Here is a 128,082-nt window from a genome sequence, read left to right on the forward strand (position 1 = left end):
AGTTTTCAATGTTTTATTAAATCTTTCTATAATAGATGCTTTTTTATCTGAGTGTGTTGAAAAATAATCTACATCGTTATCAGATAAGAGTTTTTTGAAATGTTTGTTATAAAATTCCTTACCTTCATCAAATTGTATCTTTAGCTTCTTTAAATATATTCTTAAAAGCATTTGTTACTTCTATACCAGTTTTATTTTTGATTGGAATCGACCATGCGTATCTACTGAATATGTCTATAACATTTAATATCCAGAAATATCCTTTGTTGTATTCTTCTAAGTTCTTCATGTCAATTAAATCTGCTTGCCATTGTTGATCAATATATGAAACCATAACTTTTCTTGTTAAATAAGTTTTATCCATTTTCTTGTGGATTTGATATGTTGGTTGATTTTGTAACCATAATCTTAGTTCACTATATTTTATATCACCATTTTCATTATCAGATTTAATTTTATTCCATAATTCTGAAACGTTAGAATATGATACTTCACTTTCTGGGTTATAATATAAATCTCTTAAATATTGTTCTTTTTTCATCTTATTTTAATCCATTAATAATAATTTAGATTTAATTTCAATGGTTTTATGATTTGACTTATTTTCTGGTATGATAGGTTTATTGTCATTGGAATCATCTTTATCATCAGTTAATATCAGTTTATATCAGTTAATTTCTTTTTCTTAGCTTTTTTTAATTCTGAAGATCTTTTACCTAATTCTCTTGCCCATTTAATTTGTTTCTCTGATCTAGCCTTTTTCTTAACTCCATCACTCATTTATTTTAGTTAATTTTTGTTCTGATTCATTTTCTGTTTCGGTGTTTGGTTGTAGTAGATCTGTTTCGTTCTTACCTGATTTATATTCCATAGGTTTGATATTCGAAAATGTAATGACACCAGTAGAAATTAATGTCATAACCGATTCTAATTGAAATGAAGCATAACCAACCCATTTTTTGTAATTCAGTCATAACTAAATAGTCATTTTTCAAATCACTATATAATTTATTTTCATCATTAATTGGTATTAACTGGTTACATAACTTAGAATAACATTTGACAATACCATCTGAAATAGAATCATTTATTCGGGCTAATCTTGCCTCTTCATAAATCTTAAAATATTTTATTACTTTATCTGGTTTCATAGAGTCTAATTCTTGAAAAGTAATGATTCTATTTAAAAACTCTTTAGTTTTTCCACCGGCAATCAATAGTTCTAGATGATGCTCACAATATAAATAGTATTCATAATCTATATTACAATTAACTTGAGCACAATTAGTTACAACTGTATCTTTATTATCACTTATACCCAAATCATCTAATGTTTTTTCAATATCAATACTATTCTTATTAGATTTCTTTGACATTTATATTAGAGAAAAAAAGCAAAAAAAATATTATAAGTATTCTTCAAATGATACTAGCTAGTTAAAGCTAAAGAATTCTAGTATTGACTACTGATACTAGCTATTTGAATTTAAAGAATTTCTATTTGAATCTATTCAAAATATAAAGTATTCTCTTTTTGAAAGAAAATATTAAAAATATAATAGAATTCACTAGCAGTTGAAGTTATTGTTTTTTTATTATATTTTATTTAAATTAGGATTTAATATCTCACTACTATTGTCTATCTATTAGGAGCAGTAATTATAACTGTCCAGATAAGTCATTTCGGATCCTCGATAATAAATCCTCAAACTGAAAATAAATTCAAAGAAACGACTGGTGGAATTACTATTTCATAAACACATTTATTTATTATACAAATTTTAGCGATCAATAATAGAACAATGGAGAACAATAGAAAAGCGGTTCAATCGGACCGGTTATTGCGCAATACTTAGTTAACAGTAAACAATACAATATTAAAACAGATATATACAATCGAGATTACATTTTTGATATCTATATTACAAAGACCTTCAGTGTGTTACGAGAGTTTCATCCTCCATTTCTATTGATTCCTGAGTTTCACTATCCAGCAGCATTAGTTCCTTTTCCGATGGTTGGCTTAGAATTTCTGGTTGATCTCTGTATTCCATCTAAAAGATGCCGTGAAAATGAATTACTGTACTTAAATATGTTTAAAGGTTTCCCTACTTCATAATAACTACAAAAAACGGTACTTACATTTAGATTTAGAACTGTAAACTGTGTTTTGAGAGAGAATATCCAATACGTACTATGTATGTGAAAGTTGATTTCTAACTGCCGACGTGGCGCACGTTCGACCAAACTAATTATTTCTGCACAGATGTTCTTTGTGATGAAGTTAATTAATTCTTTAGAATTGAAAACAAGATATATTTGGCAACATATGTTTTAGTAGTAAGCAAAAGCTATGTATTATATACATCCAAAGCTCAAATAGAATTTCCAGCTTTCTAACCACTGATTAAAACCTCAGAATGCGGTTGATTCTGTGAAATACTATTCCATAATTCAACAAATGTCTTTGCTTTATCCAGTTGATCTAAATATAACTGTAAATCTAGTTTATTAGATTTAATTATATTTTCTTTCTTTTCTAAAGGCCTTAAATTTCTCCAGTTCCAGATTAGCTTCTTATTATAATCATCACTCATGTCAAATTTAGAAATCGGCAACACGTGATCAATATGAAAGTATTCACCATAATTATCTATATTCATTTTATCATCGAATTGATTTAAAATCCATGATTTTAAGAATTCATCTGAACAACCCAATAAATTAGATAGTGTTTCTGAATGCGTTTCTTTGTTGAATAATTGTGTTAATCTAGATCTTAAGCACTGTTTCAATCTAAAATTAATATCTGTTTGATATCTTACTCTCATATATTCTGCCATATAATAATTATAATGTTCTATATTATCTTCTCCATATTGTTTGGTATATAGTTTAGTGCAAGTTTTACAGCAATATTGAAAACCATCTTTGCTAATCTTACACTTACTAAATTCTGTTAAAGCTAATTTATCTAATTCACATTTAGAACACTTCTTGTAGTATATGTTTATGACACCAGTGTTATTTGTAATATTGATAGTTTGTGGTTGTTCTGGTTCCATTTATTATACATATTTTTTTACTAAATTGATTTTAGAAGTTCAATGATTTATATCATGTATTATTTCAATCACACTTTACTAACACTTTTAATGTTTAAAAATCTAACTCATACAAATATGAATATTGAAATAATGTTGTAAATATATACTTTTATATTGAATAATCTGTCAATTTAAATGTTATTCATTTATATGATTATTTTAAGAGTAATAGGGGTAATGGGCTTTCAGGTTAAAGGTTGAATGGTCGAGTTCATTAAAAACAAATATTAAAAGTAATTTAAAACTATAATATATTTTCAAAACCGTGTGCATTTCAGTTGAATAATAGAATAATTATTATTATTAAAATATATTTGATTATATGAATTTGTGTATAGTAAATAAATCGATTGGTCGCGGAGTAGAGCGGTAGCGAAGTGGAGCGACCAATTGATTTAATACAATATGCTTTTAAAATTTAAATTATTAATATCTTAGAATAAATATTTAGTTATAATATAAAATGCACACGGTTATGAAAATATATTATAGTTTTAAATTACTTTTAATGTTTTGTTTTTTAATGAGCTCGACCGTTCGACCTTTGGCCTGAAAGCCCATTACCCCTATTACTTAAAGATATTTATAAGAGAGACATAGTGGAATCAGCCCTAATTTGTAAACTTTGAAATCCAATCTATCTACTAATCTAAATACTGGTTTTTCTCCACATAATGTCGGAAAGAAAACACAACATGGCTACTAATTGAACGGAGCCAAATTTCCGATGTTTACGGCTCGACAGTGCCTTTGTAACGTGGATTTATCAAAATTCCCATGCAGTATCTGGAGATTGAAGTGAGCTGAAGGATATCGTACGGATTGTATCGGCGACAGTGGTAAGGTAAGGATGCCTTTACACTTTTAACAAAAACTGTGTGGAAAAGGGAAAAAATAATAAATATAGCTGCAAAGCAACGATAACGTGTTTTCTGAGCAGGCGTGCTATTCATAATTTGAAAAGTGGATAATAGTAATATATCAATGCGGGATACGCATTTTATGTGTCAAGTCACACCAATACGGTTTAACATAACATAATTTATAGTTATAGTCAAACTGGGAGTTACTCGGGTTGTTTAGTTGTCTGTGGAGTCGAGCAGATTGGTTACCCGTCTGTAACATTGGTTACGGAAACGACTCGTCAGCTTGATGAGTTGTATGTATTATGATTGTGCGCCACCTTCATTTTCCGAAATAATGTTCATATAATTATTTGAAGGGACGATTGAAATCAATTATCAACGTGCATCTGAATATGTAATAGTCCTTGGTAACTAATTTCCGTTGCAGAGGGCATAGAAAAGATTTTGAAATTATTTAATTAAAATATAAATTTTATTTATGAAAAATAAACTATTATGGTCAGTACAAATTGAAAATGCATAGTGTATTTTTAAGAACAAGCTTACATAGCTTACAGAATACATCACGTACATTTGAATTTTATAAGTGATGGGTAAATATCAACGTGTGACAGAAAATATGTAGTTAATTATTCAACAATATCGAAATATGTGCTCTCTTTTTAAACTAATGGAGTGATACGCAATTAATCGCATGACCTGTATTAAAAGATAGAACATACAAGTTGGATATTTATAAGTCGAAACATGTGAACAGAAACTAAAACTTTGATGTCAGTGATCAGTATGGAATTACACAACGACAATTGGCTTTAAACGCAACAAACATTATTAAAGAATGTTTCAAACAAAATGCTTTATATAACAACATGAATAAACTTGTTTTACAAAACAAGAAAGTACATTTTGAACGTTTGAATGGTCGAATCCCATTTATTCACAGTAACTTGTGATTTGGCGATTCTCGGAGCCATCCTTACGCTTATCCGCACGCTTATTCGCGGAGCGGGACATAGTGACGCTGCGCCTCGACCCCTTCGCGCTGAGAACTTGTGTTTACGGGCCTTAAATACCAGCATTGAGTGTCGCTTATTCTCAGACCTTATAGAAATATCTTATTCCCAGTCAGCAGAGACAGGTTCTAAAAATCATAGAGTGCATCGCTGGAGGGTTTCCGATCCATATAATTGAATTTGAATTGGTGCGGTGGCGCTCTCAATGCGGAAGTTTTTGTCATTCCGAATTTTTCAGTCGGCGACGGACATTTATCGTTGTAAGTGATGTAATATGTAAAAAAATGCGGTGAAACCTATCTCAATTTGTTTTTAGCGATGCAGCGGAACTAATAAGGAACATTTTGATATAGGCCTATAACATGACCATAGTTGTAGTGGGCTTGATTTCATACAAGCGCCATCTATCGTTGTAATAGGTCAATTGTAATAAAATTTTATTGATGTTGAGTACTTCCGGGTACATGGCGTGCGTGTTCGACGCTTTCGATAATAAAGTTGGTACGATGTCTGGTCATCGTGTGTTGTAGTTGTTCTTTGTCTGTCGCTGTCATCGGAGGACATCGGTCACGCTGAGAAGGGCCTCTACAAAATTGGCGCCCAACGTGGTAATTATCGAAGTGGACATGGTTTTTTGCGTTTTCGAAACGACCAGCCCAGTCGCACGTGGACTGGCCACGCCTTTCGTTAACGATTACTCCTTCAATCATCTGTTCGTTTTAACGGTGATGTTTAACGATTACTCCTTTAATCGTTGGTTCGTTTTAACGGTAACATTTGTCGTGATTTGATGGTTATACCCTTATAATCGTCGGTTCGTTTTAACGGTGATGTTTTAATGATTACCCCTTTAATCGTTGGTTCGTTTTAAACGGTTATGCGCTTTTAATCGTTGTTTCGTTCGGTTGGTGACATCAGCGTCGTTGAAGATGTCACGGAAGGAAGAAGTTGCTTCCGGATTGCGTCGTTACACGAACGACTATCTCACAACCCTTTGTGAGGTGAACCATTTGGATCTCGGTGTCGTGAAAACGAAGGAAGAGAAGATCGATGCGTTGTCAGACTTAAGTGCGATGAGGGAACCGACCCCTCCTATTACACCGTCGTCGTCTCTCCTTGACACCGAGAAGATCTTCAAAGGATTACTTGAACATTTTTCGGCGACTCGTCGCGAGGATAATGAAGCGTTGTTGGAGACTGTACAGAAGCTGGTATCTAATAGTCGAAGCCAGCCACCGGATTCTCCTGCTATAATTATAGAGATGACTAAACTGTCTGAGAACGATGACATACATCACTGGTTCCGTATATTTGAGAATTTGGCGAATAGATACAGAATTGCCTCGAGCGATTTAACGAGCGTGTCCGGCGCAGCAGGCGTATTTTTCGTTAAGCGATGCTGATAGAAAGGTCTACAAAACTGTGAAGGATGCGATATTTGTCAGATATCGACTGACACCATCCGCGTATCGTCTGAAGTTCCGTAGAGAAACGAAAAGTCACTCCGAAACGTTCGTAGATTTCGTTGTGCGATTGGAAGAATATGCCAGATATTGGTTGACGCCGTCAGATTCGCTACTGGAAAATTCGGAATATGTCAGAATTCAGGATAGACTTGTTTTCGACCAGTTTTTGCCCAATCTTCGAGATGAAACTCTTCGAATGAAACTTTCACAGCGAGATGAATTGAGTGCGCGTGAACTCGCTATGTTCGCTGACGCGACTCAAAAGAAATTACTTCGCGAGGAGAAGGAAATTGAAGGGAAAAGGTTCGATTCGAAATTCGAACACAAACCGAGATCGTCAGGGTAGCTGGGAGAAACGACCTAGCGTTTCTCATCGTTACAACGATGCGTGCTACAACTGCGGTGAATTAGGGCACAAACGTCGTGATATCCCGAAACGTAGTGATCGAAATCGTCACGAGCCGAATCGTAGTGATGAAACAGTTCGCAAAGAGGTAAAATTTGTTACCGTTGGAGGGTATCGTCCGTCGTCCTTAAGAGCGAACGCGCGTGAATTTGTTCCGGACAAGTCGTTTTCCGATCCAGGGCCATTAATCGAACTTCAAGTTAATACTTCGGCAATGCATGATTTGGTGGATTCGGGTGCTTCGGTAACGTTAGTAACCGAAGATTTGTGTAAAAAACTGTGCGTAAAGCCAGTGAAACGTAACGAAACCATTCTGCAATGGTTTGAAGGTTCCACCTTCTCGCCGTCGGGTGTCGTCATGCTCGACATTGGTTGCTGTGGCCTGACGCTGAGTGTGGAATGTGTCGTCGTGGAGTCGATGTCAACTCCGGTTTTGATTGGCAGAGACTTTATCTACAGAGCTGGATTGACGGTGGATTTCGCCGCAGGAGATTATTGGATCTCCACATCTCGCCCTGTTATTAAGTGGCCGTTGTTGGGTACTGAGATTCGTCGTTCCCAACAACTCGAGTTCGAGGATCAACAGCCCGACGTGGATTCGCGTGATGCTGAGCCGTTTACCGACGTTGAATGCCACGAGGCCGTTGAAGCGATATTGAGCGAATTTCCTGACGTTATTAGCGATTCTCCGGGTAGAACTCGTGTCTTACAACACGAGATCGTTTTGGACGACAACACCCCGGTCAGGCAGAAACCGTATAATCTGTCTCCTGCGAAACGTCGAGCAGCCGAAGAACAGATTCCGGAAATGTTACGCAGCGGCGTAATTGAAGAATCTAAATCACCATGGCGGAGTCCGATCGTTATGGTTCTGAAACCTAACGGAAAATTTCGTATGTGCGTCGACTACCGAAAGTTAAATGCGAAAACTAAATCGGATGCGTATCCGATGAAAAAGCTCGACGATATTCTTTCGCGTTTGCACGGTGCCCGGGTTTTCTCAAAGCTTGACATGAAGTCTGGATTTTGGCAGGTGCCATTACGGAAAGAAGACAGAGAGTTAACCGCTTTCTCCTTGGGGGAGAACCTGTATCAATTCAAGGTATTACCTTTTGGTGTAAAAAATGGACCTTCCAGCGCCTCATGGAAAAGGTTTTGAGAAAGCACGGGTGCCTCGGAAAGTTTTGCGAGGTCGAATTTGACGACATCATTATTTATTCCCTCACATGGGAGGAGCACTTTGAGCATTTAAGAATAGTGTTACAATGTAGGCAGGTCTTACTGCAAGTCTAGAAAAGAGTAGATTTTTGTGACCGATACAGTGTATGTAGGTCACGGGGTATCTAAAATCGGTATTTCCGCTGGGCCGGAAAAGGTTCAGGCTATCGTGGACTATCCTGCTCCTACGAATCGTCGACAGTTAGATCGTTTCCTTGGAATGGTGGGTTGGTTTTCCAAATTTATTCCAAATTGCTCCACCATAGCTGAACCGCTTTTTCAGTTACGTAGAGAGGAAATTAGTTGGTGTTGGTCAACTGAATGCGAAGGTCCATTTCTCAGGCTTAAGGACCTTATCTGCTCCGCCCCTTGCTTAACTCATCCGGATCCGGATGCTGATTTTGAATTACATACTGATGCGAGTGGGGTGCGTCTGGGTGCGTCTCTGAACCAGGTTCAAGATGGAGTCCTTAAGCCAATCGGTTTTAGTAGTAGAACATTAAATGTTGCCGAGCGCAACTATAGTACGACAGAAAGAGAAATATTAGCGGTCGTTTGGGCCTTAGAAAAGTGGCGACTCCTAGTTGAAGGGCGACTCATTACTGTTGTAACTGACCATCAGGCGTTGACGTGGATTTTCATTACAAAGACTAATTACAAAGACTGATTAATTTATCGCCCCGGCTTTATCGTTGGGTACTGAGTGTTCAGGATTTCGATTTCGAAATAAGGTATAGAAAAGGAAAACTCCACGTCGTGCCTGATGCGTTAAGTAGGGATCCTAGGTTCGATCCGATTTTGTCGGTTGGTGTTATTGATGTAGAATTCGGTGATGATATTTGTCAGGACAATAATTGTATTAAACCTACCGGTGATTTGATAGATTGGATCCAGTGCGATGTTTGTAAATATTGGTATCATGATGTTTGTGTGGGAGTCGATCCAGAGGATGCCGAGAATTTAGATTTTAATTGCAAGAATTGTCTTCTCGAGAAACGAGATGCTGATCCTCTGGATCGGGTCCCACTTCCTATTATTGATCTTCCAATTCCTGGAATGGATCAGTTAGCCCAGCTACAACTGGATGATCCTTTTTTGGGCTCGGTCATAAAGTATTTGCAAGATGGTGAGGGCGACCATGCATCTACTAAGCTGAAGAATTTTTCCAAAAACTGTGTTTTTGAGCAATATCTTTATAGAATAACGAAGTCAGGTAGACAAGTTGTAGTACCTGATATTTTGAGGTATCATGTAGTGAGGGAGATGCATGATTGCCCCACGGCTGGTCATTTCGGTAGAAAAAAGACCATGTTGAGAGTTCTCAAGTTTTTCTATTGGATCGGTGTAGGAAAAGATATACGTAATTATGTCAGAGGCTGCGAGGTTTGTCAAAAAATTAAGGCTCGGTATAGAAAACCTGCTGGGTTTATGGAGTCTGTAGTTTCAAACTCGCCCTGGGAATTGGTGGGTGATCTCGTCGGTCCCTTGCCGGAGTCATATTCAGGTCATAAATATATTTTAGTTGTAAGAGGTCATTTCTCTAAGTGGGTCGAGTTTTTCCCTTTAAAAAGAGCAACTGGGAAAGAAGTAGCCATATGTCTCGTGAGGGATGTGTTTACCAGGTTCGGTCCACCATCACGGTTGTTAACTGACAACGGTTCCCAGTTTGTTTCGAAGTTTTTGAAGGCTGCGTGTAGTCATTGGGGAGTATCGTTAATCCACTGTACACCGTACCACCCTCAGTGTAATTGGGTGGAAAGGGTTAATCGAGATTTGAAATCTATGTTATCCTGTTCAGTTTGGGAGAATGGGAGTGATCATAGGGGTTGGGACGTGCACTTAGCAGAGTTTAGGTTCGCGATCAACTCCGTTGAAAATAACAGTACCGGATAAAGTCCGGCGGTGCTCGCTCTGTCTCGAGAGTTGTTTCATCCTGTTATTAATCGTGTTAATCGTAAGGATCCAGCCTTAGTTCCGGTCGCTGAGGCCTTGAAGCGTTTTTGTAAATATAAAGTTGCCGCAGACCGGAAGCGTGTAAAGTTAGCTATTTCGCGAATGTCAGCCCAAGCTCAGTTAAGAAAACAAGGCTATGATAAGAAACGTCGAAATGTAGATATTAAAGTGGGTGACAAGGTGTTAGTTAAGACTCATTTTTTGTCAGATGCTTCAAAGAATTTTGCATCAAAATTAGCTCCTAAGTGGAAGGGTCCATATGTTGTTGAAGAAAGAGTTGGTAGTGTAGATTTTAGAATTCGAACTGGTCGTGGTCTTGAGACTTGGCATGCTGACAAGTTGAAGTTGTTTTATTAATAATTGTTTTGAATACACAGTTGTAGTTTATTTGGTCATCTCTGTCTTTAATAGAGCCAGATCTTAGGAGAGGGGTATGTAGTGGGCTTGATTACATACAAGCGCCATCTATCGTTGTAATAGGTCAATTGTAATAAAATTGTATTGATGTTGAGTACTTCCGGGTACATGGCGTGCGTGGTCGACGCTTTCGATAATAAAGTTGGTACGATGTCTGGTCATCGTGTGTTGTAGTTGTTCTTTGTGTGTCGCTGTCATCGGAGGACATCGGTCACGCTGAGAAGAACCTCTACATAGTACACTATCCCTGATGGAATAATAAGCTCCACTCGACAAACTCGTTCCCGTGCATTGTTATCTGTTTCAGCACACAGAGCCTCTACCATCAATTCCTAACCCCTGTTCGACCAACTTTGGGCGTTTTCCTTTGAAATAGTCTAATTGTAAAAGTTAAGCATCTAAGTTAATGCTGCATCTTTATTATGAAACCTAAGAAAGATTATTCTATTTATTTAGGCCTATTCAATTTTCTGTCCACTACTACCACGTGGAAAAAAGACCCAGTCAAAATTGTGCATCACGCTTTGACGAAGAAATCGGTTCTAGGCTATAAATTTTACGACTCAAAGAATCTTTTTCTCAAAAAAGCCGCTTTGTGTTTGATGCAAAATATCATTTGCTTTAAAAATGTGTAACTAGGCCAAATCAAAAGGATATTTCAAGAGCAAACTTTGCCGGGCCAAGAGCCATATTGAATTCAATTTTTTCCCAACCATTATGCCTCTTTAATCATAACATTATTTACCCTATTTCAAGATCTTAGGCCTACAAGTAGAGAGAGGGCCTACGTTGGGTTCAAATCGGAATTTTAAGATTTATTTCATTTAATTCCAGGTTTTCACTGTAGATTATTAAAGACATGTGGCATTTTTGGGAGTTCATAGTTGTTTGATAATCCATCATTTGTAAGTGTAAGGCTATTTGAGGGATTCGAAACCGACATTTTGTAAATTTTGTAGCTTTATTACGTTTAATTCCAGATGTTAATCATGACAGGGTTCATTTTGGGGGTTTGTCAGCGAGTTGGTATGCTGTCGGCAGAAGTAGTTTGATAATTCCCCACTCATCACCACAAGTAATTTTTTTTCCTTATAAATGGGAGAGAATAAGACAGAACACATTGATGTTAATGAAAATCAATATTATTGTCCATATTGTAAAAAATACATTGATAAATCTCGAAAATCGCGTCATGAAAAATCTTCAAATCATATAAAAAATGTTATAGATTTTGAAACTTCAGAAAATTCCAATGAAAGAAAAGAACGATTAGAAAATATGAATGTGGATGAAATAAAATGTGAAGTTTGTAATGAATTTATAGTAAAAAGGAATTATAATAGACATCTCGAATCACAAAAACACCATCAAAATTTGAGTAATTATGTTTTAGGAAAAGATTATTTCGATGATAAACCTCAAAAAGTAAAAAACCAACTTCAAAAACTAAATCCATTTCAAATAAACCTTACATGGAAAATGTTAGAAATTATATTGATTCACTAGAAATAAAAGATACAATTGAAATATTAGAAACATTACGTATTAAAATTGGTCCTACAGCTATTATATTTAGATTTTTTAAAGGTACAACAATAGAAGATTATAGTAAATTTAATGAAATAATAGAAAAAATACTAGATTTGATAACAGATGTTGAATATCCAAAAATTAGTATCTCTGGGAAAGTAAGTTTTTTAAAGTCAGAAGAGAAAATGGATTATAATATTCAAACACTCTCTGAAGAAATAATTTCAAAAACGCAAATAAAAGAGAAGTTAGAAAAAATATTTAATGAATTTAAACGTCATATTGAAGAAAGATATTTTGAGGGTTCTGGTTTATCATTAAATGAAATTATATTTTTAGATTTAAGTGTTTATAATACAAAAAGAAATAAAACATCAAAAAGTAATAAAATGTTTAAAAATGATTCAAACTTTACAACAGAAAAGGAGGATATTAAAGGATCATATTATATTAAATTACCATTTACAACAAAAGCAGTGATAAATGTTCAAAATGAAGATAATAAATGTTTTCTGTGGGCAATTATTAGTTGCTTACACGCAACAGAAGATATTACACATAGTTTTAGAATAACAAATTACCGGAAATATGAAACATTATATAAAATTGATCAATATCCAGTAACTATAAAAATGATTTCTAAAATAGAAAAAGTTAATAATTTAAAAATAAATGTATTCGAATTAATGCAATTACCAAAGACAAAAGGTGAAAATATTAAAGATTATACATTGGAAGCTTTATATTTAACAGAATATTATGATGATGAAAATGCTATAGATTTGTTATATTACAAAAAAGATGAAAATGAACATTATATGTGGTTAAAACAAATTGATTTATTCTTTAGAACAGAAAGTGATCATCATCGTAAAATTTATCTATGTAGAAAATGTTTATCTAAATTTATGACTGAGAATACATTATTAAAACATAAAGAATTATGTGATAATAAAGATTTTTGTAAATTAATAATGCCAACAGAAAAAGATTATAAATTGCAATTTACTAATCATAAATTTAAGAATATTGTTCCATTTGTAATTTATGGGGATTTTGAATCGTTGAATAAAGAATTAACTGATCAAGATAGAAAAGAAATATATAATAGAAAGCAATTATTAAAATCAATGGATAAAGGAAATGAATTAAATGAAGACACAACACAAGACCCACCAATTATAAATACAATTAAAAAAGTTCATCAAAGAGCTGCTGCTTATGGAATTTATATAAAATCAAATTATCCTGAATTATATGAAAGTCAATATATTTCTTTTAGAGGTAAAAATGTAGTTAATGTTTTTTGTGACAAAATGATTGAATTAGAAAGTGATTTTGCAAAATTATTAAACAAAAATAAAAGAATAGTTATGACAAAAGAAGATGAAATTGATTTTAATTATGCAACTCATTGTTGTTATTGTGAAAAACGTTTTTATTCATTTGATAAAAAAGTTAGAGATCATGATCATTTCAATTCAAAATATCGTGGAGCTGCTCATGAAGATTGCAATTTACAAGCTAAGAAAGTTAATTTCGTACCAATATTATTTCATAATTTATCAGGCTATGATACCCATCTATTTATAAAACAATTATCAAAGAAATTGGGTACAATTAATCAAGAAATATAAGAATATAATGCTATGAATGGTGTAAATGTAAGAAAATATGATTTTAAACTATTAGCTTAAACATCTGAAAATTATATTTCATTTCCATTTGGTTGCATTAGATTTTTAGATTCCTATAGATTTCTAGCAAGTTCATTAGATAATTTATCAAAATAGTTGATAATGATTTTGTTATAACTCGATATTATTATCCAAATGAACAAGATTTTAAATTATTGAGATATAAAGGTGCAATTCCTTATTCATTTTATAAAACACACAATGATTTTAATGTAACAGAATTATTAAAAGATCAATTTTATGATCAATTAAAAGAGGAGTATGCGAAGTGTTTAATAGAACATTAAATATTTGGAACCATTTTAAGATGAAAAATCATGGTGAATTAGTTGATTTATATTTAAAATCAGATGTTATGATATTGGCTGACATATTTGAAAAATTTAGAGAAGTTAATTTGAATCATTTTAATGTTGATCCTTGTTATTGCTACTCTAGTCCTGGTTTAACCTGGCAATGTGGTTTAAAATATACAAATGTAGAATTAGATTTATTAAAAGAACCAGACATGGTTTTATTATTTGAAAAATCAATTAGAGGTGGAATTAGTGGTGTTATGGGAGGTATTTTAAAGCAAATGATGAATATAAATTATTATATATTGACGCCAATAATTTATATGGTTGGGCAATGATGCAACCTCAACCATATAAAAATTTTATATTAACAGAAGTTGAAAATGATGATAAAACTGATTGGGAAAGCGCAATTGCGAGTTTAAAAGATGAAGCACCAATTGGTTATTTCTTTGTTGTTGATTTAGAATATCCTGAAAATATAAAGTTTAAAACAAGAAACTTACCTTATTGTCCAGAACATTTAACTGTAGATGATAGTTATTTAAGTGAATACCAGAAGAAAATAAAACCGAAAGATCATGTTTTTACAGAAAAATTAATACTTACTCAAAATAATAAATACAATTATATCGTTCATTATAGAATGTTAAAATTTTATCTAAAACAAGGAATGAAATTAAAGAAAGTACATAGATATATTGAATTTAATCAATCGAAGTGATTAGAAAAATATATAGATTTCAATACTCAACAGAGAACCATATCAAAAACAGATTTCGAAAAAGATTTTTTTAAATTAATGAACAATAGTTTTTATGGTAAAACATGCGAAAATATTAGAAATAGAAATGATATTGAATTAGTAAATAATTCTGAAAGATTAAGACACCTACAATCAAGTCCTAGGCATTTAGGAAATAAAAGATTTGAAGATTATTTAACCGCAGTTAAAAAGAACGTCAATGAAATTTAATAAACCTATATTCATTGGTTCAACTGTTTTAGAAGTATCAAAATTATTAATGTATGATTTTTATTATAATGTTTTACAACCACTTTTTGGGGAAAAGCATATTGAAATATTATATTTTGATTCTGTAACAGCTGACACCCCAATATTATTAAAATGTAATGATAAAATATTGATAAGAAGAATTTCAGAAATAATTCCAAAACAAAATGAATGTTATATTTCATATGGTGAAAAAGAATTAATACAAATAAATGGATTAATGGATGTTTGGACAAGAAATGGATGGAAAAAATTAAAGAATATTATTAGGCATAAAACAAAAAAGAAAATCTATAGAGTTAGAACTAAATTAGGGTTTGTAGATGTTACAGAAGATCATAGTTTAATTAAACGAAATGGCTATGAAATAAAACCAACTGATATAAAAATTGGAGATGAATTATTACATAAAAGATTTTTCCAAAGAATGAATCATATGTCATTTGATGAAATAATTGATAATATTTATAATATAGAACCCGAAACATTAGAAGAAAAAGAATATTTTATCAAAGGATTTTTCATGGGCGATGGTTCAGCAGGTGTGTATAATTATGTATGGGGTAATAAATATTGTTGGTATTTATGCAATCAAGACTTAAAATTATTAGAAAGAATTAAGAAATTCTGTGAAGAAGTTTATTCACATAAAACATTTAGAATCATGGATCATATGAAATCATCAGCAGTTTATAGAATACTTGTAAATAATCCTAAAGATTTTGCTATAAAATATAATGATGAATTCTATATTCATACAATAGTGAAAAGTAATACTTCAACAAAAGAAAAGATAGTTCCAGATAATGTATCAAATGCAAAAAATAATTTAAGAAAATGGTTCTTCATTGGATTCTACGCAGCAGATGGTGCTAAAAAATTTACAAAGGATAAAAATAAGGTGGTCAAGGTGATTATTATATTGATATCACTTATAAACGTGAAAACAAAATCAGAATCAACTTTAGAAAAATTAGAACCAGATAGAATTAAAAGAATTAGTAATAGTAATGTAATGATTGATGTTACGCAAAAAGAAAGAGATGATAATATAGACGTATTTAAACAAAAAATTAATGAATTATTAGAAATAATCAAAAAGAAATCAGAAACAGAAACCACTTCTGAACAGAATAAAACTTCCAAAACTAGTAAACTTAAATCAAATAAAGTTCCAATTGAAAAACTTTTACCGAATGGATTAATTGATGCAACAGATCAAGAATTAGAAGATTTAAATAATATATTTTCTGTTGAAGCAATTAGAGAAATTAAAAGTATAAGGCTTGCATCTGATAAAATTGCGCATGATAAAAGTATAAGAGATTTTAAAATTAGAACTTTAGAAAAAGAATTAACTGATAAAAATAAAGAAAAAGAACAATTAAAGTCTGATTTAGATCATCAATTAATTTATGAAATAGAATAAAGGCAAAAAGAATTACGTTTAGAAAAAGAAAAAGATGATTTAGAATATAACATAGAATTACAAAAAGAAGAAATTAAATTATTATTAAAATCATATGATTATAATATTAATAGATTAAAAGTTATTTTTAAAGATTTGTTGATTAAACCAAATTCTGAAATATCATTGAAAGATAGAATAAGTTATTATTTAAATTAGAAGGAATAACAATTCTTTCAATTCTAACAGCTGTAACTATGTTATTTACAACAATTGGTTTAGCAATATCAAATGCTTTAAAATCTACTCCTACTCCAAATAAACCGGATAAACCCCCGAATGATAATAATTCTTTACAAGATAAAGTTAAAGATGGTTTGAAAAAATTAGCAAAATATTTATGGGAACTATCTAAAAAATCTGCTGCAGCTTTACCAGGAATTATTGCATCAATTGTTGGTTTTATATTGAAATCTGCTGGGAATATTCTTAACTTTGCCGCTGAACATATTATTTTATTTTTAATTACAGTTGTAAGTGCTATTATTTTTGGGTTAGTGAATATGATATCAAAAAGATATCAAGAAAAAATAATTAATTTTTTTTTTAAATAAATGATTGGGAGTTATATAAGTCCTTCTACGATTTCTAGAATATCTAACGCTATTAAAGCAGAAAGATCGCATCATATAATTACACATAATCCTTCAAATATTAATCCCGATGAAACTTTATACGTTAGAATTCCTAGATTAACACAAAATACTTTTTATGTTCCAAATAGTATTTATTTATCAGCCGATATAAAAGTAACTGGTCATGATAATAATTATGTTGTCGATAATGTTGGGAGATATTTGATTAAAAAATTAACTATTAAGATTGGTCCAGAAACAGTTTTCTCATTAGATGATTATAATTTATTTATGCATTATAAAGATTTATGGTTAACTAAAGAAAATAGAAAAAATATGATATTTCAGGGTATTCAATCGGAAAACCATAATAAATTAAGATCTGAAGCCAATAATGCAGTAGTAACTAGTGCCGCAGATAATTTGATAAAAAAGATTTATGGAAGCAAATATAAAATTCCATTAGACTTTGAATTGATGAATAATAATGCACCTTTATATAAATATGTAATTCAAGAAGATATTATATTTGAGATAACATTTGCTCCTGTAAATGAAATTGTATTATCTAGCGTTGTTAAAGATATGGGTTATAAATTATTAAATATATGTTTAGAATATGACACAGTAACTAATGAAAATATTGCTAGCACAATTCAAACTCAATACAATCAAGGATTTTCATTATTATATGATATATATTGATAAATTTAAAACTGTAACTATTAATGCAAATGATGAAATAATTAATGAGAATATTAACTTCTCAAGAAGATCTATTAAAGGTATATTAATATTTTTTACCATTGCAACATATTCTAATGGTGCAATAAAGGTAGATATTTATTATAATCCTGAAATAACAAAAGTAGAAATAACTATTGAAGGTATAGCAAATAAAATATTTTGTCAAGGAATGAGAATGATAGATCAATGGCCAGAAATTAGAAAACATTTTATGAATGAAAACGTAAAATCATTTGAAAATTGTAATATTAATCAAATTGATTATTATACCGGCAATAAATACGCATTATGGTTAGATTTTAGAACAACAGAGGATAATTCATTACATGGTTCTGGGAAAAAACTACAGAACACTAAAGATGGAATACAATTATTCATGAAAAAGAAAAAAGGAAGCTTAAATTTTAAAATGCACATTTATATTATATCTGACGCACAATTAAATATTGTAAATTCACAATTAGATAGTATTCAATATTAGAAATATAAAGTTAAAATTAAGGATATATAAATGAGTGGTAAAAAAACTCCTAATACTAAAGAACAATATTTAAGAAATTTATATTACAACCCTGAGAGTTCGGTTGCTTATTCTTCTACCAAAAATATATGGCGTCAAGTAAAACAAGATAAATTAGATAAGATAATCCCACAAAATTTAGTTAAATATAAAGATATAAATGAATTTATGTTAGAACAACCAACATACACAACACATAAAAAAATTGTTAGAAAATATAAAACTCGTAAAACTATGGTAAGTTATGTAGATCAACAGTGGCAAGGAGATTTAATTGATATGAAAAATGTTAAGAAAGATAATGATGATTATTGGTGGATATTGAATATAATTGATATTTTTAGTCGTTATGTATGGAGCTTCCCACTTTATAGAAAAGGTGCTGTACAAACATCAAATGTTTTAAGAAAATTTCTTTCGGATGATAAACTAAGACCAGAAAAAATACAATTTGATGACGGAAAAGAGTTTGATTATTCACTTGTTCATGAACTCTAAGACAATCATAATATTAAATATTTTTCAACAAAATCGGATAAAAAAGCAGCAGTTGTTGAACGATTTAATAGAACATTAAGAACAAGAATGTGGAAATATTTTACAGCACATAATACTTTTAAATGGATTGATGTTTTACCAAAATTGATAGAAGGATATAATAATTATTATCATTCTTCTATTGGAATGAAACCTATTGATGCTAGAAAACCTGAAAATGCTGAAATTGTTTGGAATAATTTATATGGAGCATTTCTTGTAGATGATTTTGGTGAACCTAATGGTCAAAATGTTAGAATTTCTAAGTATAAAAAGATATTTGACAAAGGATACGATCGAAATTTTACTAGGGAAATATATAAAATAAAAAAGGTAATAACAACAAAACCATATGTCTATAAATTAGAAGATTTAGATGGTGAAGAAGTTGATGGGTATTTTTATGAAGAAGAATTGAGTTTAACTACTGAAAATCTAGAACAAGAATATAAAATTGAAAAAGTATTAAAAACAAAAACTATTAAAAGAAAAAAATATTCTTTAGTAAAATGGGTTGGATGGCCAGATAAATTCAATGAATGGATATTATCAAGTAAAATTAAAAATATATAAATGAATAAGGAATTATTTATATTTGAGCCTCATAATATGTTAATTTCTGGCGTAACAAATTGTGGAAAAACTTATTTTATATTAAATTCATTAGAAACTATTTATGAAAACTATTTTGATAATATAGTATTATTTTGTCCAACATATGAATTTAATCAAACTTATGATAGAAATATTACTAGAAATAATAAATTTATCATATTAGATCCTAAAACAGTAAAAGAAAATTTAGATAATTGTATTAAAATAGCAATAGATATTTATAAAGGATCAAATACATTATTCATTATAGATGATTGTGCTAATCTACATGATTCAAAAGTTAGAGAAAGTGAGTTATGCTATTTAGCTTTTTCTGGCAGACATTTTGGGATAACAACTTGGGTTTTAAATCAAAAATATAATTCAATTGTTAAAGACTTTAGAGAAAACATTAGATTTCTAATTTTATTCTACAATAAAGATAGAAAATCGATGAAAAATGCACTTGAGGAAAATGATATTATTCCACATGATTTACATAATGAATATATGGATAAGTTGAAAAATATTAAAAGATCAAAATTACTATTTAGATAACAACACCCATTTGAATATGAATTTATTTAAATTCAACTGGCTTGTTAATCTAGTTGAATTCTAGTTACATTCTAGTTGAATTCTAGTTATTAGTAGTTGGAACAAAAATCAACTAGATTTAACAATATTTTAACTAGCTTGTTAATCTAGTTGAATTCTAGTTACATTCTAGTTGAATTCTAGTTATTAGAAGTTGGAACAAAAATCAACTAGATTTAACAAGAAATAAATAAAAACAACAATATTTCAACTAGCTTGTTAATCTAGTTGAATTCTAGTTACATTCTAGTTGAATTCTAGTTGCAACATCACAACTAATTTTTTTGTTATATAAAAAATAGGTGAAAAGAAAATAAAATCTAAAAATGGTGATGTTCCAATTGAAAAAACTTTAGATGATTTAGGAATAACAGAAAACAAATTAACTCCAGATGATGGTGCTTTAAATAATGTTACAACAAATAATAATTATGAATATTATCTTTATGGTAAACATCAATTAGAAATATTAATAGCATCTGGAAAATGTAAAAATTTTATCGGTAAAAATTTAACTTATAATGAATTAGATACAATGAAATCAGATGAAATTATTAGATTATTTAAGATTTATGAAACCGCGAGAACAGCTAGAATTAATGATGCGATATCAGAAAATGTAGTAAAAGGTTATAGTAAATTATGTAATTATATACTACCAATTGAAGATGAAAATAGATTATATTCCGATTTAAAAAATGATTATTTAGTTATGACTGAATTAAATAAATGGATTGGATATTTATCATTTCAATTAGGTGGATTTATGACATTATTATCAACTGGAGTTATAACATTTTCAAATATTGAAAGTAAAAATATTTCTATAATAAATGAACAAGGTGGAAGAAGTGAAGAAAAAACCGAGATCACAGAAACAAATTGAATGGTCTCGGCAATTAGGAATTAAATCACAAGAATATACAAAAGCTGTAAATGAAAAAATAAGTAATAAAAATGGTGAAAATATTGTTATTTCTACTCATTCTAATAATAGAATATTTGATAAATGTCTATATTTTACAGTTGGATTTGTAATTGTATTCATTTTGATTGGGTGTAATTGGTATAAGAAATCAAATTAAATTCATGATATTAATAATTCTGAAACAACTGCTATCAAAAATGAAAATACTTCTGAAATTCCAAAATTGATAATAAAGAAAATGGATTAATATTTTAGAAAAAAAGCAAAAAAATAATTTTTTTTTATTAATTGAATATCACCATGTGGGTGCCATACGGCACCATCTCACTACTTTTGTCTATCTATGCGGAGCAATTAAATTGTCCAGATAAGTCATTTCGGATTCTAGATATTCATTATTTTTATTAATTTATTTTTTTTCAAATTTAATCAACAATTTCTAAATCATGATGGCCATCTTCATTTTTTCCATGATAGATTATTTTAAATCCTTTTAAATCTTTTAATTCCTCTGTACTCAATGAAACCCATTTATCAGGTAAAAATACTTTAAATTCTCGCGATGTACTAACATTACAGTAGCTTAAAATCGCTGATACTTTCTCTCCATATTTAGTTTTTATCTTTTCTAATTTCAATATTTTATGTTCAGTTTCTTTTATAACATCAACTAACTTTTTTATTTCAAATTGTTTTTTTGCTGGTTTTATTCTGTTATTTATTGTTGCTAAGAATGCTTTTCTACTTCCCATTTATAAGGAAAACAAATTACTTGTGGTGATGAGTGGGAATTACTTCCCCTTATATATAACAAACACGCTATTAACCGTTCTCACCCAAGCCTCACAGCATCTATTTATCCGAGCACAGTTGACACGCAATCAATGTACTACAGTAATAGCACACGCGTTAATAACCGTTCTCAGTAGCGACTCACTGTATCCATCTATCCACGCGCAGTTGTTGTTACGCGCACTCACTGTATATGTGTATCACATAGCAATCGTCCGTTCTCACTAGAGCCTAGCTGTGATGAGTGGTGTCTCGACCTCTCGACCTCTGGTATGAAACCCACATCTTCCAATTACTAGTTTGACTAACACGTCTTTTAGAATAAGAGACCTATTGCATTAATCCTTCAATTCAAGTTGCCATACAACCTTTTATACAGATATTTACCTTGCCATTTACCAATATAAACATGTATTTGCCATTAGCGGAAAAAATTCAATTGTTTGATTCTAGGTGAATAGGTCATGATTCATTTTGGGAGTTAATCCTTCAATTCAAGTTGCTATACAACCTTTTATACGGATATTTACCTTATCAATATAAACATGTATTTGCCATTAGCCATACAATTCAGTAAAACTTTTCCCGTCCAGATTTTGAAACATCATTTGACTCAATTTTTCCTCCTAGAAAATTGCTTTAGCTCATTCCAATGTTGGCAGTAAAAGTGTATTGTAGCCTGTATGATTCCCATCCATCAATTTTGTCCTGTTTTTTAGCGAAATCATCTCGAAAAAGTCTGACGTCGAGGCAGGTGGTGGCCAGGAAAAATAATTTTCTGGGCAAATATTTAAACATGCATGGCAAACACACTTATTGTTCAGTATTGAAGTATTGTAATAAACTATTGATTTATTTTTGTCAATCAACGCAACTAGTTTTGTTGTTTTCTTCCTTAATTTACAGTTGATTTGGATGGTCATCTTGCGTAGGAGTCAGTTTGTCATCGAAGCAATACAGTCTAACTTGTTTACGTCTCAGATGCAGCGGCACCAACGATCATTATATTGTAGACTTATCCAAATTACACTTACACAGCCCAAGATGTTTCAGTGTGTAAACTCCGTCGTACTGGCCATTATAAGACAATGAGGAATTGAGTTTTAGCCACCCGAGCCCTCGGCTTGATTCGAGCAAAAAGACCTTAACTGACTTCACAGAATTGGATAATTGGAGTCACGGATTTTCTAAATTTCTGAATGCTTTCACTGGTTTTAAGATCAATTCAAATTCAATCTTCAATACATAAAAATTTATCAAATAAATTTTTATTTTATTGAAAGAAATTCTACTGAACACAGATTTTTAAATGAAGGATATATCCAGGCAAATGATTACAGCAAAATCAACTGATGATCATCAAGGTGAAGTTTTCATTCATCTTCGGCTAATTTGTCTACCCCAGATGATTGAAGCATTTTGGTTACTCGCGCCAATTAGTCAGCCACAGTCGATTTTCAATCCATCTGACCTCTTTCCATCTGTAATTAAGCAATCAAATGTAAGAATTACTTGGTTAAGAAGCGAAATAAAATATAGATATCTTAGGAGACTAATTTAAATCATGAGTTTGTTGTGAAAATCTATTACTACAGTCTCGTAGAGCATAGACACCAAGCCACGTGGCATTGGTATTTTAAGGGCTATTCAGTTTACTCGAAAACAAGTCTATGATTAACATTAAAAAAAGCTTCATATCAAGGCTATGTCACAAGACCATGAATTATCATCCCATAATAACAATGAATCCTATTCTGCATGTACGTTAGCACGACTGATTACTAATCCAAATATTGCATTACAAAAAAAATACAATTTCGCAAAACGTGAAGTACTTATAGCATCTGAGACAGTTGCGCTTCAGTTAGTGTTAAGTTACGTCTTTGGCTGTCAATGTCGAAACAGCCTAATTTGAAACATGCATTAGCGCACTGTGGTTTAATATTCCTGCAAGAATCCGCTAAGGAATTGAAGACCGTAGTGACCAGTTCATTCCACGAATAATAGCTGGAAAGAAAGTAATCAAAATAAATTGTCGTGCACATTCAGTGTAAACCAGGCCATAACTAGCTGCTATTAAGGCATTCCACTGACTGGCTCTACCCACTTTATTTCGGGCCTAAATCTATTCTAGGCGCATCCCCCATAAAGCTAGGCATTAAGTAAGTAGCCAACAATGATCATTGCTTCACCGAGTACTCATTTGCTACCATACTCATATCATTAAATAAATCATTTAATACATTCCCTGGTTTACGGATTTTCACCTTAAAATACATAAACTCCGCTGTCGTTGTTATCGATCCGAGTCGGCAACTGAACGCGGAAGTAAAATTCCGTGTGAAAATTCCTACAATATCTGTCCATATCACGTTGATTTGAGCCCGAAATCCTCAGGAAATGTAGCCAACGTAAATTGATTTACGAACAGAATTAATCAATTGACTCATTTGAGAAATCATGGTTTCGTGAAATTCATTTTAAGTCATAAAACTCGCGATAAACTTAAACCGAAAATGATTTCAACCATCCACCATGTTGTCTCATTAATAAAACAATTGTTGCGCGCCGACACTGTACTGATATGTGTCCTGCCTGAATGCATGGTTTCGCTAGGATTCGAACCCTCAACCTCTCGGCTGTGAGTCTAACACCTTATCCACCCTACCAAAGGACAGGACGCGTTATTTACCGTTAGTGGGAGTACGCGACACGGCGAGTGGCGATTGCTACTATCATCCGGTGTATCTTACAGTAAGTAATTTAATGTTTAAAATAGGATGGAGAGTGCATAGATAGAATCTACGCGGAGAGAATGAGTGTTATATAACTATCAGAATTCTACATTTCGATTAGAAGCTGTTAGTTGTCGAATCTGATAGAAGATGAACTTTATGTGCGAAAAAAAGTGGAAAATATGTAAATAATAATAATAATCAACAGAATTACAAGAGAGTTTTCGACGAACGTCAGAAAACCCTAAATATAGCTGCAAAGCAGCGATAACGGGTTTCTGCCTTGCTGGATACAATGTCGTACAAGGGTGCGTGCAAACATTTCACCGAAAGGAACGCCACCTAGGGGTCAACTTATGACATGGATATGTTAACCCACAAGGGCTACTACGCGCAAAGTACTTATGTACCAAGTTTAGAGGAAATCGAGAATAGCGAAGATACAGTATTTTTACCATTCCCTAGTGGCAGTTGCATGAACTAATTTTGGCGGTTTGCGTACTATACTATGTATATGTACTCACACCAGGTTTTTGTTTAGGTCTATCATAAAATGACTGAATTACACGTAAGGAAACGGATGTTAGAATGAGTTTTCGAAATGTACGCCCCCTACTGGTTAGAATAGGAACTTATTATGTGAGGGGTTCGTTGTATCTCATATCCAGGAATACGTGTATCAATTTTCATATAAATCCCTTTATCCGCTTAGTAGATATGATTAGCTGGATACAATGTCGTACAAGGGTGCGTGCAAACATTTCACCGAAAGGAGCGCCACCTAGGGGTCAACTTATGACATGGATATGTTGACCCACAAGGGCTACTACGCGCAAAGTACTTATGTACCAAGTTTAGAGGAAATCGAGAAAAGCGAAGATACAGTATTTTTACCATTCCCTAGTAGCAGTTGTATGAACTCATTTTGGCGGTTTGCGTACTATACTTATGTATATGTACTCACACCAGGTTTTTGTTTAGGTCTATCATAAAATGACTGAATTACACGTAAGGAAACGGATGTTAGAATGAGTTTTCGAAATATACGCAGATAATTAATCGCAGATAGGGCGTGTCATTGACTTTTTTATCCTCCAGGCTGTTATGAACAACTTTCGTGCTCGGCCGAAGCTGAAAACTCAAAGACAAAAATTTTTCACACACAGTAACTTTTCGATGTCAGAATTTTCAAAAATTAAAACGCCCCTGGTGGGTGCCCCAATTCATCCAGGCTCTCGCGTATAGATACCGTAGCTGCATTCATTAGCTCTATCCAGGGAAGTTACTGCAAGGATGCTATTGCTTGTATATGCGGCACAAAAATTCCTCAGTTGCGTTCACTCGAGACTGACCCCATTCAGTGCGCCACATATATATAAAGATACTAAAAAACTACAGATCTAGTACACCAGCTCTATCACTGCTTACAGGGACACTGGCACAAACAGACGCACTGACGCGCTGTGGGAATGACACGTAGGCAATACACATACGTAGATGGATACTGTTTGAATCGGGCTTAAATTTCGATGTTTGGAGGCTCACAGTGAGTAAACAGTGCAATTCTGATTAATATCACGTACAGTATTTGTCAATGCAGCGTAGGACTTGTGATACAGAATGGTTTCACCGTCAGTGAAAGTAAGTTGCAGTTGTTTATATCCTTTCAGTAAGATCCAGTGTGAAAAAGAATATAATAATAATAAATATAGCTGCAAAGCAGCGATAACGGGTTTCTGCCTTGCCGGGTTAAATACCGTACTAGGAAGGTTGCAAAAGATTTCACTGAAATCAGTTCATTACATACCACTATCTGTGAAGAAGCGCCACCTAGGGGTCAGCCTGTATCATGGGTCAGCCCATATCAGGGATATGTTGACCGCATTAAATGCGAAAAATGGATGCTGAAATCGATTTTTCAAAATTTACGCCCCCTAGTGGTTAAAATGGGAACTAATCATATGAGGGGTTCGTTTTGTTTAGTAACCAGGTACATGTGTATCAATTTTTATAGAAATCCATTAATACCCTTAGTCGATATAGATGAAAATGCGTATTCCATCGTCTTATAGGTGGCGCAACTGGAGAACCATATGAGTTACATAGTTATACCATACATCAATAAAAGCGTCTTCGCAAGGGCTACTGATCATTTGTCGTAACCACGATTGTATCTCCAACGGTTAAGGAGCTAGGAGCAAAAATCTCATTAAAAAATTTGTGGGCCTATTTTCGAGCCCGGTCAATCGCAGATAGGGCGTGCCATTCACCGTTTTAACCTCCGGGCTGTTATGAACAACTTTTGTGTTCGCCGGAAGCTGAAAAGTCAAAGACAAAACATTTTCTCACACATTAACTTTTCGATGTCAGGATTTTCAAATGTAAAACACCCCCTGGTGGTCGAACGGGGTCCCCAATCAAAGATCCCTTCGACTTACCTCAAGGTACCCGTGTTCCGAACATCTCACGAAAGTTTCAAGTAAATCCGTCAAGGAATATTGTAATGCTAGCAGAATATAGTCATCCAGGCTCTCGCGTATAGATAGCAGCATTAATTAGCTCTATAAAGACAAGTTACTGCAAGGATGCTATTGCTTGTATATGCGGCTACGAAAATTCCTCAGTTGCGTTCACTCGAGACTGACCCCATTCAGTGCGCCACATATATTAGAAGAGATACAAATACTAAAAAATTACATATCTAGTACACCAGCTCTATCAATGCTTATATGGACACTGACACAAACACACGTACTGACGCTCTATGGGAATGACACGTAGGCAATACACATACGTACTAGATGGATACTGTTTGAATCGGGCTTAAATTTCGATGTTTAGAGGCTCAGTGAGTAAACAGTTGAGTTCTAATTAATATTATACACAGTATTTGTCAATGCAGCGTAGTACTTGTGATACAGAATGGTTTCACTGCCAGTGAAAGTAAATAGCAGTTGTTTATATCCTTTCAGTACGATCCAGTGTGAAAAAGAATATAATAATAATAAATATAGCTGCAAAGCAGCGATAACGGGTTTTCTGCTGTCTTAGAATCCTGTTCATCGGTGGATTTCGACAAAGCATTTGATAAGGCACAACATCAGTGTCACGATTGCCACGTGACCGGGAAACCTCAAACCACTTAACGGAAACTCGTCACGTTGGAAATGAATTTGTTTATTTACACTATGTACAGATAGTAGCAGACAGATACTTATATTCGGCGCAATAACGATCTTGGCTGCATCAAATCATGCGGTCCGCAATGGATCGCTGCACTTGCAGGGAGCAAGACGGAAAATCGCTCGGCACTTGTAGCCGGGAAAAGTGATAATATCGATGCGGCACGTATGCGTCAAATCATGCGTTCCGCAATGGATCGCTGCACTTGCAGGAAGCAAGACGAAAAATCGCTCGGCACTTGTAGCCGGGAAAAGAGATAATATCGATGCGGCACGTATAGCCGGACATACAATAATCCACTGGCAGGCGTTAGCTACAAAATATAAGCTAGACACAAAAATACATTTTGAGTATCATGCGAATACTACAAATAATGATTTGAAGTTACCTAAATGAACTACCTATCATTAAATTAATCATTACTTCAACTATGTAAGAACACAACTACAATTATACTTAATATAGAATTTTAAGTAAATGTCAATAAGGACGTAAGAATCCCACTTAAATATTTAAGTCGCAATAACCTTTACTAAATTTCGACGTTTACGCCAAGAAACTACTGAATTGTTACTATAAATCACGGAAAACTAGAAAATATAAAACTCGTATAAAACTTACCCCACGTATCGGGCAAAGCGCGCTCGTGGCAGCTGCGATATACACTCGACGCAGGCTTATGATATACTGCCACGATATATGGCCAGTAAGGGCTTATAAATGCCGTAAAAGTTACGGTCAACAGAGCAAGGTAAACCTAGCTAACATAATAAAACAAAGGATACGCTGAGTGAAGATATATAAATTTGACACGTAGTTATTTATCGACCCCATTCGGTCGTGACAATCAGCCATTACTAACTAAACAGGCTATTAGGAAACAGTATCAATGATAGGTCGCCCAAATGGCTCAGCAGTTATCTCTGAACGAAAAACTTATAGCCAAAATCAACGGAACGCCTCATCTTGGAATAAGTCGGTCTAACTAGTGGAGTCACGCTAGGTAGTATCCTAAGTCGTCTACTGTTTAATGTCCTGACAAATGACATACACAGTAATCCAAAATATACCGCAAATCAATTGTGACAAAGTATTGATGCGAATGACCTATTTAGTTCATCGACCATGTACCGAACACTATTATTGTGCCCCAGCATTTGGGGTCATTCTACTTGAACCCCAACATTCAATATGTCCACCAGATTCTGGTGATGATAAAGTCATTTTAATTTTTCTGCCAACTTCATTTCTTCTTTCATATTCATCTAACATTAAACATTATTAAGTATGCGTCCCCTTATTGAAATTAGGTTAACTATCTCAATATATCGATGTAACTAGGAAGACCTTATTTAAAATGTCGTGATTTTTATGTCGACTTTTTGCGATATTGTCTCAATAAATTGCCATACGTATCACGACATTTTAGCTAAAGGAGTGATAATTATGTCGACGGTACGCGGTTATGTTGAGATACAGACGTCGACATTGGTGAAAGGCGTGATCCGTATAATGATTTATCGTGATATTAACACGATATATCGACTTAATTATGTCGATAAATCGCGATATATCACGTTTGTTCGACATAATTTCGTCGTGATAAAAGGTCGCGACGGTTTTGTACGGGTCCCATATATACGGAAGTACGGAAGCGATAAAGGGCCTCGAGTTGTCGCGTTCCAACTCGACAAAGTCGCCATATTTATGTCGACATATCGCGATATATTGCTTCAAGTCGACATGAATATGTCGAAATATTGTGACGTTTCGACGACATATTTTCTCAACCATTTTCCTCGCAACAATTCGACATATTCATGACGACTTGAAACTCAGTCGCCATATAACTGGCGTCCTCATCTTATATTTCGACGTGTCTTCAAATGACGGCTTGTCCCGTGGAAAATGGGCGAAAAAGCGAAATTTGTCGTGAAAACGTCACGATATGTCGACATATTCATGTCGACTTGACGCGATATGTCGACATAAATATAGCGACTTGTCGAGTTGGAACGCGACAACTCGAGGCCCTTTATCGCTTCTGACATATAAGCTTCTGTACATCTTTAGAAAAAGAAATAATATGTGATCTTTCATTAAGTAGGATCACTTGAATGATCGCTTTAATATCACTTTAAAAAAAAAAGAATCTGCCAAAATGACCTTAATATTCGACACTATATCAGATTAATCGACTTCAAAATAGGCGAAAGCATAAGTCTTTATTACGTTATTAATTGGCCTAATTATTCAAAAGCTAATAAAGTGGTCGACAAAACCAAAAAAATGAAGTGTCGCGGGCGATAAAACCAAAATCTTGAATTGTCACGAGCGACAAAAAACCAAAATATTGAATTTTCGCGGGCGATAAAACCAAAATAATGAATTGTCGCGGGCGATAAAACAAAATATTGAATTGTCGCAGGCGATAAAACCGCGACAAAAAAAAATTGTCGCGGGCGATAAAACCAAAATAATGAATTGTCGCGGGATATAAAACCAAAATAATGAATTGTCGCGGGCGATAAAACCAAAATATTGATTTGTCGCGGGTTACAAAACCAAATTAATGAATTGTCGCGGGCGATAAAACCAAAATAATGAATTGTAGCGGCCGATAAAACCAAAATAATGAATTGTCGCGGGCGATAAAACCAAAATAATGAATTGTCGCGGGCGACAAAACCAAAATTATTGTTTTGTCGCTTTATTTTAGTTTTGTCGTTTTGTCATAATGTCGCCCTCATTTGCATATACGTGTTTTTTTACGCATGGCCCTTATCAGCCACCATACTAAAGCCTTAAGGTCGCGTAAAACTCGATAAACACTTCAAGCGACACAGCGAACGATCTCCTTTCCACCACAGCGAACGCTTAACCTAGTAGAGGCTACTAGCCTATGTAAGCCTATGTATATGCGTAGGCCTATCATCCGGACAGATTGGTCGTAGGCCTTGAATAACAACCCACCTAAATATCGTAAATTTTGTTTTGAAGTTGGATCCAATGAGTCCGTTAATAAACGCAACAATTATACTGTGTTTGTTTGAGACAGTAAAGCTCAGTACCGGTAGGCCTAAAGCCGCGTCAAACTCGATAAACACTTCAAGCGACAAAGCGAACGATCTCCTTTCCCCCACAGCGAACGCTTACTCCAAATTTCAAGCGTGACTCCAGCATACGGAAAGGAGTGTGTTATATACTTGTATTTAGTAAATACCTTGTGCATTTGACAATGATCGGTATGTTCTGTAGGAAATATAGAGTATTGATGGTATTGATATAGAGGTTGAAGCCCGCGGCCGAATAAAGTAATATATTCTTTTATTTTGATACCTCGTCGACATAACAGCGTTTCTCCGCTAGACATAATAGACAATATAGACATCCTTGAAAATACTCCGGATGGGAATGGTACCACCCACAGTACTCAAATGGTATTATTTCAAGCAAATAACCAGCAGTCAATATCCAGTGAAGACAAGAAGATACGAAGAGATCGAAATCTATGTAGAAATAAAATACGACAATTTCATGAACTCGATTATGTTTATAATAGAGGTAGGTAAAAATCAGCAAGGTCACTAAAACTCCTTCAGATCATAATAACTGAAATCAAATTGTGTCGTTCATCAGTGAATTTTGATTGTTTCAAATCTAATTTAGGACGAGGCACGCCAGGCAAATTTGAACTTAACACGGACTGGTTTTTACCAAGTTCTGAAAGAGAAATGACTAGAAATGTTGAATTGTGCTGGCTTTTGTCAAGAATCAATGGTCATAAAGTCGTTCCAGGTTGGTCTGGGTACAATGCATTGTGTGAAATGGCCAAAGTGGAGAATGAAAGATTTTGCACACCAGTAACCAAAGTGGCAGTGCTGCCAATTTTACCATCGCAAGCGGACAATGATGATACAGTTATCACTGTTCTGAATCGATTTTGCCATATTTCCGAATCTCTGAACCAACCCTTCGTCATAGTATCAGGAGACCAGCCTCTTTACGGCCGTATGAAGGAGATCTTATGGCGCAACGCACCAAAGTACAATCACATTGTTACTGTCCTTGGTCATCTTCATATATTAATGAATTTTCAAAAAGCTATAGGACAGCACATGGCTAAATCTGGATTAAAAGACTTATGGATAGAGTCTCAATTGTTTGCCAAGAATAGCATTGACGCGATTCTAGAGGGCAAAGCATACTACAGAGCGATCAGAGGTCATCTTATTACATATGAAGCAATTAAGCGCCTACTGTTAGAAAGCACAATCAATCATCTAGCTATCAAATATCCAGTAGCACATGATCGAATCGTCAATAATATTCAACAGCAAATTAAATTTAAGCTAGAAAAAAACCAAACTATGTATCTGCGTAAGTATTAAGAAAAGTAACTTGTTTTACATAGGCCTAAATAAGTCATTTCATCACGCTGCACATGTTCTTTATTTTAGAAACAATTAACGAGCTATCACAGATCATATCTGAAAGTCAGATTCGAGATGCTCTAATAAGACGAACGAAAACAGGAACTGAGCGCTTTTGGGATACATATTTAGAGATGGTCGAAATAATGCTTGATTTTATCCGTTCCTGCAGAACTGGAAATTGGCAATTGCATTTAGATTCGTTTGAAGCCATGCTCCCATGGATGGCCATTTATGATCACTATAATTATTCAAGGTGGGGCGTAGTCTATCTGACTGAGATGAAGGCTTTATCATCAACAGCTCCTATGGTACACAGAGAATTTCTTCGAGGTAAATTTTGAAAATAAAGAATTTGTGCTTTGAAAAAGATTTTGAAAAGTCTATTTCATAAATAATTTTATTTAAGGAAATTTCGTTGTGAAGTTTTCGGATGGGTATTTCAACAAAATCCCACTAGATCATGGGACTGAGTGGATTAATAAGATATGTAAGCTATCAAATGGTATCATCGGTATCAGCAGAGACGAACAAACTCGAGACAAATTTTGTCTGACATGGGCTGTTAAGTCATCTTTGAGTCAACAGTGTAGACTGCTTCTCGGTCTTGTTCAAGATGGAGATAAAATCGTTACGAGGAAGGATGCATTACCGTCTACGATTCATAATGATGAAATCTCAATTGGTAATGTAATGGAGACATTTAAACGGTTTGAGGTAAATAGAATATCTTGGATGTAAAGAAAAATATTACTTTCGACATTTTATTTCGTGATGATGTTTATTGCAGCACTTCAACAGTAACCCGAATGATATCGTATCATTATGCTCCAAAGAGATTGCCACGAAGGAAATTTCCAACGACCTACTGACAGCAAAATCCAGAGGAGAAAACAAAATTGAAATGTTTATTTCGGAAAGATTACAGAGTGATAAGACACCATTTTACGCACCAATTTTGAAATGCAAGTCAAGGACATTTGCTGATTTGTACAAAAAACAACCTGTAACCTGTAACAAAGTTCAAACGAAAGAACACTCAAAGGTGCTACAGAAAATGTTAGTGGTGGCCAATGAGGGTAGACATATCGATTTAGATTCAGTTCTCACACATGAGTTGTGCGACTTGCCCCTATCACTAGTTTCTAATGACAATTCAATGCGAAAAACTACAAAAAGCAAAATGTTCAAGATCTTGATAGATGAAACGAGAGTGGAACCGCTTGAAGAAATGCCAAATCATGCACTGTATCATAAACGTGCATTCGTCGTTGATGGATTATTTTATTGCTGATGGTGTATCATCTTGGGCATTTGAACATTCACGCGTGGCTTGTAACCCAGGGAAAGGCATCGAAATGTTACAATATCAATTTAATCTCAAATGGCCTGCCAAACAACATAATTGAGAGCATATTAGGATTTCATGCTCTAACGGGATGTGACTCTACTTCATCTTTTGCTGGATATGGTAAAATAAAATGTTGATCTGAATACAAGAAACAGCCAGAACTACTGAGAGGTATTGGTCGAGATCGAGAAACTGAACAAGCTGAAGCTTATGTATGTAAACTATACGGTACAAACTCAGATTCAGTTGATGTTAATAAATGCCGTAGTGACATCTTTCGGAAAGGAAATATAGAATTAGAGAAGTTACCCCCAACTAAAGAAGCATTACAACGTCATATAGCCCAAACTATCAAGCAAAAATATGGCTACATGCAAACCAGCCCCTATATGAACATGGACAAGCAGCTGCAACCGGAGGCTGGGAACTGAAAGGGAATAATAAGCTGGTTCCTATCTTCAAAACTATTCCTGCTATTCCAGCTGCATGTCCCGAATTGGTTTCTTGTAAATGTAAGACTGATTGCAGCCGCGCCAACTGTAAATGCAGAAAGAATATTGTCACTTGTACATCTGCATGTGGCTGTTGCCACGAAAACTGCCTAAATAATGATATAAAAGTAAATTGCGGTTTAGGGAATATTAGTTAAACTAAAGGTTAAGTAGTATCATGCCCTAGAAGTAAAGAAAATTCAAGGAATTGCCTCAAAAATGAGCTTTCATTCGACAAATTCGGTGAAAGGGTTCAAAAGATATGGGAGAAAATCTATTTTTTCAAATAAATGCATAAAATGTATGGTTACCATGGTGACAACGTTTAGTTAAGATTTACTCGTGAACGAATATGGAATGATTTTAAAATTTTAAAGAAAAAAGATTAAATATGGTTTTAAATAAACGCATCCTCAATTAATCCATTGGTTACGTCAAGAATGTGGACAAATTACGCGATTTTACTGCAATTGCAACAATGGTTACCATTGTTGAGGACATTTGGAATGTCACGAAAGACCCAACGCCCAAAATACCAGTACCTGACGGATGAAGAACGCAGATTTGAAGTGTTGTTACCATAGAAACCAATAAACAGTTAATCCCGATATTGACCAAGTACATGCGAGTTATGAGTAAGTTTAAAGAAATATCAAAATAATCAACAAAAAACATTAACAACATCACTATTTGAGCCAATAACCTTTAAAATGAATATTTTATAAGAAATTCGCTATTTTCAAGGGAATATTACACGATTGTTGCTGCTGTAACTAGGTAACAAATGAACGTTTGCATAAAATTAACGTTGCGCTATATGCGCTGCAATTCCCCAACTTAGAAAAGGTTTAGATTGTAAAATTACTCCAAACCTAAGATGAGATATTCGAATTATTTAGCAAAAGTAGTTTAAAGTGTATTTCCTTGCCAAATGAAAATGAAGATGTTTAAATTTCAAAATGTCTGACTTTAACGCCCCCTGTAGGCCAAAAAACGAAAAAATTGTAAAAGGCATCCACCACACATGATAGCCCACATACTCTGCTATCAAATGAGCACGGATGCCAAGCTGTAACAAAAAATGCCGTGATCGTCGAATTTTCCATGATTGGCTGGCTGACTATAAGGCTTTAGTATGGTGGCTGATAAGATTAAAAAAAACACGAATATGCAAATGAGGGCGACATTACCACAAAACTAAAATAACGCGAGAAAACAATGATTTTGATTTTGTCACCCGCGACAATTCATTATTTTGGTTTTGTCACACGCGACAATTCAATACTTTGGTTTTATCGCCCGCGACAATTCATTAGTTTGGTTTTGTCGCCCGCGACAATTCAATATTTTGGTTTTGTCGCCCGCGACAATTCATTATTTTGGTTTTATCGCCCGCGACAATTCAATATTTTGGTTTTATCGCCCCGACAATTCTTTTTTTGGTTTTGTCGCCCGCGACAATTCATTAGTTTGGTTTTGTCGCCCGCGACAATTCAACATTTTGGTTTTATCGCCCACGCCAATTCATTATTTTGGTTTTGACGCCCGCGACAATTCATTATTTTGGTTTTATATTTTGTTTTTGTCGCCTGCGACAATTCAATATTTTGGTTTTATCGCCCGCGACAATTCAATATTTTGGTTTTATCGCCCGCGATAATTCATTATTTTGGTTTTATCGCCTGCGACAATTCAATATTTTGTTTTTATCGCCCGCGACAATTCATTATTTTGGTTTTGTCGCCCGAGACCATTCATTATTTTGTTTTTATCGCCCGCGACAATTCATTATTTTGGTTTTGTCGCCCGCGACAATTCATTATTTTGGTTTTGTCGCCCGAGACCATTCATTATTTTGGTTTTGTCGCCCGCGAGAATTCATTATTTTGGTTTTGTCGCCCGCGAGAATTCATTATTTTGGTTTTGTCGCACCTGACAATTCATTATTTTGTTTTTGTCGCCCGCGACAATTCATTAGTTTGTGTTTTATCGCCCGCGACAATTCAATATTTTTGTTTTATCGCCCGCGACAATTCAATATTTTGGTTTTATTACCCGCGACAATTCATTAGTTTGTTTTCGTCGCCCGCGACAATTCTTTTTCAGTCCACTTGGGACTTTAGTCCCAGCGGGCTATTGCGTTAACTCTTCGTCCGTCCGTCCGTCCATAGACGGAATCCAGTTATTTTGGGAAGTTTTGAAGACGCTTCAAGGTAATGTCTTGATATTTAGTTTATACATGTATCTACCCTAGACACATCGTCAGCCCAAAAACTGGCCCTGTCAGATTCAAGATGGCCGACTGGCAGCCATTGTTGTTCGCCAAAATCAGCACTTTTTAAACATTTTCGAAGTTTTCGTGGGAAATTTTGAAGACGCTTTGATCAATTACCTTGATCTTTCGTTTATATTTAAATCTACCAAAGGCCCATCAGCATAAGAAAATTGGGTCGATCTGACTCAAGATGGCCGTCCTATGACCTTTTTAGTGCCCAAAAATGTCAATTTTGGCCAGAATTCTAGGTCCTGTAGCTTCGTACTGGTTTGCCATTTCTCATTGCAATTGCTGATGGGTATTCTTTAGACAGGGATGTTTTATACCTGGGACAGGTATTTTTCATCAGCCAATTATGACGCAATTGGCGGCCATCTTGGTGTCATCAGTACTCATTCGTAGGTGGGAAAAAGTTTTTCCACATTAAATTGATACCTAAGCATATTGTGTTACTATATTCAATTGGAAAGTTGTAGCCCATAACGTGTTCTATGATTTTGGTGAGATTCAAGGTCATTTGTTTTTGTATGTGGCCATCAGGGGGCGTTGAATAATACAATAACTTAGTATTGCTATATTATATTTGTACCAAGGCATATTTTGTTACCATGATCAATTGCAAAGATGTAGTTCATGACATCCTCTATGATTGTGGTGAGTTTTTAAGGACATTAGTTATTCCATATAGTCACCAGGGGGCGTTGAATAGTAGAAAAGCTTAGTTTTTCCTTATTAGATTGGTACCTAGGCATAGTTTGTTACCATGATCCATTGCAAAGTTGTAGTTCATGACATCGTCTATGATTGTGGTGAGTTTTTAAGGACATTAGTTATTCCATATAGTCACCAGGGGTCGTTGAATAGTAGAATGGCTTAGTATTCCCTTATTAGATTGGTACCTAGGCATATTTTGTTACTATGATCAATTGCAAAGTTGTATTTCATGACATATACTACGATTGTGGTGAGGTTTAAGGTCATTGGGTTTTGCATATGGTCACCAGGGGGCGTTGAATAGTAGAATAGCTTAGTATTTCCATATTAAATTGGTAACGAGGCATATTTTGTTATCACAATCAATTACGAAATCATAGCTTCTCACATGTTCTATGATTGTGGTGGGTTTCAAGGTCATTGGTTTTTGTATATGGTCACTAGAGGGCGTTATGTATTGAAATTGTTAGATTGTTGAGCATTTGAAACCACTTCCCAAGTGAGCATGGTGTCCCTGGACCCCTAGTTTGGTTTTGTCGCCCGCGACAATTTATCATTTTGGTTTTGTCGCACGCAACAATTCAATATTTTGTTTTTATATCCGCAACAATTCATTATTTTGGTTTTATCGCCCGCGACAATTCAATATTTATGTTTTAACGCCCGCGACAATTCATTATTGTGGTTTTATCGCCCGCGACAATTCATTATTTTGGTTTTATCGCCTGCGACAATTCATTATTTTTGTTTTGTCGCCCGTGACAGTTCAATATTTTGGTTTTGTCGCCCGTGGTTTTGTCGGAACATTAAGTTTTTTTTGGTCGAACAGTATGTTAAGGTCGTTTTGGAAATTTACTCGGTCTGGTATATTTTGGATTACTGTGTATGTCATTTGTCAGGACATTAAACAGAAGACGACTTAGGATACTACCTTGCGTGACTCCACTAGTTAGACCGTCTCATTCCAAGATGAGGCGTTCCGTTGATTTCGGTTACAAGTTTCCGTTCAGAGATAACTGCCGAGCCATTTGGGCGACCTATCATTGATACTGTTTCCTAATAGCCTCTTTAGTAATGGCTGATGTTGAGCCTTATCAAATGCTTTGTTGAAATCCACCGTTGAACAGGATTCTAAGACTGTGCAGAAAACCCGTTATCGCTGCTTGGCAGCTATATTTAGGGTTTTCTGTTACATCACAGAAAACCCTATTGAGATTCGCGTGTTTCTTATTAGGGTTTTCTGTTACATCACAGAAAACCCTATTGAGATTCGCGTGTTTCTTATTATTATTATTATTATTATTATTTTTTTCCACACATTTTTTGTCAAAAGTACATAGGCTTTTTTACATTACCGCTGTTGCCGATACAATCCGTCTGATATCATTCAGCTCAGTTCGATCTACAAATACTCCGTGCGAATTTTGAAGAATCAACGTTACAAAAGCACTGTCGGGCCGTAAACATCGAAAATTGAGCCCCATTCAAAGAGCCGACATGTTTTTCTAAGTCGTCTTTCCGAAATCTACCGCACGTTTCATGTCACATCGATTATCAATTCAAGCATAAATTAACAAATTTGTTACCGAAAGATTGCACATTCTGTCGCGGTTTTTAAAAACTAATTTTAACAGTAACCCATTTTCCTCATCAAATTATATTACTGATACACAGGAAATTTACTACTTTAGATTTTAAAAGCACTGTCGAGCCGTAAACATCGAAAAATCGACGTGTGTCACTACATCGTCGTTCCGGGGCTGAGAATCAAATCGAGTACAAATTAATTTATTACTACCAGTGATTTGGCTGCGGGCGTCAAGCAGTTAATTTAGCAATGTCTATTTTTCTTTTTTAAATTAACCGTGTATTTACTAAGATAAATCATAAGTGTACCGGGAAGTCGTAGGCCTAAAGTAAACACGCCGAAGCGATATAGCGGAGAAAAGCTGTTATGTCGACGAGGTATCAAAATAAAAGAATGTATTACTTTATTCGGCCGCGGGCTTCAACCTCTATATCAATACCATCAATAATCTATATTTCCTACAGTACATACTGATCATTGTCAAATGCACAAGGTATTTACTAAATACAAGTATATAACACACTCCTTTCCTTATGCTGGACTCACACTTGAAATTTGGAGTAAGTGTTCGCTGTGGGGGAAAGGAGATCGTTCGCTTTGTCGCTTGAAGTGTTAATCGAGTTTTACGTGGCTTTAGGCCTACCGGTATTGAGCTTTACTGTCTCAAACAAACACAGAATAATTGTTGCGTTTATTGCGACTCATTGGATTGAACTTCAAAACAAAATTTTAGACATTTAGGAGGGTTGTTATTCAATAGGCCCACGACCAATCTGTCCGGATGTTAGGCCTACGCATATACATATGCCTACATAGGCTAGTAGCCTCTACTAGGTTAAAGCTAAGTTCACTGTTAAGCAGGAATCAGATTTATTAAAGTGCATGTTAATTAGTGATTTACTGGTTCTGACTTGCAACGATCAATCACAATTATCAATTTTATTGACAAAAATGAAGATTTTTTTGAAAATTTCATCCGAGCAGACAAATTTATTAGCCAGACTTTTCATTTGAGTTTTTTCATCATAAAAGAAACTGGTATTTCTTTAATTCCTATGACTTAAGCCGGGGTGGGTCGGCCTTGCAGCGGCTTGTAACTCACTGCGAGGCCATTCACTGCGACCACCAGCGACGATTGTGTCGCAACGACTCATCGACCTACGCTCCCTTGCGACAGGTTGTGACTGTCAGCAACGCCAGTGACAAGGAGTCGCACGTGTTCTACTTTCTGCGACGCGACACGCCTGTCACAACCGACCTACGTGCTCTTGCGACTGGCAGAACCTAGTCGCACACAGTCGCTGACAATCGTATCGCAACCGATTTGAACCGAAACTTGCGATGCAACGCGAGGATCGCATCACGTCACAAGGCCAACCTACGTCCGGCTTACTCCGGTGTTACTGCGGAGCCCCAGAAATATCTTTTTTCTCGTTCAAAAGACCTTTCGCTTGTAAATTCTTTCTACGGAATAAAATTTATTTCGTTCGAACCAATAATATTCTGTTCGATTGAACCAATTTGAAAAAATCGTTAGAACAAAGTTGAACAAACTTTTTTATTGAATCTAACAGAATCGTTTTAATTTGAACAGAATTTTCTTGTCAGAACATTAAGTTTTTCGTTCGAACATGTATATTGTAAATAGTTTTTTCTCCGAACCGAAAGTATTAGGTATTTTGTTCAATCGAACAAAATTGTTTTCATTCAAACGTTCGTTCGAAAAAATTGTTTTTGCACAACCAAATTTTTTTGCCGGGACAAAGAGTTTTTCATTTCAACAATAACATAGCTTTCAGAATGAAGAAAAGTTTTGGTTCAAACAAAAAGCGTACAATATTTTCTTGTCGGATCATTAAGTTTTTTGGTCGAACAGCGTGCTAAGGTCGTTTTGGAAATTTACTCGGTCTGGTACATTTTGGATTACTGTGTATCTCATTTGTCAGGACATTAGAAGACGACTTAGGATACTACCTTGCGTGACTCCACTAGTTAGACCTACTTATTCCAAGATGAGGCGTTCCGTTGATTTTGGCTACAAGTTTTCGTTCAGATATAATGCTGAGCCATTTCGGCAACGTATCATTGATACTGTTTCCTAATAGCCTTGCTTAGTAATGGCTGATGTTGTACCTTATCAAATGCTTTTTCGAAATCATAAAGAGTAATTATCGCCTAACAGTCGATTTTCCAGAGTCAAATAGGACATCAAGTCCAGTTGTCCATGGTTTCAAGAAGGTCTGATTGACTGTTTGTCGAGCTTCCTCTTATAAAACTGTGTTAACCATTGAACAGAATTCAAAGACTGTGCAGAAAACCCGTTATCGCTGCTTTGCAGCTATATTTTCCACATCAAATTTTTTTTCGCACATAAAATTCATCTTCTATCAGATTCGACAACTAACTGCTTCTAAGTGAAATGTAGAATTCTGATAGCAATATAACACGCATTCGCTCCGCGTAGATTATACCTATGCACTCTCCGTCCTATTTTAAACTTAAAATTACTTACTGAAAGATAACACCGGATGATAGTAGCAATCGCGACTCGCCCTGTCCGGTACTCCCACTAACGATAAAAACAGCGTCCTGTCCTGTGGCATGGTGGATAAGGTGTTTGACTCCCTGAGAGGTCGAGGGTTCGAATCCTAGTGAAACCATGCATTATCACAGTACAGCGCCGGCGCGCAACAATTGTTTGATTAATGAAACAACATGCACAGGGGTTTGGCGATGGGCTTGGATTTTATTTCCGGGTTGTTGATAATCTCGCGAGAATGGCGCTAAATATGAACTGTAATAAATTCAAAATATCACGGAAATACCTTGTGTTTATATTGTTTATTTATCCGCTATAAAGTTTCGATAAACAATTGGTCGTTAAGAATCATTATCAGACGGTCGCCACGCTACAATATAAAAGTACAAGGGATGAAACGCCAGGCCTCCGCTGTACTTAAATTTTCAGCCAGAAAGTTGGGACAGTCACGTGACATTGTAGGAATTTTCACACGTAATTTTACTTCCGCGTTCAGTTGACGATTCGTATCGATGACAACGACAGCGGAGTTTATGTATTCATAGAACTATAACGGATATTCCGTTATAGTTCTATGATGTATTTTAAGGTGAGAATCCGTTAACCAGGGAATGTATTAAATGATTTCTTTAATAATATGAGTATGGTAGCAAATGAGTAGGCCTACTCGGTGAAGCAATGATCATTGTTGGCTACTTACTTAATGCCTAGCTTTTTTGGGGGATGCGCCTAGAATAGATTTAGGCCCTAAATATAATGGGTAGAGCCAGTCAGTGGAATGCCTTAATAGCAGCTCGTTATGGCCTGGTTTACACTGAATGTGCATGACAATTTATTTTGATTACTTTCTTTCCAGCTATAATTCGTGGAATGAACTGGGCACTACGGTCTTCAATTCCTTTGCGGATTCTTGCAGGAATATTAAACCACAGTGCGCAAATGTATGTTTCAAATTAGGCTTTTTCGACATTGACAGCCAAAGACGTAACTTAACACGCTAACTTAAGCGCAACTGTCTCAGATGCTGTAAGTACTTGACGTTTTGCGTAATTTTTTTTGTAATGCAATGTTTGGATTAGTAATCAGTCGTACATGCAGAATTGGATTCATTGTAATTATGGGATGATAATTCATGGGCGTCACGAGTCCTGCGACACACCCTTGATATGAAGCTTTTTTAATGTTAATCATTGACTTGTTTTGGAGTAAACTGAATAGCCCTTAAAATGCCAATGTCACGTGGCTTGGTGTCTATGCTCTACGAGACTGTAGTAATAGATTTTCACAACAAACTCATGATTTCAAATAGTCTCCTAAGATATCTATATATTATTTCGCTCCTTACCTAAGTAATTCTTACATTTGATTGCTTAATTACAGATGGAAAGAGGTCAGATGGCATGAAAATCGACTGTGGCTGACTAATTGGCACGAGTAACCAAAATGCTTCAATCATCAGGGGTAGACAAATTAGCCGAAGATGAATGAAAACTTCACCTTGATGATCATCAGTTGATTTTGCTATAATTATTTGCCTGGATATATCCTTCATTTCAAAATCTGTCTTCAGTAGAATTTCTTTCAATAAAATATTTTGAAGATTGAATTTGAATTGATCTTAAAACCAAAGAAAGCATTCAGAAATTTAGAAAATCCTTGACTCATAATCAAATTCTGTGAAGTCAGTTAAGGTCTTTTTGGTCGAATCAAGCCGAGGGCTCAGGTGACTAAAACTCAATTCCTCACTGTCTTATAATGCCGAGTACGACAGAGTTTACACACTGAAACACGTTGGGCTGTGTAAGTGTAATTTGGATAAGTCCACAATATAATGACCGCCCTGCCCCGCTGCATCTGAGACGTCAACAAGTTAGACTGTATTGCTTCGATGACAAACTGACTCCTACGCAAGATAACCATCCAATTCAAATGTAAATTAAGAAAGAAAACAACATAACTAGTTGCGTTGATCAACAAAAATAAATCAATAGTTTATTACAATACTTCAATTTCAAAATAAGGATAGGAAAAAATTGAACAATAAGTGTGTTTGCCATGCGTCTTTAAATATTTCCCAAGAATATGTCTTTGTCTGGCCACCACCTGCCTCGACGTCAGACTTTTTCGAGATTTTCGCTAGAAATACGAAACAAGACAAAATTGATGGATGGGAATCATACATGCTACATTCATTCTTACTGCGAACATTGGAATGAGCTAAAGCAATTTTCTAGGAGGAAAAATTGAGTCAAATGATGTTTCAAAATCTGGACGGGAAAAGTTTTACTGAATTGTATGGCAAATGGCAAATACATGTTTATATTGATAAGGTAAATATCTGTATAAAAGGTTGTATAGCAACTTGAATTGAAGGATTAATGCAATAGGTCTCTTATTCTAAAAGACGAGTGAGCCATACTTACTAGATTGGTCATGTGAATCAACATCAAATTTAGAACTATCATCCATTTTTAGTTTTCAATCAAAGACAAACCTATGAAATAAAGTACATATTTTTCTGATAACAACCTGGAATAAATTAAAATAAATCTGAGGAATTCACCAAATTTCTGTATCGAACCCCTAATAGGGCCTATATAACCTATAGATTGATACTTACATACGACAAATTGACGAAGAAACTTCATTTGACAGTATACAAACTCGCGGACAAACTCCCAAAATGAATCATGTCCTATTCACCTAGAATCAAACAAAATACAACTAAAAAATTCACAATACAGATTTTGGTTTCGAATCCTTCAAATAGCTGTTTACTTACATGAAACGAATTATCAAACTACTTCTGCCGACAGCATACCAACTCGCTGACAAACCCCCAAAATGAAACGTGTCATGATAAACATCTGGAATTAAACGTAATAAAGCTACAAAATTTACAAAATGTCGGTTTCGAATCCCTCAAATAGCCTTACACTTACAAATGATGGATTATCAAACAACTATGAACTCCCACAACGCCACATGTCTTTGATAATCTACAGTGAATACCTGGAATTAAATGAAATAAATCTTAAAATTCCGATTTGAACCCAACGTAGGTCCTCTCTCTACTTGTAGGCCTAAGATCTTGAAATAGGATAAATAATGTTATGATGAAAGAGGCATAATGGTTCGGAAAAAATTGAATTCAATATGGCTCTTGGCCCGGCAAAGTTTGCTTTTGTAATATCCTTTTGATTAGGCCTAGTTACACATTTTAAAAGCAAATTTCATTTTGCATCAAACTAAAAGCGGCTTTGTTGAGGAAAAGATTCGTTTGAGTCGTAAAATTTATAGCCCCTCGCCATTTCATCAATTTTCATCCGATCTTTGTGAAATTTGGGATGTGTACTTGACTATGATTGATGTATCAACACAACTAATTTCATCAAAATCTGAGTTCATGTGAGTAATAGGGATAATAGGCTTTCATACCAAAGGTCGAACGGTCGAGCTCATAAAAAATGAAAAACATGAAAATAATAACAATTTCTACTTGAATTAGTCGCGAAACTCATAAAAAATGAAAAATAATTCTCGCACACGAATCTATTTTTCGAATTTTTTTTACTCGCTAGAAAAAAGTGTGAGTAAAGTGTGAGTGAAATAAATTCGAGTGTGTGAGAATTATTTTTCATTTTTTATGAGTTTCACTCCTAATTCAAGTAGAAATTGTTATTATTTTCATGTTTTTCATTTTTAATGAACTCGCCCCTTTAACCTTTGATATGAAAGCCTATTATCCCTATTACTCTTAAAATATTCATATACATGAATAAAATATATATGAATAACATATAAATTGATAGATTATTCAATATAAAAGTGTGAGTGAAATAATTCATATTTAAAACATTGAATATTTATATTTGAATGAGTTTTAATAAAAATTTTGTTATAAAAATGAAGAAAGAAGAAGAAGAACACAACTTTAAAATCGAAATCAATGAAACCAATAAATCATTTTCACAGTTTTACATTAAAAATTATATTTCAGCAACAAATTTAGTGTCCGCAAGACATTATAAAATCGATAACATAACTATGATTAATCAAATATTATCAAATGAAACTTATTTAATTACTGAACTAGTAGATACTTTTGATAATGGTGTTAAAAATCCTAAAGTATTCAATACAGTTTTAAATTTTAAAGGAACTTTAGATGAAAACATAATTAATATTCTTAAAACTCCTTTCAATGAAAGAAATAATGATATAATACTTTCAAAAGATTACAATGATTTGATTAACTTAAGAATTGAAAAAAGACAATTATATTATTTCAATTTTGATAATAAACAAATTATCTATAACGAAAATTCATCAAATATTGGAATTCAATGTGAATTAGATAATGAAAAATCATTTAAAGATATTGCAGTTCAATGTAATTTAGATGATGAATTTAGAAAATTCAATCCTAATGAAAATTTTCATTGTTATTGCGGAGGTAAATATTCAAAATCACATAAATCAAAGCATTATGAAACAATTAAACATAAAAACTTGCGTAAAGAGTAACAATTCTACATTATAATTATTGAATTGAGTTAAATGATTTAAATATCTAATAGACTGTTAAAATGATAAATTGTTTGACAGTTGAAATGATAAATTGTTTGACAGTTGAAATGATAAATTGTTTGACAATTGAAATGATAAATTGTTTGACAGTTGAAATGATAAATTGTTTGACAGTTGAAATGATAAATTGTTTGACAGTTGAAATGATAAATTGTTCGACAGTTGAAATGATAAATTGTTCGACTGTTGAAATGATAAATTGTTCGACAGTTGAAATGATAAATTGTTCGACTGTTGAAATGATAAATTGTTTGACAGTTGAAATGATAAATTGTTTGACAGTTGAAATGATAAATTGTTCGACTGTTGAAATGATAAATTGTTTGGCAGTTGGAATGATAAATTGTTCGACTGTTGAAATGATAAGACAGTTGAAATGATAAATTGTTTGACAGTTGAAATGATAAATTGTTTGACAGTTGAAATGATAAGACAGTTGAAATGATAAATTGTTTGACAGTTGAAATGATAAATTGTTTGACAGTTGAAATGATAAATTGTTTGACAGTTGAAATGATAAATTGTTCGACTGTTGAAATGATAAATTGTTTGGCAGTTGAAATGATAAATTGTTCGACTGTTGAAATGATAAGACAGTTGAAATGATAAATTGTTTGACAGTTGAAATGATAAATTGTTTGACAGTTGAAATGATAAATTGTTCGACTGTTGAAATGATAAATTGTTCGACAGTTGAAATGATAAATTGTTCGACTGTTGAAATGATAAATTGTTTGACAGTTGAAATGATTAGACATTTGAAATGATAAATTGTTTGACAGTTGAAATGATAAATTGTTTGACAGTTGAAATGATAAATTGTTTGACAGTTGAAATGATAAATTGTTCGACTGTTGAAATGATAAATTGTTTGACAGTTGAAATGATTAGACATTTGAAATGATAAATTGTTTGACAGTTGAAATGATAAATTGTTTGACAGTTGAAATGATAAATTGTTTGACAGTTGAAATGATAAATTGTTCGACTGTTGAAATGATAAATTGTTCGACAATCATTTTAACAGTCTATTAGATATTTAAATCATTTAACTCAATTCAATAATTATAATGTAGAATTGTTACTCTTTACGCCAGTTTTTATGTTTAATTGTTTCATAATGCTTTGATTTATGTGATTTTGAATATTTACCTCCGCAATAACAATGAATTTTTTCATTAGGATTGAATTTTCTAAATTCATCATCTAAATTACATTGAACTGCAATATCTTTAAATGATTTTTCATTATCTAATTCACATTGAATTCCAATATTTGATGAATTTTCGTTATAGATAATTTGTTTATTATCAAAATTGAAATAATATAATTGTCTTTTTCAATTCTTAAGTTAATCAAATCATTGTAATCTTTTGAAAGTATTATATCATTATTTCTTTCATTGAAAGGAGTTTTAAGAATATTAATTATGTTTTCATCTAAAGTTCCTTTAAAATTTAAAACTGTATTGAATACTTTAGGATTTTTAACACCATTATCAAAAGTATCTACTAGTTCAGTAATTAAATAAGTTTCATTTGATAATATTTGATTAATCATAGTTATGTTATCGATTTTATAATGTCTTGCGGACACTAAATTTGTTGCTGAAATATAATTTTTAATGTAAAACTGTGAAAATGATTTATTGGTTTCATTGATTTCGATTTTAAAGTTGGGTTCTTCTTCTTCTTTCTTCATTTTTATAACAAAATTTTTATTAAAACTCATTCAAATATAAATATTCAATGTTTTAAATATGAATTATTTCACTCACACTTTTATATTGAATAATCTATCAATTTATATGTTATTCATATATATTTTATTCATGTATATGAATATTTTAAGAGTAATAGGGATAATAGGCTTTCATATCAAAGGTTGAAGGGGCGAGTTCATTAAAAATGAAAAACATGAAAATAATAACAATTTCTACTTGAATTAGGTGTGAAACTCATAAAAAATGAAAAATAATTCTCACACACTCGAATTTATTTCACTCATACTTTACTCACACTTTTTTCTAGCGAGTAAAAATGAAAAATAAATTCGAGTGTGTGAGAATTATTTTTCATTTTTTATGAGTTTCGCGACTAATTCAAGTAGAAATTGTTATTATTTTCATGTTTTTCATTTTTTATGAGCTCGACCGTTCGACCTTTGGTATGAAAGCCTATTATCCCTATTACTCATGTGGTAACAGGCCTTGTTGATTTGACATGGAACCCTTGACTTTTGGTGCCGTGACCGGGATGGATGATGATACGAATGTTTTCTCGGGCCAACGGACCCTAAGCCGTGTGAAAACTTCGCAAAAAACTCAACGTGGTCAACTGACGAAACTATTCAAACGAGCGGATGATCAACTACACAACGCAAACGAACTTCTAGACAAGAAATTAGCTCTACTTACTAGCACATTCAACAAAATCGAAGGGAAGATCAGCGAAATATCGAACCTCGACGAGGAAATTATCGAACTTACTAGCGACGCCGACCTGGGAATACGATAACCGATGCGGATGATTACAATATCGAAGTGAACGAAAAAATACCGACGGTCCAATTCGACGTGAGCAAGCTCATTCTGGTCCCAGAACCGAATTCAATCCGAACGCCGACGTCAACGCGACATCATCAGAACACGAATTTACCGAAGCTTCAATTACCCAAATTCAGTGGGGATATCATCAATTGGATAACCTTTTTCGACGCGTTTAAATCTGCAGTCCATGACAACACCCAGCTCACGGATATCGGGACTATCACTGTCCAACAACAATTACGAACAAGCTCTCTAACTCTTAACAAAACGGTATGGACCAAACCATAAAATTATAAACGCTCATATGACAGCGCTTTTGGATATACCAAAGCCAGAATCGAACGTAGATAGCATTAGGCGTTTTAATGATATATTAGAGAGTCATATTCCAGGACTGAAATCGTTGGGAAAATCGGAGGAATACTACGGCGATCTTCTGATTCCTATAATCATGGAAAAACTACCGAATAGTCTAAGGACACAAATCGCTCGCGAACATGGAGACAGTGAATGAACATTACAAGAACTCAGAACGTCGATAGAAAAGAAGATAGATGCTCTTCAAGCTGGGGTGACTGATTTGTCTTTATCTGAACCCTCGTATATCAGTACAACCACACCGCATCCTTCATCACTGGAACAGGAAATAGAAAAAACAGCCACCCGCCGTGAACTAGCTTCAAGAGACCGATGCAGTGCCCCTTCTGCAAAGGTACACACAACCCGGTCGATTGTACTAAAGTTACTACCGAAAAACGTGAAGAGATTATTCGGAAAGATAACCGCTGTTTCAGTTTTTTCGGGACTCATAAAGTTAACACATGTATGTCTTTATGGAGATGCAAAATCTGCACCTGGAAACATCACACGCTACTCTGTCGAAACGAGAAATCGAATCCAGATGCCGAAAACGTAAACGTCAATGCATCCTTTGCCTCGACCTGTTCCGAGAACCGCTCCGATAACATGACTCAGCACGGACCAGTTCAGCTGAAAACCGCGGTGGCGAAACAAACTGACACGAACGATAATCTGACTGCCACTTCCACGATCCTTTTCGACGAAGGGTCAACTCGTTTATTCATAACATATGAACTCGCCGCAAAATTAAAGCTAAAGACGGATTCGCGCGAAACGATCAACCTTTCAGTTTTTGGTGATGAAAATACGCGCGAAAAATGTTTCGATAAGGTGAAGGTCAACTTAGCAACGACCGAACATGGGAACATCACAATATCTGCTCTCAAACCACCGCTCGTGAATCTACCGTACTTGAAGGGGCTTAAGCTAGCTCATCCCATATCAAACCAAGATTCATTCCAAATATTTGTTTTGATCGGGGTAGACTACTATCTGGAAAATCGTGCAGAATCACATCGTGCGAGGAAATGGACCCACAGCGCTGGCGTCTAAACTGGGCAATCTTCTGTCGGGGCCCTATCGGAATAACACCGCGCGAGATGCGATGACTATGCTGATCATGACAAAAAATGATCAATTTGAACGTGATTAACTCCAAAACTTTTGGGATCTAGAATCACTTGGAATTAAGGCACCAAATGATGATGACATCAGCTTCGACACGTATCGCGACGACTATCTGCGCAACGAAGGAGACCATTACGTTGCCAAGTTACCGTGGAAATCAGAACACCCACCACTACCCACGAACAGCGAAATCGCGAAAAAGAGAACACGCTCTATGGCTAAACGTTTACCGCCAAAATATGCTCCGCATTTACGACCGCATAATCGGCGAACAAGAAGCGCGGGAAGTCATCGAGCGCGTATACGACGATGACAATTCCTGTGGGCATTATATTCCACACCACGCCGTCAAGAAGGATTCCAAAACTACGCCGATTCGAGTCGTTTATGACTGCAGCTGTCGGTCAATCCACATCGCGCCCAGTCTCAACGACTGTTTGGAGACAGGTCCACCGCTGATCAATGACCTCGCGAACCTACTGTTAAATTTTCGGTCTATTTCTGTAGCCTTATCCAGCGACGTCGAGAAGGCGTTCCTACATGTAGGATTAGACGAGACCGACCGCGATTTCACCAAATTCTATTGGATAAGCGATATAAAAAAAATCCAGACAGCGAGCTGATTGTTTACCGATTCAACTCCAGACTTTTCGGTGCGGCATGTTCACCATTTATTCTGAATTCCGTCATCAAAGCTCATCTTGAACAACATCAATCGAACGTAGCACCTGATCTCCGAGATAAGATATACGTCGACAACGTAGTAACATGTGTAAACGACGTCTAAGAAGCGACCGAATATTACGCCCAGGTGAACCACGTCATGAAATCACTACAATATATGTTTTTATTCAAATATTTCAATAAAAACATTAACTTCTTAAATCCATTCTAAATCATAATACGTTCTTATCTGTAAATTCACTCAATCCATCGACTCAGTAGGTGCTTAAGATGAGTTCTTGTTAGGACGGATCCATTTTTAAGGATGGTGATAATACAGTATCATGATGTTTGAATGCCAAAATAAATGCCTGGTCAAATAAATTCATATTTGTTGATTGTACGTCCGCGTATGTTCGGTTTCAAAGCTGATCATATTTAACGTTTACACATTGGTTGCATATTGGGTTCGAATCTGTCAATGCATTTTATTCTATGTATCGGTATTTCAATTTACTACAATTCCCATCATTCTGAATGGCTTTGCAGAAAACCCGTCATCGCTGCTTAGCAGCTATATTCTCTTTTGATATTTCTGTCGTAATACAATGCGATAGCAAACCGGCTGAAGATTAAACCATCTGGAAATGAAATTAAACTATTAAATTATAGTTAATCAAACTAAAGTTGTTATACAACAATTGTAGAGTTATACAAAATATTAAAGTTGGTTGGTTCAAAATTAAGGTTTACAATTTGCAGTGAGCCTTCTTTCCACGGAAAAGTTTTTTCTAAGATTGATAATAAACATGAACTTGATCGATATTATCTTGCTGGAGCTAAAACAATGAACCATGACAAAATAATGATTAATCCCTCTTCCGCGTTTGAAAGGAGGTCAGTGACCGACACCCCATATATGCCACTATAACACGATCATACTAGCTTTTCTGGTCGCCGAACACAGAACCTAAACCAAAAGAGAATTACTAAAGCATTCGGAATACCTCTAGCCCTGTTATACTCGTCAAACATGTCAAACAATGGCACAGCAGAGCGGGCCTCATTCCTTCATATGGAAAAATGCAATGTCAGCGCGAACAACTTGTACGTACGATTTCAATTGACTGATCGAGTCTCTATGTCAATTATTCCTCGAGTAAAACGATTATATACAGTACGTAGAGCGCAATATACATACATCGAGTGTAGGTTACTCGCGGATTAAATGGGGAGCTCTTGTTAAGTGCAGGAGAAAGATTACTTTTAACTTTTACCAGAAGTTAAACTGTGTTCGTACATGTATCTATGAAATTAGCTCAATCGAATTGATTAATTAAGCTGGGATAATTTGATAGCTGTTGTCATAGACGAGTTGCCGTAGTATATGCATTATTCAAGTGGACGTTTACAAGCCTAGTTGTGTTTCTCGTAACCAAGCAAATATGTGTCGCTGGGGTTGTCAAACTGTTTCGACGGTAAATATCAAAATGAATATATGTAAAGTTTAACCGTTTTATTTTCTATCCACTTACTCATTTAGTTTTTAAATAATTCACTTTTTAAATAAATAAACCATTGTCTGCTACATACGTATGTATGTACATAAGTAGGCCTATACATTTGAAACGTTAATACCCGGTTTGTTCCCTAACTGCTGATCGCCCGAAATGCCACCGGCTAATTTTTATGCCCCCAACTCAACTTCAGATTTACCCGCGCCTGCACGCTGCCGTCGCAAGTGACGTTAAACAGCCTAGAGGCCGCAATTGGTAACCGATTCATTTCAAGCTTGGTACACGAGTAGGATATCCCTTGGGCAAGAACCCTATTTAGAATTGGGTCGATTTGATTTGAAAAATAGCCAAAACGAGCGGGGTGCCGACATGAAAAATGACGTTAACAGCTTAACGGCCGCAATTTTTGACCGATTTATTTCAAACTTGGTACACCTGTATTACCCGGGTCAAACCCCTATTTAAAATTTAGTCGATTCTATTGATATTATAGCCACCAGGGAGGTGACGTGAAAAACAACGTTAACAGAGGCCGCAATTGTTGAACGATTCAAATTATGGCCTAGAGCTGTCAATTACACTTTGTTCGCATTTTCTCTAATGTCATCCTAATAGAAATAATCGTGGGCCCGATATTTCTAACGCATTTACCACAAACCCGTAAATTCACGCTGTGATTTTCAGGCCTGGGGCCGGGGGCATTCGTGGCATTGCCTCAGTCTAGTTTACCTTTATTAGGGTTTTCTGTAACATCACAGAAGACCCTATTGATATTCGCATGTTTATTGTTATTATTTGAAACTTAGTCAAAACTGCTAAGGCTTTCTTACCTTAGCGCTGTTTATTCCGATACAAACCGTTTTATTTCATTTAGCTCACTTCGACCTACTGCTTGGGAATTTTGATGAATCAACGTTACAAAAGCAGTGTCCCGCCGTAAACATCGAAAATTGAGCCCCATTCAATGGGGCGACATGTTTTTCTGATTCGTCATCCCGAAAACCACCGCAGGCTGCTCGTCACTTCCATTATCAATTCAAGTATAAATAAACAAATTTATTACCACAAGACTTCACTTTAGCCTCGGTCTTCAAACAGTAATTTTATCAATTACCTACTTCTTCATCGCTTACACTTTGCCGATCCACAGGATATTTACTACTCTAAATATTATACGCACTGTCGAGCTGTAAACATCGATGAATCAACGTGTGTCTTTACGTCGTCGTTCCGTGGATACGCTGCGAGTTCTCCTTGCTATGATAATCAAATCAAGTACAAATAAATTTATTACTCCCAGTGATTTGGCCGCGGGCTTCAAACTGTATTCTAATTTATTTTACCAAATTTGCCGGATATTTACGACGATGAATCATTTCAGTACCGGCGCCAGCCGTGGGCCTAAACTAAACACGCTGAACAGACGCAGCGGAGAAAAGTTATAGTGTTGACGAGGTATTAAAATGAATGAATTTATTACTACCAGTGATTCGGCCGCGGACTTCAACCAAATATCAATATTCTATTTGTCCTACAGTACATACCGATTTTACCAAATCCACAGGAAATTTACTGAATACCTGTTTATAACACATTCTTATCCATAAGCTGAACTCACGCTTTATATTCGGATTCAGTGTTTCCAATACCGCGGGTGATAGGAGATCGTTTCTAGGCCGCTTGAATTATCTAGTGAGGTCCTACGCGACCTTTGGGCTTTACTTTTTCAAACAAACACAATATAATTGTTGTGTTTATCAACGGACACATGGATTGAACTTCAAACAAAATTTGCAACAGAAAATCAGGCAACATTGCTAAGACACGTAGCACAAAAGATTTGTTTCTTATCCGAAAATGAAATTGCTTTTACAAATCGAATACTCCATGAGACCTTACCCTATTTAATAAAGGTGTAGGAATACGATGTTTAGGAGGGTTATAGCGTAATAGGCCTAAGCCTCATTTGTCCGGATGCTAGGCCTACGCGCATACGTAGGCCAACATAGGCTTAAATGAAGATTTCTTTTAAAAAGCTGTTTGCATTTTCTGACCATTCGTATAAGCGCAAGAATATCATCAACAATATCACCCCCCCCCCAAAAAAAAAAACTTTGTGACCTCCAAATTTCTCGCTTCTCTTGTACTCCCGTTATATTGATTCCCTCCATTGGGTGCCTTCAATATCGCTTGCTTGTTTCCACTCCCTCCCTGATTATCTAATGTTCCTTCTCTTTGTTTTCATCTGATTACCCCTTAGCTTGTACTCACGTTTTCACTTTAGTTTTTGTCTTTTGTTTTATATTACTTTAATACTAATTTATATTACTTATAGTTGCCCCTAGTTTGCCTTTGCTAACTTTACTATTGTTTTCCAGCTGTTATGTCATTACTTTCATCTATTCTCCTTTCAACATTTTAATTCGCTTTGTTTCTATTGTATTGGTCTTGTAACGATCTTCTAATATTCTCCTGTTCTCAAAACGCCTGATGATGGATTATAGTCTAAAAGTCGAAACGTTGCACAAATATAAATACTCTTCTATTCAAGTTTCTCGAATTTATTGTGGGATTTCTCTCGTTACTCTTTAAATCATTTATCAGGACTGTGAAGAGAAGGATACTACATTGAGTGACTCCACTAGTTAGATCTACTTATTTCCAAGAATAGACAGTTGTGTTGATTTCGGCCCCCTGTTTTCGATCGGAGAAAACAACTGAGCCATTTAAGCGACCCATCATTGATACCATTTCCTAGAGGCTTGTCTAGTAATAGCTGATGTAGTGCCTTATAAAATCTTTTTCGAAATCCATAAAGACTATATAAGGCCTAACATTCGATTTCCCAGAGTCAAATAACCTGTCGGCGAGTCCATCGCTTAAATGGTTGTTGTACGTTTGACGACACGCAAGCTGCCCGCCGCTCATCTCGCTGTTTCAATCTGTGTAATGGATTATGTTGTGATTTGTAAATGAACTGTTGTAAATACTGTATTAGAGTCTTCTACTTTCTGTCCTGCAAACGCTGACAGAATGGTCCCTCGAGCCGGATCTTGAATAACGTTGGATTATACAATGGTGGAATTTGTGAACTATTAAAATTTTGCGAACTATGGCGGATGAACAAGCTGAAATGGATCTCCTGAAATCCAAACGGAAGTCTTTTAGGAGCGTCACAACCCGGTATTTAAACGATGCTTCAAGCATTTTAACAACGACGTTGGGTGATTTAGATATTACCACTACTAAAGCTAAACTCGAGAACATTGTCTCTAAAGTGAAATCCAACAGAGAGTCATTAAATTCGGTGCACGCAGATTTATTGAACGCTACAAAAGTCGACACGGATTTTGAGAGCCTAAATGAAGATTATGATGTTTATGACCGTAAGATACAGGACGGTTTAGTGCACATTGGGGCATTCATATCCGCCTTAAAAGTTAACGGCAGAGACAGTAGTGATAATGGCCACAAAAGTCCGAGTATAAGATTGCCCAAAAGCCTGCCTAAGTTTGACGGAGATCCTCTCACATGGACTAAGTTTTGGGATTCCTTTGGTGTGGCGATTAATAAGAACGATGATTTGCCTGATATAAACAAATTCAGGTACCTACAGGATCATCTGACTGGTTCAGCTCTTAAATCAATAGAGGGATTAACGGCTTCGAGTAAAAACTACGATGAAGCGTTGAAAATTCTGAAATCTAGGTTCGGCCAGTCGGATACACAAATAAGCGCATTAATGGAAGCATTACTACATAGGAAACCGCCAGAGAATAACGCTACATCGTTGCGGTCGTTTCACGATGACATTGTCAGTTATGTTCGGACATTGTCTAAGCTAGGTCAAAGCACTAACGCAATAGGGGATTTACTGGAGTAATAGGAAATATGTTGTTCTAGATCAAAGGTCGAAAGGTCGAGTGAGTAAAAAATGAAAAAGAAATTCTCGCACACTCGAATTTATTTTTCATTTTCTACTCACTCAACCTCTCAACCTTTAATCTAGAACAACTTATTCCCTATTTCTCTTAAAATATTCATATTTAAAAAGGTGAGTAAAGTGTTAGCATAATAATCTAGAAAAATAAGATCAAATATAGATTTCGAATAATAAAAAATAAATTTTCAATATAAAAAGTGTGAGTAAAGTGTGAGTAAAGTGCAAACATAAAAAGTGTGAGAAAAAGTAACGAGTAATTAACGAGTTGTTAGAATTAAAATCAATTTTTAAACATAAAAAGTGTGAGCAAAGTGTGATTGAAATAATTCATATTTAAATCATTGAATATTTATATTTGAATGAGTTTTAATAAAAGTTTTGTTATTAAAATGAAGAAAGAAGAAGAAGAACCCAACTTCAAAATCGAAATAAAAGAAACCAATAAATCATTTTCACAGTAACATTAGAAATTATATTTCAGCAACAAATTTAGTGTCCGCAAGACATTATAAAATCGATAACATAACTATGATTAATCAAATATCATCAAATGAAACATATTTAATTACTGAACTAATTGATACTTTTGATAATGGTGTTAAAAATCCTAAAATATTTAATACAGTTTTAAAATTAAAAGGAACTTTAGATGAAAACATAATAAATATTCTTAAAACTCCTTTCAATGGAAGAAAAAGTGATATGATACTTGCTAAAGATTACAATGATTTGATTAAATTAAGAATTGAAAAAAGACAATTATATTATTTCAATTTTCATAATAAACAAATTATCTATAATGAAAATTCATCAAATATTGGTATTCAATGTGAATTGGATAATGAACAATCATTTAAAGATGTTGCAGTTCAATGTAATTTAGATGATGAATTTAGAAAATTCAATCCTAATGAAAAAGTGTATTGTTATTGTGGTGGCAAATATTTAAATCACATAAATCAAAACATTATCAGACAATCAAACATATCGAATATGAAAAGAATAATAATTCTATATTGAAATAAGATTAAGCTGTATGTTTCAAATATATAGTAGTTAAAGCATTGAGAAATTAGTTAATGAATAACTGTTACGTAGTAAGTTAAATTGTTATTTGATTTGAAACATATAAAGTTAAATATTCATATTCAAAATAAGATATTTCAAATTATTTTTTTTCACTTTTTACTCACTCGACCTTTCGACCTTTGATCTAGAACAACATATTCCCTATTACTTACTGGTTCAGGGTATTCTAAAGAAATTATCAGTCGATGTCATCCGAAATATATCACGCCACAATGACAAGGTCACATTCACATACGATGAATTGATAACGGCGTTATCACATGAATTAGTGTTATTGGAATTTTGTGATCGCACGTCAGCCAGTTCGAACCCCAGTAGTACCGATATTTCTGTCACTACGAATTCAACCTTAGGAAATGTGAATTCTGATGTTCTTGCGTTACCGGTGAGCGTTCAGTCGCGAAGTAAACCATCGGGTTCAGCTGTTCGTTATCCTTATTCGACGAGGACTGCGTCTATTGTAATAATAAGCATTCATCCGTAAATTGTACCAAAGTGACATCGCTACAAGATGGACTTAAATTCGCGCGTTCAAAACGTTTATGTTTTAACTGTCTGCGAGCGTCGCATCGCTTGGGCGCATGTAATTCTCAAACGCGGTGTCGGAGGTGCTCCGATAAGCACCATACGAGTTTATGTGCAATAAAATTTGGCAGCGGTTTACAATCACAGCAATCGACAGCTGTTAATACGTCTAGTGCCGAATACAAATCTGATGCATCCGCCGGGAATACGTCAGCACAGTGTCATCATTCGTCGGACTCAAAAAAGAATGAAGTCATGTTACAAACCGCCGTACTACAGGATATTAACTATGAACGTGAACCGTGTCAAGCTAATACTTTGTTTGATAATGCTGCAGAGGAAAGTTATATAACCCGCGAGAAATCGTCTTCACTCGGCTTACAATCGCTGGGTACCGAAATTAAATCTATTAGTGGCTTTGGCGGTAAAACTGTACAAATACTCGCGGACATTGTGAGAGTGTATCTTATAAGAAATACGGGACATATTCCTATTCAGGTGTATGTGGTGCCATGCGTGACAGGCATGTTGAGAAATTACGCTCGGCACAAAGTGATCGAGTCGGCTACCCATTTGAGAGGGCTGAAGTTAGCTAAACCGATCACTGATGGAGAACTTCATAATATTGATCTACTTATAGGCGCCGATAATTATTGGGACATCGTTGAAGGTCCAGTAATTAAGGGCGACGGCCCTTCAGCTGTTCAGTCAAAGATCGGGTATTTGTTATCTGGACCCATTTAACTGAAGCCAGTGCTACCGATACCATCGTCCCTACCTACCAGTTCATGCGTCACCGCACAGTGCGTTTTTGAGTCGAATGATTCGCTCACCGCCAATGTGAGTTCTGGGAACTTGAGTCAAAGGGTATTTCAGAGACCCATGGGGATACTGACTTATTTGACTTAGAAGGGTATTGTCGAAATTCCATTTCGTTCAACGGTGAAAGGTACAAGGCACGCTTACCTTGGAAAAGCAACCATCCCCGTTACCGACGAACTATATGCAAGCTTTACGTATAAACGAGTCAACAGTTAAGCGTTCAATGAAGCGCGGTGAGTTGAAATATTACTCGGACGTCATGCAAGACCAATTCAACCGCGGATTTATTGAAAGGGTGTATGATGTTAATAACGCTGCGAGGTCCAGGTTACACTACTTGCCCCATCATCCGGTATATCGCGCTGATTCTGTTACGACTCCGCTCAGAATCGTTTTTAATTGTAGTAGTCGCGCGTCGTCATATACTCCGAGTTTAAATGATTGTCTGGAGAGCGGTCCAGCGCTGCAAAATAACATATCGTCGATTTTGCTAAGATTACATTTGTTCGATATTGCATTGATATCTGATATTGAGAAAGCATTCCTTCAGATTTCGTTACATCCACATGACAAGACTGTACACGTTTTTTATGGCTCAGTGATCCTGAGGACCCCACAAGTGACCTTGTGGTATGGCGATTCAAAGTGATTCTCTTTGGAGCTAAAAGCTCGCCGTTTATTTTCAATGCGACGTTATGACATCACCTGAAGGTGGTTGAACGTCCGTGCACTCTCATGATGAACGATAATCTATATGTCGATAATCTGATAGTCAGCATCCCTGCTGGCCAAGCTCGACAATTCTATGATACAGCTAGAAGTGAGTAATAGGGGTAATGGGCTTTCATACCAAAGGTCGAACGGTCGAGCTCGTAAAAAATGAAAATAATAATAATTTACAGTTGAATTAGTCGCGCACACTCCTAATTCAACTGTAAATTATTATTATTTTCATTTTTTACTCACTCGCCCCTTCAACCTTTGATATGAAAGCCCATTACCCCTATTACTCTTAAAATATTCATATATATATATGAATAACATTTAAATTGACAGATTATTCAATATAAAAGTATATATTTACAACATTATTTCAATATTCATATTTGTATGAGTTAGATTTTTAAACATTAAAAGTGTTAGTAAAGTGTGATTGAAATCATGCATGATATAAATCATTGAACTTCTAAAATCAATTTTAATAAAAAATTTAGTATTAAAATGGAAGCAAATAAGTACTACTGTCCAACATGTAATATCAATATAGATAAATCCCAAAAATCAAGACACAATAAAACTAAAACACATTTAGAGAATAAATTGAAACTAGAATATGAAGATGATATATTAGAAACTAAATTAGATGAATTAAAGAATGAAAAGGAAACATACAAATGTGATACATGTAATCAATCATTCAGTGATAAAAGATATTATAAAGAACATTTAAAATCTAAAAGTCATTTTAGAAATAAGAATAATGATATTTTAGGTGAAGATTATTTTGATAAAGATAATGATAAGAAACAGAAGACAATTAAAAGCATAAAAAATAAATTAAACAATAAAAGACCATACATAGAAGATGTAAGAAATTAATATTAATTCATTAGATAATAAAAAAGAAGTAGAGATAACCGAAGCATTTAAAAGTGATATTGGTCCAGCAGCTATCGAGTTTAAATTTCATAAAGGAAAAACATTAGAAGAAAATAAAAAACATTTAGAAAATATGAATGAAATAATAAAAATAATAACTGATGTTGAATATCCTAAAATTAGTATATCAGTTAATGTAAAGTTAATAAAATCTGAAGATAAACCAATATATAATATAAATTCTCATTCACAACATATTATATCTAAACAACATATAGATGATAAATGTTATAATGAAGTAAAAACTAAAATAGAAGAGAAATATTTTGAAGGATCTGGTTTAATATTTGATGAAATAATATTTATGACTTTACATGTTTATAACACAAAATATAATAAGTTAACTAAATCAAAACCAATTGATGAAAATAATGTATCATATTATAAAGAACCAGATATTGAAGCATCGAGTTATATTGAACTACCATTTAAAACTAATGCTGTTATAAATATACAAAATGAAGATGATAAATGTTTTCTATGGGCTATAATAAGTTGTTTACATCCAACAGAAGATATTACACATAGTTTTAGATTAACTCATTATAAACCATTTGAAAATAATTATAAGATAGATAAGTATCCTGTCAGAATTAAAAACATCCCAAAGATAGAAAGAGATAATAATTTAAGAATAAATGTATTTGATTTAATCAAATTACCAAATACAAAAGGTAACAATATAAAACATTATACATTAGAACCTTTATACCTATCAAAAGATTATGATTCAAACGATGTTATAGATATATTATATTATGAGAATCATTATATGTGGATTAAACAAATAGATTTATTTTTTAAATCAGAAAATGATCACCATAAAATATATCTTTGTAGAAAATGTTTACATCGATTCAGTAATGAAAGTACATTATTAAATCATAAACAATTATGTGATAATCATGATTATTGTAAATTAGTTTTACCAAATGAAAAAGATAAAATATTAGAATTCAAAAAATATGATTACAAAAATAAAGTTCCATTTGTTATATATGGAGATTTTGAATCATTAAATAAAGAACTAACTGATCAAGATAGAAAAGAAATATATTATAAAAGAAAGAAATTAAATTCAAATGAAAATGATTTTTCAGATGACCCACCAAAAACAAATACTATTAAAAAGATTCATCAATCAGCTGCAGCTTTCGGGTTATATATAAAATCTGATTATCCAGAACTAATTGAAAGTGAATATTATGATTATAGAAATGAAAATGTTATCAATCATTTTTGTGACTTATTAATTGAATATGAAATAAGATTTAGTAAATTATTGAATACAAATATAGAAATTATAATGACAGAAGAAGATAAAGAAGAATTTGCGTTTGCAGATAAATGTTATTATTGTGAAAAGATATATAATTTTAGAGATAAAAAAGTAAGAGACCATGATCATTTGAATGGAAAGTTTAGAGGCGCTGCGCATGAGAATTGCAATTTGCAAGCTAGGAAAATTAATTTTGTACCAGTTATATTTCATAATCTATCAGGATATGATGCACATTTATTTATCAAACAGTTATGCCATAAAATAGAAGAAATTAATAATGAAATAGAAAGATTAAATTCAAATAGATCAAAAGATAAAATACCAACTTATAAATTTAGAATGTTAGCTAAAACATCTGAGAATTATATATCATTCCAATTTGGTTGCCTAAGATTTATAGATTCATATAGATTTTTACATAGTTCATTAGATAACTTATCAAAATCATTAGTTGATGATGAATTAAAGATATTAAAAGAATATTACCCAAATATTGATGATTTTAAATTAATGAGATATAAAGGTGCAATTCCATATTCATTTTATAAATCACATAATGATTTCAATATAACTGAATTATTGAAAGAACAATTTTATGATGAATTAAAAAATGAATATGTTAAAGATGAAGTCTATAATAGAACATTGAATATTTGGAATCATTTCAAAATAGAAAATCATGGCCAATTAGTAGATTTATATTTAAAATCAGATGTATTATTATTAACCGATATATTCGAAAGGTTTAGAGATGTAAACCTAAAATATTTTAATATTGATCCTTGTCATTGTTATTCATCACCAGGTTTAACATGGGATTGTGGATTGAAATTTACAAATATAAAAATGGATTTGTTAACAAATATAGATCAATTACTATCATTTGAAAAATCTATAAGAGGAGGAGTTTCAGGTGTATTAGGTGATAGATTCAATGTAAATGATAACCCTGGATATAAGTTATTATATATAGATGCAAATAATTTGTATGGTTGGGCAATGATGGAACCACAACCTTATGGAGTATTTGAATTAACTGAAGTTTTACAGAATGAAAATAATGATAAATTTGATTGGAAGAAAAGAATTCTAGATATTGCAGATGATTCAGATACTGGTTACTTTTTTGTTGTAGATTTAGAATATCCTGAACATATTAAATTTAAATCTAGAAATCTAGCTTACTGTCCCGAACATAAAACTGTAACTCATGAAGAATTATCAAATTATCAAAAAAGAATTAAACCCGAAAATCATATTCATACAGAAAAGTTAATGGTATCTCAAGAAGATAAATATAATTATGTAGTACATTATAGAATGTTAAAGTTTTATCTAAACAAGGAATGGTTCTAAAAAAAGTACATAGATATATTTCATTTAGTCAATCTAAGTGGTTAAAAAAATATATAGATTTTAACACCAAACAGAGAACTGAAGCTAAAACTGATTTCGAGGAAGATTTCTTCAAGTTAATGAATAATGCATTCTATGGTAAGACTTGTGAAAATATTAGAAATAGAAATGATATTGAGTTAGTCAGTAATGGTAAAAGAATTAGACATTTACAAACATATCCTAAGTTCATTGGTAACAGAATATTTGATGAAAATTTAGCCGCAGTTATGATGAGAAGAACATCAATGAAATTTAATAAACCAATCTATGTTGGCGCTTCAGTTTTAGAATTATCAAAATTACTAATGTATGAATTCTATTATAATATATTACAACCACTTTTTGGAGAAAAACATATAGAAATATTATATTTTGATACCGATTCTTACATATTAAAGATAAAAACTGATAACATAACTGATGATTTAAAAACATTAAAACATCATTTTGATTTTAGTTATTATCCTAAAGATCAAGAATTGTTTAGCAATGATAATAAAAAAGTTCCCGGTAAATTCAAAGATGAATTAGGTGGTGAAGAAATGATTGAATTCATCGGTATTAGATCTAAAATGTATTCATATAAAACTAAAGAACATGAAGCTAAAAAGTTAAAAGGAATAACCAAAAGTGTAGTAGAAAAGAATATTCATTTCAAAGATTACATCAATTGTATATTCAATGAAGAAGTTAGAAAACATAAGATGAGATGTTTAAGATCTGAGTACCACGATATGTTTATTGAAGAAATTGAAAAGATAAGTCTAAACCCATTTGATGATTAAAGATATATTTTAGATGATGGAATTCATACAGTTGCTTATGGTTGCAATTTAGATGAATACTTAAAATTTAAAAGGGAAGAGACAAAAGATAACGAGATAATGAAAAGAATTCTAACGTGTTAATCAAATTTTAATAAAAATATGTTATTAAAATGGAGAGTAAACAAGCGCACAGTGAGAAAAACAAATTATTTCTAGATAGAATAAAAGATACTACAAATATAAAATCTGTAGATTATAAATTCAAAAAGTTAACAGAATTAACAATCCATAAGAAATATCTAATTACAAATATTGATACAGTTACTAATAACTATGGAGATAAATTAGTTATACACTTAGAATATGAAGGATTAAAAGGAAATACATATAAATTCAGAACATATTTACCGGATAGATTTCATAGATTATCAAGTGAAGACTTAGAAGAATTATGTTCTGGAGATTTCTATTTCGTATACAAAGGTAAGAATGAAAAAGGGCACCATGAAATAGATTTCGAATAAGAAAATATGTAAAATAAATGGCGGAATTAAAAGAATACAGAAAATTTGTTGATTCTAGAAGACTTACAAATTATAAATCACATAATTTACTAGTACAATTAGATAGAGAATTTAAGAATTGTGTAGATTTAAAATTAGTTAATATAAGTATATATGTAATTCTTTTTACAATATATCGAATAAAACTATTGAACATAGAGCTTTTTTAATTTTTAATAAAAATAAAAATGAATGGGTCTATATATAATTAAAACCGGGGTTATATAATTTAGATACATTAGCACAAGAAATTAATAGAAAAGCCTGGCACAAATTAGGTAGTAGTTCTGGGTTTAGTATTAGATTTTTAAAAAGTGAGAGTTCTGATAGAATAAAGATAAGGTTGTCTAATAGTGAAAAACATAAATTTATGGTAAAAAACCTATAGCTAAACTGTTAGGAATTCTTCCAGATAGATCTTTTACAAATATTGACGCTACTACACAAAACTTAATACCTTACACACATTTTTATATTTATTGCAATTTAATCGATCCTACAAAAACATTCGAAGCAACTAAAGATATAACTTGTAATTCTGGTTTACTAAACATTTTACCATTGAAGAATGTTAAAGAATTTGGAACGCAAATAAATTATAATTTAACAGAATGTGATTTCAAACCATGCATTCCTCGTTTTAATAATTTTAGATTAGAAATTAGAAATAATAATGGATACTTAATTGATTTAAATAATTTCCCATGTAATTCCCTGTAATATGAATTAGTTGTTAGATGTAAAGAGTAATTTTTTTCACTATATAAATGAATATAACTGTTGGACCGAGTATATGTTTTGGGTTTGATTTTAAACATGGTAAAGAAATGAGAATTAAACTAAATGATGTAATTACTGATATAAAAAGTAAATCATTTAACAATGCATCAATGATTAATAAAGAAAATTATAATATAGAAAAAGTAATTGATTTAATTAAATCACCTTTAGAATATTATGAATTAAATGAAGATGGAATTATTGATGATATTAAAAACATATTATCCAAAATATATGATAATCATCAAAGTAGTAATGAAATAAATGTTGAATTAATCATCACTAAGATAACTAAATATTTTGATGATAGTAATTTTTTTGATAAATAAATGAGTGATAATAAGTGGATAATAACTGGATTATATAATGGCGCATTACTATCAGTTGGAACTGTTGGTTATTCAATGGTATTAAAAAAAGTATTCAAAATGGGAAGTGTTAATGTTGATAGATTTGATATAAATGATATTTTAAAATTAACATTAGCAGTTACTTTATCTAATTTAACTATTGATTATTTGGAAAAACAAAAATATATTCCTCCCATATAAATGCATAATTTTTTTTGTTAAATAAATGGCTTCTGCAATTATAACTATTATAGGATCGGCAATTGTTAACGCTTTAGCATTTACTGGTGGTGGATATTTATTTAAACATATTGATAAAAATAGTTCATTAGGAGAACAAAGAAGACATAACTTAGCATTAGAGAAATACAATAAAGCAGCGGAAGAATATAGAGAAAAACGACAAAACTATATGGATTATATTAACAAGGAATTATATGATCAGAAGATTTCACATAGAGATTTTCAATCAGTTGATGATGCAATGAGTTTATATAACGCGGTAACAAATAAAGAAAAATTACATCTATACAATCCTAAATTATCAGATTATTATACCCCTAGTAAAGAACAACAGAAATATGAAATAATATGGATTTTCGGTGGAACAGTTATTGTTATATTTGTAGCGTATAAATTTACTAATTAGTAATTTTTTTGGCCAAATAAATGGAAGATAAAGTTGATAATATTGATATTATTCCTCATGATATAAATAAAACTAAATTAAAAACATATTTAGAAAAACAAATATTAGAATTTGAAAGTGACTTAAAGGTAAAAAAGAAAAAATATTTAAAAAGTAAAATTATATATTATTTGATTATAAGTGGTTCGGTTACAATTAGTTCTGTAATAACATTTCTAGCAATATTCAGTCCATTAACACCTTTAGCTATATCAATTGGTGTATTAGGATTAAGTTCAAGTGTTTTAACCGGTATAAGTTCAAAATTAAATATAAAAAGTAATTAAGAAAAAATTAAAACTAATATAAAAGAAATTAATAAATTAACGAATACACTAGATTATATAATAAGTTTAAATGGTCATATAACAGTTGAAGAACAAGATAAATTATTAAAAGAATTAGTTAATTATTAATTTTTTAGTTATATAAATGGCAGATAGTTTTCCAAAAGTTTTCCAATATAATAAATCACTTAAATATAATATTCCTGCAATAGATTTTAATAAAGATATTACATATAGAAATGAAGTTTTAGATTCATTAACTAATCTAGAAATTTATGTCACTGAAACTAATAATTTTAATGCAAAGATGGAAAATATATTTCATGTATATTTAATTAATTTTAAGAAATTGAAAGATGAAAAACAATGGTTATTAAAATCTAACATGAAGTGTTGGCAGAACCAATTAAATTTTGCTGTTTATTGTGCAACAACAGGATGTGGAATTAGTTGGAATGATCATTTGAATAATTCTAAATATAAATTAATTCAAAGTTTATTTAGATTTCATACATACTTTCAAATAAGAATAATATTAAATGAATTAGAGTGCGCTTTACCAGGATCTAGATATTTTAAAGAATTAGATAATAATATTAATTTATCAAAGTTTTATAAAATTTGTAATGAATTTAATATAGATATAAATAATTCTGATTTTAGAACAAAAATTGGAACAATAAGATCACTTCCTTGCCCTAAAAAGATTGCAGAATATTGTGCACTTCCCATACCATCTAATAGTTTTTATAATATCTATAGTAATAAATTAGGTTATGGTAAAATAGAAACTAAGGATTTAGAAACATTAAATTTCAATAAATTACCGACATTTTATGATAATTTAAAACAAGAAAACAATAATGGTTGGGTTTATTTTATTTTAGAAAATAGTGAAGGTTTTACTAAATCAGGTATAGAAAGAATAAATCAATCAATTAGAACTTATTTGATATGTATTTTAGGTGCGCAAGTTGAAACAAGATCCCCAATAATTGGAAATATGAATACATCATTCGATACACAAAAACAATTTAAAGTTTTATTTGAAGATTCCATACATAATGATAAAAATAGATCGATTCCAGAAAACATTGTAAGATATCAAAATTATTTAGATAAATCACATATTAGATTAAATTATTGTATAGGTCCTAATCTATTTATTATTTCTAATGATTTAGTATTAAAGATGGGAAACATAATTTGTTATAATAATCTAATTAAAACTGCAACAATAAATAATTCATTTGGATTGAATGATATAAATAAAAAGATTATCACTGCTCCAAAATTAATGGAAGGTGAAAAAAATAAAAAACACATTCAATCAACAGAAACTAAAACTAATAATATCAAATTAAATAATGATTCTAAAATAAAAGATTACAATACATCAGAAGATATTAAAACCGATATTATTCAACATGATATAATTAAACTAAATGATGATAATAAATCCCATGAAAATACTAAATTAGCTATAACTTGTATAGGAATTGTAATCGGAGGAATATTATATTTTAAAATTTAATTTTTTTATTATATAAATGGATGTAGAATTTGGAGAAGATATTCCATTGGATCCTTTAGATGAACCTGGTATAAGTGATGAACAACAACCTGATTTTAGTGAAACAAGTTTTAATGACGGTAATGAGCCAGAATATAATACTAATTTAGGTGAAGATGATGATTATGATGATGATTATGATGGTATGAAAGGAGAAAGTTAGCTTTAGAAAAAGAAATAGATGATTTAAAATATAACAAAGAATTACAGGAAAAAGAAAGAGATACATTATTAAAATCATATGATCTTAATCATATTAAAAAATTGAAAGTTATTTTTAAAGATTTGTTGATAAAACCAGATTCTAAAATATCATTGAAAGATAGAATAAAGTTATTATTTAAATTAGAAGGAATAACAATTCTTTCAATTTTAACAGCTGTAACTATGTTATTTACAACAATTGGTTTAGCAATATCAAATGCTTTAAAATCTTCGCCTACTCCCAATAAACCGGATAAACCCCCAGATAATAATTCTATACAAGATAAAGTTAAAGATGGTTTAAAGAAATTAGCAAAATATTTATGGGAACTATCTAAAAAATCTGCTGCAGCTTTACCAGGAATTATTGCATCAATTGTTGGTTTTATATTGAAATCTGCTGGGAATATTCTTAACTTTGCTGCTGAACATATTATTTTATTTTTAATTACAGTTGTAAGTGCTATTATTTTTGGGTTAGTGAACATGATATCAAAAAATATCAAGTAAACATGATAAAAAATAAATAATTAATTTTTTTGTTAAATAAATGAGTGGGAGTTATATAAGTCCTTCTAAGATTTCTAGAATATCTAATGCTATTAAAGCAGAAAGATCACATCATATAATTACTCATAACCCTTCTAATATCAATCCCGATGAAACTTTATATGTTAGAATTCCTAGATTAACACAAAATACTTTTTATGTTCCAAATAGTATTTATTTATCAGCCGATATAAAAGTAATCGGTAATAATAGTAATTATGTTGTTGATAATGTTGGAAGATATTTGATTAAAAAATTAACTATAAAGATTGGTCCAGAAACAGTTTTCTCATTAGATGATTATAATTTATTTATGCATTATAAAGATTTATGGTTAACTAAAGAAAATAGAAATAATATGATATTTCAAGGAATCGAATCAGAAAACCAAAATAAATTAAGATCTGAAGCCAATAATGCAGTAGTAACTAATGACGTAGATAATTTGATTAAAAAGATTTATGGAAGCAAATATAAAATTCCATTAGACTTTGAATTGATAAATAACAATGCGCCTTTATATAAATACGCAATTCAAGAAGACGTTATATTCGAAATAACATTCGCTCCTGTAAATGAAATTGTATTATCTAGCGTTAATAAAGATATGAGTTATAAATTATCGAATATATGTTTAGAATATGATACAGTAACTGATGAAAATATTTCAAGTATAATTCAAACTCAATACAATCAAGGATTTTCATTATTATATGATTATATTGATAAATTTAAAACCGTAACTATTAATGCAAATTATGAAATAATTAATGAGAATATTAACTTCCCAAGAAGATCTATTAAAGGTGTATTAATATTTTTTACCATTGCAACATATACTAATGGCGCAATAAATGTTGATAATTATTATAATCCTGAAATAACAAAAGTAGAAATAACTATCGAAGGAATAGCAAATAAAATATTTTGTCAAGGAATGAGAATGATAGATCAATGGCCAGAAATTATAAAACATTTTATGAATGAAAAAGTAAAATCATTTGAAAATTGTAATATTAATCAAATTGATTATTATACCGGTAATAAATATGCATTATGGTTAGATTTTAGAACAACAGAGGATAATTCATTACATGGTTCTGGAAAAAAATTACAAAATACAAAAGATGGAATACAATTATTCATGACAAAGAAAAGAGGAGACAAAAATTTCAAAATGCACATTTATATTATATCTGACGCGCAATTAAATATTGTAAATTCTCAATTAAATAGTGTTATGTATTAAAACTTTAACTTTAATAAATATTTATTATATAAATGGAAGGAGGTAAAGTATATAAACATATTCCATACATCGATACACATGAAAATAATGATGGTTTTTATTATGTAATACCTTGTAATATAGCTTTGATATTTGATCCTATTTTCAAAATTTATAAAACTAAACTAATAGAAATCGATAATAATAAAAGTGAAGTTGTTGATAATTTAAGTAATGTAATTGATAATAATGTAATGCCTACTACAGTAATACCTACTACATCTAATAATGTAATACCTTCTACATCTAATAATGCAATAATATTAAATGTTAGTGAAAATAGAAATTATTGTGATTATTGTAAAGATGAATATTCAAACGCTCCATCAAATTGGAATAAACATATGAATACAAATTCACATATTACTAATGTTATAGAACGTGTTCGTTTAAAAGAATTTATAGAACACCCATTTAGATATGTTACAAAATTTGTTTCAAATAAAAAAGTAAATGGTAAAGAATTATATGAAGATTTTTTATTAGCAACACCTAATAAAGATGAATTAGATTTAACTGATGCTAATGAAATATTAGGATCAAACACTGTAAATGAAATATTAGGAGCAAACACTAATAAAGATTCTATGAAACATAAAGTAGAAAATAATGATAAATTTGATTGGATGAATAAGCATAACAATGAAACAACTATTGATGATTCGGTAAAAAAGGTGAAAAATAAGTATAAAAATAATAGAGAATTTGAAGAAGAAAATTCGGTAGAGAATTTGAGAAAATTGTTAGGGTCTGATAATGAATTGGAGAGTGATGATGAAAGTGATTCAGAAAGTAATTATCTAACAATCAAATAATAATAAAGGTTGAAAATTGTATAAAATAATAGTAAATAAAAAAGGGGGTTTTAAGTATTAAGGTATCTAATACATATATAATACGTATTTAATACATATCTAATACATATCTAATACATATTATTTGAAAATACCTTAAATTATATTTCTTTTTTAAATTTATGTTGAAACCTCAGTAATAATAAATAACCTTTATTATTTTCAAACTTATTCATATATTAGTTGAAATAATAAAAATAAATTGGTTGAAAATTGTATAAATAATATTTATTTTAAAAAAGGGGGTTTTAAGTATTTAAGGTATCTAATAGGGTATCAGGTATTGGGGTATCTAATAGGGTATCTAATACATAGGTATATAAATAGTTATTTCATAAATTTATATTCATATGGAAATTGTAATCTCAGTAATAATTTTGAACCTTTATTATTCTTTAATTAATTCATATATTCATCATATAATTCAGTAGGTATAATTTGATTTTCTTCCAATGATTGTTGCATAGATTTTCTATCTTTATTGTAGAATAAAACTAGAAATCTTATATTCTCCCTAAAGTCTTTAACAATTGCATTATATTTTTGATTTAAAACCCATGTTGTTATCCCAAAATGTCTTCCAGAGAAAGCTAAATAACATAACTCACTTTCTCTCACTTTTGATTCATGTAAATTTGCGCAATCATCTATAATGAATAATGTATTTGATCCTTTATAAGTATCAATTGCTATTTTAATACAATTATCTAAATTTTCTTTTACTGTTTTAGGATCTAATATAATAAACTTTTTCATCTTAACTATATCTCTATTATATGTTTTATTCATTTCATAAGTAGGACAGAATAATATTATATTATCAAAATGATTCTTATAAATAGTTTCTAACAAGTCTAATATGAAATGTGTTTTACCACAGTTTGTTACTCCAGTAACTAACATGTTATGAGGATCAAATATAAATAAATCTTTATTCATTTATTCTTTTAATTTTACTAGATAAAATCCATTCATTAAATTTATCATCGTATCCTTTATATTTCACCAAAGAATACTTTTTTCCTTTAAGAGTTTTGTTTTCAATACTTTTTCTATTTTGTATTCTATTTCATCTGGATTTGGTACAAGTGATAATTCGTGTTCATAGAAATAACCTAATATTTCTTCATCTTTTAGATCTTCTAATTTATAAACAAATGGTTTAGTTAATATTATCTTTTTAATCTTAAATATTTCTTCAGTAAAATTTGGAGTATAACCTTTATAAAATGTTTTTCTATATTTAGATATTCTTACGTGTTGTCCTATTTTAAATTTAGGTTCACCGAAATCATGTGTAACAAACGCTCCATATAAATTATTCCAAACTATTTCCGAATTATCTTCTTTTCTAGCTTGTATAGGTTTTATATTTATAGAACTATGTTTAGAATTATTATAACCTTTCACTAAATCATCTTACATATTTATAGACTCATCGATATATTTATATGTTTCATTAGCAGTAAAATATTTCCACATTCTAGTTTTCAATGTTTTATTAAATCTTTCTATAATAGATGCTTTTTTATCTGAGTGTGTTGAAAAATAATCTACATCGTTATCAGATAATAGTTTTTTGAAATGTTTGTTATAGAATTCCTTACCTTCATCAAATTGTATCTTATCTGGAATAGCTTCTTTAAATATAGATTTAAAAGCATTTGTCACTTCTATACCAGTTTTATTTTTGATTGGAATTGACCATGCGTATTGACTGAATATGTCTATAACATTCAGTATCCAGAAATATCCTTTGTTGTATTCCTCTAAGTTCTTCATGTCAATTAAATCTGCTTGCCATTGTTGATCGATATATGAAACCATAACTTTTCTTGTTAAATAAGTTTTATCCATTTTCTTGTGGATTTGATATGTTGGTTGATTTTGTAACCATGATTTTAATTCGCTATATTTTATACCACCATTATCAGATTTAATTTTATTCCATAATTCTGAAACGGTAGAATATGATACTTCACTTTCTGGGTTATAATATAAATCTCTTAAATATTATTCTTTTTTCATCTTATTTTAATCCATTAATAATAATTTAGATTTAGTTTCAATGGTTTTATGATTTGACTTATTTTCTGGTATAATAGGTTTATTGTCTGTACACGGATAACTAAGTTTCCGATTTTCATTGGAATCATCTTTATCATCAGATTTGAATTTTGATTTATATATTACACCGGATAATATAATAACTGTGATTAACCCAATTGTAATATATAATTTATAATTACTTCCAGCATTAGAAGAATCAGATGGATTATCATTCGAATCAATATCAGATAATTTCTGTGATTCATTTTTATCAGTTTATTTCTTTTTCTTAGCTTTTTTTAATTCTAAAGATCTTTTACCTAATTCTCTTGCCCATTTAATTTGTTTCTCTATATCAGTTAATTTCTTTTTCTTAGCTTTTTTTAATTCTGAAGATCTTTTACCTAATTCTCTTGCCCATTTAATTTGTTTCTCAGATCTAGCCTTTTTCTTAACTCCATCACTCATTTATTTTAGTTAATTTTTGTTCTGATTCATTTTCTGTTTCGACGTTTGGTTGTAGTACATCTGTTTCGTTCTTACCTGATTTATATTCCATAGGTTTGATGTTCGAAAATGTTATGACACCAGTAGAAATTAATGTCATAACCGATCCTAATTGAAATGAAGCATAACCAACCCATTTTTGTAATTCAGTCATAACTAAGTAGTCATTTTTCAAATCACTATATAATTTATTTTCATCATCAATTGGTATTAACTGGTTACATAACTTAGAATAACATTTGACAATACCATCACTTATAGAGTCGTTTATTCTAGCTAATCTTGACTCTTCATAAATCTTAAAATATTTTATTACTTTATCTGGTTTCATAGAGTCTAGTTCTTGAAAAGTAATGATTCTATTTAAAAACTCATTAACCGGCAATCAATAGTTCTATATGGTGCTTACAATATAAATAGTATTCATAATCTATATTGTTATTAACTTGAATAAAATTAGAAACAACTGTATCTTTATTATCACTAATACCTAAATCATCTAATGTCTTTTCAATATCAATACTATTCTTACTCGATTTCTTTGACATTTATATTAGAGAAATTTAATAAGAAAAATATTATAAGTATTATAAAATGATACTAGCTAGTTAAAACTAAAGAATTCTAGTATTGACTACTGATACTAGCTATTTGAGTTTAAAGAATTTCTATTCGGATCTATTCAAAATATAAAGTATTCTCTTTTGAAAAGAAAGTATTAGAAATATAATAGAATTCACTAACTAGTTGAAGTTATTGTTTTTTAAATACTTTTTATTTAAATTAGGATTTAGATTATCTAACTACTATTGTCTATCTATTAGGAGCAGTAATTATAACTGTCCAGATAAGTCATTTCGGATTCTCGATAATAAATCCTAAAACTGAAAATAAATTCAAAGAAACGACTGTTGGAAATACTATTTCATAAACACACGTATATTTTATTCTACAATCATTATCGATTTCCACATTCCAAGCCGCTCCAGAGAGGAGCGGTAAGGTATGCGTGGAATGCAGGAATCAATAAAATACAATACAACATCTGTCACTGTGCGACATTAACAACAGCTTAATGACGCAATTGACATTCCGACAAACGTAATGCATTGAAAGCCTATACAGTATGGCTAAACTGCTACAGTCTCATGAGTTGAAATATCCATTATTTCTGATTCCACATCCATCGATCTTCACTTTCTTGATTCAATAGTCTTCATTTAGTTATCTAAAAGATAAATATCTAGCGTAGAATAAAACTAACTTGAAGTTGTAGTTGTAAAATATTAATTACAACACTTAAACATGACCATTTTGTGGCGCATCTTACCAGGATAAGTTTTACATGTTTAGCGTTTTCCAACGCCTTAATAACAACAAAAACAGTACTTACATTTATAACTGTAAACTCCTAAAATTGTGTTTATAGAGAGAATATCCTATACGTTTCTATGCTTATGTGCTGCGCGTTTATAACTGCCAGTTATTCACTAGCTAAACACTGTCTGGTGCAACAGATGTTCCTTTGTTTTTTTATGATTAATCCTTTTCAACTGAAATAGCACAATCGATCAATATTCAAATGAGGTGCGCCCCATTCAACTGAATATGAAATACGGCACAGATGTTTTTGTAAACAACCTAATACAATTACATACAGGCGGTTTGACATAGATCGAGAGAAACCGGTTTTCTAAGCGTTTAACATCAACGTATTTTTCATTATGTGTTGAGTTCCATAATTCAACAAATGTCTTTGCTTTATCCAGTTGATCTAAATATAACTGTAAATCTAGTTTATTAGATTTAATTATGTTTTCCTTCTTTTCTAAAGGCCTTAAATTTCTCCAACCCCAAATAAGTTTTTTTTTGTATTCATCATTCATGTTAAATTTAGAAATCGGCAACACGTGATCAATATGAAAGTATTCACCATAATCATCTATATTCATTTTATCATCGAATTGATATATTATCCATGATTTTAAGAATTCATCTGTACAACCCAATAAATAAGATAGTGTTTCTGAATGTGTTTCTTTGTTGAATAATTGTGTTAATCTAGATCTTAAGCATTGTTTCAATCTAAAATTAATATCTGTTTGATATCTTTCTCTCATATATTCTGTCATATAATCATTATAAGCTTCTCTATTATCCTCTCGGTATTGTTTGGTATATAGTTTAAAACAAGTTTTACAGCAATATTGAAAACCATCTTTGCTAATCTTACGCTTACTAAATTCTGTTAAAGCTAATTTATCTAATTCACATTTAGAACACTTCTTGCAATATATATTTATAACACCAGCAGTGTTATTTGTAATATTGATAATTTGTGGTTGTTCTGGTTCCATTTATTATATGTATTTTTTACTAAATTGGTTAATATTTTAGAATCCTCTTCCATTTCTTCGACCAACGTCATCCTTTTTCATTCCTCGCTGCTTTTGATAAGTTGTTTCGATTCCTTGATATCAAATTCCTCAACGTATTGTTCATTATTTGGATCATTATTCCATAATTCAATAAATTTCTTTGCCTTTGTTAACTGTTCTGAATATAACTGTAAATATTCTAGTTTCAATTTATTCTCTAAATGTGTTTTAGTTTTATTGTGTCTTGATTTTTGGGATTTATCTATATTGATATTACATGTTGGACAGTAGTACTTATTTGCTTCCATTTTAATACTAAATTTTTTTATTAAAATTGATTTTAGAAGTTCAATGATTTATATCATGCATTATTTCAATCACACTTTACTAACACTTTTAATGTTTAAAAATCTAACTCTATATATATATATGAATATTTTAAGAGTAATAGGGGTAATGGGCTTTCATATCAAAGGTTGAAGGGGCGAGTGAGTAAAAAATGAAAATAATAATAATTTACAGTTGAATTAGGAGTGTGCGCGACTAATTCAACTGTAAATTATTATTATTTTAATTTTTTACGAGCTCGACCGTTCGACCTTATATTATTATGTGCTATCGTGAAACTGTTCGTAGAATTGGCCGCACAACACCCCTTGCCGTCGTTCTATGCGTTGTTAAAATGGACGCGTGGATCAAATGCGTTCAGTCAAATGATTATACTGAAGAAATAACGAAACTGAAACTGGATCAAAGAAACTTGATCTATTCTTGGAAGTTGGTTTTGTTAAAGCTTAAGGGCGATTAGACAACGCTTTCTTGGAAGATTGCGCGAAGCATCCGATTGTGTTACATCCGAAGAATGCATTTACGAACTTGATAGTAACTGATTTACATGCGAACCCTGTACATAAAAACTTAGCCTGTACGATGGTTAAAGTTCGTGAAAATTACTTGGTCCCGACTCTTAGACAACTAGCAAAGAAGATCATTGATAAATGTGACCCGTGTAATAGGGCCGATGAAAGACCATATGCGAAACCCGTTCCAGCACCGCTTCCGGAATTCCGAGTACAACTTACTCCACCGTTCGCTACCACCGGAGTCGATTTCTCGGGAGCAGTTACCGTTCGGAAATCTGATATTGTGAATACAGAGCAGGCGTACATTTGCTTATTCACGTGTGCGCGGTCACGAGATTTATTCACTTGGAGTTAGTCCCTGATATGTCGGTTCCCAACTTTCTGTTAGCGTTTCGGAAGTTAATGGTATCGGATAATGCGCAAACGTTTCTTGCGACAAAGAATCAGCTAGGAATGTTGGAGAGGTTCGTTGCTGAGCATGGCTGTAAATGGGACTTTATCCCAAAAAGGCCCCGTGGTTTGGTGGCTATTACTAACGTTTGATAGGCCTTACGAAATCTGCGTTGCGTAAAGTTTTGTGGAAGACAAAACTAGAGTTCTTCGAACTTATGTTTAATTATGTTTACGGTAAATTGGATGATATGATGATACGTTATTTGGTAATGAAACAAAAATACATCTGGAATGCAGCGATGATAGGTTTTTCGGAACAGAGCTGCGGCCTTCGCATTCGAACTTAAAATGACGTATTTTAATTTCAAGGATTCGAACATTCATGTACAAACCAATTAGTTACTATTGATTCCTGAAATGTTTTAATTGAGAATCATTCAACTTTCATTCATATTTAGTCAAACACTATTTCACACGTATTTATTTTATTTTTCAAAGTGGATTATAGGGTTATTCAAAGGGTTTTTATGACTTTCAAGGGTACGGTTTAGAATAAACCTATACGCAAATTGCGCATAGTTTGCGTATTAAAGGCGTCGCGTCACCATTTATGTATAATACCATACGCATTGTTCACATTATTGGAATGCGTTTTTCGGCTCTGTATATTAATCGCGTTTAGTTTCTTTGCTTAAACCAAAACTGAAAATAAACGATAAAGATGTTTCGTCGATTCTAAGCTTTACCGCATGCAGGTGCAAATCCAGGGAGAAAGACACTAAGTAGTGGGATGGTTGTATCAAAGCTGTGGTAGTTTGTTGAATGGGCACTGTAGTGTGATCTGAGTGCATTTGTGACCAGCACACAGATCACAACGATCATAGTTAGTGTAGTTAACATCCAGGAGGCAACATGTGAAATAAAGTAATAAAAAAGGGTAACAAGTTTATTTCCAATGCCCATTTTCCAATGCATTTCTTTGGAAATATCGAATTACTTAGATATTATCCTTTATTTTCGATCACTCATCATCGTACGAGATATTATTTTTTCCATTTCAAGCACGAGCGGGGAGGCCGATCACACGTGCGATCATTTGAAAGCTTTACGATTTTCTTTAATTAAACCTCCGAAAGTTGAGTTGAAATATATGAATGACATACGTGGCAAAAAATCAATTTTTCATATGTTCAGAGAACAATCTTAACTACTGGGGGTCCCCCGGTATGCTGATAAACACGTTGAAACACTAGATATACGAATACAAATGCGAAAACGGAGTCAGAAATTGATCATGTACTGTAAAATCGTAGATGTAAAATCGTGGGAAAGGTGCCCAGGTTGGCGGGTTCCAATGGCTCTTTGACGATGTTTTGTTTGTAGGTTGAGAACCGCGAACGCTGATACACCGAGTGTTGTGTACACGTCGTGTGGATTGTGTTTACAAAAAGCATGGGGAGCGTGCGCACCGCAAACAAGATGGCGGAAACTCTCTTGAAAAAAAAATCGCGACCCAGGCAACCATCGCGGCCAAACATACTGATCGTAAACATGCAATTGTTTATAAATCGGCACTTTGTGGCGGATAAATTATGAATATGTACAAAGAAATATGTATGATTCTGGCCGCGTACACTCAATCGGGACAGTTCGTGACTAGCTTCACCGCGGCATTATTATTTATCAACATCGCCATATTACATCATCCAGTCATATTGTTCCTTGAAACCCTCACGACTGAAATGATTGAAAGTGATATACAAGTTCTAATATTGAAAATTCAAAAGGTATTCATGTTCAAGGTGTTCAAAAGGTGTTCATTTGTGTTTGTTTATGCTGCTTCGCGTAAATCCCGTGCGGTGGCGCAACCGCGCGGAGTGGGGCCAATACGTCCAGGTTTCCGAAGAGGAGGGTACTACCAGTACGAGTGCGCGAGAGGGTGGGATTTTTTTAAATATCTGATCCCGAGATACGTTTTTCGACATACCTAGATGTAATATATCTGACATCTCGGGATGTCTAAAATTGTATTTCGGGAGCTTAAATTTAAAAAAAAATCTTTAATGCTATATTTCATCAGGTAATAAATAAGGCTTGATTGAAAATTAGGTGTCCATTACCACTTATTTGAGTGTGATTATTCAAGAAAATTGTGGATTAATATTATAATATTGACCATTAAAAATTCATAAGTGGCCATCAACGGCCGTTTTGAAAAATATAAAACGCCCCAGAGTAGCCACAGGTACAAATCGCGGTACTACTCACAAAGCTTGAGTAATTGAGTTACACTTGAATTTATTCAAATCTTTATTCAAATCTTTAATCGGTGGCACTTCTAAATCCTCCCTGAAACCAGACACTGAAAGAACGCTGGCATATTCAGGAACATAGCATTAAATATAGATTTAAAAACATTTGCATTTGGTGGATGGCGGCGGCCATTTTCAAAAATTATTATCGTGGTAATAATTGGCGATGGCCCAACTACTCACAGGATAGCATATCCTGGCAATATTTGTCACTTCACTGCTCTACTATTTACGATTATTATCGAACGGAAAAATTGCAAGTATCAGACATGTTTGATTTGATGCGAAGAAATCGGATCAGATATTACCGGATATATTTAGGATAATACGATGGACCTACATTATGCGTGTGACCAAGAGGTATCATGCGATGCATCGCACAGGCGAACGGCTTTAAGATACAGTAAGATGTCGGTCCCGCAGAAAATTGTTGACTCCAAACTGGACGCACATCTTACGATGAATCGCAAAAGGTGTGCGACGGGCTTATGGAAGAAGGTTCAGCACCCAAAGCACCCCATCTGGATCCGCACCTGGTATCCTACATTTAGGTTTTTCGTATCACTAAGAGCACAACCTGTACATGTCACTCAGCACTGGGCTGAGTATTCGAAGCCGTATTAATCGTCTCATTTTGATGAATGAAATTTTAACTAGAAAAATATTTCTAGTTTCATGAATGAATATGTGACGGTTTTAGTAAATATCTTTATATATCAGGCCTTGGCCTAGAGACCAATGAAACTCATATTCGGAACTGATCCGATCAAAACTGGGACAAGCTATTTACTGAAATTTTATAAAACTTGTTTCGAACTTGACAATACAATCTTTAAAGTTCCTATAATTCCCTCATCTCGAATATGCATGGTGTCGAAATGCAGAATACCCGTTATCGTTGGTTTGAAGCTTCTATTATCATTATGGGGCTTTGCTGCAATTGGGGGATACTTTATTGTAATTCTCGTGATTCGAAATATTCATTTTCGCCAATAAACCCGCAGCTGTTCGTAAAATGTATGATATATCAAATTCTATCAAACTACTGATAGCTTTCAAATTCAATGCCACGGCGTTTGACTCGTAGTGTGCAGACTTCGAGTTAGAGTCCAGGCATATAATTTAAGCATGCACGAATACAGTTGTGATCGGTCCTCGACAAATTGATGTCGCCATTCATGTCGGGTGTCGTCTCTTTTCTCTGGTTGTATGAGGAGAATAAATTGGGTGATCCCAATTCCTTCGGGTAGAGTACGCAGCTTTGGAGAATTTAATGTGGAAGATGCTGCCAAGCAGAAATTCCATAATTGTTGCTAGTCTTCTTAATTTCTTAATGTTCTATCTTTCTCCTTGAAGACTTATATGTGTAAATGGTGTGGAACACGCTACTGCAAGGAATGTATGAAAGGAGATTTTGCGGGACCCATGCTGGACCCGTTAAAATGTCGTGTTTGTAATCAGGTAAATCTTAATATACTAGTTATTACTTCATAATTAATGCGTCAATACAAGCGCAGCAGATAACTCTCATTTTGAGTATAAGAATGAACTAAAATGTGGATAAACTAGAAGACAGTGGAGCGGTTCAACTACACATCGGCAACAGCTTCTCGTGTCATCATGTCAAGGCATATCAAAATATCAATATTTTTGGCAAATATTCATATGGCAAATATGTCTGTTGACTATTTATGATCACCTATTGACAATAAACATGACAATGAAACTAACTGGAAAGTGTATTAACGCCTTGAAAATCAACACACATATTGCTTAATATCGAAAATAAAAAAGATGATACTAATTATCTAACCCCGATATTGATGACGTAGCACACGTCCTCCCAAAACTGAGTATTAAAATCTATCAAAGATAAAATAAGAGTGGAAATATATAGAGATTGAATATATTATTTAGTTACAAAACTAATGCAAAAATCCCACAATTGTTATAACGATAATATTGATGACGTAGTGCACATCAACTCATACACCCCGCAGACTAGATAACAATGTTTATACGTAGACATTATTTAAACGGTTCATATGGCGTCAAAAATGTGAGTCGTTTAACTCATACTGCCATTGAAATTGTGTTATTGTGGTTATTATGAATGCCACGTAACCTGATGATTAGTTTAGGGGCTCCAGTGGAAATATGATCTACTTTTACCACGAAATACCAATGGAAGCATGGTTAGAAAAACGTTCGATCGTGAAACTTCAGTGTTTTTGTTAGAGTTATTATGAGCAACAAATTCACAATTCAAAGTATTTCAAAAGCATAGAACAATGAGCAACAACTCTACTGTTGAGAGATGATTCAAAATGTTATTACCCTTGAGGTACTTGTTATGGCTAGAAAAAGCCAAAGCACACATACAACTCGGAAGACTGCCATCTACATAACAACAACAACTTTATTATGAAACAGAACTGAACTGCTGTATAGCAACATTACGGACATTTAAACCCGCGCCAACAACGGAAGCACTCATGTATTAAAAGGAGATTTTAGACAACAATAACTACAATACCAACAATACATGATCACCAACAACAACGTAGAAGTTCACAAATCGTACAAAATAGGAATTCCCAAATCGTTGATGTTTGACAAATATCCATACCGAATACGTACCAGTACTTTGAATGGCAGTTTAAGATAGGAATCGTTGATGTTTGACAAATGTCTCTACCGAATAGGTAACAGTACTTTGAATGGCAATTCAAGACGAAGGGAACATGAAACCTCTAGCCTTTTATAGGTTTCATAATAAACCTATATATGCGTAACACATTTCCGATTCAAGGGATCCCGAATGTGAAACATACAAACTGAAATGCAAAGTGTGAATGTTGTTATTTTTTTTTTGTTATGTCAACGGTCTGGCCGATCGATAATCATTCGTATGCTTAATACACTACGCTCGAAGCTATTTTAACACAACACTCGCAATTTCATTAGCCTGTAATTTCACTACTAATGAGCGAATTGAACGGATTAAGCAAAAAATATTTCGTAATTAGTTTTTCTTTATGATGCGCAAAGTTGAAAGCCGTAGGTTTTATATTTTTTGAGAAATTTACCAAAAAGTTTCAAAAATTCGATTTATTTGAGCACGTTTTTTGTGCAGCATTTATACAACTGTCCAAAATAACACATGTAGAAATTCAATGCTTTTTGCGTCGGAAGAACTTTATATCGCCAAGATCCGACGCTTGGTTCGGTAGTTATGGGCTTTAAAAGACGAAACGCCTCAAAATCTTGGATCTATAAATTTGTGTCGAACTGGTTTTGATTTCCATCATGACGTCATAACATTGAACGAGGTGGATCAGCTGGTGCGCGTTATTTCACAAACAAAATGGCGGCACGATTGAATAGGTTGATATTCATCATTTCTAGCGCGAAAACTGATATTTAAGGCGTATGATATAACGATTTATTGTGTGCGATGTGTTCAATAATTCATCTAGTTTTAATATCCCGTGCATAAGGTAACGTTGCATCAAGATATCTGACGAAAATGTGGTTTCAAAATGCGGAAATTTTTTTGCCAAAACAACGAAAAACATCCGATTTTCTCTAAAAGTTCGTTTTGGCGTGCCAAAACAAAGATTATTTCGCTTTGGCGCGGTGTGCGGTTTGATCCTGTGTGTAATTTGCATAAATTTGCAATATTCGGAATATTCTTTCTTTTTGGCGCGCCAAAACGGATTTTTAGAGAAATTTCGACGTTTTTCGTTGTTTTGGCGGGGGAGCCAAAATGAAAAACGGAATATTCTTTGTTTTGGCGCGCCAAAATCACAATTTTTAGAATTAAAATTTGTATTCCCGAAATACTTACCTGTAAAAACATACAAGCCAGCACTAGCTTGGCCGGAAACCCGCCAGAAAATTACGACTTTGAGACCTAGCGGTGGCGCCCTCCACCAGAAACCACAATCTTTTTTTCACAAGGTTCAAGTGAAGCCAAGAGGGGTAGGCGGGAGGGACTAAAACGTATATTTTTACGGGTAAGTATTTCGGGAATACAAATTTTAATACTAAAAATTGTGATATTCCCGTCAATAGCTTCCCTGTAAAAACATACTAGCCAGAATCCCAAAGCAAAAGGAGGTGGGTTGGCCTCAAAGTCGCAAGGAGGAAAAAGATATATATATATATATATATATCGTTCCAGACCCTCGGGAGATCGTACAATAATTAATTACAGAGAGAAGGTAACTCCCTTCTCCGGCCGTAACGAAAAATTCGAATATCTAACTATGTACACTAACGCTACCCGAACGCACTAATCCCCGGGACCCGGGACGAAGGGGTCAGGAGAACTAAGTGTAGAAGAGGTCTTAGCCGGGAGGCGCCTCCTCTGAGCCAGAACTACCGGCCCAACTGACGACAAGGAGCCTAATTGGCCCGAAACGTCCTTCAAGTAGAACAAAGAAAAGGTCGAAGGCGAAGCCCAGAAGTTCGCCCTACAAACCTGATCAAGAGATCCACCGGAAAACACCGCCAAGGAAGTGGCCAGAGCACGAACCTGGTGTGAAACAACGTCCTCAGACGGAGGAGCCCCTTCCCGACTGAGGGCTTCTTTGATCAGAGACACGATCCAACGAGATACTGTGTCTCGAGAAATATCTACCTCAGACTTATCTGACAAAGGCAAAAATAATCTTTCCCTTCCTTTACGGAAGGGGGCCGACCGGGCTATGTACGCCTACAAAGCCCTGACCGGGCATAAAAAGCCGTCCGAACACTCGCCGGACACCCTGTGCGTAAGAGCCTCGATCTTCCATTCCCGACCCGCCGAGGCCGGTTTTTGGTTCTTCGCTAAGAATGAGAGACTGGGGCGTAGAGTGACCGTCCTGTCGCGGGGTCCGTAAACGATATGACCGGGACGTACCGACAAAGCGTGTAGTTCGGACCTACGAGCCGCCATGGCCAGACATAACAAAAAAGCCGTCTTCTTGGTAAGACGAGAAAACAACAAAGAGTCTAAGGGCTCATACGGAGCCGCCATCAAATATTTCAGCACGACGGTGAGGTCCCACGGGGGGACATGTTTAACCGCCTTCGGACGAGCGACCGAGAAACCTGCAATCAGGTTAGATATCCGAGTGTCCGATGTTATCGACGGCAAACCCGCGGCGCGATGCGTATGAGATATGGCAGAGCGATAACCCTTAATAGTACTCATCTGCAAACCTTTCTCTTTGAACAAGAACAAAAAGAAATCGGCTAAATCAGCTACAGGGGGAGCGCAGGGATCCACCTGTCTTCCACGACACCAATGGCTGAAGAATTCCCATTTTGAATCATAGACCAGTCCTGTCGAAGGTCATTTCGAAGCGACGATATAAGAGGCAGCGTCCTCCGAAAAGCCTTCATCTTGGAGGTTACGCTTGACAGCGGCCACGCGTGAAGGCTGAGCCGCCGCAGATTGGGGTGGCGCTTGAAACGACCTTGCGACAGGAGAGTTGGGAATACCGGAAGTACCCTGCGGTAGTCGCATAGGAGATACAGGAGTGGGGTGAACCACGACTGGACTGGCCAGCAAGGTGCCACCAGAACCACTTCGCAGCTGACCGCCCGCTCTACCCGCGATAGTGTCTGGCCTATGAGTGGAATAGGCGGAAACGCGTACGCGTTGAAACCTTCCAATCCAGGGCCAGGGCGTCTACCGCCCAGGCCTGGCTGTCCGGGAAGGGGGAGATGAAAGTCGGACACGGGGTGTTGTACCGGGTTGCGAAGAGGTCCAGGACCGGCATTCCGGTCAGGGATCTCACCCGGTTCGCGACTTCTTGATTCAAGGACCATTCCGTCGGAATGGCCGGTCTAGACGTGAGAGAGCGTCGGCCAAGACATTCAATTTGCCTGCTAGGTGGGCTACTGACAGGGAAACTCCTTGGGCTTGAGCCCACAGAAGAATCTGAGAGGATAATCTGGTCAGGGAGTATGACCTGGTTCCTCCCTGGTTCTGGAGATTCGCCCGGACCGTGGAATTGTCGGTCAGACGACTAACGTGGTGACCGGCGATCTTCCTTCGAAAGTGTTTCAAAGCCTTCCACACTGCTAGCATTTCCAGGAAGTTGATATGCTCCTTTCTCTCCTCCAGGAACCATACACCCGACTTTTTCACATCCTCGAGGTGAGCCCCCCAGCCGTAGTGGCTGGCGTCCGTGCACATGACCACAGGCGCTCGGAGGGGGCCAAGGATGAGCCTCTCTTTAAATTTCCCGAGAGAGCCCACCACCGAAGGCTGGGGCGGAGGTCTGCCGGAGGAAGAGGAAGAAGCGCGTGGACTAAATCCAAAGTCTTCTGAATGGCATCGCGACACTCCTGTTCGGAGTTCACGACCACCAGCCAATCGTCTAAGTACACGAACAGCTGAATTCCCTTCTTCTGAAGCTTTTTCTGAATCGCCTTTACCAGTTTCGTAAACACCCATGGTGCTGAAGCCAGGCCGGAGGGGAGGGACGTGAACTGGTAATGGATGCCCCTCCACTTCACCCGGAGATATTTCTGAGATCTCCGATGAACCGGTACCTGAAAATAGGCGTCCTTGAGATCGATCGAAGCAGCCCATTGCCCCGGTTTCAAGCTCTGAATGACCTCCTTGGGGGTCGTCATTTTGAACTTGGGGCAATCCAGGTATTTGTTTAACATTGAGAGGTCTATAACCGTCCGAAGACCTCCCGAGGCCTTCGGAACGGTAAAAATCCTCGAATACCAACCCCAGTGGGGACGACCCCGAATGCGATGTAGAGCTCCTTTCTCTATTAGCTCTTGAATCGCCGGGGCAATGCGCTGCTCCTGACCCCTTTTGGGGTGCATGTCCGGAGGAGAGCTCGTTAAGGGAGGTCTCCTTCGGAAACGAATGCGATACCCGGCAGAGACAGTGCGTGTCTGTCAGGTATCGCCAAAGGCGTCGTACCAGCGGGAAGCGGCGTGGCGAAGGCACGCCCCCACTGGAGAGTAACCTTCATTAGTTCCCTTTTGTTTGTTTCCGAAAGGGCTTACCCTTTCTAGGGCCCGTGCCCGTAAACTTTTTACCGGGCATTTGGTTATTCGACGCATTATTAACCGAATTACCAGACCAACTGGATTGCTTATCCTGGGAGGAGCGGTTAGCCCCCTCCTGTAACGTTACTACGATCGATTGACAGTTGGAAGAGGCGTTAGACTTCTGAGCTGATTCCTGCTTTTTCGGAATGCGAAAAGGAGCCGATTTCGGTTGGGTCTCCTTGAGCTTCTGAGCCTGCTGTGCTGCCGTGCCGCACCAGCCGGAGGACAAACGGCTAGAGAGCCCAAGCGAGGCTCTGTACAGATTTTGTCTTACCGGTTCTGGTAGCTTAATATCCTTTAATAAGGAATGCCTTGCCACCAGAGCTAGATTCGCCTGAAGCCTGACCGCGACCGGGACCTGATGGCAAATCGTCTTTGCCGACGACCGTAACAGCCTGTCAAGGGTGGCTACTGCATCGGCCGCTGCATCCAAGTCCGGGCTAGGTGAGGCGAGCTGTGCCTTAACGGCCGCCAGCTCCCCGTGCATGGCTACTAGAGCAATACCTTGAAATGAGCTGGCATATACTCTCGGCCAGTGACTGCATGGCCGCCATAGCCTGCTTCGGCATGGAATAGTGAGCCGGGTGCAAAACCGGGATACCCAGAGCGGAGGCATCGGCGTCAATGGAACTGTCCGGCTTAAAAGACGAACCGGGGGTCACGTAATAGCTTGGTCTGAACCCAGCTATGGGTGGATCCACGCAGGAAAAGTACTTTAATTCCTTGATTCCTGACTCGAGAGGGGGCCAGGACCACTCTTGAGACGTCCTTGGGACGCCCCAGACCGCTAAATCGAGAGCGTCCTGGTACTCCTCCTTATAGGCCGGATGTTGTGCGAGAACAACGGCCGACGGGTCTTCCGGTTGATGAAAGATCTGGGAGGCTAGACCCCTGGGTTGTGCCACCTTAGGTTTGGGTATGGTACCCTGGTACTTAGAGAAAACATCTTTTATCATGTCCGAGAAAGGCATATCTCCGGCCGCTAACACTTCCGTCGTGACAGAAGGGGTCGGTCGGTGAAGCCACCCTCTTACTACGAGAGGGGTCGGACTCAGTGGCAACTTCTCCTTCGACTGAACCCGAGACTGCGCCGTGACGCCCAGGGGCGAGCTGGGGGCCAGAGGCTCTTCGTCGAAATCATTATCCTCGTCTAACTCTAACTCTGGTGAGACCTCCTCTTCGTAAACCGGAGGGTCTACCGCGGAACCCTGGGAGTGTAGAGCGAGCGGTTCCGCCTGGAACTGAGACATCTGAAGCATAATAGCTTCTAGGACCGACGACACATCCTCGGAGGGCGGCTGTTGCCTCCGTGCCGAACGCGCTATGGGAGAGAACGAGACCGAGACCGAGGTGCAAGCGACGAGTTTCTTCTGCGATATCTCTCAAATTCCCTATACATTTTGCCCATGGGTGGGAGATGCCCTATTGGGCGCACGAGAACGATTACGCCTTCGGGAGCGAGGACCCTTAGAGCGTTTACAGGATTCCCCGTGCTTATATTTGTGTCCCCTGCGAGGGGAGCGTGGTAGAGAACGTCGAGAATAAACTGAAGACGATCTGACCGACTCAGAGAGCGAATCTGAGACGGCCGGCGAAACTGACCGGCTCGGTGACCGGGAAAGAGAGACCGACCGGGCCGTTGACCGGACCGGCGACCGGGACTTCTCCCGTGACCGGGACTCGAGCGGGACATCCGAAAGTCCTTTGAGAGCAGCCTTACTTTGTGTCTTGACCGGGAACCGGCGCGGAGTGCGAGACCGCGACCGGGTAGCCGGTATACGGACCGACCGGGACCGGGACCGGAAATTTTCCCGGGACCGGACCGGCACTTTGTCGTCCGATCCATTAGCGCCGGGAACACTTTGTTCCTCGGTCTTTGAGCGTTTCTGGGAGGCTCTAGACGGCCTTGCGAGGAGCGACTGAGCCGACGAAACTTCAGAAGCGACAGATATATCTGCTGCTTTGGATTTAGCTTTACGTGACTGGTATGAGCGAGAATTATCCGCCCGTTGCCAGGTGGACTCCTCCCACTCGTCACATATAGAGCATCGGACAGATCTCGAACAGGGGTGCCCGTTCAAAGCGTAGCGGCAGGTTTGACAGGTGGGGTGCGAGTCCCACAAGCCAAGTATTTTTGAGCACGAAGCTCCCGCACAACGCTTCTGCCCCTTAGGGACAGAACCTCTGTCCGACATTATACTGAAAACTGAAGTACGCTAAAACTTTAGTTATAAACGAAGTGTGTTATTTATTTTACTTTATTATGAAAAAAAAACGGAATCGATGAAAACGACGATAAAAAACACCACGGAATATAAGTTAGGACCGAGGCCTTTGAAACCCCGGGAGGTAGCGTGTACTCAATTTAATTTAATGTTTAGAAAACGATGGCACGACCGGGAGGAAATTTTTTTTATGAAATCGAGAAATCGAAAAATTTCGGATTAAAAATTGATAAGAGAACGATCTCACCGCCGGCCGATCGATGAATCACCCGATTCCACTGTTTATTCTTCTTTTGTTAGTCAACACAAAGCCGACATACACACGTCTATAGCGTAAATTATTCACGATTTTCCGACCATTAATAAACGAATACAATGTGCGTTCACGCCAGTGAAAAAAAGATGCCGGTTTCCGGTGGAGGGCGCCACCGCTAGGTCTCAAATTTGTAATTTTCTGGCGGGTTTTCCGGCCAAGCTAGTGCTGGCTAGTATGTTTTTACAGGGAAGTTATTGACGGGAATACGGATTTTTAGAGAAATTTCGACGTTTTTCGTTGTTTTGGCGGGGGCGCGAAAACGAAAGTTCGTGTTGGCGGGGGCGCCAAAACGAAAGTGTACTTATACTCTCGTGTTCACTGCGTGTATGTATCAAGAGTACGCGCGCCACGGTGTAGGTCGCGCATGACAACGATTTGTCTGGTTGAAGATGTAAGCTACAGCAATCCTATCGTGAAATTATTAAAAATTATCAGTCAATCAATACACTTTAGTCAGTCAATACACTTTATTTCGTCAGTAACCGGCACTGACTGGCCTCAAATTTGAAGAACTTGGGAGCTTCTGTCCTGATTGGTCCGTATGATAGAAAACCTAATTATTCCGTATTAGCTAACAAAGCTAAGTTTTTTCATTTCATTTGAATGAATTCTCAACTACAGTAATTCTAATTCTGAATAGTTTTTCTTATTGTTTGGTAATTCCTTGCAAATCTCGTTTCTTCGTTTCATACAAGAAGTAGTTGAATGAAAGTACAGTTAGGCTGAACCTGACAACCCATAATAAGTGCTAGCATCGAAATTTTATTATATCGATTTTATTTTCGATGTCATTGAAATTCGCAAATGAAGGTTCAACCGTTATTGTACTTAGCATACTATGCTATGATAGCTTCGATTGGGTTTCATATGTCTACAAGGAGGAGTCTCAAAGTGTCGTCCCCGGTTTGAGGTCAAAACTTGGTTTACTTTCTCTGCTGGAGATTACCAATTGCATTCATGCCTCGATTTGTCTGGCCTATGAGAGTCGAACATTTTCCGATACACAGGCTTGGCTTTAGTGTAGATGAAGGCTAGGCACTGCAGCACAATGTGGGTTAACTGGAACGAACTCTAAAATCTCAAAATTAAGCGAGTCAACGAGAAAGATCCAATAATTGAACGTTTATCTAACTATATTAATTAACAGCTGAAAATATACATCATACATTCTGCAAGAGTACAGAAAAGAATTCAGTTCTACATTTTATTAGAATCAAACGTTAAAGCCACAGATTCGCTTAGCTTGGGTTTGAATTCTGGTTTCATTGCACCGTACTCTATTGAAATCTCCTTGGTTACCTCGGAATATCGCTTAGCTTTTAATGACTAGAAATTTGGTCCCAGGAAAACCAAGTAAAGCGGGGTCTACTATACATCAGCTGTTGACTTATTTTTCTCTGGTTTAAAACATACAACGTATGGAATGATCAACTGTCATCTGTTTTGGAATAAATAAAATATGTGACTAAAATTTAATAGAATTTTGTTCACATTTCTGGTTTTTACGGTAAAATTTCAATCTTAAAATCTAAACCTATTTCAATCTTAAAATCTAAACCTATTTCAAAATTGATTTATAATCTATCATTACAATAATGCCTCTCTCCCACCCATCTCTAGGGCGAGATCGAAACGTCGTGTATTTTATATTTTAGATTGTTTGAATAAATATATTCTCGATTTTGAAATTCTTTAATTTAGGTGGGTTTTTTTATCTACCCCTGTCCTCTGTTGCAGAGATGAAATTTTATTGAATCTCTAGGTCGAGATCGAAACATCGTGTATTTTAGATTTTGGATTGTTTGAATTAAAGAATTCTCGATTTTGAAATTATCTAAGTTAGGTGGGTTTTTATCTACACCTCTCCTCTGTTGCAGAGTTGAAGTTTTATTGAATCTCTAGGGCGAGATTGAAACGTCGTGTATTTTAGATTTTAGATTGTTTGAATATATAAATTCTCGAATTTAAAATTTTTAAATTTAGGTGGGTTTTATCTACATCTCTCCTCTGTTGCAGAGTTGAAATTTAATTGAAATTTTTGGAATGATGTAGCAGTGGTTTAAATGGGAGGGATGATAGTGCTATCCAGTAAGTATATGGTTTGGATGCGTGCCTGGCCTATTAGGCCCGCCATATGTCCTGTACATTTTGGGACTCGAACCCACTTAAAAGTAATCTTCGATATCACTTAAAACCTGGACTGGATTCTATATTTCACCCTAAACGAAATAACCAAAGGGCGGTTAGACGTATGTTCTTTAGACAGACCCCACCATCACATCGAATATGGCGACGTACATTACGTAGGATATAGTACATGTAGTACATCTGTCATCTGTTCATGATGATGTAATGATGGACCCGGAAGCATTTCTTTCGTGTATTTTCTTGCAAAACATTTAAAAATGCTTTCCAAGGACAGAAACCGAAAGCGGAAGCACAATAAGATGCTTGCTGTTGCTGCAAAATGCAGCAAAATTGGATGATATTTCGGGTAAGCATTAGCATGCCATGTATGGGGTCCTCCTAATTACCGAGATGACACAAAGTGTTCAAATCGATGAGAAATAAATAACTATATTATATTTCATGTCATCTCGGTTGATATCGGTAAATTGCATCATCTCGGTAATAAGGAGGACCGCATGTATGCCATATAAAATAGTATTTTCTACCTACTAGTCTCATTATTACACGATACATTACAGTACCTGTGGTGGTACAGTCGTTAGTACAGTAGGCCTACAGTTCTATGATTTGTAAGACAGTATAATACAAAAAGGTATTGTAAATGAAAAGGGGCACTTTTGCGGCAAAATTATTTTTCAAAAGGGCACCTTATGCGGCAATTTTTGTATCGAATAGGGAAGATCTGGATTGAAAAGGGCACCTTTGCGGCAAATTTTTTTTTTCAAAATTGAACATTTTTCACAAAAAAAGGCTGTATGTTGAATGAAAAAGGGAATAGCTTTAAAAATGACAATTTATTTTCTTTCCACAGAACCGCCACGAATACAAATAATAATAATGAAGAAAAAACGAGTGAAAAAGTAACAATGACCAAGACCATGATGAATATATGATCTAAGATGAGTGATAATGCGGATGATGATATAAACAACAATCACAAGCGTGTAAATTAGTCAATTTCCTTTAAATATATTTTCAATAACAAATTAGTAACCCTTTTGGTAACCCTTATTTCATTTTTTAGAAATTCTGATAAAGCTACCGGTAGTACTGGTTCCATGAGACAGATGCTTCCAACGGATATTTCTCCGTATGCTGATAAAAAACCCAAGCGAAATGATGTCGAACTAATGCATGTTTTAGACAACCTATGGACTCCAGAAGACTTTGAATTTCCGAAACAAAAAGGCGGGACAAGAAACAGGAGTTTTCGTTATGAGTGGCTCAAACTGTATCCCTGGCTGTGTTACTTTGAATCTGTTGATGGAGCCTTCTGTCGTTGCTGTGTACTGTTTGGCAAGCAACCTGTCGTATCAAAACGATAACGTAAAATAATTCATAAGACGAAAAGTAAATTAGATATGACTCGTGAGTGTAGAATAAGATGAGTGCAGCCTATCTGGGGCTCGATTATGTATTTAGTTCATTAGGTTAAATTTATGTGTATCTTCTCGATGTATCAGTAGTTTAATAGTGTTCTGTGTCACCTTTTGGCCGAGGCAGTGTCGGGTTCGCCAAACCGATAGCGTGAGATTGTTTATGTTTCACCTTTCTCAGGTCAGTAAGACACATGTGTAGTAGTGGCGAGCTCGACCCCCATGTAGTAGGTCGAATGCAAATACATATCAGAGAAATAAAGTTCAGTTCATCTTTTAGTAACCATCAGTGTTGGACGCGCTCTTTGGTTCTGCCCCCTTCACGACAAAAGAGGACTCCGGTGTACCCTGGCTCCCTAAATCTCTAGACGGTTTCGACACAACCTGATAAACCTGGTTCACAGCTCACCCGCCTATATTCAAAACCATTGTCTAATTGGAAAATTGCTATACAAAAATTCAATAAACACACTACTTCAGCTTTTCATCAGAATGCAGTCATTGATGAGAAGAATTTCATTAAGTTGTGAGAATCAAAAGACAGTTCCTGTTGATGTTCAGATGTATAGTGTTTACCAAGAAGTGTGTACGATCTTTCGAAATATTTCAACTGCACTCGGAATCTTGGGTACCATTCCGGTGACGAGTTGTCAATGTGGAGATCCATTGTCTGCGATTCGTAGGTAAAATCCTACATGAGAACTACCATGACTCAAAACCGATTTAATGGCCTTGCCCTGATTACGTTACCGACATTGATATTGAAGCAGTCATCGATGCGTTTGCCAAACGGAATAAAAGAAGAATGATCCTTGTTGACATTTTTGATGACAACGAAAAATCAGCGGTGTCTCAATAACTATTGAATTGACGAATAGTGTTTGAACATATAAAACGAATGTTATAAACATTGTTTCCTTGATACAGAGCCTAAGCTGTGATAATACTATTTTATCATAAACTCTTACTCTATTTTAGTAATTCAAGTAGGCTTTAGAGAATCGTCTGATTAAGTGACCATTTAAAGTATTATTCTAAAGTTTCTAATCTGCATAATCTGTATCTTGTACGACAACACTTAACTCTTAAAAGCCCAAAGCGCCCTTTTGTGCCAGCACCCAGTATGAAGGTGGACAGGAAATGTGCGCTGACCCTGTTCTGTCCCGTCCATCATCATACTGGCTGTCCACACTCAAGGGTGCCCACTGTGTAAAATTCATTTTCAAATGTAATGTATTCACAAATATCAATTATGGAACTGGTTTGAATTTTAATTCAGCCATTACTGAAAAATATCACTTATAAATCGGCAATTTCAGCACGTGCTCACTGTTATTGTTTATGTTAGTAGGCGCGTGTTTCTGACGTCATCTCTGACAAACGCTCGCCGCTTCCAGTCATTTCAGTAGACATTTCATGCGGTATTTTATCGTTTTAGGAGTGATTTGAATAAATAAACTCTTGCCATTGTAAGTGTTTCTACCGTTGTATACGCCATGATAATTGTGATACGTCGGAGACTAGCTCAGAAATGTTCCAGGTTCCGTAAAATGAAACAATGTCCAATCATGAATTTGAGATATACGAGTTTATTACAACCGACTGGTCCGGATGAGTTTGGATGTGAGAATGGCGAATGATCGAGGGAGGGGTGCTACTATATATTCTAAAATGATAGGAGTAGAGAATCTCTCACCTTCGGGATCGGAATTCCTTACCCGATACGGTAAACTGACCGACGGTTCAACTCTCTACATGAAATGAATGAGGAGGTGAAATGAAGATGGATCATGGAATGAAATGATGTAAATACATACACACAATCTACAATAATACATGGGCTATATATCAGTTGCCCCACCTTCCAAGGATTCGACCCCGAATCGTTAAAATGAAATCATAATGCATATAGTATAGATGCACATAGCAGATGAACAATTGACTGATAGTAAAGCAAGATTAACAGCAAAATGTAAATAGTAGATAATATGTAGACAGTCGGCAGTATGTAAATAGTGAATAATAAATCTCATATGTAAACTCGTATGTAAATAGCAAACAATAAATCTCAATCCCCTGGATCACTACACAAGAAAAAAATTAATCCTTGCATCCGCATATCCGGTGATCGCAAAACGCAGTCAGTCCATAATTGTACATGGTATTGACTCGAAACGAATGGTCTAACTGTTCACTTCATTGACGCTGTACGCAGTTCTTTTCGAATCACCCGCGAGATTATGGAAGAGCCAGCATAGTAGTTATGATAAAACGGATTGTAGGCGTGTCGATAATTAGATAATTACGTGTCCGGTACAGGTGAGTGGATCAGCCAGAATAACACTCACAGTTCGCTGCGGCTGATGCCACAATAAATTACTTGCATCACTGACACCTCACGCGATAAGCGGATAGATAAACACCTCGTGCGAGATTCCTCCGACCATAACGTAACGCACTGTTTATATATATATATATATATATATATATATATATATATATATATATATATATATATATATATATATATATATATATATATATATATATATATATATATATATATATACTACTACTAATTTGTTCTGCGTCGGTTTATCTGACGTAAGTACACCAAGTGGTTAGGTGTTCGCTAATCGTCTTCTGCAGCAAGGCAATGCTTCGTCTTAAAAATACCGGCAAACCGTTCAATGATTGAAAGTAAACATGGCCTTCAGCGAGCATAACGTGTACTGGCCATTCGCTTTCCGATGTAATTTACCGCCATATAAGTCGGAATTTTATCGATATCGTATCTTAGTCGGATTCCGAACGAGCGTCGAAATGAAATCGTTAGACCGACGAAATACGCAAAAGTCCAGCATCTGTTCACCGCAAATTTTGTTCACCGCTCACGAGTTGTGGATTCTACGCATTCTGCTGTTTTCGAAGTTTTCTCGCTAGTGATCCAGAGAATCAATTATATTCTACGCACAAATAAATCTGAATATAGCAAAACATGTTTTTTTTTTTTTACATTTAATTTATCTAATCACTAAATTTTCGTCACTAATTTATCGCCTTTACCCAAACGTACCGGAGTTGATGGCACAAAAACGCGTCAGTTGATTATCGAGATACATTTCGTTACAGCAGACTCTCCCAGAGTGACCTAATCAATTATGTCTCACAGATTTATTATCATTTAGATACTTTTACCATAAACGTACTACGTCTTAGCCGTATAGTATACATATTCATTTTCTTAAGCTTCTTTAATACTCTTAATACATATATGTATTCTCTTTCTTTAAATTTTACTACTCTCGATATCTGTGAAATTCAGTAATACTTTAACTATACGACACAAATATCATTGTTTAACACGATATTTTCACAAATTAATTCTTTTCGTACATTTTCATAGTATTAAGTTAGATTAAGTCACTATCCTCATTTTTATGTATTCTGTGAAGTGCTCGACCAATTTATATAACTAATATTCGAGATCGAAGTTAGTAGGGCTACCCTAACAAATCCATGCTGATGAAACTCGTGAAACTGTGGGGAATCGAACCCCCTACTGTAAGACATGCTTGTCCCAGCAGTCGCCGCTTCCAGGATCACGGTCAAGCATAGCTCGGCAGGCGTGAACTCTGTTTAAAATCCAATCCGATAGTTACGTAGTAGTAAAGTAAAGTAAAAAGGTAAACAACTAGCATATCGATCAGTATCATTCGAGGAACAATCTTCCGAGTAAGGAAAGTAATGTTGTTACTTAGGGCTGCAACAGCATGTGCTAGATACCTGTTAACATATGTTACATTAATAATCTAAACTAAACATGCGTCATTACAGGTAATGCAATCATTCTGCCGTCAGGGAACGCTAAGTAAATAAAAACAGAGAAATCGCTGGTTAAAATCTGGCTAACCCGACGGGCTGCTAACCACGGTAGTTTAAAAGTAGTGTTCAACTTAATCGGTTTGGTGTTCCCATCAGATTTTGCGATGAGATGCGATTCTCGCCAATTTATGATTAGGCTAGGTATCCATCCCCGTTTTACATTCACGGCAAGGCCAGTCGGGTGCTGATTCATGCAATATGAATGTGGGCAATTGGGCAGCGTCAGCAGATCGATGTTCATGCAATCGTCTAGTGCTGATAAACATAATACTAATTTACAACCAAATTGCCTCTGGTAAAATCTTTTTAACAGAAGATGCGCAACCACAACTAACACATGTGAGATACAAATTAAGATAAATAGACTAATAAAAATCCGTTTTTCGTCCTGAACGGTTGACAATATATTTTCTAGGAGTGACGCACTATGAACTGAGTCGTCATCGCTAGTAGGTGGTCCAAAATGTAGCGGGTGCTTATTTGAGACTAGTTTAAATGCGTTGGTCGCAGGTAGTTGACCCGATGACCCGCAGCTATTGTTGAAAGAGTTCGCCGCATAAACATAATTAAATAAGTTGAAAATGCGAGTGAAATTAAGCTTAGAAATAGAGATATTGACGCCAATAATCGATCCTGACTTATTCCAGGAATAAATGAATCAGTATTTGTCCATTTCGCAGATAGAAGCGCGTCCGCCTTAGTAGCGAATAGTTTTACATTTTTGTGACCATTTTCTGTCAGTTTCTTGAAATTAGCGATGAATTGTCCCTCATTGTGAGCTACCTGGTTCCATTTATCTCGAACTAATTTAATCTCCGGTAGAGTCACTTGGTGAATTTGAGACGAGTGACTTTCCGTATCCAAAATTTGTTGCCTCTTATTAAAATCAAGATGCTTGAAAAACGCCAAAATAACTGGTAGATTGATTGGGTGTGAATATATCGGTGACATATCATTTTTGTGACAATTTGTGATTTTTGCGGGGATTTTGAACTTTGATGATGTTATTCCGCAACCGCACGGCAGTTTTATCAGGCACATTGTGCATGCGGTTATAGCTTTTACAGGCTTACCAGGGCAGGTCATGGACCACGACGAGTCCCTGCCGCTTGCTAAGTATGTTCCAGATCCTAAGTCTAGGGCGCCCTCATAGAGCCCGGATTCTTGATACCTAATATCACAAAGACGCATGATGTTGTTGTGATCATTGAAAAAAAGTGCGCTGGCGCAACTAGATACCGAACGCGACCTCATGGACCTAGCTGTCGGACAGGTTTTCACCCCTTTACCTTCACACGTGGCATAATCGCCCGTGTCGAGTTCATTAATCATTTCGCTAATCATTTCGAGTTCAGTATAAAAGTCGCCCGAATTAGTTACACCTATGTATGCCGGTAGGTCCTTTATTAAAGTGCAGTTATCTGATGAGGCATTGACTGGTACCGGAATAGCCGATATCGAATATATATCAAATTTGGTGCTAATTTTGGAAAGTGGAAATTTGACTGCAATATGAATAGCTCTGTCTGTCCTGGTGTACAGAATGTCCCGAACCTGATAATAGTGACCAGGGTCCGAATACGATATAGAAAAACCTGGGTAATCTTGGGATAGCATATCACGGATCGACCCAATTGTATGGGCTATAATTTTGCTAGGCACAAAGCTCATCGGCAAATAGCCGTCAACCAGGGTTTGGACACCTGATAGCCAATTGCGTGCCTCGAGTTCAATTTGCATGGCTGCCTCCTGATGGGCTGCAAAATACTGAATGAAATTGCTGATAACGGAGACTGAGGTGCTAAGGTCTGAAATTCGTGCCGAGTTACGCGAAGATAGCTGTGACAGCTTTACAAGATTGGTCTGCAGATTTGATATTAAGTTATGGTTATTTCCAATGGCTGTCATGACGTTTTTGAAGCGAGCCGAAGTTAGATTCATAAATGACGACATTTCGTTACCTTGTCGAATGAGTTCATTCTGCGTCAATTTGGCAAAATTTTCGAGCTTCTGCACGTGGCTTCGTATCTCGTTTACTTCGCCTTCGGTGGCCGTTCCAAACAAGCTTTTGGATATGCTACCCACAAAATTTAATAGGCCCCGCTTAGAGCGGGGGGACACAGATAATTTTCTGGGCATCAAAAGCTTGATTTCGTTTGACATCGATTGAAATTGTGACGCTGACCGATTGCGTTGCTGGGTTAGTAAGTGTACACACTCGAGTAGTTGGTGACATACGTCGTCAGCATTTGGCGGACAGACCGGTGGTTTAAAAGAGGGGATCGGATACTTAATCCAAGGTAGTGAGTACGTGTGGCTCAAATATGAACCCGCGTTATCAATTTGGCTTTGGAAAGAGAAAAGGATGCCGTAATTTTTCCTCAAAATAACTTTTTCGTTGCCGATTTCACCATCTACTCGATTGAGCAAAATAGAAAGGTTAATAAAAACTGATAAGACTACCGCGTCGATCATCGTGTATAACTGCGTAAATATTCTGTGCCTGAAATAGATTTTGAACAGTTATAGTTAATTCATGGATCGAGTAAAAAAACACATTCTCCTTCATGTAGCGCGTTCAATAAAGTTTTATCTCTCTGTAATCAATAGATAGCATGCATGAGTACGAATTAGCGATTCATATCGTCAAGTGATAATAAATAAAATAATAGATAATAAAATAATGTATACATATACGAGTAATAAAGGGGTATGGGGTACAAAGTCGGATATTGCGTGTACTTAGTGTCCGATGGGTTATTTATAGCCGGTTAGCGTTTTCTTTTCTTAACTTTTGACAGTCTAAGTGTTTCTATCAGCCGTTTGTCGAGTATGTTGCTGGCTGGCTCCCAGGACGGTGGATAGTCGCCGACCCACTTGACTAAATACTGCCGTTTATTTTTTCGCTTCCGCGATTTTAACAAACACTCTACGGAATAAGTTTCGTCATTTTCACTGTGATCAGTCTGGGCGTTGTCGGGGAAGGTCTGGTATACCTCACCGATCTGATTTGTTTGCTCACCGTCGTCGTCTGACCGATCTAGGGGTCTGTCTTTTGGGTGGATATAGATTTTGAGTCTGTTTGCATGGACTGGGGCTCGCAATACCCTTCCTGCCTGAGTTTTTAGTATATAGTTGACAGGTGATACCTTCTTGGTGACAATGTACGGGCCATGATACGGGTGTAGGAGTTTCTTAGTGAGGCCCTTGATGTTTCTAGAATTATGGAGCCAAACTAAGTCACCCTCCGCGTACGGCGGTTCGGTGGCCTTAAATCGATTATCGTATTGTTGTTTTGTCTTTTGTTGGGTTTTCTCTAGATTTAGTTTGGCCCATTTACGTGCCTCCGTTAGTTTGATAATTACGTCGTTGATGTATTCATTCGACGACTGAAATTCGTGTTCGGGTGGCAATAGCATTACGTCAATTGGCGTGCGAGCTTCTTGTCCATGCATCAGATAGAACGGCGTATAACCCGTGCTTTTGACAACTGAGGTTCGGTATGCGTGGAGCATAGCAGGAATAAACTCATCCCAGTCAGTTTGTTCAGAGTTACAAAACATACTTAAGCCTTGGACCAGAGTCCCGTTGTACTTCTCCGTGAGGCCATCAGTACACGGATGATAGGATGACGTACGCGCCTGATTGGTTCTACAAAGCTCACACAGTTCTCTGACTAGGGAAGATAGAAAATTTTGATCTCGGTCACTAAGGATTGTGCCGGCTGCACCATGAGGACAGAAAATTTCGTCAAAAAGTATGCGGCCGATGACTGGCGCAGTTATTGATTTCGTGGGAAACGCTTCTGTCTATCTAGTTAAATAGTCAGTAATAACGACGATATATTGATTCCCTCTCTTGGAGCGATGTATTGGGCCCACGCAGTCGATAGAAATTCTGTCAAAAGGGGCTGCAACAGCTCAATAGGTATTGGTATCTGCGGTGCTATCTTTTTGTGTTTTGGTGTTTTTCGGGTAGAACATGGGACACACGATTTGGTCCAGTGCAATGTGTCCTCATACATTCCAGGCCAATAGTATTTTGCTCTAATTTTCTCATATTTTTTTTCAAAACCAAAGTGGCCCCCCGTCACGTCATCGTGATATGCGGCGAGGATGGAAACCCTTAGCGACGTTGGTAAATATATTTGCATACCGGAGGGATTGTTTCGCCGTTTACGGTTTAACAACCCGTTCCGGTCTACGCAGTAAAATTCCGAACTTGGGATCACTTCTCTAGCTAGGCTGTCATCGGCAGGAAGCTCGCGAGATACTAGATAGTTAGTGCGATAGAAGGTCGCAGGACCTAGGATCGTCTCGTTTAGCCTGAAATATTATAGGGATTTGGTCGTTCAATATGCGGGTTGTCCCAGTATCAAGTACTGGTTCGGATTGTGAATCGGGATTGTCCAGTGCATTTACATATTGTCGTCTAGACAGGGCATCGGCATTGCAGTGTACGCGGCCGGCTCTGTGGACTATCTCCATGTCGTATTCTTGAAGAGCTCAACGACAAAAGCGACCCTGGGGTTCCTTCAGTGTCATGAGCCACCTTAGGGCATTGTGGTCGGTTACGACTCTGAATCGGCGCCCATGGAGGCATGGTTTAAATTTCTTAATCCCCTCCATAATTGCGGCCATTTCGCGTTGCGTCGTATCCCAGTTCTTTTCGCGGGGTAGAAAATTTCGTCCACCGTAGGCAATCACGCGTTCGTTGCCGTCAATACGTTGACACAGAACAAGACCAATCGCGGTCGCGCTTCCATCAGTGTGCAGCTCGAAAGGTTGGTTAAAGTCCGGAAAGGCTAGGACTGGAGGACTCGTTAGCCTGACGTTGTTGTGGGGACTGGGTACTCGTTTATTGCTCGACATTTCTCTGGGTCAGGCTTGATGCCTTCACCACTGATAATATGGCCCAAATACAAAACGCTGTCGAGAGCAAAATGACATTTATCGGGTTTTAACGTGAGGCCCGCATCTCGAAATCTCATAAAAATCTGTTCAAGGTGAATTAAATGTTCCTCAAAAGTTCGTGAAAAGACGACGACATCGTCTAGATATATTAAACAGATTTTCCAGCTTAGGCCTCGGAGCACATTCTCCATCAATCTCTCAAAGGTGCCTGGACTATTGCACAAGCCAAATGGAAGACGATTGAATTCGAATAGGCCCCTGCTACAAGCAAAGGCGGTAATCGGCTTGGATTCCTCGTCAACTTCCACTTGCCAATATCCTGATCGTAAATCAAGAGACGAGAAATATTTTGGTTGTGTCGCACCGAGGCTACCGAGAATATCGTAGCACCTTGGCATTGGGAATGAATCTTTGCGTGTGATGGAATTTACTTTACGGTAGTCAACGCAGAATCGCGTTTGGCCGTTTTTCTTTTTTACCAAGACGACCGGGCTACTCCAGGGGGAGTTTGATTCGCGTATGATATCTGCCTTGACCATTTTGTCAACCTCATCTTCCTCTATTTTTCTCATTTCTGGGGTTCTACGGTAGGCTCTTTGTCGAATCGGTGGGTGACCATGAACGTCAATATGGTGTTTGATTAATGAAGTGTTGCCTAACTCACTGTCGTCATTCGCGAAAACGTCGCGATATTCGCTAAGTAGGTTCGTCAGTGTCTGTTTCTCGCCCTTCGTCAGCTTGGCGTCGCTCAAGTCCACGTTAGGTGGGTTTAGGTTTGGCTTATCGTTTCTAGTACTTATGTGGCACATATTGCATCTTTCCTGGCTGACTGGCGGGGTGTCAGTTTCTTCCAGGGTTGAGTGAACTTGGAACAACTCAGTCGACAGGTGCCCCAGCGTTGTACCCTGGAACAGCTGTATAGGATTGACCGTAAGGTTACAGATTCGAAAAGGGACAGTTTCGTTCTTTACTAAGGCAATTATTTTAGCCCCGATTAAGCTCGACTTTTTTAATTGTGTACTTGGGTCTATGTAGCACTCCGTGTCATCTCAAATTCTGTCGACGACCTTAGCAGGGATAACTATTTCAGTGAATGGGGGACGACTGTTGTCTCTTGAATGCAAATTTTAGTGTAAATAACTAGGTCGAACTGTCTCTGTAATGATAGTGGTCTACTCCCTGGAAATTGAATAATACCGACCCCCAGATCCAATATAGCGTTGTGGGATGTAAGAAAATCCATACCTAAGATGACATCATAGGCCAACCCTGAAGCTACGTGCGCGTCAATCGGGAAGCCTATGTTACCAATATCCAGACTGAAACTTATTTTCCCTAACATTTTAATCGGCGAGCCATTGGCTGAATGGACATTGCGACTTGTGGGCAGGTCCAATTGTTTATTCTTAAAATAATCTAAAAATCCAAAAACATTTTCACTTATGACAGTTATCACTTATTTTCAGTTATCTCGCTTCCGCTATCTACGAGGACAGTGACGGTGTTAGTGCCAATTTTCCCGTGCACTGAGTTAGCTACTGAGGCCAGAATTGTCTTTGGCCTATCGGCATCAACCGTTGGATTACGGGCGACATCTGAGTCGACTGGCCCCAAGACCATATCAGGGTCTCTCGATGCATTCCGTACATTAGCTACAGAATTTTGAAGTAGAGTCCGGTAAAATAATAGACTAGAATCGAGTTTAGACATTTGCGAGGACACGTAAGATAAAGCATATTTCGATTTCGAGTATAAGTATGTAGTGAGTATATATGAATAAGATATAAATAATGATGCAGTACATATGACAAATATGTGTGTCCATCTGAACACTGTAGCACAAGATAATTTCACAAGGTTAATCATACAATATAACAAACCAATAAGTAAAATTGACCATTCCCGAATAAATCTCTCTCGGGCTCTTAAGGTATCTGGCGTAGGATTTAGATTGGACAGCCCGAATGAACCCACATTTAGACGGGCTTCACTTAGTTTCCCCGCTTCGTCGAATACACGTTATCTGTTAGCGCACCCCGTGGTTGGTAGTTTTGATTTCCGGGATTATGATAGTTCGTAGGGCGCCCACGACGCGATCGAAAATCACGCCCATCTCTACAATAGGTCGCCGTGTGACCGACACGATTACATCGGCCACAAATAGGATCACCCGAGGTCGTTCGCTGGTTCCTATACTGATCAGGAGGACGAACGTTCTGGGGAGGTCGTTGGTTGCGCATTTCCCTCACCTCGTTTCTCAGGGAAGCGATCTCATCCCTTAAAGATTGGACTAGTGACTTATCGTCAGACATGGCTGCGACGGTTGCTGGCGGATCAAGCTGGTTAATTAATTCAGCCGTCAGTGCGTGGTTCACAGCCTCGTCCACATTTTTAAGGTGCTGTGTGATGACGAATTTCCTAATATCGGACCGTTGACCAGACATAAAAATATGAAGCCGAGAAGCGGCTGGAGTACCCAGTTTAGTAAATTTTGAAGTCAGGTCTTGAGAAGAGGGGCGGACTGGCTCGTGTGGACCCTGTTTTCGGCCAAGAAGTGCCTGCTCTTGTACCCAGTACAAATCTTGAGGATCTAGCTTCCTTTGTAGCCCCGCCTTAATAACAGAATATGTAGGGGGGTCTGGACCAGAGTGCTGGGCCATTACATCGTCATAGTGGTCGCGTGCAACACCTGTCAAATAGGCTGGGAGCGCGGCGGCCTTCATGTCGCTACCCCAACTGTTCAGCACGGATAGGCCTTCAAAGTCTCTTATGAAACGAGAAAAATCCTCCGAGGCCGATCCAGAAAATTTATCTAATTTCGGTGGCTGGAATGTGGGTCTCTGAAGACGGTGCACAATTGAGTCGATAGACCGTATATATGGTTCGGCCTCACGAGCAGTAGTTGGACTCGGTACAGAACCTAAAGGGGATTGCGGACTCGGTGATCGGGGCCGTGGTCCTGATGGAAACGGGCCGGTCGGACCGAGCCGAGAGATGGCCGTGCGAGGAGTACTCGATGAGAAGTGCACCGCTGTTTTGACATTAGAGGGAGATGTTACAGCCGGGAGGATCTCCCGCGTAATCGCTGCGGGTCGGACAGTGACCGTCCCCGAGTCAGTGCTACTATCGCTGGTACCGGTCGATACATCTGTCACCTCCATGATAAAAATATAGGCAACGTGGATAGGTTCAAAGTAATATAGGTACCAAAAATATAGACACAATAGCTAATAATCCGAAAGCAAGACGATATTGACTAGACAAAAAACAGTGATCATTAGCTAGGACTGCAATAAATCAAAATCATTAGCGGTAGAGCACACGCTTGGTAACAGCAAGAAAGTGTCTGAAATAAAGAAACTGATGGTTAGAAAAAATAACACTCACCAGGACCGTGGTTCTCCACCAAATGATACGTTGGAGACTAGCTCAGAAATGTTCCAGGTTCCGTAAAATGAAACAATGTCCAATCATGAATTTGAGATATACGAGTTTATTACAACCGACTGGTCCGGATGAGTGTGGATGTGAGAATGGCGCATGATCGAGGGAGGGGTGCTACTATATATTCTAAAATGATAGGAGTAGAGAATCTCTCACCGTCGGGATCGGAATTCCTTACCCGATACGGTAAACTGACCGACGGTTCAACTCTCTACATGAAATGAATGAGGAGGTGAAATGAAGATGGATCATGGAATGAAATGATGTTTATACATACACACAATCTACAATAATACATGGGCTATATATCAATTGTATATAAGTGAGTAGCACTGTAGGTCAGTGAATACAGAGAACAAATGATGTTTATTTTATCGATTATGCATAGGCTACGCGTACTAGCGCACACATGTGCTTGTGTTGATTGTCATAGTTAACATCATAAATAGCGCCACCCGCGGGTTGAATATGAACTATACGCACGGAGTGAAGGATAAATAGGTAACTATTCCGCTAACTATTACGGCTAATTCGTGTTCCTTTTTTCAATAAGTCACATCTCAGGTCGCTATATGATTACTAAAGTTTCTTCTGGTTAAGAAATCGCGGAAAGTACAATTTTGATGGTATTTGCCCTTTAAAGATGATTTTGAATTGTTTGTACATTTCAAGTTCTGAAATCTCCAGTCTCCTGAGTGTAATATTAATAATGATAATAATAATAATAATAATAATAATAATAATAATAATAATAATAATAATAATAATAATAATAAAATAATAATAACAATAATAATAAATATAGCTGCAAGCAGCGATAACGGGTTTCTGCCTTTCTGGATAGAATGTCGTTCAGGGATGCGAGCAAAGATTTCACCCGAAATCAGTTCGTTACATTCCGTTTTTGAAAGAGCGCCACCTAGGGGTCAACTCCCAACATGGATATGTCGACCCACATGTGCTACTACGCGCAAAGTACTAATGTGCCAGGTTTTGGGGGAAATAACATCGAGAAGAAGGAAGCTAAGGTGTTTTTACCATTCCCTAGTGACAGTTCAAGCGCATATTCGATTATAATTAGTTCCGAAAAAAGTCGACATTATGAGAAAACCGAATTTGGCCCAAAGCACAAATTTGGCCTATAGGGTAAACTATGCAGGAGGGAAGGCCTTATAGTGTTACTATTAGTAGAGGAGTGACAAGTCAGTCTGACAAGTCAAGCGATCAGATGGGGACTGCAATTCACATATGAAATTGACGTCCAATAACCATTATAAAAACATAATCACGAACGGTACCATCACTCCCCATTACTTACTGTCACTGGTCTCTGGCTAGCAATCATTCTTTATCGGTGCAGTGGGTAGGTATTTTCACCTGACTTTGTTCTTCTATGACATTACCATCTACGCTGCGTCACGATGTGATGTACATGTACAAGAGACATCCAATTTGTAATGTATGTAATGTATAAACTGACATTAGACCGTTTAATATCGACGATAACAAGGTATCACCGACGCTGACATTTTCTGACGCTAACTAGTATGACCCATACATTAAAAAATGAAAAATATGAAAATAATAACAATTTCTACTTGAATTAGGAGTGAAACTCATAAAAAATGAAAAATAATTCTCACACACTCGAATTTATTTTTCATTTTTACTCGCTAGAAAAAAGTGTGAGTAAAGTGTGAGTGAAATAAATTCGAGCGTGTGAGAATTATTTTTCATTTTTTATGAGTTTCACTCCTAATTCAAGTAGAAATTGTTATTATTTTCATATTTTTCATTTTTTAATGAACTCGACCATTCAACCTTTAACCTGAAAGCCCATTACCCCTATTACTCTTAAATTATTCATATACATGAATAAAATATATATGAATAACATATAATTTGATAGATTATTCAATATAAAAGTGTGAGTGAAATAATTCATATTTAAAACATTGAATATTTATATTTGAATGAGTTTTAATAAAAATTTTGTTATAAAAATGAAGAAAGAAGAAGAAGAACCCAACTTTAAAATCGAAATCAATGAAACCAATAAATCATTTTCACAGTTTAACATTAAAGATTATATTTCAGCAACAAATTTAGTGTCCGCAAGACATTATAAAATCGATAACATAACTATGATTAATCAAATATCATCAAATGAAACATATTTAATTACTGAACTAGTAGATACTTTTGATAATGGCGTTAAAAATCCTAAAATATTCAATACAGTTTTAAATTTTAAAGGATCTTTAGATGAAAACATAATTAATATTCTTAAAACTCCTTTCAATGAAAGAAATGATGATATAATACTTTCAAAAGATTACAATGATTTGATTAACTTAAGAATTGAAAAAAGACAATTATATTATTTCAATTTTGATAATAAACAAATTATCTATAATGAAAATTCATCAAATATTGGAATTCAATGTGAATTCGATAATGAAAAATCATTTAAAGATATTGCAGTTCAATGTAATTTAGATGATGAATTTAGAAAATTCAATCCTAATGAAAAAGTGCATTGTTATTGCGGAGGTAAATATTGAAAATCACATAAATCAAAGCATTATGAAACAATTAAACATAAAAACTGGTGTAAAGAGTAACAATTCTACATTATAATTATTGAATTGAGTTAAATGATTTAAATATCTAATAGACTGTTAAAAGGATAAATTGTTTGACAGTTGAAATGATAAATTGTTTGACAGTTGAAATGATAAATTGTTTGACAGTTGAAATGATAAATTGTTTGACAGTTAAAATGATAAATTGTTTGACAGTTGAAATGCTCAATTTTATATTTTCATTAATCAAATCCTTACTGATATTTTCATAATAAAAGAAAAGCGCAGCCAATATTAATCCGCCTGCTACTAAATAATGTTTCAAATCACTTTTCCCAGTTGGGATGAAACCATCCATTTATTTAAGAGAAAAATTAAACAGTTTATAAAATATTTGCTAGTTTTTAATTAAATATTTTATAATCATTTTAAAAATATTAAACTTTTAAATGATTAAATCAAATAACAATTAAATTTACAGCCAAACAATTTAACATTTCAACTGTCAAACAATTTATCATTTCAACTGCCAAACAGTTTATCATTTCAACTGTCAAACAATTTAACATTTCAACTGTCAAACAATTTAACATTTCAACTGTCAAACAATTTAACATTTCAACTGTCAAACAGTTTAACATTTCAACTGTCAAACAATTTATCATTTCAACTGTCAAACAATTTATCATTTCAACTGTCAAACAATTTATCATTTCAACTGTCAAACAATTTATCACTTCAACTGTCAAACAATTTATCACTTCAACTGTCAAACAATTTATCATTTCAACTGCCAAACAATTTATCATTTCAACTGTCGAACAATTTATCATTTCAACTGTCGAACAATTTATCATTTCAACTGTCAAACAATTTATCATTTCAACTGTCGAACAATTTATCATTTCAACTGTCAAACAAATTATCATTTCAACTGTCAGACAATTTATCATTTCAACTCAAACAATTTATCATTTCAACTGTCAAACAATTTATCATTTCAACTGTCTTATCATTTCAACAGTCGAACAATTTATCATTTCAACTGTCAAACAATTTATCATTTCAACTGTTAAACAATTTATCATTTCAACTGTCAAACAATTTAACATTTCAACTGTCAAACAATTTATCATTTCAACTGTCAAACAATTTATCATTTCAACTGTCTTATCATTTCAACAGTCGAACAATTTATCATTTCAACTGTCAAACAATTTATCATTTCAACTGTCAAACAATTTATCATTTCAACTGTCAAACAATTTATCATTTCAGCCGTCTTATCATTTCAACTGTCAAACAATTTATCATTTCAACTGTCAAACAATTTATCATTTCAACTGTCAAACAATTTATCATTTCAACTGTCAAACAATTTATCATTTCAACTGTCAATTTAACATTTCAACTGTCAAACAATTTATCATTTCAACTGTCTTATCATTTCCACAGTCAAACAATTTATCATTTCAACTGTCAAACAATTTATCATTTCAACTGCCAAACAGTTTATCATTTCAACTGTCAAACAATTTAACATTTCAACTGTCAAACAATTTAACATTTCAACTGTCAAACAATTTAACATTTCAACTGTCAAACAGTTTAACATTTCAACTGTCAAACAATTTATCATTTCAACTGTCAAACAATTTATCATTTCAACTGTCAAACAATTTATCATTTCAACTGTCAAACAATTTATCATTTTAACTGTCAAACAATTTATCATTTTAACTGTCAAACAATTTATCATTTCAACTGTCAAACAATTTATCATTTCAACTGTCAAACAATTTATCATTTCAACTGTCAAACAATTTATCATTTCAACTGTCAAACAATTTATCATTTTAACAGTCTATTAGATATTTAAATCATTTAACTCAATTCAATAATTATAATGTAGAATTGTTACTCTTTACGCCATTTTTTATGTTTAATTGTTTCATAATGCTTTGATTTATGTGATTTTAAATATTCACCTCCGCAATAACAATGCACTTTTTCATTAGAATTGAATTTTCTAAATTCATCTTCTAAATTACATTGAACTGCAATATCTTTAAATGATTTTTCATTATCTAATTCACATTGAATTCCAATATTTGATGAATTTTCATTATAGATAATTTGTTTATTATCAAAATTGAAATAATATAATTGTCTTTTTTCAATTCTTAAGTTAATCAAATCATTGTAATCTTTTGAAAGTATTATATCATCATTTCTTTCATTGAAAGGAGTTTTAAGAATATTAATTATGTTTTCATCTAAAGTTCCTTTAAAATTTAAAACTGTATTGAATATTTTAGGATTTTTAACGCCATTATCAAAAGTATCTACTAGTTCAGTAATTAAATATGTTTCATTTGATGATATTTGATTAATCATAGTTATGTTATCGATTTTATAATGTCTTGCGGACACTAAATTTGTTGCTGAAATATAATTTTTAATATTAAACTGTGAAAATGATTTATTGGTTTCATTGATTTCGATTTTAAAGTTGGGTTCTTCTTCTTTCTTCATTTTTATAACAAAATTTTTATTAAAACTCATTCAAATATAAATATTCAATGTTTTAAATATGAATTATTTCACTCACACTTTTATATTGAATAATCTATCAATTTATATGTTATTCATATATATTTTATTCATGTATATGAATATTTTAAGAGTAATAGGGGTAATGGGCTTTCAGGTTAAAGGTTGAATGGTCGAGTTCATTAAAAAATGAAAAATATGAAAATAATAACAATTTCTACTTGAATTAGGAGTGAAACTCATAAAAAATGAAAAATAATTCTAACACGCTCGAATTTATTTCACTCACACTTTACTCACACTTTTTTCTTGCGAGTAAAAATGAAAAATAAATTCGAGTGTGTGAGAATTATTTTTCATTTTTTATGAGTTTCGCGACTAATTCAAGTAGAAATTTCTATTATTTTCATATTTTTCATTTTTTATGAGCTCCACCCTTCGACCTTTGGCCTGAAAGCCCATTACCCCTATTACTTCTGTGCAACTGCGTTAATAAGAGGGCAGATTGTTCCAAAAAGTTGGAGCAGCCGAAGCAAAAGCTCTTTATATTATTATATAGCACTATTGTCTACTTTTCTTAACTGCATTTATGCAATTGAATCTGCGGGGAGAAGAATGATTTGAAATTAATACAAGGAGGGTTGAGATATTGAGCTTTTGCATGTTTATTCAAAGTGTTTTTCAACTTCAAGTTATCTTATCTCTATGATTTTAGCTGTTCTTTCATATTTCCATATAGATTTGAAACGATTTAAAAACCTTTCACCTATCAATTAATTACAAACATATTACATTAGAATGGTTTAAGTGCAACTATCATCTTTTCGGAGAGATGCTATGGAACGATTGTTGTATATATGGTTTTTTGTATGTTATTCAGATTTTATTTCAGAAATATATATATATATATATATATATATATATATATATATATATATATATATATATATATATATATATATATATATATATATATACATATATATATGTTACGGAGTCAGTGAGTGCAGGTTTGGCAATATTTCCAGGTTAAATTTCAAGGAGTAAGAGTCGAGTGCGTAACAGGTCATCGTAAAGAAACAGAAGGCATGGAAAATGGTGGCAAAATGGGTTCCAAAGGAAGAAGTGGGAAACCGACGAAGAAAGGAGGGACGAAAAAGGGTGGAGCAAAGAGAAAAGCAGGCAAAAAGAAAAAGAAAAAATAAAGAAAATTTCTGTCAGAAAAAGTTTTCCCTTCATATACAGACATTCGTACAATACTCATTTCAATGTAGCGTCTCATCCTCCCCCGGCAGGGATTCGAACCTGATGGCATCGAGATTGCCACTGTAATAATCCCTGCCACGCTAGACTGAGTGCGCCGAGATACTCGCGCAGTTTAGATGATATCATTATCAACCAATCAGAAATCGCGTTTTATTTTAGCCCAGGTTTTCCCAGGTTTTCCCCTTCGTGAAATCTGCCTTAGCGATTTCTCAACGAGCAATCCGATAGATGCCGCAAGTTTTCGTGCGGCAAAGCTGTACCTTCGCACCCAGTCTAGTGTGGCAGGGGTTCGTGCCGTGGCTGAGTGTAGCGATGCCATCGGGTTCGAATCCCTGCCGAGAGAGGGAGGTATCGTCTATACCCGGCTATATGTTCTATGTGCTAAAAAAATGATCTGTTCATTTGTGCAAGAACATAGGCGTGCTAATAAATACCGTGTATTTTCCATTTACATAGCAGTCTCTTAATGCCAAAGTGTGAACATTTTGTCAGAACACAGCCATCCATCATTTTGATATCAATGGAGCCTCACGAGTCAGGAAAGTTTTGGTACCAACTGTGCACTGGTCGTCTTCGTTGCTATGGCAATGTATGGATAGACAATGTTACAATGTGGGTTGCTGGGTAGAGAAAATTACGAAATTCTTGTTTTCAGTAGAGAAATCATTTGTCTGCTTTTTAAAGAAAAATTTATAGACGAAAGATGAATATTGTATTGACTTCAACGTAAGGCTTCCTCGTCGAGCAATCAAGTAATGATACATTCCTATTCATATTAGTAATAGGGATAATAGGGTTCAGGCCAAAGGTCGGGTCGAGCACACTCTCCCCAACCTTTGGCCTGAAACCCCTATTATCCCTATTTCTTTTCAGTACTTTTATGTGTTAAATTCTTATAAAAGTAACGAGAAATTAACGAGTGAAATAATTCATATTTAAATCAGTGAATATTTATATGTGCTAAATTCTTGATTTTAACATAAAAGTAACGAGTAATTAACGAGTTGAAGAAAATTTCAATTTTAATGAAAAATATGTTATTAAAATAGAAGCAAATAAGTACTACTGTCCGACATGTAAAATCAATATAGATAAATCCCAAAAATCAAGACACAATAAAACTAAAACACATTTAGAAAATAAATTGAAATTAGAATATAAAGATGATATATTAGAAACTAAATTAGAAGAATTGAAGAATGAAAAAGAAATATATAAATGTGATACATGTAATCAATCATTCAGTGAAAAAAGATATCATAAAGAACATCTAAGATCTAAAACTCATATTAGAAATATGAATTATGACTTAAATAATATAAAAAGTAACGAGTAATTAACGAGTTGAAGGAAATATCAATTTTAATAAAAAAATGGCTAATAAATGAATGAACAGATACTACAATTCAAACATATCGATTTAAATGAATTAGAAAAACATTCACTGATTTAAATATGAATTATTTCACTCACATTTTACTCACTCGACCCTGTGACCTTTGGCTGATATTTTCTTCAACTCGTTAATTACTCGTTACTTTTATGTTAAAATCAAGGATTTAGCACATATAAATATTCACTGATTTAAATATCAATTATTTCACTCGTTAATTTCTCGCTACTTTTATAAGAATTTAACACATAAAAGTACTGAAAAGTAATAGGGATAATAGGGGTTTCAGGCCAAAGGTTGGGGAGAGTGTGCTCGACCCGACCTTTGGCCTGAACCCCTATTATCCCTATTACTCATATTTGCAGATAGAATGAAGTTAATAGGCTAGCCGAGAGAGAGAGAGAGAGAGAGAGAGAGAGAGGGGGAGAGGGGGAGAGGGGGAGAGGGGGAGAGAGAGAGAGAGAGAGAGAGAGTCAATTTTATCTTTCATGTATAAAATTTGCATACGACATGCGGTTATTTTCTCTTCAAGACTACAGTTCGATGCAGATTTCGCAGTTTTGTAAGGATTATTAATGTATTAACATTTATAATAATATAGTCCAGTAGCCGTGGCAGTTTAGATGGATTTCTCTGTTATAGTTTTTTTCTATGTTGATTATTCATCTATAGGATGTCTGTGATGAAGTCCAAGTGGGTGTAGGGTCGTCACCCTTGGGCAATTCCAGAAATCCAAGATGGCCGCCGACAGCCATTTTGTAATTTATCAAAAATCAACTTTCTTACCGATTGACCTACAAGTAAATGTGATACTATTGGGGTGATAAATTAGTAGTTTGCATAGAGGGAGGGAAGCCAGAGTTCAGGGCAGTGGCTGAAGTTAGTAAACAACCTACGTAGATGCTTACGTCGCACATAAGACACTGAATAGAAGATAGGTGGAAGTGACGTGAGTATCTGCGTAGGGTTGCTGGTTATAGCGGCAGCCTTGAGCTCTGGTATGGCTAGGAAGTAAACAAGTAATAAACTCGTGACGTATAACATATGTAGAAGTATACGTCACGAGTAACATGAAATAAGATAAAAAGGGAGGGTCAGCACAGTAAGGGGGAGATAGATGCTAGAGTGGCGGAGAAGCCTAAAAATACGAGCTGTAGGAAGGAATAAGAATTGTGCGGGAAAATAAAGAAAGAACGTAGACCCACGAGAAGAGTTGTTATTATTCCGGAGTCAGAGGGATATCACTTATCGGATTAATCGGAACCAACAACGACAACACGAGGGGAGAACGCAACGTGGCCCCCACAACATTGTTGGAGAACCGAAAGCAACCCCACAACACTGGTGGAGAACAGTAGTGTATCCTGCACCTCTCGCTGCCAAGCGATCGTGTATATTTGGTGAGTGAGCAGGGGTGAAGTAAAAGTATAAGATGAACTGATGATGAGTGGGGTGTGTTGCTTAGTTTAGGTAGAAGTTATGTGGGATTGGATAATGGGGGAAAACGCAACGTGGCCCCCACAACAATTGGTTGAGAAACTCAACCCCACAACATTGTTGGAGAACCGAAAGCAAGCCCACAACAATACATCTTTTCTGACTAATTTGATGTTGAGGAATCCATTTCTGATGTTTATTTTATGATTTGACGTAACCATGGCAACGGAATCCAAGATGGCCGCCATTTTCACAACTTTGTTGCCGATTGACCTACAAGTCAATGTGATACATCTTTTCTGACTAATTTGATGTCTAGGAATCCATTTCTGATGCTTATTTTGTGATTTGACGCAACCATGGCAATGCATTTAACCTCAAATAATCAACAATTTAACCCACAAATTGATGTTTATGTACTATTAACACATGTACATCTATTTATTTTCCGAATCAAACAATTTCTTAGTGCATTCATTACAACATAACCTTTAACCCTGACAGAAAATGTATTTAACAGCAAATTGATTTTAAACTGAGTTTTCTGTACACGTCTATTTATAACGTATCTAACAACTTTTAAAGTGCTCTCATTACAACCAGCATCGTTTACCCCGTATTCAACATCTAATTGATTGAATGACACTGTTTTTCATGTACACATCTATCTATTTTATGTATCCAACAATTTCTTAGTGCATTCATTACAACAAGAATCGTTACCCTGACAAACACAAAATAATGTACACGCTAATCCAGCACGACTGCAACTACACCTCTGTGTTTTACAAGGCACATTGGCCGAACAAGAGCATTTGATTAATTTGAGCAACTCTTGCGGAGCTAAAGAAGTGCGATTTTAGCGATTAGCGATTTTCGTTCCCGAATCCATCCAAATTCGGTTGGATCTAATTCAGGAGGGTTTGGTAGGAGCGCATGCCTCCAAACTGTAGCCTGGAAATGTGCGCGTGCTACATTTGCTTCGAAAGCTTCATTTGTAGGTGGCAAAGAAGCTAACTTTGGCGCTGAAGCCACACTCTGCCCTACTTTGCTTGACCATCCTTTTTATCTTGCTTCTGTCATCGATTCATAATTGGACTGTCCATAACATTCTAGAACGAATGGTATCGCCTGTGCTACTACCTCAGATAAGCTACTAGTACTACCTAACTTGGACAAGGAGCACAAACCACTTCTGAGTACTTATAGCATTACACCTTTGCCAATTCCGAAGTACGGTGCAACGGTATCACAACCACTGAGACAATGAGCTGCCAACAGATCAGGAATAATGGGGCAGTGCTTTTCGATTGTCGCATTTATGTCAATGACTGCCCGTCCATGTATTGGGGAGACCATGAAAACACAGCCAGATATGTCACCAGAGAAATGGAAATGCAACAACATCACAAATATATCCGTGTCATCCGCGATAACAATCGATGTAGCAGCATTCACTGTTGATACTTGTTGCACAATAAGTGTATCTCCTTCCTCCTGAGTTGTAGTCATATCATTCCGCCGAATAACTGTTCCAGAGTTAATGTGGACTGGTGTCAGATCACTAGCTGTAACTATGAGATTGTTCCCATTGAATTCTCCAGAATGGGCGGCAAGATGTGCAGATATCATGTTGATCAATTGCAATTTGTTGGCTGAGACAGTGAGCATTACTTTCTGTGGTGGAAGTTTTGTAGTGGGAATCAATGTGTAAACTCGACTTGCACCTTGTTCTCTGCCATGACGTGTGGACTCCTTGATGCTACCATCTTGGTATCTGTCAAATACAAGGTATATATTGCTAGTTTTCAGTTTACTGTGGATGTAAGAACGGAACCGATCTAGGAAGTCTTGTACATTTCCATTGGGCCAAGGTATCACCCATAGTACTGCACAACCATCGAGGAAGGTGGCATCGATCTCACTGTCTGCGATCCTACTTGAAATCTCAACTTTGGGTGAGTTCTTCAAATTAGATTTTGTCTTTGGTTCACGCATGTGGCCAGATGCTTCGAACATCGACGCTGGGTATGGTGCTAACTCGTGAGCTAAGATGCTGTTGATGTCAAGGTCACGCGAGCTATACTGCAAGCCCATAGCCCTGGCATAAATCATTTCAGGGTCGTACACCTTCACTTCACCGACTTTGATGTGTTTCCGCGAGACTGACATCGTGATCACAGCCCTTGGAATAGTCTCATGAAAGCTACCAGGCCAACTCTTTTCAAAAGACTGCATTTGTGACTTGCCTAGTGAAACTGCATTGTCGACATTTAATGTTGGATGACTGACCAACTTCCCTGATTCGATGTTGACTATACCATCTGATGAGTGTAGATCGGGCTTTAAAGGGTCTTTACATAGCTCCAGCTTTTCCCGAAGTAACATTCTGTGATCAACATCAGTCTTTATTCTTGACTTCATTTCCTCTTTGGCAGTTCATCATACTCTCTCATCTGGTTCAACTGGTGAATAATCGCATTGCATGTATGTAAACTGTATGCCCATGTTTTGAGCGTATTCGGCTTGAGTGTGATTCCGATTATTCCATTACGACCGTGACCATACCGCATAAATGTGGTCTCAATGGCCATATCACTCCAGATACCATTGAACAGTCCATCTTTGTGGTGCATTGTGTGCTGTGCCTTCATGGAATACTCCCGTACGTCAGCTGGCATCGACTCCATTGAGCGCAAGTAATAGAGCGCATACCTGGCATAGTGAACATGGTTTGCTGCAAAGAACATGGGTACCATCTCCTTAACAACTACAAGATGGAGCGGCCAATCGGCTTCGTGTTCAGCTCGTATGTATTTCATTATAAGGAAGACTGGCCTAATAAGACAGTCAACCCAGAGTTTGGCCGTTCTGCTCTTTGAAGAAATGTCATCAAGCACACATTGAAGGTCTGCCATGCCTGTAAGTTCCTGTGATTCAAACAATGGTCGCAAGTAATAGGGGTAATGGGCTTTCAAGCCAAAGGTCGAACGGTCGAGCTCATTAAAAAACAAAACATTAAAAGTAATTTAAAACTATAATATATTTTCATAACCGTGTGCATTTTATATTATAACTAAATATTTATTCTAAGATATCAATAATTTAAATTTAAAAAGCATATTGTATTAAATCAATTGGTCGCTCCACTTCGCTACCGCTCCGCTACACGACCAATTGATTTATTTACAATACACAAATTCATATAATCAAATATACTTTAATAATAATAATTATTCTATTATTCAACTGAAATACACACGGTTATGAAAATATATTATAGTTTTAAATTACTTTTAATATTTGTTTTTAATGAACTCGACCATTCAACCTTTAACCTGAAAGCCCATTACCCCTATTACTCTTAAAATAATCATATACATGAATAACATTTAAATTGACAGATTATTCAATATAAAAGTATATATTTACAACATTATTTTAATATTCATATTTGTGTGAGTTAGATTTTTAAACATTAAAAGTGTTAGTAAAGTGTGATTGAAATAATGCATGATATAAATCATTGAACTTCTAAAATCAATTTAAAAAAAAAATTAGTATTAAAATGGAAGCAAATAAGTACTACTGTCCAACATGTAATATCAATATAGATAAATCCCAAAAAGCAAGACACAATAAAACTAAAACACATTTAGAGAATAAATTGAAACTAGAATATAAAGATGATATATTAGAAACTAAATTAGATGAATTAAAGAATGAAAAAGAAACATATAAATGTGATACATGTAATCAATCATTCAGTGATAAAAGATATTATAAAGAACATTTAAAATCTAAAAGTCATATTATAAATAAGAATAATGATATTTTAGGTGAAGATTATTTCACTTAAGATAATGATAAGAAACAGAAGACAATTAAAAGCATAAAAAATAAATTAAACAATAAAAGACCATATATGGAAGATGTAAGAAAATATATTAATTTATTGGATAATAAAAAAGATATAGAGATAACCGAAGCATTTAAAAGTGATATTGGTCCAGCAGCTATCGAGTTTAAATTTCATAAAGGAAAAACATTAGAAGAAAATAAAAAACATTTAGAAAATATAAAAGAAATAATAAAAATAATAACTGATGTTGAATATCCTAAAATAAGTATTTCATCAAAAGTTAAATTCATAAAATCTGAAGATAAACCAATATATAATATAAATTCTCATTCACAACATATTATATCTAAACAACATATAGATAATAAATTAGATAAATGTTATAATGAAGTAAAAACTAAAATAGAAGAGAAATATTTTGAAGGATCTGGTTTAATATTTGATGAAATAATATTTATGATTTTACATGTTTATAACACAAAATATAATAAGTTAACTAAATCGAAACCAATTGATGAAAATAATTTATCATATTATAAAGACCCAGATATTGAAGCATCGAGTTATATTAAACTACCATTTAAAACTAATGCTGTTATAAATGTACAAAATGAAGATGATAAATGTTTTCTATGGGCTATAATAAGTTGTTTACACCCAGTTGAAGATTATAAACAACATAGTTTTAGATTAACTCATTATAAACCATTTGAAAATAATTATAAGATAGATAAGTATCCTGTTATAATTAAAAACATCCCAAAATAGAAAGAGATAATAATTTAAGAATGAATGTATTTGATTTAATCAAATTACCAAATACAAAAGGTAACAATATAAAACATTATACATTAGAACCTTTATATCTATCAAAAGATTATGATTCAAACGATGTTATAGATATACTATATTATGAGAATCATTATATGTGGATTAAACAAATCGATTTATTTTTTAAATCAGAAAGTGATCACCATAAAATATATCTTTGTAGAAAATGTTTACATAGATTCAGTAATGAAAGTACATTATCAAATCATAAAGAATTATGTGAAAATCATGATTATTGTAAATTAGTTTTACCAAATGAAAAGGATAAAATATTAGAATTAAAAAAATATGATTACAAAAATAAAGTACCATTTGTAATATATGGAGATTTTGAATCATTAAATAAAGAACTAACTGATCAAGATAGAAAAGAAATATATTATAAGAGAAAGAAATTAAATTCTAATGAAAATGATTATTCTGAAGAACCACCAAAAACAAATACTATTAAAAAGATTCATCAATCAGCTGCAGCTTTCGGGTTATATATTAAATCTGATTATCCAGAACTAATTGAAAGTGAATATTGTCATTATAGAAATGAAAATGTTATCAATCATTTTTGTGACTTATTAATTGAATATGAAATAAGATTTAGTAAATTATTGAATACAAATATAGAAATTATAATGACAGAAGAAGATAAAGAAGAATTTGCGTTTGCAGATAAATGTTATTATTGTGAAAAGATATTTAATTTTAAAGATAAAAAGTAAGAGACCATGATCATTTGAACGGAAAGTTTAGAGGCGCTGCACATGAGAATTGTAACTTACAAGCTAAGAAAATTAATTTTGTACCAGTTATATTTCATAATCTATCAGGATATGATGCACATTTATTCATCAAACAGTTATGCCATAAAATAGAAGAAATTAATAATGAAATAGAAAGATGAAATTCAAATAGATCAAAAGATAAAATTCCAACTTATAAATTTAGAATGTTAGCTAAAACATCTGAGAATTATATATCATTCCAATTTGGTTGCCTAAGATTTATAGATTCATATAGATTTTTAAATAGATCATTAGATAACTTATCAAAATCATTAGTTGATGAAGAATTAAAAATATTAAAACAACACTATCCAAATAATGATGATTTTCAATTAATGAGATATAAAGGAGCAATTCCATATTCATTTTATAAATCACATGATGATTTCAATATAACTGAATTATTAAAAGAACAATTTTATGATGAATTAAAAAATGAATATGTTAAAGATGAAGTATATAATAGAACATTGAATATTTGGAATCATTTCAAAATAGAAAATCATGGGCAATTAGTAGATTTATATTTAAAATCAGATGTATTATTATTATCGGATATATTCGAAAGGTTTAGAGATGTAAACCTAAAATATTTCAATATTGATCCATGTCATTGTTATTCATCACCAGGTTTAACATGGGATTGTGGATTAAAATTTACAGATATAAAAATGGATTTGTTAACAAATATAGATCAATTACTATTATTTGAAAAATCTATAAGAGGAGGAGTTTCAGGTGTATTAGGTGATAGATATTTCAATGTAAATGATAACCCTGGATATAAGTTATTATATATAGATGCAAATAATTTGTATGGTTGGGCAATGATGGAACCACAACCTTATGGAGTATTTGAATTAACTGAAGTTTTACAGAATGAAAATAATGATAAATTTGATTGGAAGAAAAGAATTCTAGATATTGCAGATGATTCAGATACTGGTTACTTCTTTGTTGTAGATTTAGAATATCCTGAAGATAAAAAATTTAAATCTAGAAATCTAGCATACTGTCCCGAACATAAAACCGTTACTCATGAAGAATTATCAAATTATCAAAAAAGAATTAAACCTGAAAATCATATTCATACAGAAAAGTTAATGGTAACTCAAGAAGATAAATATAATTATGTAGTACATTATAGAATGTTAAAGTTTTATTTGAATCAAGGAATGGTTTTAAAAAAAGTACATAGCTATATTTCATTCAGTCAATCTAAGTGGTTAGAAAAATATATAGATTTTAACACCAAACAGAGAACTGAAGCTAAAACTGATTTCGAGAAAGATTTCTTCGAGTTAATGAATAATGCATTCTATGGTAAGACTTGTGAAAATATTAGAAATAGAAATGATATTGAGTTAGTTAGTAATGGTAAAAGATTTAGACATTTACAAACATATCCTAAATTTATAGGTAACAGAATATTTGATGAAAATTTAGCCGCAGTTAAAATGAGAAGAACATCAAAATTTAATAAACCAATCTATGTTGGCGCTTCAGTTTTAGAATTATCAAAATTACTAATGTATGAATTCTATTATAATGTATTACAACCACTTTTTGGAGAAAAACATATAGAAATATTATATTTTGATACTGACAGTTACATATTAAAGATAAAAACTGATAACATAACTGATGATTTAAAAACATTAAAACATCATTTTGATTTCAGTAATTATCCTAAAGATCATGAATTGTTTAGCAATGATAATAAGAAAGTTCCCGGTAAATTCAAAGATGAATTAGGTGGTGAAGAAATGATTGGATTCATCGGTATAAGATCTAAAATGTGTTCATATAAAACTAAAGAACATGAAGCTAAAAAGTTAAAAGGAATAACCAAAAGTGTAGTAGAAAAGAATATTCATTTTTAAGATTACATCAATTGTATATTCAATGAAGAAGTTAGAAAACATAAGATGAGATGTTTAAGATCTGAAGATCATGAAATGTTTGTTGAAGAAATTGAAAAGATAAGTCTAAACCCATTTGATGATAAAAGCTATATTTTAGATGATGGAATTCATACAGTTGCTTATGGTTGCAATTTAGATGAATACTTAAAATTTAAAAGAGAAGAAACAAAAGAGAACGAGATAATGAAAAGAATTTTAACGTGTTAATCAAATTTTAATAAAAATATGTATTATAAATGGAGAGTAAACAAGCACACAGTGAGAACAACACATTATTTCTAGATAGAATTAAAGATATAACAAATGTAAAATCTGTAGATTATAAATTCAAAAAGTTAACAGAATTAACAATTCATAAGAAATATCTAATTACAAATATTGATACAGTTACTAATAACTATGGAGATAAATTAGTTATACACTTAGAATATGAAGGATTAAAAGGAAATATGAATACATAAATTCAGAACATATTTACCAGATAGATTTCATAGATTATCGAGTGAAGATTTAGAAGAATTATGTTCTGGAGATTTCTATTTCGTATACAAAGGTAAGAATGAGAAAGAGTACCATGAAATAGATTTCGAATAAGAAAATATGTAAAATAAATGGTAGAATTAAAAGAATACAGAATATTTGTTGATTCAAGAAGGCTTACAAATTATAAATCACATAATTTACTAGTACAATTAGATAGAGAATTCAAGTATCGTGTAGATTTAAAATTAGTAAATATAAGTTTATGTAATTCTTTTTATAATATATCGGATAAAACTATTGAACATAGAGCTTTTTTAATTTTTAATAAAAATAAAAATGAATAGGCCTATATATATTTAAAACCGGGGTTATATAATTTAGATACATTGGCACAAGAAATTAATAGAAAAGCCTGGCACAAGTCAGGTAATAATTCCGGGTTTAATATTAGATTTTTAAAAAGTGAGAGTAGTGACAAAATAAAGATAAGGTTGTCTAATAGTGAAAAACATGCATTTATGGTAAAAAAACCTATAGCTAAACTGTTAGGAATTCTTCCAGATAAATCTGTTACAAATATTGATGCTACACCAAACTTAATACCTTTTACACACTTTTATATCTATTGCAATTTAATCGATCCTACAAAAACATTCAAAGCAACTAAAGATATAACTTGTAATTCTGGTTTACTAAACATTTTACCATTGAAGAATGTTAAAGAATTTGGAACGCAAATAAATTATAATTTAACAGAATGTGATTTCAAACCATGCATTCCTCGTTTTAATAATTTTAGATTAGAAATTAGAAATCATAATGGATACTTAATTGATTTAAATAATTTCCCTGTAATTTATGAATTAGTTATAAGATGTAGAGAGTAATTTTTTTCACTATATAAATGAATATAACTGTTGGACCGAGTATATGTTTTGGGTTTGATTTTAAACATGGAAAAGAAATGAGAATTAAACTAAATGATGTAATTACTGATATAAAAAGTAAATCATGTAACAATGCATCAATGATTAATAAAGAAAATTATAATATAGAAAAAGTAATTGATTTAATTAAATCACCATTAGAATATTATGAATTAAATGAAGATGGAATTATTGATGATATTAAAAACATATTAACAAAAATATATGATAATCATAAAAGTAGTAATGAAATAAATGTTGAATTAATCATAAATAAGTTAACTAAATATTTTGATGATAGTAATTTTTTTGATAAATAAATGAGTGATAATGAGTGGGTAATAACTGGATTATATAATGGCGCATTACTATCAGTTGGAACTGTTGGTTATTGAATGGTATTAAAAAAAGTATTCAAAATGGGAAGTGTTTATGTTGATAGATTTGATATAAATGATATTTTAAAATTAACATTAGCAGTTACTTTATCTAATTTAACTATTGATTATTTGGAAAAACAAAAATATATTCCTCCCGTATAAATGCATAATTATCTTACTAAATAAATGGCTTCTGCAATAATAACTATTATAGGATCGGCAATTGTTAACGCTTTAGCATTTACTGGTGGTGGTTATTTATTCAAGCATATTGATAAAAACGGTTCATTATCAGAACAAAAAAGACATAACTTAGCGTTAGAAAAATATAATAAAGCTGCAGAAGAATATAGAGAAAAACGACAAAACTATATGGATTATATTAACAAAGAATTATATGATCAGAAGATTTCACACAGAGATTTGCAATCAGTTGATGATGCAATGAGTTTATATAACGCGGTAACCAATAAAGAAAAATTACATCTATACAAACCTAAATTATCAGATTATTATACCCCGAGTAAAGAACAACAGAAATATGAAATAATATGGATTTTAGGCGGAACTGTTATTGTTATATTTGTTGCTTATAAGTTTACTAATTAGTAATTTTTTTTGCTAAATAAATGGAAGATAAAGTTGATAATATTGATATTATTCCTCATGTTATAAATAAAACTAAATTAAAAACATATTTAGAAAAACAAATATTAGAATTTGAAAGATAAAAAAAGAAAAAATATTTAAAAAGTAAAATTATATATCATTTGATTATAAGTGGTTCGGTTACAATTAGTTCTGTAATAACATTTCTAGCAATATTCAGTCCATTAACACCTTTAGCTATATCAATTGGCGTATTAGGATTAAGTTCCAGTGTGTTAACTGGTATAAGTTCAAAATTAAATATAAAAAGTAATAAAGAAAAAATTAAAACTAATATAAAAGAAATTAATAAATAAAAGAATACACTAGATTATATAATAAGTTTAAATGGTCATATAACAGTTGAAGAACAAGATAAATTATTAAAAGAATGAGTTAATTATTAATTTTTTAATTATATAAATGGGGTTTCCAAAAGCTTTCCAATATAATAAATCAATTAAATATAATATTCCTGCAATAGATTTTAAGAAAAATATTACATATAGAAATGTAGTTTCAAATTCATTAACTAATTTAGAAATTTATGTTACTGAATCACAGTTTTTTATTTCTAAAATGGAAAATATATTTAATACATTGAAGTTACTTTTACTCGAGATGAATACCATATATATAAAGTAAAATCTTATATGAAATATTGGCAGAATCAATTAAATTTTGCTGTTTATTGTGCAACAACAGGATGTGGAATAAGTTGGAATGATCATTTAAATAACTTAGATAAAAATTGGAAGTATTCTGATTTAAAATTAAGTCGCACAATATTTTATTTAGATTTCACACATATTTTCAAATCAGAATAATATTAAATGAATTAGAATATCCTTAACCCGGGTCTAAATATTTTAAAGAATTGGATAATAATATTAATCTATCTAAGTTTTATAAAATATGTAATGAATTTAATATAAATATTAATTCCGATTTCAGAGCGCATGGTAAATTGCAAGGTGTTGTTGAAGAGTATGAAATAAAAAGAATTGATTATATGCATAGAATTGGAGCTTATCATAATTATAAAATTGATAATAATAATGGTTGGGTTAATTTCATTTTAGAAAATGGTGAAGGTTTTACAAAATCAGGTATACAAAGAATAAATCGATCAATTAGAACTTATTTGATATGTATTTTAGGTGCGCAAGTTGAAACAAAATCCCCAATAATTGGAAATGATAACACTTCATTCGATGCGCAGAAACAATTCAAAGTATTATTTGAAGATTCAATTCATAATGATAAAAATAGATCGATTCCAGAAAAACATTGTAAGATATCAAAATTATTTAGATAAATCACATATTATATTAAATTATTGTATAGGCCCTAATCTATTTATTATTTCTAATGATTTAGTATTAAAGATGGGAAATATAATTGGTTATAATAATCTAATTAAAACTGCAACGATAAATAATTCATTTGGATTGAATGATATAAATAAAAACATTATTACTGCTCCAAAATTAATGGAAGGTGAAAAAAATAAAAAACATATTCAATCAACAGAAACTAAAACTAAGAATATTAAATTAAATAATGATTCTAAAATAAAAGATTACAATACATCAGAAAATATAAAAACTGATAATATTCAACATGATATAATTAAACTAAATGATGATAATAAATCCCATGAAAATACTAAATTAGCTTTAACTTGTATAGGAATTGTTATAGGGGGAATATTATATTTTAAATTTTAATTTTTTATTATGTAAATGGCAGAAGGTGGAGAAGATATTCCATTGGATGGCATGGGAACTAATAATGAAGGATATATTGATGATGATTATAATGATGCAGGTGCTAATCTTAATGAAACTAATATTAATGATGGTAATGAATCAGCATATAATTCTAATTTAGCAGATAGTGGTTCTAAAGGCCCATCAACAGATGAATTTGATAGAAGAACTAGATCGAGAATAAATCCTGAAAATGATAGAGGTGCTAGATATTTAGTAAGAGAATTAAAATCATTAGATGGTGAATATTATTATCATTTGAAAGATGATTATTATATTGATATCTCTTTTAAAAAACAAAACAAAATGTTAGCAGAATCAACTTTGCCTAAGTTAGACCTATCTAGAATTAAAAGAATAAGAAATAGTAATGAAATAGACGATGTAACACAAGAAGAAATTATTAAAAATGAAAGAGTATTTAAACAAAGAATTAATGAATTTTTTGAAACAATCGATAATAATTTAGAAACAGAAACAACTTCTGAAAACTAGTAAACCTAATTCAAAAGGAGTTCCAATTGAAAAACTTTTACCGAATGGATTACTTGATGCAACATATCAACAATTAGAAGATTTAAATAATATACTTTCTGATAAAGCAATAAGAGAAATTATTAGTATAAGAAATGAAGCTGATAAAATTGCGCATGATAAAAGTATAAGAGATTTAAAAATTAGAACTTTAGAAAAAGAATTAACTGATAAAAATAAAGAAATAGAACAATTAAAATTAGATAGAGATAATAAAGTTATTGAAGAAATCGAATTTAAAAAAAGAAATGCGTATTTAGAAAAAGAAATAGATGATTTAGAATATAAAATAGAATTACAAAAAGAAGAAATTAAATTATTGTTAAAATCATATGATTATAATATAAATAGATTAAAAGTTATTTTTAAAGATTTGTTGATTAAACCAGATTCTAAAATATCATTGAAAGATAGAATAAAATTATTAGTAAAATTATTAAGTTAGAAGGAATAACAATTCTTTCAATTCTAACAGCTGTAACTATGTTATTTACATTAATTGGTTTAGCAATATCAAATGCTTTGAAATCTACTCCTACTCCAAATAAACCAGATAAACTCCCAGATGATAATTCTATACAAGATAAAGTTAAAGATGGTTTAAAGAAATTAGCAAAATATTTATGGGAACTATCTAAAAAATCTGCTGCAGCTTTACCCGGAGTTATTGCGTCAATTGTTGGTTTTATATTGAAATCTGCTGGGAATATTCTTAACTTTGCTGCTGAACATATTATTTTATTTTTAATTACAGTTGTAAGTGCAATTAATTTTGGGTTAGTAAACATGATAAAAAATAAATAATTAATTTTTTTGTTAAATAAATGAGTGGGAGTTATATTAATCCTTCTAAGAATCATAGAATATCTAATGCTATTAAAGCAGAAAGATCACATCATATAATTACTCATAACCCTTCTTATATTAATCCCGATGAAACTTTATATGTTAGAATTCCTAGATTAACACAAAATACTTTTTACGTTCCAAATAGTATTTATTTATCAGCCGATATAAAAGTACTCGGTAATAATAATAATTATGTTGTTGATAATGTTGGAAGATATTTGATTAAAAAATTAACCATAAAGATCGGTCCAGAAACAGTTTTCTCATTAGATGATTATAATTTATTTATGCATTATAAAGATTTATGGTTAACTAAAGAAAATAGAAATAATATGATATTTCAAGGCATCCAATCAGAAAACCAAAATAAATTAAGATCAGAAGCTAATAGCGCAATATTAACTAATGCTGTAGATAAATTGATAAAAAGTATATATGGAATCAAATATAAAATTCCATTAGACTTTGAATTGATAAATAATAATGCACCTTTATATAAATACGCAATTCAAGGAGACGTTATATTCGAAATAACATTTGCTCCTGTAAATGAAATTGTAATATCTAGCGTTAATAAAGATATGAGTTATAAATTATCGAATATATGTTTAGAATATGACACAGTAACTGATGAAAATATTTCAAGTATAATTCAAACTCAATACAATCAAGGATTTTCATTATTATATGATTATATTGATAAATTTAAAACTGTAACTATTAATGCAAATGATGAAATTATTAATGAGAATATTAACTTCCCAAGAAGATCTATTAAAGGTATATTAATATTTTTTACCATTGCAACATATACTAATGGCGCAATAAATGTTGATAATTATTATAATCCTGAAATAACAAAAGTAGAAATAACTATCGAAGGAATAGCAAATAAAATATTTTGTCAAGGAATGAGAATGATAGATCAATGGCCAGAAATTATAAAACATTTTATGAATGAAAAAGTAAAATCATCTGAAAATTGTAATATTAATCAAATTGATTATTATACCGGTAATAAATATGCATTATGGTTAGATTTTAGAACAACAGAGGATAATTCATTACATGGTCCTGGAAAAAAACTACAGAACACTAAAGATGGAATACAATTATTCATGACAAAGAATAAAGGAATCAAAAATTTTAAAATGCACATTTATATTATATCTGACGCGCAATTAAATATTGTAAATTCATCGATACACATGAAAATAATGATGGTTTATATTATGTAATAGTACTACTGTCCAACATGTAATATCAATATAGATAAATCCCAAAAAGCAAGGCACAATAAAACTAAAACACATTTAGAGAATAAATTAAAACTAGAATATGAAGATGATATATTAGAAACTAAATTAGATGAATTAAAGAATGAAAAAGAAACATATAAATGTGATACATGTAATCAATCATTCAGTGATAAAAGATATTATAAAGAACATTTAAAATCTAA

The 128,082-nt window shown here is 34.0% G+C and overlaps 1 protein-coding gene and 1 long non-coding RNA gene across 2 annotated transcripts; one reads left to right on the forward strand and one right to left on the reverse strand.

The window, feature by feature from the left end:
* Nucleotides 1-43,669: 43,669 nt before the first annotated feature.
* On the reverse strand, nt 43,670-44,053 carry LOC141906640 (uncharacterized). The gene is made up of 3 exons (XR_012619378.1): nt 43,994-44,053; nt 43,834-43,918; nt 43,670-43,754 (listed from the first exon to the last, which is right to left on the reverse strand). It is a non-coding gene; the product is annotated as an uncharacterized LOC141906640 (long non-coding RNA).
* Nucleotides 44,054-51,536: 7,483 nt separating this feature from the next.
* LOC141907483 (uncharacterized) lies at nt 51,537-111,435 on the forward strand. The gene is made up of 3 exons (XM_074797139.1): nt 51,537-51,818; nt 80,337-80,441; nt 110,564-111,435. Exons 1-3 carry the CDS (start codon nt 51,786-51,788, stop codon nt 110,738-110,740), a joined length of 315 nt encoding a protein of 104 aa, XP_074653240.1. The 5' UTR covers nt 51,537-51,785; the 3' UTR covers nt 110,741-111,435.
* The last annotated feature ends 16,647 nt before the right edge of the window (nt 111,436-128,082 follow it).

The sequence above is a fragment of the Tubulanus polymorphus genome, chromosome 6 (genome assembly GCF_964204645.1).
Source record: "Tubulanus polymorphus chromosome 6, tnTubPoly1.2, whole genome shotgun sequence".
Lineage (NCBI taxonomy): Eukaryota > Metazoa > Nemertea > Palaeonemertea > Tubulaniformes > Tubulanidae > Tubulanus > Tubulanus polymorphus.

Bases quoted from the DNA above. Each gene is read 5' to 3' on its own strand.
- LOC141907483 (XM_074797139.1), top strand. From the start codon at position 51,786: ATGTGTCGCTGGGGTTGTCAAACTGTTTCGACG. The intron at 51,819-80,336 runs GTAAATATCAAA...TTCTCCTTGAAG, and splicing joins GTTGTCAAACTGTTTCGACG to ACTTATATGTGTAAATGGTG. The intron at 80,442-110,563 runs GTAAATCTTAAT...CAATATTTCCAG, and splicing joins AATGTCGTGTTTGTAATCAG to GTTAAATTTCAAGGAGTAAG.